The sequence below is a fragment of the Spermophilus citellus genome (genome assembly GCF_964194105.1).
Source record: "Spermophilus citellus genome assembly, chromosome: 9".
NCBI lineage: Eukaryota > Metazoa > Chordata > Mammalia > Rodentia > Sciuridae > Spermophilus > Spermophilus citellus.
The window spans coordinates 122,516,027-122,657,993 of NC_138191.1; the positions used below are offsets into that span (position 1 = coordinate 122,516,027).

At 47.8% G+C, this 141,967-nt stretch overlaps 3 protein-coding genes and 1 long non-coding RNA gene across 14 annotated transcripts; 2 read left to right on the forward strand and 2 right to left on the reverse strand.

The window, feature by feature from the left end:
* Positions 1 to 1,854: 1,854 nt before the first annotated feature.
* LOC308656321 lies at positions 1,855 to 91,991 on the reverse strand. Of its 5 annotated transcripts, none has more exons than XR_014023696.1 (6): positions 91,957 to 91,991; positions 89,541 to 89,970; positions 86,383 to 86,561; positions 71,886 to 72,037; positions 43,044 to 43,180; positions 38,879 to 39,543 (listed from the first exon to the last, which is right to left on the reverse strand). It is a non-coding gene; the product is annotated as an uncharacterized lncRNA (long non-coding RNA). The 5 variants fall into 5 exon arrangements; XR_014023697.1 differs by lacking the exon at positions 38,879 to 39,543 and adding an exon at positions 42,144 to 42,278; XR_014023695.1 differs by lacking the exons at positions 38,879 to 39,543; positions 43,044 to 43,180 and adding an exon at positions 1,855 to 2,077.
* Positions 4,217 to 48,357, forward strand: MYOM3 (myomesin 3). 2 transcript variants are annotated; one of them, XM_081307278.1, is made up of 37 exons: positions 4,217 to 4,365; positions 6,424 to 6,602; positions 6,836 to 6,916; positions 7,618 to 7,777; positions 8,430 to 8,587; positions 12,835 to 12,930; positions 14,432 to 14,520; positions 16,604 to 16,648; positions 17,249 to 17,389; positions 18,756 to 18,917; positions 19,300 to 19,441; positions 20,337 to 20,536; positions 21,086 to 21,139; positions 21,533 to 21,660; positions 24,081 to 24,264; positions 26,494 to 26,668; positions 27,499 to 27,620; positions 28,030 to 28,217; positions 28,416 to 28,542; positions 29,469 to 29,653; positions 32,167 to 32,281; positions 33,237 to 33,393; positions 33,904 to 34,013; positions 35,434 to 35,478; positions 36,308 to 36,444; positions 38,088 to 38,232; positions 38,391 to 38,450; positions 38,804 to 38,871; positions 40,011 to 40,121; positions 42,155 to 42,242; positions 42,497 to 42,535; positions 42,794 to 42,902; positions 44,051 to 44,214; positions 44,414 to 44,450; positions 44,629 to 44,651; positions 45,680 to 45,735; positions 46,949 to 48,357. In XM_081307278.1, exons 2-37 carry the CDS (start codon positions 6,442 to 6,444, stop codon positions 47,210 to 47,212), a joined length of 4,326 nt encoding a protein of 1,441 aa, XP_081163404.1. In that variant the 5' UTR covers positions 4,217 to 4,365; positions 6,424 to 6,441; the 3' UTR covers positions 47,213 to 48,357. The 2 variants fall into 2 exon arrangements, with proteins under 2 accessions (XP_081163404.1, XP_081163403.1); XM_081307277.1 differs by having other exon boundaries at positions 4,234 to 4,389.
* Positions 91,992 to 117,236: 25,245 nt separating the features above from the next.
* Positions 117,237 to 132,958, forward strand: SRSF10 (serine and arginine rich splicing factor 10). Of its 6 annotated transcripts, XM_081307296.1 has the most exons (7): positions 117,248 to 117,503; positions 118,861 to 118,965; positions 122,785 to 122,888; positions 124,072 to 124,234; positions 124,553 to 124,606; positions 124,738 to 124,839; positions 128,319 to 132,958. In XM_081307296.1, the coding sequence occupies exons 1-7, from the start codon at positions 117,439 to 117,441 to the stop codon at positions 128,377 to 128,379; spliced, it is 654 nt and encodes a 217-aa protein (XP_081163422.1). In that variant the 5' UTR covers positions 117,248 to 117,438; the 3' UTR covers positions 128,380 to 132,958. The 6 variants fall into 6 exon arrangements, with proteins under 6 accessions (XP_081163421.1, XP_081163425.1, XP_081163422.1 ...); XM_081307295.1 differs by lacking the exon at positions 128,319 to 132,958 and having other exon boundaries at positions 117,237 to 117,503; positions 124,556 to 124,606; positions 124,738 to 127,419; XM_081307299.1 differs by lacking the exon at positions 124,738 to 124,839 and having other exon boundaries at positions 117,239 to 117,503; positions 124,556 to 124,606.
* A 2-nt stretch (positions 132,959 to 132,960) lies between these two features.
* PNRC2 (proline rich nuclear receptor coactivator 2) lies at positions 132,961 to 137,163 on the reverse strand. The gene is made up of 3 exons (XM_081307301.1): positions 135,482 to 137,163; positions 134,453 to 134,658; positions 132,961 to 134,100 (listed from the first exon to the last, which is right to left on the reverse strand). Exon 3 carries the CDS (start codon positions 134,080 to 134,082, stop codon positions 133,663 to 133,665), a length of 420 nt encoding a protein of 139 aa, XP_081163427.1. The 5' UTR covers positions 134,083 to 134,100; positions 134,453 to 134,658; positions 135,482 to 137,163; the 3' UTR covers positions 132,961 to 133,662.
* Positions 137,164 to 141,967: the final 4,804 nt, after the last annotated feature.

A 141,967-nucleotide genomic window follows, 5' to 3' on the forward strand; every position in this document is an offset into this window, starting at 1 on the left:
GGGGATGGAACCCAGGGTCTCGCCCAGGCTGGGAAAGGCTCTACCACTGAGCCACACCCCTCTTCCCTACAGAGGCTCTTAAATCAAGCACCATAAACACCTCTCCTAACTTGCAGGACCTGTGGGGTGGAGAAATCCAGCTGTCTAGGCAAAGAGGTGGATGGCTTGGGTCTGCGACCCTCCACAGGCTGGTGCAGTCCCCACCAAGGGGGCAAGTTCCAGGACCCCCTCCCTGAGGTTCCAGCCCCCTAGGCAGCTCAGGGCCATAGATAAGCTAGAACCACCTAGAAAATAGGGTGTTTGTGTACCCCAGCAACTGGCTGGGGCCCTAGCATTCCTGAGAGTCCTGGGCTCTGACCCCATCACCAGGAAGCTCCACAGCCCTGCCCTGCCCTGTTTCCAAGGTGTCACCTGCCTACAGTCATGGCAGAGCCAAGCCCAGGAGTAAATGAGTAGTAATACAGAGTTTCTTCTAACCCCCAGGGGAACCACCCCAAGATCTCTAGAGTACCACAAATGGCACTGAACCCTAGAGATACTTTTCCCCCATATTACACACCCATGATAAAGTTTAATTTATAAGTTAGTCACAGTAAGAGATTAAGAAAAACTAATAATAAAATACAATGTTATTAAGTAAAATAAGGTTTACTTGAACACAAGCACTGCCATGATAGTCAATCTGATAACTGACAGCTACTAAGTAACTAATGGGTAGGTAGCATATACCACACGGATACCTTGGTCAATGAAATGATTCACACTTGGGGTATGTGGAGCAGGAGGGCATGAGATTTCATTACACTATTCAGAACAGCAAGCAACTTAAATTCTATGAATTGTTAAGCTGTGTGTGGTGGTATACACCTATAATCCCTCAGGAGACTGAGGCTGGAGAATTCCAAGTTTGAACCCAGCCTGGAAAACATAGCAAGATACTGTCTCAAAAAAAATAAATAAATAAAATTTAAATTAAAAAAAAAAAAAACTTGTGAATTGTCTATTTATGGAATTTTCCATTGAAGATTTTTGGACCACAATTGACTAGAGGTTACAGAAACCACAGAAAGTCAAACCACAGATAAGGGGAAATCACTGTAACCCCGTCACCTAGCAGTTTGCAATCTTGATCACATCCTCCTGCCAACCTCCCTTCCATGGTATTGGTGATGTTTTGCCAAGGAGGAAAATGTGGCTCAGAGAGGTGATTCGCCCCTGCCAGTTTCCCAAACGTGCTTCATCATGAAAATCCCCTGGGGAGCTACTAAAACTGCAGGCCCCAACCCCAGCCCAGCCCTGCTCCTGGAGAATCTAGATTCTCAACGAACTCTTCCAGACAGGCAAACTGAGGGATCTGTACGCTCACACCAACAGTACCTCTATCAACTGCCTCCATTCACATCCCTAGAGACAGCCCGTCACCTCCTTGGATGGGGTGGGGAGCTGTGAGGCTGGGATGCCTACAAACCCCGCCCCCCACAAGCCCCAGCTCCAGGAACACACGAAGGCTGCCTGAGTTTCCACCAGAGAACAGCGATGAACTCCTCCAGGGCTCTATGTCCCTCCCACATCTGAGTGCCAGCCTGGGCAAGGAGCCTATGACCTGATGTCACACTGAGGCTTGTCCCCTATTGCTATCCCCACTCTACACTCCAGATAGTGGGACAGAAACAGAAAGTGAGGCAGGCAGGGCCAGGGAAGAGAGACAGCCCCTGCCTACCTGCTCACACTGATGCCGGGGGGCACAGCTCTGAGACCTCAGCCCTCTGCTCGGCCCCTTGGCTGTCTGAACCCACTTTCCTTTCCACTGGTATGACAGGAGAGGCCCGAGGAAGGCCAGCTCTGAGCTGTATAAAGGAGGAGAACCATAACTGGAATCAACTGGAGAGTGAGAGCCACAGGGATGTGCTCTTTATCTCCATGGGCGGGGATGTAGTGGGAAGCCTCGGGCAGACAGTTCTCCATGATGGCACCAGGTGGCGCCATCAGCCAAAGACAGTTTGGTTGCTCTCCGGAAAAATCTTGGAGGCTGAGTCGTGGGTAGGTGAAGCAGCATTTGAGTGACTGTAGGTTGGGTCTTAAGTTCAGGGAAAGGAAGGAAGGAAGGAGTGAGGGAACGAAGAAAGGAAAGAAGGGAGGGAGGGAGAGTAGGGGAAGAAGGAAAAAAGAGAACAAAGAAATATAAGCCAGGCACTATGCCAGTAATCTTACACATTTTTTTTACTGCATTTAAGTCTCACAACCATTTTGTAAGATAGGTAGCTCTGGTCTGAGTGTTGGTTCCCCCCAAATTCATATGTGGAAACCTAATCCCCAAATACAGTAACATTAAGAGGCAGGCCTTTGGGAGGTGATTGGCTCATGGGGGCTGCTTCCTTAACAGCAGGTTGATTGCCCCCATAAAAGAGGTTCAGGGAACACACTAGCTTCTGCTTCTTCCGTCCCATGAGGACACAGAAGGGGCACCACCTATGAAGCAGAGCCAGCCTTCTCTAGATGCCAAGTCTGCTGGCACCTTGATCTTGGCCTTCCCAGGCTCCAGAACCGTGAGAAACACACTTATGTAATTTACAAACTACTCATTCTAAGGCATTTTGTTATAGCAACCTGAATGGAGTTAAGACAGTATTTGTTCATTCATTCATTTCTACTTATTTTTAATTTTTTTGCTGTGCTGGGGATTGATTTCGGGGCCTAACACAAGCGAGGCAAGTGCTCTACCACTGAGCAACACCCCCATTCATTCATTCATTTTTAAAGGAACCCAAATCAAAGGCCCAGTTGAACACCAGGCACTATTATTGGGGCTGGAGATAAAGTAAAGAGGACAAGTAGGCAAGATCCCCACCATCTTGGAAGTTATCCCAACTTGCAGATAAAGGAACTGAGGCCCAGAAGGCCAAGGCCCCCTCCTGATTAGTGGATAGAGGCTTAAGTTTGGGATTCAAACCAAAGTTTGTGCAACTCCAAGTCACCTTGTCTCAGTTACATGACCAAGGGTTGGCCGTATTTACAGAGGTCCCAGTGACGAGTGGGTGCATCACCTGTGTGTGGTCAGCCAAGGGGTACTGAGGAGCCCCACATGTTGGGCAGACATCTGCTGGACACTTGTAATGGAGGCTCCATATTCAGTCAGACGGTAAGTCGGGCTTAATTGTCCCCCCGTGCAGATCATCAAACCAGGATGGCTATGTGACTTGCCCAGGGTCATCCAGCAAGGAAGAGGGGGACAGATTGGGAGCACAGTCAGACGTGGGGTGCCCCTGACGCTGGTGTCTACCCCGGTGGGTCCCAGCAGGACGCCTGGGAGGGGAGGGGGCTGAGGACCGGTGCTGATGGCCCTGTCCTGCAGGACGGAGCAGCCTTAGCTGTGCAGATTCCCACTCGGCCCTCAGAGCGGGTGTGAGCCTTGGGAACCCACACTGGCTGGGACAGGAGAAGACGAGAGGGACACACCGAGTGTTCCCACGGTGGCCAGAGGGAGGGACAGAAGCAGGGGAGTTTAGGAAGGGCTTTTCACCCTGGGAAGAGGGAGGCCAAGACTTGAGCCGAAGAGCTCTATGGTGCTTGCTCCTCTCTCCAGGGAGTAGCCCTGGGCTCTAGAAGAGGACAGCGTAGGTGTCCTCCTGGAGACCCCAGGAGGAGGCCAGTGGAGGTAGCTGTGTTCTTTGGACTGGAGCTGGTGTGGCCTTCCAGACCCACTCACCCTCCAGACAGGGCCCCGGCTCCCAACTCCTCTCCAGCTACCCCCCACACACACACACACACACACACACACGTGACCATGACAGTGGGCGGGCGGGGGCTGTGCCAGGGGTGGTGGGGGTGGTGGTGGGTGGAGGAGCCAAGTACCTCACCATTGCCAGGACCCCTGAGCACCGCAGATGCATGTTTAGGTCGCCTTCCCTCCTTCCCTCTACCGTCTTCGCAGCCTGGGTGCCTGGCAGCACCGGCTCACTTTTAGAAGGGGGATCCGATCAGATCAGAGAAGCTGAGCACATTCCCCAGGGCGCCCAGCCCACCAGAGGTTGAGTTCAGATCAGAAATCCCACAGCCGGGAAAACCAGCCACAGCCCCTTCCACATGACAGGCTGGAGCCTTGGCTCTTCCCACTGGAACAGGGGTAGAGCCAGGCAGCCAGGGAGGGGCGGCTCCACCTGTTGCTGCTGTCCCGCAGGACCGCCCTCCCCCTCCCCCCCAGCTCCCACCCATTGTCACCCGGCCCTGCTATATTTAAGATCAGGCAGGCTCCAGATCACATTCTTCTCCCAGTCCTTGCTGAGCCGAGGGGAAGAAGAGACCCAAAACCCTCTCACCCTCTCGAATTTTCTCCCCAGAGACTCCTAAGTGGACGCAGCTGCTTCTGTGAGTCACTTTCCAGGATCAGGGGTAAGGAGGGACAGCTCCGGAAAGTGAGACCCTCAGCTTTCCACTGGGGGGTGGGGTGTGTGTGTGTGTGTGTGTGTGTGTGTGTGTGTGTGAAAGCAGTTGGGAGATTCGAGCTCAGGCAGCACCCCAAGTGAACAGGGGGAAGAGGGGATCCCAGGGACCTTCCTGTGGCCGGGGTCATCTGAGCTGAGTCCTCTGCGATGTGAAGGCTCCACACAAAGACCCTTTGGGGATGCTCAGGGGACTGGAGTCTGCCGCGCCCCGCTGCGGACTGGCTGGCTGAGCCCTCTTGGCCAAGCCCATAGGCAGAGAAAGAGACCAAGCCCTGGACCCCGGGGTGGGGGTCTCAGAGCCGAGGGCACTGCATCCAGGGCCTGGGCTGACTGGCTGGAAGCTGGGGCCAGCTGGGCAAGGAGTGGCCGCAGCTCATCAGAAGCCGATGGCCACCGCACGCCCCAGCCAACAGTCCCACAGGGCAAGATGTGTCCGCCTCTGCCCACCCTGGGCCGCTCCTCTGCGTTCAGTTCTGGGGGCGGGGGGGGGGCACCAGCCACATCTCACTCTCCCTCTTGAGGAAGGGGAGGGGTCTCCGGGGGCATCTGCCAGGACCCTGCCCCATGGGGCCACACTGTATTCTGGGAAGAGGGCCCTCTGGCCCTGTGGGAAAAGGGCAGCAGAGGCCACCCACTTGTGCCGCTTAATCCCACGCATCAGTCAGAGCTTTAAAAAGCATCAATGGCTCATCTGCTAAAGTGGGGGTCTGATTGCTGGAGGCCCCGGAGGTCAGGGCTGAGCGCCAGGCCCGGCCCCACCACGGTGCTAATCAGAACAGAGCATCCCGGGGAAGGCAGCCAGGGTGGAGGCCAGGGAAGGTTAACCCCTGGCTGCTGGGGCCAGGGCCACAGTGTCCCAGGAGAACAACGGGCGTCCAGCTCCACGCACGGAGGTTTCCAGCAGCCTCCTCCTGGGTTGGGAGGAAGAGAGGTGGACGAGCAGGGCTGGCGATTTCTCGGGTGCAGAGAGATCCTCTTCCATTGGGAGGAGCCAGACACGAAGCCAAAGGGGTAACTGTCAGCTGTGTTCCGCTGAGAGCCCGGGCAGGAGCCCAGGGAACTTCAGGGACAGGTCTTGGTGGTGGCTGACTCTGCCACCCTCCAGCCCCGAGGGCCACGGCTGTAGACCCGCAGAGGGAACCCACATTTAGGAACTGGAGGGCGCTCGGGCCCACGGAGGCCGACCCTCAGCAACCTGAGCCCCCGACACCCCGCGGGCCCCTTTCACTGGACTCATGTTCCCTGTCATGGACCCAGAGAAAGGGTCCCCGGGTGCTTTGCTCACACCCAGGTCACAGGATGGTCTCCACACATGGTCACCTCCAGGGGCCTCTCTGGAGAGGTGGGGCCAGCGCAGGAGGAAGGCTGAGGGGCAGTCTCTTCTCGACCACTCCCTTCCCCAAGTCCAGGCAGGGCCCTCCCAGGGGAGGCCTGCCCACCAGGATCCCCACCTGGAGAGGGTGTGGGAGTGCTCCAGGGAGGCCACCAGGTGACCCGTGGTCATGGCTAAGCACCAGGCCTCCCCTGACCTTTGTGGCCACATGAGGCGTGGTAGACCCATTTTACAGATGAGGAAACCAAGTCACGGGGTCCAAGGCCACACGCTTGTGAAGTGGAGTAAGGGGTGAGGATCAGAGGGTCAGGCCTGCAGGCTGGCCCTAGAGTCCTGCAACAAACCGCTGTGTGGCCAGCATCTCAGCTTGGACTGGAGACCAGGAGGAGGAGAAGAGCTGTCCAGGGGAGGAAGCCGTGGGCAAGGGCAGGACAGTGGGCACCTGCCGGTTCTGTGTCCTAGGTGGCCTTGCACAGCAGGGCCAGTGACTCCCCAGTGACAGCCTGCCTCTGCCACCACAAACAGGTCCCTCTCCCTCACAAGCCTCGGGTCCCCTGTCACCCCGAGAGAGAGAGCCCCTGGCCCCTTGCCCTGGCAGAGATGCGGGCAGATGCCTGGTGGAATGACCGTGCACCTTGGCCTTGGCAGGTTGTCGCCCTCGCAGCCATGACTCTGCCCCACAGCCCGGAAGGCGCGGGGGGTGCCCAGCCCCCCCAGGCCGTGCAGGTGCACAGGCTGGAACACCGGCAGGAGGAGGAGCACAGGGAGGAGCGACAGCACAGCCTGCACATGGGCTCCTCCGTGAGCAGGAGGACCTTCCACAGCAGGTGGGCCAGCCACCTCCCGGGTCCCCAGGCAGAGATGGGAGGCGTGGCCAGCCCTCCAGGGGTCCCAGTCTGATGGGGAGGCACAGCCTGAAGAGGGAGGCCCAGGCCGGCCCCCAGAGGTCCCTGTCTGAGGAGGGGCCTGGGCCTGCCGGCTGGTGCCCTGGGGTGCAGCCCTGGTCTCAGGGACCCGCCAGCCAGTCCTCAGGAGTCACAGGGCCCCTCTCCTGGCGCAGTGAGGAAGAGCATCAGTTCAGCGCTGCCGACTACGCCCTGGCCGCTGCCCTGGCCCTGACGGCCTCCTCAGAGGTGTCCTGGTAAGTCGCACAACCTCCCTGGCCAAGGAGGGGCCATCCTGTCCAGTCCCCTGCCTCCCTGCAGGGCTCCCTCACGGAGCTTACAGAACCCGCCCAAAGTTCCATATCAAGAAAAGGGCTGGACAGGAGCCTCAGCCCAGAGCCATCTGGCCCCAAAGCCACCGCCCTGTAGAAGGGTCCCCACCCCGGGAGGGGCCGCCCCATCACCAACAGTGAGGGAGGGGCTGAGAGAGGAGGAGAAGGAGCCAGTAACAGCCGCAGGTCACACACAGGTTGTCCACAGGTGGGGAAGGTCTCTGAGAGTGACACGTCACAGGCAGCATGTGGCTTTGGGCAGGGGCCTAGGCTGGGAGGTGTCGGCCACCATCTTACCAGCCACCATCGTGCTGACCTGAAGCAAATCACTAACCTAAGGTCCTGTGAAGTGGGGCCACCAATGCCTGTCCACCCCGCCGTGGAGAACACAGGCCGACAAGGTCTGCGCAGGCGCCTCGCAGGCCCTAACATGGCCAAGCTTTTATTGAGCACCAGCTGCAAGCAGGGCCCTCCCAGGGCGTTTGGAGGCAGGACCAGAAGCAAAGAGGTGCTTTTCCTCAAGAAGTGTGAGGTGCCACCAGCATTGCCGGCCTTGGGGACAGAACTAGCCAGGACATCCGGGGCCCTGCAGGCCTCGCTGAGCCCTGCCGGCCTTCTCACGACAGGGAAGCCCAGCTGAGGCGCCAGACCTCGGCCGTGGAGCTGGAGGAGCGCGGGCAGAAGCGGGTGGGCTTCGGCAACAACTGGGAGCGGACGGAGCTGGCCTTCCTCCGGGCCCAGAGGCTGCTGCGCCAGAGACGCGACTGGAAGGCGCTGAGGCTGCGGGTGAGGGTGTGGGCTGGGAGCCCCGCTGCCCCTGTGACCACCGCAAGGCCCCGCCTGCACTCTGTCCCCAGTCGAGAGGCACGCGGGGGAAGAGGGGCCCTGGGCTGGAGCCCTGGTGCCTCCACCCTCTTGCTGTGCCACCTGGGGCAAGTGGCTTGCTGTTCCTGAGCCTCAGTTTCTCAACTGAAGCACAGATGGGGTTCTAAGGGCTCCTAGTGCTGAGGTGGGGACAGTGAGTCACCTTCCCAGCTGTGGAACCCAGAGAGCCCCAGGGAATGCCTCCCTGACAAACCAGGCACCTGAAGCCCCTCCCGGCCCCTCCCAGGGCACACCTCCAAGGGCTTTCTCACGTATGTCACATCTTCAGGGCTAAATCCCGTGGGGTGGAGCAAATAGGATCATCACCCCCATTTCTCAGGTAAGGAAACTGAGGCCCTGCCCATGGTCCACAGCTAGTACGGGGCAGAGTCAGGCCCTGACCCAGGCCAGCTGGTTCCAGAGCCCGCACCCTGCCCACTGGGCAGCACTGCCCCTTGACTGGAGGGCCCAGCCCCCAGGGTCTGACTCCAGAGTCTGGGCAGCAGATACGCGGGTAACGGCAAAGGTGGGGAGACGAGGTCACCAGGAGTCACACACGCCCGCCCCCCTCCAGACAGAGGAGAAGGTCCGGGAGGCCAAGGAGCTGAGGGAGCTGTGCGCCGGCCGGGGACCCTGGTTCTGGATCCCGCTCCGCTCCCACGCCGTCTGGGAGCACACCACGGTGCTGCTGACCTGTACCGTCCAGGCCTCGCCGCCACCCCAGGTCACCTGGTAAGCGGCCCAGCCCGAGAGTGCCCCACAGCCCAACGCCACCCCAGGGGCTCCCCCAAAGCCACACGCCACAGACCCCTGAGCTCTGCCACCCCCAATCGCAACAGCTGGGGAGCTGCAGACCTGGGTTATTCTTAGCCTCCCTCCAGCGGGGCTGGAAGACAGGCCATGAGGGCCAGCCTTGTAAAAACATGATGCCCGTGGCGCTGGGAGGCAGCTGCTCCGAGCTCCGGGTCTCAGGGGTGGGGGGATGATGGCAGGAGGCAGGACAGTGGCTGGGGGAGCGGGAGAGGCGGCGGGGAGGGACTCAGGCCTGGGTAGGAGCCCATGCTCAGGCGCGGCCTTCTCTCTCTGCTGAGTTGATCTCAGGCATGTGTCTTGACCTTTCTGGTCCAGCCTCGCTGTCTGAGCTGTAGAATGGGCTGAAGGCCGTTCCGCTTATCTGCAGCAGACATTCTCAACAACAGAGAAGACCTCAGATCTTAGAGAGGGCCGGGGAAGCGGGGGGCGCCGTTGGTTGGAGCGTGGCCATAGCAAAACCCCAGAGTTAGGCCCAGCTGGGTTAGATGGGCTGGGCACGGCCAGGCCCTGGAGGGAGACATGTCACCCCACGGTGGAGCCACCGTGGACCCAGTTCCCCTGCGCCTGAGGCCCTTTGCCAGGCACCTGGGAGCAAGGAAGGGGTTTGACAAATTCGTACTAAGAGTGTCACCATCTCAGGCCCCGACTCGGGCACTGGATGCAGGAAAGACCCAGAGTGTCACCCTCAGGGAGCGCTCAGCCCAGAGAGAACGGGGGTCACAGAGAAGTGCATTCGCGGGTCACATTCCAGATCACAGAGGAGGTGAAGGGCAGAAATGGCTGCCGCGGCAGGTGGACTCCTTCTTGGCATAGGAGGCCGATCTCGGGGGTGAACAGACTGTGGTCTAACAGGAGTGAGAAGACAAGCACACAGATAACCAGGCACACAAGACAAAAGCAGCATTTTGTACTTGGACTCACTTGACATTGACCCAGCGCTTTTCTCTCATTTGAGCCTCAGAGCTACTCAGTGAGGGAGACTGTTACCCCTTTCTCAGGGAAGGCTATCAAGGCCCAGAGAGGTGAGGTGACTTGCCTAAGGTCACACAGCCAGCGTGAGCCAGGATTCAAACTCAGGGCTCCTGCCTCCAAGCTGAAACTCCTCCCACTGGCCTAGAGAGCCCGACAGTAGTCATTACGCTGTAATTTCTCTTAAAGTGCACAGAATGCTCAGGAAGAGCACGCACTTAGGCCAGGAGCAACCAAGAGAGGCGTCTCGAGGGAGTCGGCCTCAGGGCTCCTCGCTGCCAACCAGCTCTTATTCAGAGAAGCACACTGGGCGCTGGGCCGGGAGCTGGGGTTCCACAGGGCCAGGAAGTCCCGACGTGTATACTGGTCCCCATAGTAGGACAGCTTCCAACACGGCGTGGGCTGACTAGAGGTCAGAGCCTCAGCTGTCGGGCCCCGCAGCCAAGACCTGAGGCCCCCGTCTCCACATTCTGCGGAAGCCTCTGGTGGGAAATAGTTTCCACTCCTGCCAACAAGGTTGCCACAACAGAGAGCCGGAAACAGAGAGGATGGAAACCAGGCCCGGCCCCCTCCTGCCCCAGCGGCTCAGGTGGCCCCCGCAGCTCCTCGCCCAGCACATGGCTTTCCACCTGCCCCTCGGCAGGGCCACCGAGGTCCTGGGATGGGCCCCTAGAGGTTCCATTCAGGCCCTGGGAGGAACCCAGCCCAAGGTCAGAAGATCCCGGCTGGTCAGGCAAATCCATTCATTCAGCAATTAATGAGCCCCTTCTGGATGCAGAGGCACCAAGGGGACCCAGACGCGCAGCCTCACTCTAGCGAGGCAAACACAAAGCACTTGGCTGAAGGGACTCGAAGTGGTGTCTCTGAGAAAGGACCCAGTTTGCCGTGGAGGAAGGGCAGGGATTTGTCCTCGTGGAGCCTGGGGGAGGATGACCACAGGGGGCTCCCAGCATCTCTGCCTGGAGCTCCATGGGAGGAGACGGGGGAACCCAGGTCAGGGCATCCAGGGGGTCCCAACACCCCGAGGATGCTAGGGGCACAGGAAAGGAGAGGAGAGGGAGGTAGTGTGGGCGGTGGGCTGGCGCACTCTGGGGACACCTGACTGCCCAGCCATGGACCCCTGGAGTGTGCAGAGCCGGGGGGCAGCACCACACAACGGGACAAGGTAAGGTGTCCACAGCGCGCCCATAGAGGACCCCAGGGACCCACGCTGTTTAAGACCAGCATGTTAAAAACCCCAGGCTCTGGGGCTCTGGGGCTCTGGGGCTCTGGCCAGGTTACCTGAGGCCAGTTAGAAGCAGCCTCTCAGACGAAGCAGTCTTCAAAGTAAAATCCAACATCAAAATATAGGCAAAGACAAGACTCAGATAAATGATAGAAACCTCACTCCTTCCCGAGGGCCTCTCTGAGCCAGGTTCTGGGCTCTCTCCTCACCTCAGTGGTCTCTGTTCATGTGGTTCTATTATGGGATGTCACTTTGCACTGTCCACACAGCCCAGCCTTCGCAGGCCTGGCTGCATGGGGAGTGGGACACGGAGGCCCAGGGGCAGGGCAGGCTGAGCATCTGTGTCCAGAGCGGCAGCGGCTACGTCTCACAACGGCAGAGCCCAGCCGGCCTGAGGTGTCTGGAATGTTCCTGACAGGTGTGGGGTGGGGTCTACCCCTGGCCCTAGGACCTGGGAGAGCCAGAGAGATTGGGTGCCCAGATTAGGCCCCTCCCCATAGGAGACTTAGTGGGGCCCCTTTCCTAAGAGGGCACTGCCCGGGGACTGTGTGGGTGTGGTGCTGTTTGGTTACCATGGAGACAAACATTTTGGCCAGATCAAGGAAAGCAGCGCCTTGAGTCTGGGGCGCCCTCTGTTGGCAATGAGGAGCACCGTCCTCTTCAACCTTAATCACCAGCACCGGGTCAGAGAGAAGCCTTCACATGGTCGCCCCATGAGACTGTCCATACAATGGCCTCTGGGACACAGAGGCCCAGAGAGGGGCACTGAGTTTTCCAATGCCACACAGCATACTGTGTCAAGAACCCAAGCCCTCCTAACTTTTACCGACATTTACCCTCTTCCCTGCATTGACTCTTCAGGTCCCAGACCCCCAGGCCTCCCCACTGTCCCACCATATATCAGGGAGATGATACCCTAGAGTTCACAGAAAACAAAGGCAGTGTCCAGGGCAGGTGATCTTTTGACCACCTGGGGGAGCTTAAAAGATACGGATGCCCCTGTCCCACCTCCTGAAGTTCAATTTCATCGATTTGGGATGTATCCTGGGCGTGGGCTGTTTTATGTCTTAAAGAAAGTAGGAGGTGATCCTTCTCCTTCCCCATCCGCTCACACGCAGCCCTGGTCTCCAGGGTGCCAAGGAGCAGCGACCCAGCCCTCTTCCCGCCACAGGCAGGAAGGACCCAGGACATGAAAGGGGGCAGACTGTGTCATCAGAAGTGCCACATGCCATTCATCCTCACTTGCCGTCCACGACGGTCAGTCACGTGGCCGTGCCTCGCAGAACAGGGGCCAGGAATGGTGCTGCCTGCGGGGTGGCCCAGGGGTAAATCCCGCTCCTTCAGGGCAGAGTGGCTACAGGCGACCCATGAGCAATGCCAGAGGCAGATTCCGCGGAGGCCCGCTGTTGGGTGCTCAGAGGCAGGAGGCGTTTGGTTTGGTTTTGGTGCCAGGATGGAACCCAGACCATGGGGAGGTGAGTGCTCCACCGTGGAGCCCCACGCAGCAGAGATTTTTAAATCCCCAAGAGATTCAAATGAGACCCAAAATTCAGAAGAGCTAACCGGCAAGGGAGACAGGGATGAGGACAGCGTCCCTGCAAGGCCCCTCCGAGAGGAGGGAAAAGCCAGACGGGGTCCCCAGGGTACCCCTGAGGTGCCCTGGGAGGAGGAGGAGAAGCTGCCCTCTCTGTGGGCTCTTCTTCTCTGCCACTAGAAGGGGGATGGACGTCTCCGGATGTACAGCGCGTGAGGCTGGGGAAGCTTGCCACACCATTCACTTCGTCCTCAAGGTGGCCCTGAGAGGCCACTGCTGTTACACCCCCATTGCACAGGCCATGACCACTGAGGCTCAGGGCAGTGACCGTGGCACCCTGGGCAACCCAGGTGTGCACGCAGCACACAGCTGAGGCTGGAACCCAGGTCTGAGAGGCTCAGAGCCTCCTGGCCTGCCGCAGCCACCGTGTCTCCCCAGGTACAAAGATGATGTGTGCATCGACCCCCGACTGTTCCCCGCCGGAAAGTACCGGATCACCAACAACTACGGGCTGCTGACCCTGGAGATCCGGAGGTGAGGCTGAGAAGCCAGGAGAGACCCTGACCCCCAGGGCCCAACACAACTGAAGCCAGAGCAGGACCCTGAGCCCTTCCTCCAGCTGTTCCCCCAAATTTGCATGTTGGGTGCTATTAAAATAACGATCCCCAAGATGGAGCCCCCCTGCCCCCACATGCAGCTTCAGTAGGTCTGAGTGGGGCCCAGGAATTAGCCACAAACACACACACACACACACACACACACTCACACACAAGCCGATATCTTGGAATGCAAGATGAGAAAATTGCACTCGGGTTTGCGGGCCGAGTGCTGAGCCTGGCTGGGAAAGCTCCTTCCCAGGACAGAAACCCCCGTACACACACACACACACACACACACACACCTGCACCCACACGTGCAAGGGAAGCAGTTGCACGGGAGAGAGAGGCCTTTCAGGAGATGCAAAGTCGTAAGCATGATTCTGGAGGAAGAGGCGGGGGCTTGGAGGAAGCACAGGGGACATGCAGGTGACTGTCCCAGATACGCACTGTTCACAGCCGCCTCGGGTCGCGTTCCTCCCGGGACCCAGCCCTGTACGAGGAGCTTTGCACCCATGATGCATAATGCCCACCACCAAAGCACTGCTGTCCCCACGTCCCAGGTAGGAAACAGGCTCAGGTGACCCGACCTTGCGCAGTAGTGCAGGGCGGGGCCTGGGGCGGGGCCAGTCCCCTGGGTCTGAGTTTCCCTCCAACCCACGGAGCCCTTCACTTCAGCCAGCTCAGCCTCAGAGACACAAAGACGGACAGGATGGACGCTGGTCCTTCCTTCCAGAAGCAGAGGGGGACCTGGGCATAAATACCTGAGCACACAAGGCTACCACAGGGAGGGGTCCGTGGCCTGGGCAGTCAGGGAATGCAGGCAGGGCCAGGGGCCTCGAGACTGGCATGAGACAGAGGGGTGCCACCCTGCATGGTGGGGAGTGAGGGGAAACCAAGAAGCCTCGCAGCTTGCTGAGGGGCCAGATGTGCACATCCTACTGCCTGCTGTCTTCGTCACCAAAATGCCCAGGGATAGAGCCAGCCCACACTTCCTCCGGGAACATGACAGGGTTGGCCTAGCTGCTGGTAAGATCCAAGCTTGAGACTGAGAACACCTGGGCGTCTGGCCCAGCTCTGGCACAGATTGGCATAGGCCTTGGGCACATCTGTCGGGCTGCTGTTAAGAAGGGAGGAGGCCTGAGTAGCAGGCAGTGCCAGGAGAGGGCTTATCACCTTGAAGCTTGGTAAAATTCCAGTGGCTGTGTGACTCTGGGCAAGTCAATTCACTCTCTGGTCCCCCAGAGTCACTAATAACAACGCAATGCAGCCATGCTATTTTCAAAGCCCCTTTCCCCTGAGGTGGTGGAGGCTGCTGTGTGTCCCCAGTTCCTCAAAGCATAGAGAAGTGCCAAGGCCAAGCCCAAAACACAGAGCCTTTGCCACCTGCATTTCCCACGGAGCCCAGCAGTCTCGGGGACTTTTCCTTCTCTCTCCAGAGTCACCACCGCGGACTCAGCCACCTACACTGTGATGGTGAAAAACGCCTTCGGCCAGGCTTCCTCCTTCGCCAAAGTCCTCGTCCGCAGTAAGTCCGCCATCCCCAGCGGCCCAGGCTGAGCACGGCAGACCTACGACAGGCAGATGACGGTGGGCCTCTGGCACGGGTGTCCCCTGGGATTGGGGACCAGGCCAGCCACAGAGGCTTGCCTCCTGCTGGCCTCTGGAGCAAGTGGGAGCCTCCTCCCTCAGACTGCCACGGCAGCGGGGCCAGCGTGGTGGCTGATGGTGGAAGGCACAAGGCAGGTCCCCTGCCCAGGATCAGCGTCCGGCCTTCCCTGAGCTGTGGCCCTGCACCAAGCACCCTGCACGGCGTCTCTCTTCACCCTGGGCTACCTGCAGGGTGGCACCTTTGTGTGGACTGGGAGATGAGTTGGAAAAAAGGGAACTTTCCTCCAGGTGGATGCTGTCCCCACACCAGGCCACGTGACATGGCAGGCAAATTTCAGCCCTCACCTGCCTTCGCAGTAGTCGCCTTTGTGCAGGGCACAACCTATACAACTGTTCAGGGCGACCTTCCCTGCCTGTCTCCAAAGAGCATGCTTGGACTCGGGTTCTGATCCGGCTGAGGGCCTGGTGGTCTGACCCTGCCAACCCTGCTGAGGGGTCCTCAGGGGCCAAGACCAAGCCTCCCCACTTCCATTTGATCCCACTGGCCCTCTTGGCTTCTGGTTTACATTCCCAGTTGAACTTGGACCCCTGCTGGAGGTCACTCCATGGGCAATGGAAATCACAGTTCAAAGCAGGGCACCGGGGAGTTCTCCAGACCCGAGTTCGCATCCCGGCTCTGCCACCGACGGGCTGTGTGAACCTGGGCAGGGCCCTCTCTGAGCTACAGGTGCTCACCTGTGCAAGGGGACCCTCTACCTGGCTCAGGTGCTCGTGTTGATTGGATGAGATGACGCAGATGGCGCTTGGCACACAGTAGGCCCTTGGGAAAGGATAACTCCCCTGTCCCTCTGGGCTACCAGGGCAGGGCACTGTCCAGGGGTCTACCTTTGGACCCTGCCCTCAGGGCCCCCGGGAGTGAGAAGCCTCTCCCCCTGACCCAGGGCAGCTATCCTGGGCAGTGGACAGGCTGGGGCCAGCCCCGCCCTCCCCACAGCCCCAGGCCTTGTTAAACTGTCCTTCACAGCCTCCCGCCCTCTGCCCTGTTCCTCAAATAGCTCTCGGAAGGCAGCTGTCCCGGCTGCCAGGCCAGGTTCTGAGTGGAAACTTGAGCTGCCCCGTAGGCCTTGGCCAGAGCCAAGTCCAAGGTCAGACAGCAGGGCCCTGCCTCTCTGTCCACCACATCCCTGTCCTTCCCTCCATCAGGGCCAACTGCAGGGTCCATGAGGCCAGACTCTTCGCCAGCCCCTGCTCAGGACTCCCCTCAACCCCCCCCCCACCCATCTGCATGGTGACTTCAGGGTCTGAGTGGAAGGCCCCAGGCTGGGAGGCAGGGCCTGGTCTTCCTCCTTGTCTCCCGCCTCGAGTCTCCCACTGGCCTCTGTACCACTGCGGCAGCCTCCTGCCCTGCTGGACCTCACTGAGGGAGGACCTTTCCAAGGACCAGGGGGGCATCCTGGCCTCAGGACCCTGGGGTTCGCTGGGTGACTCTGCCCCAGGTTCCTCATCTGTACAAGGACAACCGGCAGCAACAGACTGCCGGGTGAGGAGTAATCAAATTAGCATGTAGTGCTTGGTAAGCATGGTGTGTGCCATGGCGGCTCCTGCCCATCCCCGGGGGTCACGTGGATCGCACCCTTAAGCCTCTGATGGGCTGTCAGTGCTGGTCCCACCAGAAAGCCCAGCGTCCCTGAGCAGGCTCCACCTCTATGAAGACACTGTGTATCCTGGAGCCCGTTGGGACAGAAGAGGGAAACCAGCATTTACTGAGCACCTACTGTGTGTCAGGCTCTGGCTGAAGGCTTGACTCTCGTGATCTCATTCATTCCTAACCCAGCCCCCATCACCAGGTAGGATTCCTGACCTGGTTCCACTGACAGAGAAAGGCCACAGGGGCCACTGACGGCCCAGGACCTGAACCCACATCAGGGCCATGCCCCCCACAAATCTGGTAGGAATGTGGGGTCTGAACGCTGTCCAACTCCGTCTGTGTTGATTTTCAGCTTACCTGGGGAAGGATGCTGGCTTCGATTCAGAGATCTTTAAAAGTAAGTGAGCTGGGGGCTACTTGGGAGGCCAAGGCAGGAGATGGCATGTTCCAGGCCAGCGTCAGCAACTTAGCGAGACCCTCTCTCAAAATTAAAAATAAAAAGGGCTGGGGAAGTGGCTCAGTCGGGGAGTGCCCCTGGGTGTAAACCCCAGTACTGAAAGAAAAAAATTTTTAAGTAAGTGGGTGGGGTGGGGGTGGGCCTTCACTGGGAGAGGGTGTCCGGGACTCCTTAGCTAGGTTTTGGTCTCCCTGTAGTCCTTGTCAGAGCAGAACCATCCACTGCCCACAAAGCGCTGTCCACTAGGAACGACACTCATGACCACCCCCACAGCTGCCCCCAGAGACTGATCTGCCCTTTTACCAAAACTGGGTCACAAAGGCAAAAAACGAACAAGACGGGCCTCAGCCCTTGGGTGTTGCTCTTGGGGCTTATCTGCCCCCTACTCCCCCCGCCCCTCTTGCCTTGTCAGTACTGGGCTGGGAGTTCTGAGTCCCGACCCACAGGCACAGGGACGCCCAGGGCCTCCCTCCCACCCAGGCCCCAGGTCAGGGTGGCATCTCAGACAACTTCTGCCCTAAATTTCTGTCCCTGTCCCAGGATCGCTGTTTGGGCCCCACGTGGAATTCACGTCGGTGCTGAGGCCCGTCTTCGCCCGTGAGAAGGAGCCTTTCTCCCTGTCCTGCTTGTTTTCGGAGGACATGTTAGACGCGGAGCAGAACATCCAGTGGTTCCGAGATGGTGAGGCCCCCCGGCCTTCAGAGGCACCCCCCAGAGAGGCCAGAAGCCAGAAAAGGTCCAGAGGCTGAGACCCTCCCCCATGAGACTCAGACGTGCCCCTCCCCCACCCAGCACCAGCTGCCTTGTGGGTGCCCAGGAGGACAGGAGCAGAGCCAGGTGGGGGCCCCAAGCACCCACGGAGTGCCAGGCCTGTGCTGGGGCCTGGGCAGGCAGTGGGTATAGAGGAGCAGGAGCTGGGGACCAGGAGGAAGCCCTCGGCACAGCCCAGGCTGCTGAGGCTGGGCACTGGCTCCTCCCTCCACGTGCCCCATGACCACCCAGGGCATCTGAACAGCAGCAGGACCTTGCTCGGAGCAGGCTGCTGTGGCTGGTCCAGGACTCCCCAGAGTCAGGGTGCCGTGCAGGTGCCAGGCAAATGACTGTTAGGAGACCTCTGGGGATATCACAGGCCAGGACCGTGACAAGGACTCAGTTAAGCAGGAAGAGGTGACCCAGCAAGGGGGGAGAAGGACAGCTGGGCTTCCTGCCCCATCCGTGACCAGCCTGCAGCCAAAGGTCAAGGAGCACAGCTTCCCCCACCCCCAGCACCCTTGGCTCTCACCCCAGAGCTGCACCTGCTGGGGACATGGGGGAGGGGAGGTGTGGAAGTCACCCGAGCCCCCGAGGGACAGCTGCGGTAACAAGGCTGGGATGTCCCCCAAACCTGTGGGTCATCTAGAATAGAGGTGCTGGCAGGAAGGAAGTGCCTCTCTGCTCAGAGCAAAGAGAGGGATGGCACCCCAGGGGCCAGGCTGGCCACTCCCTGCACCCCCCAGAGTCCCTGAGAGCCCTTATCAACTCACTGACATCCCACCCATGGAGCCCCTCCACCGGCCTCTGCCCTCCTCACCGAGAGACCCCAACTCTCTCCACGAGACCCTGGCCTCTATATGGAGCCCCAGCCCTCAACACGGGGGCTCTGTAAAGGGGGCCTCCTTTATTAAGCTCCCAGGTCCTACCACTGAGCCCCCCTCACTTTCAATAAGCCCCCCTTCTTTGAACCCCTGATCTCATACAGGACCCTCTCTCCCTTCCTCATAGAACCCCCAGTTCCTCCCCTTGCCAGCCCTGGACCTCCACTCACCTGGAGCCCACCCCCACCTTGCCCACCACCCCCACCATGCCCATCAAGCCCTGCCCCTCCCCCAGCTTTCTGCAGATTCCAACTACTACCTTGGCGGAGTCCTGAAGTCCCCACCCCTACCTGAGCTGACCCCCAGCCTGTAGCCACACCAGCCCCTCTCTCTGCCCAGCCAGGCCTCCAGCCCTGCAGAGCTGGTAAAGCCAGGATCCCCCAAACTCATGCTGGACCCCTTCTCCCTCACAGGCAGGCTACTGAGCTCCTCGGGACGTCGACAGATGCTCTACTCGGACCGTAAGGCATCCCTGAAGGTGTCCTGTGCCTATAAGGAGGACGAGGGACTCTACACAATCAGGGTGCCCTCACCCTTTGGTCCCAGGGAGCAGAGCACCTATGTTTTCGTGAGAGGTGAGGCGTGGGGTGGGGCAGGTGGGTTGCTAGGACCCAGAGGCCAAGGCTCCACCCTGGACTTGCTGGCCGTCTGCCTCTCCTGGGGCCTCAGGTTAGATCCAGTCTAAGAATCCCTGTGGCCGCCTGTGACCCTCCAAAAAAGGACACAGCCAGAGAGGCGGAGTGGGTGGGGACTGGGGAGGTGGGCTGCGGGTAGGCTGAGTCCTTCTGGTCACCTATTGAGTTCTGCCGCCTAAACCTTACCATCTGGGTTTGACTCCTGGCTTGGCCACTTCTCTAGCTGGGTGACCTTGGGCACGTTACTTAAGTGGGAGGTCACTGTGGGGCTGGGGGTTAACTATGCCGCTGACGGAGCCTCTGTGCTCCCTCTCGGTGTCAGATGCTGCAGCCGAGAACCCAGGGGCCCCAGGCTCCCCGTTGAACGTCCAGTGCCTGCACGTGAACAGAGACGGCCTCATCCTGACCTGGACCCCGCCCAGCGACACCCGGGGCAGCCCCATCACGGGCTACTCCATCGAGAGGTGAGCGGGTCTCTGGAGAGGCCACGTCCCCAGGGTAGAATTCTGCCTGGTAGCAAGAACAAAGAGTGGCCGCCACAAGACAAAGGAGCCCCAGGCCTGGCCTCCGGGAAGCCTCCCCCGCTTCTTGGCCCAGGCAGGAGGTTGACCGTGTTGGACGATTTAGGGGCAGAAGAGGCGTCCATGCTTCAGACCTGTGTCAATCGGATGCCTAGAATTCTGGGCCGAAACAGTGGGTGCTGGAAACCCCAGCACAGGGGAATGTGCTGGCCACTCCCCTGTGTCAGGCCCTGGAGGAGAGGGCACGGTAGGAAGGGGACCAAAGGCTAGGGACCGGAACCTGTGCCTCTTTCATATACTGTCAGTTCTGAGGTTCCCGCTGGAGAGAAACCTGCCTAGTCCTCTCCCTTCAGGACAGTGGACAGCCATGTGCCCCTGAGGCTGAGCCAGGACTGTGCCTTGCCTTGACAATGTCCTCTAAGAGGGAGGGGGACTTTCTAATGTCTCCACACGTGGGTCACACTGCTCATCAGTGGTGGAGGCAGGGCTTGGACCCACACATGAGCACTGCCCCGTCCAGCCTGTGACAGCCACATGTGCTGCCCCCACCCATAGGTGTAAGAGCCCGGGGCCTGGGGGTGCATCCAGAAGGTGCCAAATTAGGGAGTGGACGATGCTCAGTGAAGTCCGCCTCTACTGCTCGGAGCAGGGGACCCAGGGTGGAGACAGTGCTCCTGGGCTCTGAGGGTGACGCCCATTGGTGGTTTGACCGTCCTAGCTGGCAGGACTGTGGCGAGCAGGGAGTGAGGGTGGGCGAGAGGCACAGCCCCAGGAGCGGCGCAAACCCGGAGGGCTTAAGGCGCGGGCAGGGGCTGAAGCCAGGGCCTGTCTCCCACAGGTGCCAGGGTGACTCCAATGAATGGGTGCCCTGCCACGAGGCCCCTGGGGGGACCTGTCGGTGCCCAATCCAAGGCCTCGTGGAAGGCCAGAGCTATCGGTTCCGGGTGAGAGCCATCAGCAGGGCGGGCAGCAGCCTCCCCTCCAAGGCCTCAGAAGCGGTTGTCATGGGCGACTACGATGCAGCTCAGAGGAAGATGGGTAAGGACAGAGGCCCTGAGGGACATTCTAGAGCATCAGTCAGGGCATGCTCAGGAGCGACACAGCCTCACTCTAAGGGGAAGGCACGCCCCAGGCCCCAGGGAGCCCTAGCCTGAGGGGGAAGGGGCAGCCAGTCTGATGAACCCACCCACAGGAGGCACCAGTCCCGGGAGGATGACGGCTTCCTCAGATGTCCTCAGCCTGATGGAGGAGAACGGGCTGGCCCTCAGGACCCCGGCCTGGGGGAGCATGGGGACCCGGCCCTCTCAGCCTCGGGAGTCACTCTGACAGCTTTGCCACTGCTCGGTCATGCCCAGGCCCATCATGCCTCCTGTCTGTCCCCACTTGTCTCAAGAGACAGAGCATCTCTCGGCCTGAGAGCAGCAGGGCTCCACTTCGGGGTCCAGAGAAATCTGGGCCCAGAGGGCACCTGCCTGAGGTCACACAGTGAGGGCTGCCCAGCCAGGACCAGGCTAGATTCAGAACCCGGGGTGGGGCAGGCCCTGGCTGCCCCTGACCCCACCCCACGTGCTCCATCCTCCTTCCTAGAGATCCCCTTTGACCTGGGCAGCAAGATCACGGTCAGCATGGATGACTTTGAAGGTATGAGTGCCCCTCCCATGCCCAGGCCTCCAGTCAGCTCCTGCAGTCCTGTCCCCCAGAGCGGGCACGGGCTGGCAAAGCACGGAAACTGTCAATGCTCAGGGTGCCGGGACGTGGGGGGAGAGGGTCCAATCGGAAGAGGCACAGGTGCTGGGGTCATGGTGTCCTGCCTGGCTCTGCCTCTCCTGGAGGAGGTGGTCCCTAAGGAAGAGCCCCGAGCAGGGCATCAGGAGACCAGGGTCTGGCATCAGCTCTGCCTGACCTCGCTGTGTGGTCTGGAGCAAATTTCCTGCCCCTCTCTGGGCTCCTGCTCGCTCCTCTGTGGAACGAGGGGCTGAGATGAGGGGTCTCTGAGCGCCCACCCATCTCTGCCCTGGGTGACTCCAATTCCAGATGCTGTGACCATTCCTTCACCCCCGACCAACGTCCACGCCAGCGAAATCCGAGAGGCCTACGTGGTTCTGGGCTGGGATGAGCCGTGCCCCCGGGGCAAAGCCCCACTGCAGTACTCCCTGGAGAAGGTGGGAGCCCCAAGGACCCAGCCTGGGAAGTGAATGCGGGGTGCTGGGAAGCACTGGGTACTCAGAAACCCCAGGCAGTGTCCCTGGGGGGAGGGAAGCTTCAGAGAACAGAAAAGATTTCCCTAACACAGAGGCAGGGGGATGGATTAAATGGCCTTTCCCACTAACCCTAAGAGATTAGTTACTTACTGACAGCAGTTCCTAAGGCTGTTCATGAAATATACAAAATCAAGAGGTGCAGACAACAATGTCCACTGTTCCCTGAGCACCCCTGCCCCCAGTCACTGGTGTCAGGTGACACTTGAGTCACATGCATCTTCTTGGCCGGGCCACGATGGGAGGGAAGCCAGGCTTTTGCCCACCAGCCAGTGTCCAGCACTCGAGGTCAGTCCTCACTGGACATAGAGAGGGGCAGGGCACACTGTGAGGGAGATGGAGACACTCATCTAGAGTGGATTCAGAGCTGGGGAGGCGGCACGGCAGAATAGAAGACAGCAAGGGTGTTAAGATCGATTCAGATCCAGGTTTCCGCTGTGTGATCTTCAGCCAGTTTCCTAACTTCTCTGAGCTTCCTCCCTCCCAAGAGGGAAAAGCCTGCCCTAGGGGGATGAAATAAGACACAGCACACAGTCGGCCGCAGCACACAGTCAGAGGCCGCAGCCCCTGGGCTGTGAATGCTTTCTGATAAGTGTTCTTGACTCATCTCCCTAAAGGCAGAGACTAAGTTTCTCTTCTCTTTACTCACTGTGACCAAAACAGTGCCTGGTACACAGTAGGTAACAGTAAAGGCTTCCAGAATAAAAGAACCAGACATTTCCAGGGAGGAGTCCCTAGCCCTGGTTATCCAAATGGGCCATCTTCCCACTCCCAGGGAACTATCATAATCCTTAGGAAGCTTAGGTGTTTAATGATTTGTTCTGTGGGCCGTAGAGTAAGATGGTAAAGACTGGGAGCAGGTGGCCTGGGTTCAAAGCCTGCCTCTGCTCTTACCAGCTGTGTAAACTTGGGCAAGTTATTTAGTCTCTGGCTGCCCCAGTTTCTTTTTGGGTAAAATCACACACAACTTGCAGGGTTTGTGGGAGGACCAGACTTATTAAAACAAGCAGAGACAGCCAGGGCACCATGCTCAGAGGTGTTCCTTGAAGCTACTTTCTGGGCCTCGCTGGGCTCTAGGCCACTGGGAGCCTGGAGAGGAAAGACAGGGAGGCAGGGACCGTGGCTCCCTGGTGCTCCTGGGCCCCAACACTTGGGTCCAGACTCGGCAGAAACGGTCTCCTCGGGCCTCACTTGCCCAAGTCACCCCTGGCTCTTCACCCTCCATCTGCCCAGAGGCTCAGGATGGACGAGCCTGTTGGGTCCCTGAGGTCGTGGAGAGTGAGCAGGTTTAAAGGCCACATCTACCATGGGGACGAATTTCAGGCAAGTTCCCAAAAAGCCTCTGAACCCGTTTCCCCCACTGGTGGGGAGACTAACATCTATCTGGCAAGACGGTTGTGAGACCTCGTCCATTTATTCAACGATTCATCCCACGTGCCCGAACTATTGGCCCTGGCGATGCACGGGGTGGGAAAGCCGGATAAACGAGAGATAAATCAGAAAAACAAAAGCACTTTAGGTCAAGAGCTGGTGGAGGCGCTGAGGAGAGAGAGCTGGGAGGGGCACCCTGGAAAGCTCTCCCGGGGAGGGCGAGTTTTCAGTAAAGGAAGGAGAGAGACCAGGAAGTGCAAAGGCCCTGAGGCCAGACCTGGGCCACTGAGGAGCAGCAGGGAGGCCCAGGGCTGTGGCAGGTGGACAAAGTGGGGACTGGATCATGGCCAGACAGGCAGCCGAGCTCAGGTTGCGGGGAAGCATTTTTTCTGGGGTCAACGGGGGGCTTAGGAAGGTTCTGAGCAGACAGGGGCCTAATCTGACTTGTACCATAAAGGGTGCTTTTGACAGCCATATGAGGAAAGACGGAGAGGAGTCGAAAGTAGAAACAGAGAGGCCAGATAAGGGGCTAGCTGAACAGCTAAGGTGACCAGGGATGCTGGCCTGGATCAAGGTTATGTGGCAAGTCATGGCTGAACTCTGGAGAGGTTTTGAAGGTGGAGCTGGTCAGATCTGTTGATGGAACGCATTTGGGTGTGAGGGCCTGAGCCCAGGAGGGCTCCAAGGATTTGGGCCCAAGCCACCGGGAGTGTGGGTGCCTGGCACAAGGCAAACACACGGGTTGGGAAACCCCAGATTGAGCCCTGAACTTGCGGAAGTGGAGGGCTCAGTAGGCGTCCGGGTGGAGAGATGGAGGGGGCAGTGGAACAGAGCTCTGGGGTGCTCAGGCAGCCCCGTGGGGGAGAGAAGCTCCTGAGGACATGTGGGAAGGTCCCAGCCCAGAGCCAGGCCCCAGCCATCCCTTCACCAACGCTGTTCCTCCTTCTCTTCAGTCGGTCATAGGGAGTGGCACCTGGGAGGCCATCAGGTCAGAAACCCCTGTCAAGTCCCCAAGGTTCGCCCTTCTCGACCTGGAGAAAGGCAAGTCCTATGTCTTCAGGGTGCGGGCCATGAACCAGTACGGCATGAGCGACCCCTCGGAGCCCAGCGAGCCCATCGCCCTGCGGGGCAAGCCAGGTACCGCGTGATGCAGCGAGGGGCGCGGGAGGCAGGCTGGGCCACCAGCATCCGGGGAAATGGACCCAGGGGTGCAGGCTGGGAGCCCCTCCTTGTCCCTGACCCCTTCAACACGTCATGATCTCAGGCCTGTAAAGTTTCATGATGTCAGAGATCACATTGCCATCAGGTGCTGTGGCACACGCCTGTAATCCCATCAGTTGGGGAGGCGGGGCTGAGGCAGGAGGATCGCAAGTTCAAAGCCAGCCTCAGCAACTCAGTGAGGCCCTGAGCAACTCAGTGAGACCCTGTCTCCAAATAAAATTCAAAAAAGGGCTGGGGATGGATCTCAGTGGCTAAGCACCCTGGGTTTAATCCCCAAAAGAAAAAAAGGAAAGAAATCCCATTCTCTGGGCAGCAGGTTCAGGGAGGTGTGGACATTTTTCTCAGATCAACAATTTACAGGTGACAGAGGCCAGCTGGGTCCAGCACAGGAGTTTCTCAGATCTAAAGGTCTCTAGATCCTGCCTGCAGCCAGAGGCCTCCCAAGCAGGCCCCCCGTTCCCTCCTTGAGGGGGCCGAGCTGTCCCACCCGAGCCCTGACTCATCTGCAGCACAATGTGGGCCTGGGCAGGTCACGTCCCGGCTGCAAACCTTGCCATCCTCACCTGCCAGATCCATTGTAGTGAAGGCCCTGGCTACTGCTCTCCCTCCAGCTCCTTCTGAAGCTCCTAGCTGCAGCCCCAGCCCGGCTTTGACTTCCCTAGGCCCCCCCTCAGAGGCCCTCAGAGGCCTCTGGATTCTGGGGTTCTTTGCTCTTTCCTGAGTCAGATCAGAAGGGTCTCTGCAAGCAGCCACTGCCAACTAGTTCTTTAAGGAACCAGCAGCCATCCCAAGAAGGCCCTGGGCCCGTGTGGGGATGATTTCAAGTCCTGTATTTGCTCTGCTGTAATAGGTGTGTGTGTGTGTGTGTGTGTGTGTGTGTGTGTGTGTACACATGGCACCTGTGAATGGGGTTCCTGAGTGGCCTCCTCCAGCCTCTCCCTCCACCCAGCTGCACCCACCACCACACTCCTCAATCCCAGAGGCTGAACGGCTGGCAGGATCTTCCTGCACCTGGGACCTTGAGTCTGCTTCTCAGTTCGTGCCCAGGGCCAGCGTGGTGGCTGGTAGGAAGTAGACACAAGCAGGAATCATGCTGGGCAGGTGCTGAGTTCAGCCTTTTCCTGTTGCCTCCGAGGCGCCACCAGAGCACAAAGGAGATATCGGAAGGGAAAAGGTAGACAAGGCTCTGAGGTCAGCGGGGAGGGCAGAGCTACAGGTGAGGCCTACAGAGGCCAGGGCTGAAGCACTGGAGAGGCGGGAGCCTCCAGAACAAGAGGAGAAGAGAAAAATGGAGTAAGTTAAGAAAAAGAAGTCAGAGCAATCCCATTTAGGGGCAAAAGGAAGACAGAGAGCTGCCAATGGATGTGTAAGGACTTTAAGTGAAGAGAGAGCTAGGAAGATAGTGCACCTGCTATCTGTCCATCCATCCAACCATCCATCCATCCATCCATCCATCCATCCAACCATCCATCCATCTGTCCATCCATCCATCCATCCATCCATCCAACCATCCAACCATCCATCCATCCATCTGTCCATCCATTCATCCATCCATGCATCTGTCCATCCATCCAACCATCCACCTATCCAACCATCCATCCATCCAACCAACCATCCAACCATCCATCTGTCCATTCATTCATCCATCCATCCAAGCATCTGTCCATCCATGCATCTGTCCATCCATCCGTTCATCCAACCATTTATCCATTCGTCCATCCATGCATCTGTATGTCCATCCATCTATTCATCCATCCAACTATCCATCCATATGTCCATCCATGCATCCATCCATCCATCCATCCATTTATATCTATCCATCTAACAAATCATAGCAGCCCCAACTTAAAGAGCTTAGTCTCCAAGAGTCATGAAACTCAGTAGAGAAATTTTAGGGAAAGAAAATCAAAGTTTCTTGAGATTGAAGATAAGGACTAAAGGAAGGCGTCAGATTTGGTGACATCTGAGAGACCACAAGGATCAACGAATGAGGGTTTTAATGTTTAAGTGAAGAAGCAGACATGCTCAGAAGTCAGAGGAGAAAGGACTTTAGGACAAGAGAGTCTCAGGCACACTTCTGGGACTGGGAAACTTTGAACCAAAGCCCCATCTGTGTCTTCTCTCTGCCCCGTTTCTGTTGTACAGCTACTCTCCCTCCCCCAGCTAAAGTTCAAGCCCTCCGAGACACACAGACCTCTGTCTCCCTGGTCTGGGATCCTGTGGACGGGGGCACAGAGCTCCTGGGTTATTACATCTACTCCCGGGAGGTGGGGTCATCTGAGTGGCAGACAGTTAACAACAAACCCATCCAGGACAGCAGGTAAGTCCACCTCCTGGTCAAGGGCATCCTCAAAGGAGGGGCCATAGTAATATGGAAGCCCAACATTTCACAGGATGAACCCTGGACCCTGTTCCCGGCCCCTTCATATTTTAGGTCCTCTAGTCTAACTGCGACCCTGGGTTTATGACAACGATCCTTATTGTCATTTTACTCCCATAGCTAGTAAGTGCAGGATCAGGGACACAGACCCAGATGGCCTCTGTTTTTGACAGTCACTTGCCAAGGTCATGCTGTTTGCAGGAGACCAGGGACAGAGGTGACTACTGACTTAGAGGAGTCCTTGCAGAACAAGATTCGCTACAGAAAAATGTGGCCAAAGAAAAGAGAGGTCTACAAAAAGAGGTTTTATTGAGAAGGGACAGAATGAGAAGGACAATTTTCTCTAAGCCTGGGTGGTCTTATTTGTCCCTGGATGACAGGTCTTTGGGGGGTGATCTTTAAGAGGACTCTGTGTTTTTGAATCACAGCATCAGTGCAGACAATAACAGACACGCTCTTTTTCAAGGCTAAGGCCCAAGTTCTGAAGATGCACAGGTAGCGCTGGGTCAGGTGCTGCCTCGGCCTTGGTCCCTTTTTCTGTGTATCTGTCCTTTCTTGGAGGTCTCTGGAGAAGTCCTTTACAACCTCGAGGACAACAGCCTCCGTGGTGCCTCTTCGGGCATCACTCTGGAATCAAGGGCACAGTTTTTAGAGAAGAACTGGCCCAGAACCCTCAGCCTTATCACTCATTTATTGCACAAGGTTGTTCTAGAAAGTTCAGACCTTGGGGCCGTTCAGCCATCCCTGAAGGCTGCACCATTCTCTCCCAGGTTTACAGTTCCCGGGCTGAAGACGGGGAGGGAGTACGAGTTCTGCGTCAGGTCGGTCAGCGAGGCAGGCGTGGGCGAGAGCTCGGCCTCCACTGGACCCATCAGGGTGAAGCAGGCACTGGGTGAGTCCAGGGGCAGGTTCAGCCCACAAGCCTCTCGGGCAGCCTGAGCTGGCTGGGAGCGGGGCATAATAGGTCATCTCCTGGAGGGTCTGACCCCAGCCACCAATGGAGCAGAAGCCCTGTGAGGGGCACAGGAGCCCTCTAACCACCCTCTCCTTTGGGGAGAAGTAACAGTGGCCTGGGGTCTTGGGATGAAGCCTGAGCCCGTTCATCTCTATGGGGTCGGGAAGCCCCCGGGTCTGGAAATCTGAGGTCCAGCGCCCTGGGGAGGAAGGGTAGATGCTGCAGGGCTCAGGGAGCAAGCCCTGGAGCAGGTGGGTGCCCTCCAGGGGTGCTCAGAGCTCCCCCAGACTCCACCACCCAATCCAGCACCCTAAAGAGCAGCACCTCTCCTTCCTGCCTCCCGTAGCTACCCCGTCGGCCCCGTATGATTTCGCCCTCCTGAGTTGTGGGAAGAATGAGATGGTCATCGGGTGGAAACCCCCCAAGCGTCGCGGAGGCGGCAAGATCCTGGGCTACTTCCTGGACCAGCACGACTCAGAGGAACTGGACTGGCACCCGGTCAACCAGCAGCCCCTCCCAAGCCGGGTCTGCAAGGTGAGGCTGCAGTGTGGGCCTCATCCCCATGCGGGGCAGGGAGGGCCAAGCTGGAGGCTCCAAACCTGAAGAAGGCCTCCAGTTGCCCTAACCTCGCCAACAACCCTGTTTAAAGCCCCCACGGACCTCCTGCTCTGGATCCCGCCCCCCTCCTCCCTTCCCCAGCCCTGCCTTTCACATCTGTGCCTGCTCCTCCAGGTCAGTAACCTTCGAGAAGGTCACTTCTACGAGTTCCGTGGCCGGGCGGCCAACTGGGCAGGTGTTGGCGAGCTGTCGGCGCCCAGTAGCCTGTTCGAGTGCAAAGAGTGGACGATGCCCCAGCCTGGTGAGAAGACGGAGGGGGGGGCGAGGCTGAGGTCCAGCACCTGCCCTCCTGTCCTCCCCACAGGGAACAACCTGAGGAGAGTTGTCCCACTCCCCAGCCCCAGCTCTCCGGCCTGTGCTGTCAGTCCAGACCCCAGACCCCCTCTACACAAACGAACCCTGAAACCCCTGCCTTAGGGGACCTCGACTGGCCCTGTACCCCAGCACACACTACCCCCCCATTCAGCACAGCATCCAAGGTCAATTCTGCCCACAGACCAAGGCCACACTTGCAGGGTGACCAACTCATCCCAGTTTACCCATGACCTTCTCAGTCAACCACAGAAAGTCAGGAATACCCTCCCTCCTGGACCAACGGGAACAGCTGGCCACGCTGCACACTGCTCCCATAACCCCCACTATCTCTCTCACAATGAGCCCCCCAATGGCCCCCGAGGCAGGAACCATCGTGGCAGTGAACCCTCACTGCTCAGTTTAGTACCGTTTTCTACACAAAACCCTCCCCTTGTGGCAGGTAATTGCAATGCGTTGTACTTTTAGAGGTGACAATTAATTACCTGGGTCCTCGCAATGTCCCAGACACTGTAGCCTGAGAACAGCCATCACCCCCATTTTACAGATGAGGAGATAGGAACATGGAGGTTAAATTACTCACCCAGAGTCTCCACCGTGGCTCTGGAGGTCACAGCCTTTGCCTCTGTACTGGACATTAGAATGGCAATGACATTAGAAAGAATCACGCCATCTGGGATGGGGACAGAGAAGGTCAGGGAGCTTCCTGAAGGGTTGATCTTGCATGAGGCCAAGGCCGCCCAGGTCTCCTCTATACCCTTCCAGTCTTGGTTGTGACTGACAAACTGGCCACTCGGCTCACTGCCCATCTGGCTGCCCAACCCCACCTCTCTGCCCCGTTCCCCTTCTCCACAGGCCCCCCGTATGATGTGCGGGTGTCTGAGGTGCGGGCCTCCTCCCTCATGCTGCAGTGGGAGCCCCCGCTGTACACAGGGACGGGGGCTGGGCCAGTCACAGGCTACCGCATCAGTGTTCAGGAAGAAGGCTTTGAGGAGTGGATACCAGTCACTGCAGACCCCATCTCTGGCACCCACTTTAGGGTGAGTTCCTGCCCCTTCATAGAACCCAGGACCTGGAGGGTGCTGGGCAAGCCTCTACCACTGAGCCACACCCCCAGCCCCGCCCCTTCCAGCCAGCCCAGAGCCCTCTCTGCCCCTGGATATGTCCTGAACCACAGGACATCCAGGCTGAACAACCATCAGAGAGCATGACCCTCACTCAATGGCAGCAGAGGACCAGAGCGGGAAGGTGGGTTACCAGGGGTCACACAGCAAGCGACCTTGTAGTAGTAGGTCTGGGCTGGTGGCCTCACCCTGCTCCACACTGAACAGACTGCTCCTTAAAAACTCACTTGAAAGTCAGCCGGTTATATCAGCATGTAGATGTGCTTAGCCCTTGACCGAGGAATGCTGCCTCCAGGACTGAATCGTAAAGAATGAGGCAAGGACCTATTAGTAGGAGGGGTGCTGAGATATGGCAGAGTGTGTCCTTCAAGTGGAGTCCTGTGCCAGGTGGTAGAAAGAACAGGGAGTGTAAGGAGTGACAATAGTAGAACGAGTGGAGCAGACAGCACGTGACATTGACATGAAAATACAGGTATCTGCTGCAGCCAGGACAAGCAAAGTAGGATCTAGCAGGGGATGTCTGTATGCTTAGATGGCACGTAATATATCCATCATGTTAGGTAGATAGACAGATAGATGATAGACAAATAGACACATATGTAACATACATAAATAATCATGTGTTTCTTCACACGAGAAACAAGCTGTAAACTCTCTGGGTAAGTAAGAAATCCAGCAAAACTCTTGGTTTTGTTCATTTTGTTCATTTTGTGGTTGTTTTAACTTCTACACGTGGAGGAGGGAAGGGAAGCCCAAGGTGGTTTCCCGGCATGACAAAGACAAGGAAATGAAGGGGTCCCCGGGAACCTCCACCGCATACAGTCACTGGGACCGTCAGCCAGAACTGTGGACTTTGGTCACTGGCAGCTACTTCCGCAGGCCGTAATGTCCATCCTGGGAAGCCCGTGGGTCTCGGGGGGCCTCCATCAAAGGAGCTTGTCTCAAGACTGTTCTGTGATGTGGACCAGGTTCTATGATGTGCAGCTTTAGGGAAGGACAGCCCGTGTCCCCACCCTGCTCTCCAAGCCCCGTTCCCCAGGACAGGAAAGTGTTCATTCACCAGGACCATTCTCTACCCCTCCAGGAGAAAAGACAGCAGGGTCCAGAGGCCCGAAACTGTGTGGGACAGAAAAGATACCAACAGCAGAACATGACCCCTGCAGGTTTCCAGGAAATCTAGAAGGACTTTACCAAGTTGTTCACCCTGACCCTCTCCAGGGTGGGGCCGCTGGGGGACATTCAGTCTTCCTTGACATTCTCCTCTATGGCTTTAGAAATCTCCCAGCCAGCAGGCATTTCTGTTATAATCCGGAAACACTAAAAATGCTTTGATTTTATAAGGATGAGATTAAGGCCATGTTAGACAGCGTCAGGGAGGACAAGCCTCGCCCGGTGGGATCCTCTGAGGCTCTGCAGTCTCGCTGCCCGGGAGCCGTTCTCTGCAGCAGAGCCGGCCAGTGCTGGGTTGGCCCTGGCCAAGGCAGACAGCCTCAGGGACTTGGCCCAGTTTCCACGTGGGGATGCTTGGCTACCGCCCACTCGCTCAGTCATTCTCTAACCACTTCTTGGCACCCACTCCGTGCCAGGCCTGGACCAGTTCCTAGACATAAAAATCTGAACAAGTCACAGTCACTGGGTAACAGGCCATTCCAATACCGAGTGATAAATGCTCAGAGACGGAGATGGAGCTGAGGACTCCCCGGAGCTCAGAGCAGGAATCTCACTGCTGCTTCCCCGGATCCTTGCATGTGCCAGAGCTCAGTGGGGAAGCCTGAGCTCTATCTAGAAGAAGGGAGGGTGTCCCCAAGAGAAGACTCAGCAAGGACACCATGACTGTGGGGACCCTGGGGAGCCTTGGAGTGAAGGGGTCTATACAGGAGCAAGAGGACAGGGGGCTAAAGCAGAGTGCAAGGCTTTAGGTCCTGCAGGGCAAATCCCGAACTTGACCCTGAAGGCCACTGAAAGATTCGAGCTTGATCAGATTGGCAGAGGGAAAGACAGACTGGGGAAAAGGGGACAGAGATGCCAGTGAGGTCACTGTTGGGCTAATCCAGGTGACGGGAAATGACACTCCAGTCAAAACGTGGCCGGGGCACCTTCAAGGAACGTTAGAAAAATAAAATGGGTGAAACTTAGTGATTGTATGGGGAGGGCTCGAGGAAAGGACATCATGGATGTTCCCAGGCCTGTCCCTGGGCTGGTGGGTGGAAGGTGACATCTATGGAGAGACACGGAACATAGGAAGGAAGAGGGTCTTCTTGGCAGGAGGAGAATAACTCAGAAGAGGGACTGGCTCCTTGCCTGTCCACAGGCCTCAGGCAGCCTGCATCCTCCTCGGGATTTTGCCAAGTAGTTCTGCACCCCTGGCCGGTGATCCAGGAGGTGCCCCTTCACTGTCCTCAGTATGTGCTCTTGTCCCCAACCCCCAGGTGTGTGACTTGAAGCCAGGAAAGAGGTACATGTTCCAAGTACAGGCCATAAATTCAGCTGGCCTGGGGCAACCATCAATGCCCACGGACCCTGTTCTCCTCGAGGACAAGCCAGGTAGGGACAGCTGGAGGGTGCCCGTGCTCCGTGGCTGGGCTGTCACCGAGGCCGGGTGGAGGTTGGTGGGGTGGGAAGTCGCATGAGGATGGCAGCCCAAGGACAGGGTCTGCTGGGCCTCACCTCCCTTGGCCGCTGGACATCTTCCAGATCTTTCTTTCCTTGCCCCTCCTCTCCCCCCTCCCCTCCCCCATCCATTTCTGTGGGACCCCAGATAGGAACAACCTTTCCACAAACTCGACCCTACCTTCCAGTTTTTTACAGGCCACATGCATAAACCCCTGCCACTCCTTGTATGTCTTTTAAATGTCACCCAGCTCCATCTGAGTCCCCAGGAGTGCCTTCGCCTGTCACAGTCACAGTTCCTGAGGTCCCTCCTGTGACACAAGCCAAAGGCTGTTCTAGGTCCTTGCACTTTAGAACTCACTTTGTTACAGTTCGGGGAGATTGACAACCAGGGCACCCAGCTAGAAAACGCCAGAAGCACTCAGCTCTCGTGACCATCCACCACATTCTCTTTCCAGTCTTTCAATTATTCACTCACCCAACAAATATTTAGGGGTGCTCCCATGGTACCAGGGACCCCGAAGTTCACGAGAAAGCAGGTCCCTGCTCTGTGAAGGGGAGGAGCACTCAGGGAGCTGGGGGATAGTAAACGAGGGAACTCCTCTCCAAGGAAGGCAATTTAGGATAGTGTAGAGTGTCACCGAGGAAATAAAACATGGCGCTATGGTGGGTGGGCCACAGGAGCCGCGGCAGTCAGGAAGGGCCTCTGTGAAGAGGTGACATTTGAGCTGAGAAGGAGCCAGACGGAGCCAGGAGGGCAAGCAAGGAAGTCTGGGCTCTTTATGGTGTTGGAGTGTGATGGCAGCCACTGGAGGGCCCAAGCAGTGAGGGGCATGACCTGATTCACCCTCCACAAGCACCCAGTGCCCACCCCTGGATGTCACCTCAGATGCCCGGGAAATCGAGGTCGGCGTGGATGAAGAGGGCCGAATCTACTTGGCTTTCGAAGCCCCAGAGGCCCCCGACTCCTCAGAGTTTCAGTGGTCCAAAGACTACAAGGGTCCACCAGACCCCCAGAGGGTGGAGATCGAGGATGAAGTCAGCAGGTAAGTGACGCGGAGGAGGAAGGGCCTGAATGGTGACATTCTCTTGGAGTTTCTGTTTCACTAAGGAACTGCATGAGCCTCTGCCTCGGAGACTCCACAGAGATGCCAGGCCCTGGTTCCCAGCCTGAGTGCCAGCTTCCTGCTCTGGCAGAATCTCGGGCCTCAGCTCTCTCATTGATAAATGCAGGTTGGACCAGATGACCACCAGGGCATCTGTCCATGCCCCAGGTCTCCCGTCTCCTCCCCCGGCTGCTCGTGGCCTTGGCCCTGTCCACCAGGAGATAAAGCTGGTGTCTTGGGCCCTGGAGGCAGACGGGGCAATGTGGCCACTAAAGGTGCCAGGCCAGAGGGGCCCCTGCGAAGGTGCAGAGAGGCAGCTGCCCTGCTTCCCAGATTGGTCGGGGTCTCCACTGGAGCACTGGCCACCAGAACCAAGATTCTCCAGCTCTCAGACCCCAGGACACAAGACCAAGGACTCTACCTCATAGTCTCTATTCTCCTGTCTGCCAGGTCCAAGGTCATCCTGAAAGAACCTGGCCTTGAGGATTTGGGCACCTACTCAGTGGTAGTCACTGATGCCGATGAAGACATCTCTGCAAGCCACACATTGACGGAGGAAGGTAATTCCCCTGCTCCCTACCGCCTCCCTGGAGACAGACCCTGATCTAGAGTCCAATACAAACACAACCAGAGTGTAGCAGCCCTCACCCACCACACTTCTTCAGTTAGCCAATCAGTAATCACCTATGGAGCCCCCACCATGCGGCAGGTGCAGTCCTAGGCCCTCAACTCAAAAATCCCTGCCTGAGAGAATTCACATTCTTCTTGTCTTTCATTTTCCCACTTTTGATAAGGGCAAATGTTCCAGGGTTATTTTGCTTCTTTCAATAGCATAAAAAAAATCAAGAATGTAAGGGTGAAAATGAACCGCAAATGGTAGTTGTTCTGTGGAGTGAGGATGACGATAGGGAGCGGTAAGGACTGTGGCTAACCAGAGTGTGGAAGCCACGTGTCAAGGCCAAGCCACACCTGATGACTCAACTAATAGAACCAGTGCTCGTGGCTGATGGGACACACTGGCTGATGTCTTTAGAGCAAGCGGAAGAGCCCGTGCCCAATGTTTGCTGTTGCACATCGAGGCCTAAGAAGCAAAATCCAGAGGGACTGGTTCCAATTCTAGTTCCTCAGTTTGCTGGCTTGAGCAAGTCATATCACCTCTCAGACCTCAGTTTCCTCGCCAACAAAGGGGGATTATAACCCCTGCTGCCCCACAGAACAATCTCATTATGCAGATACAATTAGATGTTTCTGTGCAAACTAAAGCCATCCACCATAATGGGTTTTTTGTTTTGTTGATGGGTTGCTTGCCAGAATCCCAACTCATCATGCCAAGGACCCTGGGGTTTATAAGAGAAAATGCGGTGTGTGTTCTGACCCTGCCAATTCTTCCCTGCAATACACATTTATTGAGCACTTACTATGTCCCAGACATTATGTAGGTCCAGAGCTCAGCTCAGCACTAGAGACAAAGCTGACACAAAGAAGCAGTCAGTAAATATGCCAGCACTCTGCAGACCAGCTGTGGAGACATCTCAGTGCTCACTGCGTGGTCCAGACCCTCAGGCACTAGGACGGCATGCTATGTGGGTTAACAATGAGGCTCAGGAGACTGTGGGCCTGGTGAGGCCTGCAGGTGGACAGTGGCGCTCAACCCACAGCATTGCATGAGAACTACTGAGGTCCAGCAGAGCCTGGCACGAGCAGGTGCTCCTCTAGGGAGGTGGGGCTTGGTCTAGGCCCTGAAGGACAGGAAACCCTGGGGCCTCCAGCAGCAGCCCCAGCAGCTCCCTCCGGGCCCCTGGGCCAAAGCCCACGGTGCTCATCCTCGGCCCCTGTGGAGCACAGGACCCAAGTTACTCCTCGGGTGAGGGCCTGTCTCAGGACTTCACTTGGCATGGGACACAAGGATGGCTCTGTTGGGCTCCTCTGGCCAGGACAGTTCACCCTCTCTGTTTTCTTCCCTTCCCCTCCATACCCCAGAGCTGAACAGGCTGAAGAAGTTGAGTCATGAGATCAGAAACCCAGGTAAGCCTCCCAGGGAACAGCCCCTGAGCAGAGCTGGGTCCACCAGAGAGCCAGGAAGGGACCTGGATCACAGGATGGAGAGCCACAGCGCTGGCGGGTCAGGGACCAGGGGAGTCCCTGAAAGAGACCTTGGCCAGCTGATGCAAGGGAAGGAAATGGGATGGTCCCTTCTTATAACCGTTATTGGCTCTTCAGTCATTTGGGTTTGGGATCATCTAAACCTCCGCTTCTCCCCATCGGCAAGGGATAGTGCATGCCATCCTAGGGCCAGGGTCACAAACTTGGCTGCACATTGGAATCGCCCCCAGGAGCTTTTCAAAATCCCGATGCCACCAGGCACAGTGGCACACACCTGTAATCCCAGCAGCTCAGGAGGCTGAGACAGGTGGATTCAGAGTTCAAAGCCAGCCTCAGCAAAAGCGAGGCACTGAGCAACTCAGTGAGACCCTGTCTCTAAATAAAATACAAAATAGGGCTGGGGATGTGGCTCAATGGTTGAGCGCCCCTGGGTTCAATCCCTGATATTCCCCCCAAAAAAATTCCAATGCCCAGGCAAATCAGAATCTCTGGGGGTGAAGTCCAGACACTAGTGTCTTTGAAAATCCCCCAGGATCTCATGCCCAGCCAGGTGTGGACTATGGCCCCAGAGCCCATGAAGGGGAAGAGCCAAGATGAGTGGAAAGAAAAGCTGCCCAGACCCACCCCAGTCCAGCCTCCTGCAGGCTCTCCAAACCCGTCACACTTCAAATGCCAACAGAGTCCAGGCAGGGCTGGAGGGGAGGAGGAGGAGAGGGCGCCCCACCCACACCCTTCCCAACTGTGCCCCCAGTGATCAAGCTGATCTCCGGCTGGAACATCGACATCCTGGAGCAGGGAGAGGTGCGGCTCTGGCTGGAAGTGGAAAAGCTGTCCCCAGCTGCTGAGCTGCACCTCATCTTCAACCAGAAGGAGATCTTCAGCTCACCGGTAATTGGCCCTCGGTCCCTCCATGAAGCTCCCCCAACTCAGCTGACCTCCCCTGGCTTTGGCTTTTCACAGAGTGGAACTTCCCCAAAAGGGGCATTTCAGAGATGGCTCTGTGCTTTGGCTGTCACCAAGATGGAGCAGGGATGGGGACACCTGGCTTTTAGTACATGGGAGGTGGAAAGATGTGCAGGATGTGTCAGGAACATTTCTATAAAAGAATTTTCTAGACCTTCTACTACTTTCAAATGTCCCAGCAGACATCCTGAAAGTGGAACACCTTTTCATGCAGATAATTATCCAAGCCCAGACCCTAACCCTGTTTTAGGTAAAAATGTAAAGTTTTTCAGCACAAGTTTCATGTGCACTGAGTGGAGAGTTTCTGTTCTATTGGTCACTTGTGCTCATTTACTCATTTTCCTATTCTTTATGCAATAGCTCCTGATCTTCTTGATTTTTTTTCTCTTAAATTCAAACTCGTTCATCATAAATCAGTGCAGCATGAATGAGGTTGTGCCTCCGCATCCACATATCAAAATACACGTTGGTTCATTTTAAATGATTTTTATTGCTTCTTCATATTACAGTGAAAGTGCTACCTTGTTTTTATTTTAATTCATAGTGTAGATAGGCTGAGTTAGAATGAGCCATATAAATTGCTGATATTCAACCTTATTTATCTGCAAACACATTTATCTGCTATTTCAGTCTCATGAAAGATTCAAGTTCATGATGCAATCTCACGTTATTTGTGAATTTCGTCTGCAGATGGCAAAGCTGCCATCAGAAAACAGGAATTGAGGCTGGTGGAATTGCTGTGTAGCCTGGGCTAGACACTGAGTTAAATCCCCAGCAGAAAGGAAATAAGGAAGGAAGGAAGAAGGAGAGAGGGAGGGAAGAAGGAAGAGGGAGAAAGAAGCAAAGCAAGTGTTTGTTACAGAGAAGTGGATGCTGGTTCTGACCGAAGGGAATGCGCTCAGGGGTGGATGTCAGAAAACTCACATCCAGTCCCATGAGCTGTCCGACCTAACCAGGGCAGGTCTCCACCTCTCTATGCCTCTGTGTTTGCATCTGTTCTTTGTGCAAGTTGTCCCAGGATCAAGAGAAGCATATGAGGAACCCAACTGGAAAGCCCCAAGCACAGATCATACAGCATCTGGACAATCAAATCCCCCTCCAGAAAAACAAAATAAAGTTAGATGCAAATAAAGCCAAACAGAATAAGGACCTAAATATGGAAAATAAAACTTTTTAAACTGCTAGAATGGAATGTGGCAAAATGTAAAGAGGGGTTAATTATGGCTGGCTAGTACAGGGGTGGTTTTTAATACCATTCTTTATGTACTTCTAGAGAGTTCTAGTAAATTGTAAACGAAGTTGAAAATAACCAAAAATGAGGCACAAGAGGGATGAGGGACTTATTATTAAATTGTAATTAATTCAAGCATCCAGGGGTGTTCCCAGGCACTGGGTGCTGGGGGAGCCCCAATCTATACAAGAAGGAAAGGGCTGCCCGGGGCCCCTCCCAGTATCTGAAGGCCGATAACTTTGCACTCATCACCCCCAAATCCGAGCACCCGCTGAAGTGCTGCCCACAGCAAAATCCCCAGGATAGGAAAAGTGACTCAGAGGGTTGTTCTCCCCAGAATCGCAAAATCAACTTCGACCGAGAGAAGGGGCTGGTGGAGGTGATCATCCTTCACCTGTCGGAGGAGGATAAGGGGTCGTACACCGCTCAGCTCCAAGACGGAAAAGCTAAGAACCAGATCACCCTGACCCTGGTGGACGACGGTCAGCCCCGACCCCCCTGCCCTGCTGCCCCGCACCCGCCACCTCCCACCGCCCCGCAGGCTCTGGGCTCCCAGCTCTGGGGCCTGTCCACCCCAAAGTCCCCTCTGGAGTCCTGTGCTTCTCTGGGCTCATGCCAGTTCCTCCCTGTGTGTCCACAGATTTTGACAAACTTCTGAGGAAGGCAGATGCTAAGAGAAGAGACTGGAAGAGAAAACAAGGTAAGAGGTGCTGGAGGGACGTCCTCCTCGACCACTGGTCCACGCTGGAAACCACCTAGACGGGGTGTTAACAAGAGCCCCATCCCCACCCCAGAGAGGCCCAGTGAGGTTCAGTCCAGTTCTGTCCCGGCACCAGAACAAAAAGCACTTTCCCAGCCCAAGTGAGTTCCTCCTTAGAGTTTGCACCCCAGACTCTCTCTGGCTTCACCCCAGTCCCGCCCCGTGCGGGCAGCATCTTAGGGGCCAGTGGTCTTCCGCTGCTGCCGCCCAGCTGCCTTCCCCCGTACGGCCACCAGGTGGCGCCCGGCCGAGCCCGTGTGGATGAGTGGGTGTGTCTCCTGTTCCTCCCGCAGGTCCCTATTTCCAGGATCCCTTGCAGTGGAAGATCACCGAGGACTGCCAAGTGCTGCTAACGTGCAAGGCAAGTCCCCACCTGCCCAGTGGGGAGGGACCTGCAGCTTGTCTTCAAGTCCACTGGATGTCGCTGCCCACCCCACTACCACCCCCCCCATTCCATTCCCTGTGCTTGACTGACCCCTACCTGGGAAGTGGCCCCTGGGAGACCCCACTTAACCTAAAACAAGTCGTCTTCCCAGAGTGCAGGCAGGAGGACGCATGTGAGGTGGGTCAGCCCTGAGCCAGCGCTCCCAGCACCTCCAGACAGGGTCCCATGGGACCAGTAGGTCAGGGAGCCTGACTCTGCCCAAAGCATTGCCGTACTATTTTATTTCACCCATGTCACAATCATGGGTGAAATACGCATTATTATCCCCACCTCGCAGATAAGAAAACCTCAGGGAAATATCCCAAGACTGCAGGGTTAGCCGTGGAGTCCAGGTTCTAACTGACACTGCTTGACTCCAAAGCGGGAGGTCCTTCTCAGCACCTGCAGCCTCTTCAATCACTGGAGAAGGACGGGGTGGGTGGGGGCTCCTCCAGGAGCATATTCATTCCGGGAACGTGAAGCACCTACTATGTGCCAAGTGCTCTGCAAGGTACTAGATGCACAAGAATGCAGTCTTGGTCCCTCAGGCCTCAGGGAGCCCTTGGTCCAGGACCTCTGGAAAGCAGCTTGCCTCGAGCTTGATCAGACCTGAGCCCGGAATGGATTGGTCACAATGGGGGTGTGCAGTGCTTCCAGGGAGGTTTCCTGGAGGAAGCGACATCTAACTGAGCCTATGAGAAGTGTTGGATTGGGGTGGAGCTCAGTGGAAGAGTGTGGATCATGTGTGAGGCCCAGAGTTCAATTCCCAGTATGCACATGCATGTGCACACATGCACACACACACATGCACACACACACACAAAAAAAAAAGCCTAGGCATTTACAAGGAGAATAGAGAAGGGAAGAGACCTAGAGGCAGAGGGAACGCTATTAGCAAAAGCTTTGGTTCCAGAAGCCTGCAGAGGAGACTCCTGGCGTGAGGAAGGGGCCCTGGGATTTGACCAAGTGGGGGGATTGGGCCCCGGGGAGGAAGCCATGTTTGTGGAACCACTCTGAAGGGCTGAGTTTTCACTTGAGAAAGCTGATGGCGTCCCCTTGTGCTCCACCCTCCCCAGGTGACCAACACCAAGAAAGAGACTCGCTTCCAGTGGTTCTTCAAGAAAAGGGAGACGCCAGCCGGTCAGTACGACCCGCAGACAGGAGAAGGATGTATCCTCATTGAAGAGGTGGGTGCCAACTGGGCTCCAGCCTCACCCCGCCCTCAGCTGCAAGTGGGCAGCACCTAGGGCACCAGGCTGGGAGTCCCTGCAGGGCTGGGGCCAGGGCGAGAGAGGGAGGCCCTCGTCCTAGGTACAGATCTTAAGGGGCACCAAAAACTCAATCACCAAAGTAACAATATCCCCAGCTCATCATGCAATATCATTAAAAAATAAAAATTAACCCTCATTGCTATACAAAATTACATATAAGAGGTTGTGAGGGGAATGGGAAAATAAACAAGGAGAGAAATGAATTACAGTAGATGGGGTAGAGAGAGAAGCTGGGAGGGGAGGGGAGGGGGGATAGTAGGGGATAGGAAAGGTAGCAGAATACAACAATTACTAATAGGGCATTATGTAAAATTGTGGATGTGTAACCGACATGATTCTGCAATCTGCATTTGGGGTAAAATTGGGGGTTCATAACCCTCTTCAATCTAATGTATGAAATATGATATGTCAAGAGCTTTGTAATGTTGTGAACAACCAATTAAAAAAAAAAAAAAAGAATGCTATCAAGGGCTGGGGCTGTGGCTCAGCGGTAGAGAAAAAATAAATAAATAAATAAATAAATAAATAAATAAATAAATAAATAAAAATTAACAACAAAGACCTTGAAGAAAAAAACTACCAAAATTTTCAATCGGGCAGGACATGTGTTACTGATTTTCCTTGGCTTGGGCGCCAGGCCTGGCCATGCTGCTGACTGTGCATCCTCAGGCTAGCAGCTGTCCTTCTCTGATCTCAGCTTTCATCAGGAAGATGAGCAGGTTGGAAGGATGCTCTCTCAATGATCCTTCCTTCTCTGACAGTCCAGGAAAGAGGTCTCCATGTGAGACAGGTCTGGGCAGAACAGAGTGGGCCTGGAGTTTGATTGTCCCACCCGTCCTTCCCCTCGGTCTTTGCAGGAGTGTGCCTGGTTACAGGGCTTGTTCTTAACCCATCTGTATTTCTCTGCCCTACTGCTGAGTCCCGTGGCCTTGCTGAGGGCCACATAGGACTGGGGAAATCACAGGCTGCCTACTCGAGAGGAAATAATGATCCCAGGGTCTTCTAAATCCTAGGTAGGACAATGCTATATCAGCCCTGGCCACGTTTTACCAAAGGGAAAACTGAGGCTCAGAGGGGTCAAGTTCAAGGATACAAGGCTGGAGCATGGTTCAGAAATCCCTCCAGTCCCTGCTCCCAGTTTGACTGGAACTTTAGAGTTGACAGTGCATGGAGGAGAGGAAGGGGGACGTAGGAAAGAATTGTTGGGATTCAGTCTCTCAAATCCCAGGTTAAGGGCTGCTTCTGCCTTGGACCTTAGCCCCAAATCCACTACGAGTGATGCTCTGGGTGCTGGGGACCTTTGAAGCTAATATTACCCCCCTGAAGGAAGTGTTGTGTAATGAGAGGTCACTGCTGACCTCTGATCTTGCCTGAAAAGCACCACCCCTGGACTGCAGCCGGAGCTCAGTGGCAGAGCGCTTGCCTAGCATGGAAATCCCTGGGTTCCCTTCCAGCACCATCCAAAAAAAAAAAAGTTCTCCGGGTTCTTGCTTTGCTGAGCGTGGGTTCAGATTTTGTGTGGGGCTGACAGACATGTGCCAGAAAGGCCCCCTTGTCCCAGGCACAAGCAAGCACAACCGTGCTTCCTTCTGGAAGGTGCAGAATGGTCCCTCCATCTGGGGCCCCCAGGCCAGGGGCAGCTTGACAGGGGGTGTGCCATGCTCAGACACGCTCTGCAAGGAGGGCTGTCGGTGCTGTCAACCCAAATGCAGGGGTCACCACAGCCACCCTGACCCTCCTCAGGCTCAGACAGGCCCTGAGCAAAGGAACCAGCAGTCACTGGAGCCACCTTAGAGACCACCAGCCCAGACGAGTGAACCAGGTCCCAGAGAGAGGAGGTCTCGCCTGAGGTCCCGCAGAGTCAGGGCCAGGCCTGCAGCCCAGGCCTCCTCACTTGCCGTCCACCTCTCCTGAACCCCTGCTGACCTGGCCATCTCCTATCCTTCCAGTTGTCCAAAGAGGACCAGGGAATTTACAGAGCAGTGGTCTCTGATGAGCGAGGGGAAGACGACACTATGCTGGACCTCGAGGGTGAAGGTAGGAGCTGGTGACCTTAGAGATGGGCCAGGAGGGCTGTGGGGGTCACACGAGAGCAAGAGACTATGAAATGATCTGTGAGGTAAGATGAATGAGGTCCCCATGTCCCTAGAGCCCTCCACCCCCAAGTCATCCTGCAGATCTCCCTGTGTCCAGAGAACAGCTCATGAGCTCCACCAGCCTTTTCCAAGGACATCCCCATCCTGGGCATCCCTAGAGAGCCCCACACAGCTGACCGTTCTGTCTCCCCCCAGCCCTGGATGCCATCTTCACTGAGCTGGGCAGGATCGGAGGTAAGCTAGCCCACCTCTTTGCCCAGCCCCACCCTGATGCCACACAGCCTCCCAGGGGACTCCCACCAGCCTCAGCTGCCAGGGGTGGGTTAAGTGGGTTAAGTGTGCAACCCAAAGACTGGGAGAGAAGCTGCTTCCTCCTCGCAGCACACGTTCCCCACCACACTGCCCTGCAGGGCAGGAGCAAGCAGGCTGGCCCCAAAACACTCTGCCCAGAGGTCCTTGGGGAAGACTCTCCCTCCTCCTCTGTCTCCCCAGCCCTCTCTGCGACCCCGCTGAAAATCCAGGGAACCGAGGAGGGGATCCGCATCTTTAGCAAGGTCAAGTACTTCAACGTGGACTACATGAAAACCACCTGGTTCCACAAGTAGGTTGGCCTTGCCCAGAGCTCTAGCCAGGCTGCATGGGGCCCAGCACCTGCCCCTCAAGGGCTTCCCTCCCTGCCCCCTGCCCAGTCCTCCCAGCAGAGCCCATTTCCAGGGGGTTGGAAGAGACATGGGTTTCATACCAGTTCTGCTGTCTTCAGATGGAGTTGGGGGTGGGGATCAGCAGTCAGAGGAGTAGGTTTTCCAGAGAAAAATGGAAATATAGTAATAGTAACTGCGTATCCATGGCCACAAAGTGATCATGGTCTCCAAGCAGCATCTAGGAATTGGATGAGAGAAAAATGTAGGAACAAGGATGAATCAGATGGTCAGGTGGGTCACGGTGCCCTTGTGGATCTTTGCAGCCTAGCAGACTCAGGCGCCAAGCTTAGGGGAAAGGTGCTGGCAGAGGGTCCTCTATAGCTAAAAACTAATGGAGGGTCAGGGCTTGACATGGTAGCCACAGAGATTCAGCCAAAAGCTAAGTCACCCCAGATAGTTTGAGAGCAGAATTTCCCAGTGCTTCTTATCATGTGCATGCCTCAGCCGTGTGCAGCAGACATTACTGCACCCATTGTGAAGGGAAGGCTAGACTGATGGGTTCACGATTGTCAAATGAGAACTGAGGCCAGAGAGAATTACAGAATAATGGGCTCCTTCTCTAGGCATAGAACATTGGGAACACAGACCGGATGTCTCCAGGAATGAATGACATTCAAGTAAAGAAAGGAAAGAGGGTAACCTTCTATGGCTTCTAAAGTTAGGGGAGAGTGATTGTGGGAAGAAACCCTTAAACTCATGGAGGGTTTAAGATGAGAACGAAAGAGAAGAGGAACTGGCTCTTGAGGATGGAAGAAGTGGTGGTTACTACCCTGGAGTCATACTTCGCCAGGGTCCCAGCCTACAGAATTTATTACAGATTTGGACTCAGCACCTGCACACAGCTGATATGTCACGAGATTTGATGAGTGAGTGAGTGAGTGAGTGGACAGTGGAATGACGATGGTTGGCTGGATGCAGAAGGCAAAGGATCAGTGAGTGGCTATGTGACCACGTCTCCTGGAAACAACACCCAGGAGGGATTTGGGACAGGGGTGCTTATAGCCGTGTGGCCAGCCAGCCTTGACCATTTCCCTATGGTCACACTCAGAGACAAGCGCCTGGAGACTGGCGATCGGATACGGGCGGGCACCACTCTGGATGAGATCTGGCTCCACATCCTGGACCCCAAAGACTCGGACAAGGGCAAATACAGCCTGGAAATAGCCGCGGGAAAGGAAATCCGGCAGCTCTCCGTGGACCTCTCGGGGCAAGGTGAGCCTGTCTGCTGAGAAACATGTTGAGAAAACTCCACGGTCTTTGGGGGGGAACTCCTGCCTGTGCACCCCACCCTGTCACTCCCTCAAGAGGATACTGGAATGGGGAGAAAAGTGGGGGACAGTCAGGACTAGGCCCTGTCCCTGAGGGTCCCTGGTGGAGGCCCTGATGCCCCCAACCTTTGTCCTTCTTGCAGCTTTTGACGACGCCTTGGCTGAACACCAAAGACTGAAGTAAGTCTCCTTCGTGTTCTCCGTGGGAGCCGTGGGCCCCTCTGGGAGGTGGCATGAGCTGTGCTCAGGACCCCCTCCTGGGACCCCCGGGCCACCTCCACCTCCCCCCCTCACCCCTTCTCCCCCACCAGGCAGGGCTACCCTTGACCCCACACTTTGTCCCATTTCTGTTTTTCAGAGCCTTGGCCATCATCGAGAAGAGTAAGTCCCCAGCGTTTCTGGGGGTTTTGCCTCTGAGTCTGGGTGGCTTCCCCGGCAGGGTCAGTGGGGCTCTGGGGTCTCACAGGGAGACCTGGGCAGCAGCAGCTCCCACAGATAAGGGACGCGAGGATTCCAGAGACGGTGTGTGTGTGGACGTGTCCAGCGCGGGCCTGGTGCCCAGCAGGGCCACAGCAATGTTGGTGGCTGTGGTGTGAGGCCTTGCAGGGCCAGCCTCCTCCAGGGAGAGAGCGCCACTGAGACCAGCCTCGGCCCTCTCAGGCCAAGGGGACTCTCACACCACCAGCCTGTTTCCCCAGCTCGACCCTCCCTCCCATCCTGGATGCCATGTCTTGGACAAGGTGCCCCAACTAGAACCCCAATAGATGCCCGTCAGACTCACCCACATGTGGCTGCTGGGGTGTGTGGCATTGCAGTCTGGGGAAGTGGGTCATTTCCCCCCGGTGAAGATCCCTGCCCACATGGTGTCCTGCTCCCTTTCCTGATGCAGGGGCGAGGGCCAGGCTGACACCCCTTCTCTTCCCGCGGCCTCCCCCGAAGCATGGGGAACGTATCTGTTTCTGCTTTGTCATTTACAGCCACTCTCTTCCTGCCCACCCACAACAGCCACCAGGTCCATCCTTGGACCAGAGTGAGAGTGTCCCAAAAGCTTCTCTCCTACCTCCCGGGCCAGCTCCTAGTCCACACCCCAGCTGGCTGTCACCACTGTGCAGATTTCACGCCTGCGACCCAGAGACGCCTCACTGCCTTGAGGGCAGGGTGCTGCTGTCTCACACACACACACACACACACACACACACATGCACACACACGCGTGGTGCTGCCACTCCTCTGGTCAATGGCAGAAACACACCAAGTCCCACACCTCCTACTGGTGAAGACCAGGAAGTGCATCCCACGGTTTCCAAGATTTCCATCCAACGTGAAGAAAACAGAAACAAGGAGCCTCCCTTAAAATAAGCCTCAGCCCTGGGAAGCGGCTCACCACTGCCGTCTCGTTTCCCTTCCAGATCGAGCCAAAGTGGTGAGGGGCCTGCCAGACGTGGCCACCATCATGGAAGATAAGGTACCCACCCTCCAACCACAGAGGGGTCCCAGTGGTGTTCCCTCAGGGAGCCATCCAGGACCGCGACCCTGTGTAGAATCAAGAGCCAGGGGGCAGCTGGCCAGCCAGAGAGGCTGGATCTGCCACAGTCAGCCAAGTGACCACATCTCACTGACCCTGTGTGTTCAGGGAGAGCCACTGCACCTGGTGTCCAACAAAAGCCAGCCCTTCCTTCCTTCCTCCCTTCCTCCCTCCCTTCCTTCTTTCCTTCCCTCCTTCCGCAGTACTGAGGATTCAACCCAGGGGTACTCCACCAGTAACCTACATTCCCAGCTCCTTTTATTTTTTGAGACAGGATGTCACTGTGTTGCTCAGGGCCTCACCAAGTTGTTGAGTTTGGCCTCGAACTTGTGATCCTCCTGCCTCAGCCTCCCAAGTGGCTGGGATTACAGGCATGCACACCGCATCTGGCTTCCCATCTCTCTCTCTGGTATCACAGACTGCCATCTCTGGCTTCCATTTCCCAAGAGTTTGACTGGACGATCCCTTCTAGGGCTGGAATTATCCAAGACTAGTGTTTTCAAAAGTCCTGGCTACCATTTTCTCACGGTGCTTTCTTTGTGCCAGGCTCAATTCCATGTGGGTGACCTGTTTTAACTGATTTCACCATAGAGACAATCTCATGAAATGGGGCATGATTACTAGCAACACTTGATAGCTGAGGAAACAGAGACTCAGACTAGTCAAGAGACTTATCTAAGGTCACACAGCCTGAAGGAGTAGAGCTGAGATTCAAACTCAGACAGCTCCAGTCCAGAGCCTATGACGTGTTTAACCATTACATTCTGGGGCTCTGCATTAGATCTTATTTGATAATTTTCCAATTCAATTAATAAATCTTTGTGTTATTGCAATAAAATCTTACATGGTAAAGTCATGACACATATATGACAAAAAAGCAATCAAATAAACTGCAGGCCATTCTGGGGCAAGTAATTACTAGAGTGGAATAGTGGGAAATTCTAACTAGTAAGCGCTCCTATAGAAAGGTGGATGAGGGAGAACGTGGGATGAAAATAAAATGTCTCTCACCTTTAGAGGTCACAATAAAACCCACACAATGAATTTATCCCAAGGAGCTACCTGTACCAGGAGCTCTCTGGGGACATGAAGGTGAATACCAAGTTCAAGTTACAAGGAGGTGAGACTCTTCTCTTCCTCTCTCTTGGAACAGACCCTGTGCCTCACCTGTGTCATCTCAGGGGACCCAGCTCCTGAAATCGCTTGGCTAAAGAATGACCAGCCTGTCGCCTTCCTCGACCGCTACCACATGGAGGTAAAGGGGACCGAGGTCACCATCACCATTGAGAAGGTCAACAGTGAGGACAGCGGGCGCTATGGCGTCTTTGTCAAGAACAAGTATGGCTCTGAGACAGGCCAGGTCACCATCAGCGTGTTCAAACACGGGGACGAGCCCACGGAGCTCAAGAAGATGTGAGGAGCGTGTTCCGGGCACAGCCTGAGGTCCAGCCTGCGTGGACCAGCAGGGCCAACCAGCGGGTCACAGCCTGGCGCAGGCCACAGGAGCGGGCAGAGGGAAGGGGACAGGGTGGAACCAAGGACATGGGGATGGGGGTAGTGTGGACACACCAAAGGGGAGAAGCAAAGGTCTCAGTAGGGTTTTTGAGAGACCTCCAACATGGCAGGGCTAGAGCTGGACTGGGAATGGGAAATGCAGATGCGAGACTCAGCTTCAGCTGGACTCTCCATGAGCCTTTCTCGTCTATCGGCGGGCATTCCTACCCCTCCCCGGAACTGTTTGGGAGGACCCCTGATAAGCTACATGCCATGATTCTCCACAGGAGGCAACTTTGCTCTGCAGGGGACATTTGGCAATGTCACTATTTTGAGCTATCACAACTGGAGGTGTTTCCTGGCACAGCTGAGTGGGCTGCTAACACCACAGCTCGATGCACAGACTCACCCAATCCCAGGTGTAAATAGTACAAACACTCACTTGAAATCCAGCATGTGCCAGGCTGAGGGTGGCACTGGGAGGTCAAAGACAAATGATAGACAGGTCCCGCCCATGAGGAGGTCTCTGTCTAGTTCACAGAGCTGGGTGCGAATGACTCCAGGAGAAGGCAGGAGAGGGTAAAGATTAGAAAACGAGTCCACATAAAGTGCCACCAGAGTTCAGAGGAAGGACACAGATGGTTACCTTGATTGGGGCAGGTAGGGTTTTTAAATACATTCTCACAATTGGCAAAATCGTTATCGGGCCCTGAAAAATTTGGAATGGGTCCATTTTTGCTGCGGGAAGAGAGAAGGTCGCTTCAGGAGTGGGCATGGTGGAAGCAAAGGTGAGAAGGGAGGCTGCCTCGGCAACCTTGGATGACCTTGGACGACCTTGGGCGCTGGGCTTACAGGAGGGGCCTCTTCCCTGGTGTGACAGGTACTGGTTGGCCTTGCTGGATGGATCTCAGGACAGACCTGGGCGTGCCCCTGCCCTCCAGTTTCCTTCTTTTTAAAAAAGTAAGACGGCAGGGGGAGGGAATTACAAATTACAGATGTTTGTTATAAAATTTTAGAAAATCCTAGAAATTATAAAGGAGAAAATAAAAATCATCTGTACTCCCATCACCAGGAGGTGACACCTGTCTCCAATTTCTGAAACAACTGCCAAATTGAAGGGTAAAATGAATCCCTCCTACACCAGCCAGCTACGTGTGCCAGGGCATGGTGGGAACCAGCAGACCCTGTGGCTCACACTCTGGGCCACAGGTGCTCAGCAGGACCTCTTCTGGGGAGAGGAGGGTGCCAGCCAGGACCTGATGGGAATGTAAGGAACCATCAGAGTCTTAAAGGCAAACACCCCTAGGCTTGCAAACACCCGCTCGCCACCCACTGGCCACCCGCTCGCCATGTGATCTTGCACAATACTTTCCCTTTTTCTGGACCTCAGTTTCTCATCTATATAATGAGACGACTGAAAGATCATTTTGAGGACCCTTCCAGCTGACACTAAGATTCTTTATTACTTCCCACAACTTGATTCTCCTTTGCTTCTCCTTTCCTATGAAGAAAGAAAAGAAAAAACTCCTTCCTAGCCCACCTCCCACTTGCAGTCTTGCAGTCTCTGAGGAGAATCTTAGCTTCTTTCCTGTGACAATGAAAAATGTTTCAATGACAATGAAAAAAAAAATGTTTCACCAACATTGAAAAACCCATTGGCCGCGATGGAACATGGTGTGAACGCCCCCTGTTGGCGAGGATTGTGTTTACACTCTAAGAAGACCAGCAGGAAGCTGCTCCCAGGAGGGGCTGGAGATACTGGAGGCTTCATGATGAGGTGGCAAACAAGTTTGGGAGCAGGATCTGGTCCCTGTCCTGCTGCATTTGAGCTTACAGCATATTGATCACAATTCTTTTTAATTCCCCGACTGACATCTAACATACCTGGCGTACCTGAGTCTGGTACAGATGCTTGCTCTCTTTTCAAATTATGTTTTTACCTTTTAGTATGCCTTGTAGCTGATTGTTGAAAGGTCAACATGACATGTCAGGTCAAAGGAACTGTGATCAATGGGCCTAAATGCTGCAGTGGCAAGGTGTAAGGGAGGGGAAACGTTCTATAGCTGTGATTTGGCCTTAGGTTTTAGCAAAAACCTGAACCATGAGCTCAACGTTCAGAGTTTTCTTTTTCTATGCCCTAAGGTGGGACAGGATGACTATGGGGGGCAGGCTCAGGTGGTTTTTCCTTTCCCCAGTAGGATTAAGCTCTAGAAAACCTTATCAGATTAGGCTCTGGTGAAACAGTGTCCCTGGAGACCAGGCCTTCTTCTTTTTTTTTTTTTCAAAGAGAATTTTAATATTTATTTTTCAGTTTTCGGCGGACACAACATCTTTGTTGGTATGTGGTGCTGAGGATCGAACCCGGGCCGCACGCATGCCAGGCGAGCGCGCTACCGCTTGAGCCACATCCCCAGCCCCCAGGCCTTCTTCTTAAGGAGACTAGATGCTCTGGTGGTTTCAAAATGGCTCATTTTTCTCCTCCCCCTGCAAAGCCAGGGGGTATATTTCTCTGATCTTCGCTGTGAGCGACTGATAAGAGTCCTGGAGGTAGAACTCACAAAAGGAGTGCGGGGCACTCCTGATGATGGATCCCAAGTCTCTCCCACTTGTCTGCACTGAGCCTTTGGCGATTCCCTACTCACAGCTCAGGTTTCCTGACCTCTGCTCTGCACTGGTAAGGGCTTCTGCTCCAGGAAGTTGTGATCCTCTGAACCCACCTGATCCTCTGATTCTGGAGACAGCAGTGCGCCCTATGACCTCATTTCTCTAGGGATGTGTCTAAGAAGAGTTGTTGATTTCTCAGTTTGTTTAGCTCTTGTTGGGACAGAGATGACTTCTGAGCTCCTTCCATGCGGACCAGAAACCAGAAATCCCTGCCCTGCAGGACAAGGACAGCTTCTCTTGGTGCAATTTCCTGGATACAGTCCCCCAGGGCACACTCTGCAGGACAAGGACAGCTTCTCTTGGTGCAATTTCCTGGATACAGTGCCCCAAGGCACACCTGGAAGACCAGGAGTGCAGCACTGGATTTCCTGTACTCTCTTTCTCTCGCCCCTGCCTCACGGTGCCCAGGACTGGCAGGTTTGCCAATAGGATCCCCGTCTAGAAGGTCCTGGGGACGGGGTGATGGAGGTCCCTGAGATCTTTCACTGTTGTCTCTCTCAGCTCTTCCTACTTAATCCCAAGGAAATTTCAAGTACCAAAGGGAGGAGGTGGGGATGAGGGGGGGCAGCCTTGCTAAAGGACATGAATCAACAACCTCCCTGACAGTCTTTTCCATCTTCAGTTAGTCTGTATTTCCTGAGCCCAAGGTAGGTGGCAGTGGAGTGGCAGGTCCAGTGAAGCCAGCCTCCCCAGCCTCCCCTGGTTTACACTGGCAGCCTGATATCCAGCCTTCGCTTCACTCTCTCCTTCCCAACTTGTTCCCACGGGCCTCCAATGCTGACCCCAGCCTGGTCCACTCTTCCCAGCATTCCGCTTGCTGAAGCCACTCTGTTTCCTTCGTAGCTACAATTCTCACTTGCTGTTCTTTCCTGCTCATCCTGAGAAGCATCTCATTTAGGATCCAGCCTGGTGCCTAGTGCCCTGTGACACAGGAGTCAGAGAGTTCCCCCTCTTCTCTGGCAGAACCCACTAGCAAACACACACTCCCAGCACTCTCCGTGGATCTCCCAGTTACAGAGAGCCCAGGACAGATGTGCAGGTTGGAGGAAGGCCAGTCAGCCAGTAAGGGTCCCCGTCTCCCATGCCACAGGCCACTCCACTGCCAAGCCTGCCATGCCACGCTCATAGCCCAGCCCCAGTGCCATCCTAGGCCAAAGCGCTCAAAGTCTTAGGAAGAGTAGAGGAAGCAGCAACCCGGATGGGAAATGTCTGGCCCTCAGAGTAATCAGCTCCACCCTCCTGGCCTCCGCGGTGGCTCCAGTCAGATGCTTTTAGTGCTTAAAAAATTCCAAACAGCTCTTGAGTGACATTTCTCACACCAAAAATAGTTTCAGAAGCAACACTCCCCAGATGTCTCTAGCCGGGGGAAGCCAGATACTTGACTTTCAGCACTGGAGAGAAGTCTAACTGCGGAGGCTGGAGGCGGTTCCATGGAGGAGTGTCCCCAGCCCAGAGCAAAACAAACAGCACAGGGCTGGGGATGTGGCTCAAGTGGTAGCGCGCTCGCCTGGCATGCGTGCGGCCCGGGTTCCATCCTCAGCACCACATACAAACAAAAGATGTTGAGTCTGCCGAGAACTAAAAAATAAATATTAAAAATTCTCTCTCTCTCTCCTCTCTCACTCTCTCTTTAAAAAAAAAAAAAAAAAAAAAACAGCACAGACCTGAGGAAGCGCCCCACTGCCACCCCCACCCCACCACGGGCCTCCCAGAAACCCACGCGCCTGGGGCTGATTTTTAGATCCTTGCTTCCTGTACTAGCAGATCTAAAGGAAGAAACGCAGGGCCACACAAAAGCCTTTCCATTCCAATTATAGGAATGTTCAGGGGGGAAATGAGTCTTGGGGTTTTGGCTTTAAATTCTCCAGTTTTTTTTTTTTTTTTAAGAAAATGGCAGGAAGATAAAGTGGGAAAATTAACAAACTAGAAATCATTCTTAAAATGGGGTGATGGGTATGTGGGGCTTCATGCCAACACTCCTCGTTTTGTAGATTTTTGAATTTCTTTTTCATGATAAAAAAAATTGTAAGGAGCCATGAGACACAAAACGTTGGTTGTCACGTTAGTTATTTTTATCTGAAGATTAGCAGGGTATTAGATACAGGCAAGTGAACACAGAATTCCCCCTCTGGCAGGCAATTCATAGGGCGTGTTATTTTTCAGTTGTACTAATTAAAATTAATAGGTGCTTTATAAGAGATAATTATCAGCCAGTGAGGTGGCGCATGCCTGTAATCCCAGCAGCTCTGGAGGCTGAGGCAGGAGGATGGAGAGTTCAAAGCCAGCCTCCGCAAAAGCGAGGCGCTAAGCAACTCAGTGAGACCCTGTCTCTAAATAAAATACAAACTAGGGCTGGGGGTGTGACTCAGTGGTTGAGTGCCCCTGAGTCCCAACCCCAGTACCCAAAAAAAAGAAATTATTATCAAGTATGGCTGAAACAAAACAAAACAACTCACACATTCAAATGATTCGTGGGCTCCACAATCCTTCAACACAATCTCCATGGGAGCAAAACCTAGGAAATGAAGCCTAGACGTTGTGATCTGAGATCCACCCTTGCTTTAGCCTGAATGACGTTATTAAGTCATTTAACCTGCCTGACTTGCAGCGAAAGGAAATCCTCTCTCTGTGAGATTTCAATGTGATGGAGCTTGCCAGGTAACTAGTGCTGTGCCCCAAATGTGCTAAACAGATGAGGCTGCCCTGCACCCATTTCCTGGGGTGGGGTCGTGCTTCCACAGAATTCAACAGTTCCTTCCTTTTGCACATGTTTTTAAGTGGTAGATGGACACGATACCTTTATTTTATTTGTTTATATTTTTATGTGGTGCCGGGGGTTGAACCCAGTGCCTTGTGCATGCTAGGCAAGCGCTCTACCACTGAGCCACACCCACAGCCCTCTTTTGCACATTTTGGACTGATGTCAGTTGGAAGGCTCCCAGAAATAGAAACCCACAATCTCACTAGAAATTTTTAAAATAGTCTCTGTTTTATGTTTTTTTTTTAAATAGAAATTATAAATGCTTGTGGACAAATTAAGCAGGATAGAGTGTTAGACCAGGACGCAAGAAAAGACCACTGACTCCAATTAAAATCAAATTAAAGCAAGCTTATTATTTCGACTGGCCGGGCTGCCTTTCCCTCCCAAAACGGCGGGAACAAAACAGCAGCCCCACCTTTCCTACAGCCCAGCTTTATAGCCCAGAAAGTTACACAAAAGGGGGGTTACAGATAACAGAACTCTGACAAGCATCATACTAATGGTAGTTTACTTTTTTTTTTTTTTTTTTTTTTTGCTGGCCCCAACATCAGAATTTATGAAGACCATTAGAGCCTCAGAGAGGGTCGTTGTCTGGCCAGGGAAGGCCAATATTTATGAGGTGTCACTAAAGTTTCAGAGAGGGCTGCTATCTGGTCACAGAGCCAGGCATGGGTGAGTTCAAGGCATGGGCAGGCATTCCAAGCAGGTTCAGAATTTGCAGTAATTTATAGTAAAGCAGAAATTAGCTTTTCATGGCTTTGTGGCAAGATGGCTCCCAATTTTATTTATTTTTTTTAATTTTTTTTTAATTTTTGATATTTATTTTTTAGTTTTCAGCAGACACTAACCCAGGCTGCATGCATGCCAGGCGAGCGCACTACCGCTTGAGCCACATCCCCAGCCCGACTCCCAATTTTAATAAAAGATCAGGTTGGGTCTATCAAGAGGAAAATAAAAACATAAGCCCACTGTAGTAAACATTTCATCACTGTAACACAATACCTGAGATTTACATACATGTAAAAACATATAAGAGAAAAAGGTTGCCAGCAAGATGGTGCACAACTGAAATCCCAGTGACTGTGGAGACTGAGGCAGGAGGATTGCAAGTTTGAAGCCATTCTCAGCAACTTAGCAAGACCCTGTCTCAAAATAAAAAATAAAAAGGGTTGGGGTGTGGATCCATAGTTAAACACCACTGAGTTCAATCCCTGGTACCAAAAAAAAACCCATATATATGTATATGAAAAGACATATTATGGCTCATGAATGGGAAGTTCCAGCCCAAGACAGAGCAGATCCATCATTTGGGGCCTGTGTCAGGTGTGCTGGGTGACGTGGTGAGAGGCAGGTGGCACAGCAACTGTTCACCCCATGGTCAGGAAGCGGAGGAGCAGTAAAAGAAGAATATGAACGAGTGGGCAAGCTTTTGTTTGGGGTCTGTTTTCATTCTTTTTGAGTAGGCATCTCAAGTCACAATGGACTTATGAAACTAATTTGATTAAAAATAAAACAATATAATTCCAAATAGCTAGAAGAGAGGATTTTTAATGTTTTCTTCACAAAGAATTGATAAATGTTCAAGATGATGGATAACTTAAATATTCTGATCCATATGCAATCTATAAATATAGTAAAATATCACACTGAACCCCATATCGAGGTACAATCACTAACTGTCAACTAAAGAAAGAAAAAGAGGGGCTGGGGATGTGGCTCAAGCAGTAGCGTGCTCACCTGGCCCAGGTTCGATCCTTAGCACCACATACAAACAAAGATGTTGTGTCTGTCGAAAACTAAAAAATAAATATTAAAATTCTCTCTCTTTCTCTCTCTCTCTCCCTCTCCATAAAAAAAAAAAAAAAAAGATCTTATTAATGATTAAAACTTAAAAAAAAAAAAAAAGAGTTGGGTGTGGAGGCACACGGCTGTACTCCCAGCAGCTTGGGAGGCTAAGGCAGAGGCTATGTTATATGAAATGTAAATGAATTTCATGTTTTGACTTAGGTCCCACCCCTAAGATATCTCATTATATCCAGACAAAATATCTTAAAATTCCCAAATCTCCAAAACCCATCTGGTCCAAGCATTGCAAATAAGGGATATTCAATCTGTACTTGCTTTTCAAATATAATAATAGTCGAAGATTTTTCATGACAACTCTTCCTCCTTTTATACCATGTGCTAAATATCATGTAACCATTCATCCATCAATTTAGGCAGTTTCCTTTTCTTCATCGTTGTAAGCAATGATGGACCTTCCATATGGCCCCTTGCCACAGTCTGGCTGGGCACAAATAACCAAGCCGCCACAAAGCCTTGTAGGTTCAAACAGCAACTCTTTATTCCCCAACTCTCACCGGCACTGCACACACACCACTCGGGAACACACTCCTTCCACCAGGCTCCGCAGGGCGCCTAATCTCCCCAAGCCCCCCCCCCCAGAATTCCACCAGAACTCCAAAGTAGTGGGCGCCCAAGGCAGATTCCCGGAGCCGACAGAGCCACTGCCAACGAATTCCCAGAGCAGGGTCCATATACAACTCAATCAATCCAGCACCACAGCAATTATATACAGCTTAACTCAAATCATCATCTGAACGGTTCGCTGTCGTCAGCTTTCAACCATTCCTTCTGGCAATATGCCAGGCGTCATTCTGACTCGGCTGTGGCTCTCAATGTAAGGGTCCGGCGAAGCGTCGGAGAAAGAGACCACATGAGACTAGCTTCATGCAATGGCAAGGGGGATTTATTAGGGATCCGTTCCAGCGTGCTGGGGCTCCGTGCTCACTCAAGAAGGGAGAGCAGCCCAGAGCCCAGAGCAGAGGTCAAGCAGAGCTTAAGTACACTTTTTGGAGAGGGCGGGGGGGGGGGGGGGGCTTTGCATGCATCAGAACAAATCATCATGAGGCGCGGGAAAATTGAACAACAATTCTGATACATGATTAGTCCATTCATTGGCGGGAACAGTTTGGGCAGGGGTGATTGGTCACTTCTAAACGGGGTACACATTTAAACTGATTAGTTCTGGGGCCTATATGCTTAGGTGCCATGCTACCTGGAGCCCTTAGCTATTAAACAACCAGGGAATCAATGGAGATATTTACTGAGCAGTTCCCGAATTGTCCTAACAACTTTACAGAGATTACAGGTTCCGGGGATAGCAGAGGAATTGTAACAATAGACTTTTACCTTTTAGCCCAGGCCTTGTAATCTAGAAGCTTTACAATGCCCTAGTCTTTTACACTTTAACTCAGACTTTTGCAGCTTAGAATCAGCTTAGAAATTTTACCTTTACTTCAACAGCCCCTGTTCATATACCTTTAATCTCCAGTAGAGTATTCCCAAGAAGCAGAGTATTTCTTTTTTTTTTTTTTAAAGAGAGAGTGAGAGAAGAGAGAGAGTGAGAGAGAGAGAATTTTTAATATTTATTTTTTAGTTCTCGGCAGACACAACATCTTTGTTGGTATGTGGTGCTGAGGATCAAACCCGGGCCGCACGCATGCCAGGCGAGCGCGCTACCACTTGAGCCACATCCCCAGCCCAAGAAGCAGAGTATTTCTGCAGGATGAAGTACTTCTGTGAGATGAGTAACTAAAAATGAAACTGCTGCTTTGAATGATCAGCACATTTAAACTTTTGATGGGTATCCCCAAGAAAGACTGCTAATTTAGACCTCCTCGGCAGTGCATAAAACACCTACATCCTTACCCCAATGACCAGCTGCAGTCTGTGTCCCTCCAGAATTCACATGTTGAATTCTGACCTCTGCCAGATGTGGTAATTCACACCTGTGATCCCAGCAACCTGGGAGGCTGAGGCAGGAAGATGGCAAGTTTGAAGCCAGCCTCAGCAATTTAGCGAGGCCCCAGGCAAATTAGCAAAAGCCTATCTCAAATTGAAAAGACTGGGAATGAACGCCTCTGGGTTCAATCACTGAAGAGAGAGGGGGTGGGGATGGAATCCTAACTAACCTCCAAGGTGAGGGTCTCAGAAAGTGGGGCCTTTCAGGGATTAAATCATGGTGGCAGAGCCCATGTACATAGGATAAGTGCCCTAAAAACAACCAGAGAACCCTCATTCCTTCCACCATGTGAGGATCCAGGGCAGGTGTCTATGTACCAGAAAGCAGACCATGGCCAACACCAAATCTGCCTTGACCTTGAACTTCCCAGACTCTTTCTTTTCTTTATAACCAATTCAGTTTGTGGTGTTTGGTGGTAGCAGCCTGAAGAGACTAAGACACCAACCGTTGTTATTACCAAATGAGATAATAGCTCAACGATCTAATGAGCACACGATGACACCTCAATCGTCAACTAATTTGTCCTACAGATATTTTCCAGCTCCTTCTGTGTGCTGGTCTCAGGGCAGCTGTGATAGACAGGGAGAGGGAGAAGGGCAGTGACCAAAAGGCATCGGAGGTGGACAAGATCCGGGGCACAGAGCTGGGTAAGGACACAGCGTGTGGGGGTCAGTGAAGAAACTGTGGCAGCTGAAATCCAGAATGGGTGGCGGCATTAGGAGAGGAGCCGGTGGCCAATTCCAAAGCGCATCCTGTAAGGGTCCGGCGAAAGTCGGAAGAAGAGACCACCAAGAGACTGACTCATGCAATCCGCAGAAGGGGGGTTTATTGATCCAGCAAGCTGGAGCTCCGTGCTCACTCAAGAAGGGAGAGCAGCCCAGAGCCCCGGGCAGGGGTTGAGCAGCGCTTAAGTACACTTTTTGGGGAGGGCGGGGACTTTACACACATTACAGTCTCCTTTAACAAATCACCTTACACCTCGGGAAAATCAAACAACAATTCTTAGACTTGATTAGTCCATTCATTGGCGGGAACAGGGCGGGCTGGAGTGATAGGTCATTCCTAAGGAGGGGGTTACATTTAAACTGATTGGTTCGGGCCCTGAATGCTTAAGTGCCAAGCTGCACAGGGTCCTAGGCTATTAAATCAACTAAATGGTCAGTAGGGCATTGTCTTAACTGCCTCAGGAATTTCAGGTTCTGTGTGCAGTTCAGAAACTTTACAATACCTAGTCCCTTACATTTTAACTCAGGCTTTGTAGCTTAGAAGCAGCTTTACCCTTTCGATCCAACACCAGGGAGCAGGGCTTAGGCTTCTCAATGGACAGCAGGGGGTCAACTCAGCATCTTGGGTGGCGAGTGACAAGACCAAAGCAGTGTTCCTTATAGTCTGAATTCCCCCAGAGGCACGATCTGAGATGTGGATTTAGGTACAAGCAGTTTATTTGGGAGATGACCCCAGAAGTCACCTGCAAGTAAGCCAGAAGGTAAGGAGCCAGTAAAGGACACATTGATGAGCAGGTTACTGCTGGGGACACAGGACAACCCGTGGGGAGCCCTCTGAGAGACTGCATGGAACACAATCCCACCTACAAGGTGAGGAAACTGGGAGACTTGCCCCCAATCCCAACCTTCACTGGGCAGGGGCACCAGGGACGGTCAACTCCCCAACATTCCCAGTACCCCTGTACACAAGGCAAGCGAGTCCCTGTGGCCAGAGAGCCCCCGGGACAGGGAGAAGCAGGAAGGCTTGGTCCTGCAAGGAGCAGACACTATCTGCAGGCGGCCTCCAGGAAGGGCCTGTGGAACAGGAGCTGGACGCCAGCAGAGTCTGTGGTAGGGTCTTAGCACAACCAGCTGGACTCAGAAGTACTTAGCACCAGGAGTACAGGTGGATCATGGGTAACGGCATGTCTGATGCAGAAGGAAACCGGCTAAGAATGCACCGTCGTCCACCTGGTCAGTGACTGCACATCCAAATTCTGTGCCTCAAACTAACCATAAACCATTGGTGAAGGCGATTCCCCTCTCACTGTCTTGACAAGGTCACAGTGAGGATGAATTTGGGCAAAGCCGAGCTGGTTGGTGGGAAACCGAAACCATGAGAGCCTTTTTTATGTAATTGGGACTTTTCATTTTCATGCTCATGTCCCTGACAGGAGGCATGAGTATGTTAAATGCCAAACCAAATTAAATTTCAGATGGCCAGAATATAACAGGTAGTTCATGCCTTGAAGGCATATCAAGGACAAAGTAGAAAGCCGCTCTCCTATCTCAGCACATTGAGGACAAAACTGATAATGGACAACAATCATTCTCCGAAAGGTCACAAGAATTTTAGGCACCACATTGATTATATCAACTGGAACCCAAGCCCATATTTCTGGCCTCTTAGAAAACCTAATCATCATGCTCATTGTACAAAACCCACCATATGTAGTTTCATTCTTGATTAAGGAAAGTTATGTTATACACTTAGGAAAGTTAGGACATATAAGGATACATTCTTTTCATTTCTATAAACCCTCTTTTACTTCACATAGAGATTTACGATGAGCATCTTAATATTGGCGGAAAGTGGACTGATGTTTAGAACTTACTTTTTATTGAGAAAGATTATAAAGATATAAGAACTAGTGGGGCTGGGGATGTGGCTCAAGCAGTAGCGCGCTCGCCTGGCATGCGTGCGGCCCGGGTTCGATCCTCAGCACCACATACCAACAAAGATGTTGTGTCCGCCAAATACTAAAAAATAAATATCAAAATTCTCTCTCTCTCCCTTTCTCTCTCACTCTTTCTAAAAAAAAAAAAAAAAAAAAAAAAAAAAAAAAAAAAGAACTAGTGCACCTTGAGAAACAAAGAAACTCTTTGAGAAAGCAGCTCAACCAGTTTTATGAGAATAAATTTAGGAATTAATTAAAGTAGCTCTATAAGACATATTTTTAGAATAATGTTAGAAATTTTATTCTATTTAGATTCTTGGGTTTAGAATTTTTTGTGTGTGTGTGATCACTGCCATATTTTACTCAGCATGAGATTTAGAATTCTTAAGTTTTTAGTTGTATGGGTTTCTGATATGTTTTTTTTTTTTTTTTAAGAGAGAGTGAGAGAGGAGAGAGAGAATTTTTAATGTTTATTTTTCAGTTCTCGGCGGACACAACATCTTTGTTGGTATGTGGTGCTGAGGATCGAACCCGGGCCGCACGCATGCCAGGCGAGCGCGCTACCGCTTGAGCCACATCCCCAGCCCCTGATATGTTTTAAGAATGGTTTATAAACTTTAGGATATTTTAAGTATAAGATTTAAGGGGACTTTTTTAGATGGGAATTTTAGACTAGAAATAAAACTGCAGGTGTACTTTAAAACTTAAAGGTTAATGATAGGTTAGGAGACTTAGAATCTGGTTACGTACTTTGGCATTAGTTAATAAGAAAATAGCATATCTTGGGGAAAATAGTACATCTTGGGAAAATCTGAAAAAAATGTAAATTAGTGACGCATTTTATTAATAATTGATAACTAAAGGTCACATCCTGGAAAAATGTAAATTGGTGTTACATTTTTCTATACCCCTAATTATGGATAAGGAAACGTTATGTCTTGGCAAAGTTTTGAAATTGTATAATCAGTGACGTATTTTGAATCTATAATGATGAGAAAAATTGCAATAAAAGATGAACCAGAGAAAGTGCATTAGAGCTCTCTCTCTGGAGATTGCTCCAATGGAAAGACTCCTGTGTCATCTTTTCGCCGACGCCACTCATCCTTCAGGACTCCCTGGATCCCACTAGGACAGGACCCCGGCAAACTATGGTGGTTAGCACGGGGCTAAGGGGGAGTAGGTGAGGATTAAAAGTCAGGACTCCTAGGTCACATTGCTTACTTGGTACATGACCAAGAGGAAGTCACTTAATTTATTTATCCATTATTTCATTCCCACATTCAAAATTTATTTCTCTGGGCATCCACTCCATGCCAGGCCCCTCAAAGCAGCAGTTTTGGGGGAAAAGATCATATGATCATCTGAACAGATGCAGAAAATACAATTGATAAATGTCAACATTCTTCCATAATTAAAAAAAAATTAGCAGACTATCATGGAAGAACTTATTTAATATGATCATAGTTTTTGTTTTGTTTTTAGTTGTAGATGGACACAATACCTTTATTTTGTTTTGTTTTTTTATGTGGTGCTGAGAATCAAACTCAGTGCCTCACACACGCTAGGCAAGGGCTCTACCACTGAGCCACAACCTCAGACCCATAGTTTTTTATTTTTAAAAAATTAAAATTTGGGGGATCAAGGAAGGATGTAGCTTAGTGATAAAATGTCTCTGGGTTCAATTCCCAGTACTATAAGGAAAAAAAGGAGGTGGGGTATGAGGCTATTGGTTGGCAAAAACAGAATTTGTTCCAGAGTCACACTCGGAAATGCTTGGTTGCCTGGACTACCCCTCTGACCAGAGTACAGGCGACTGTCCCTCAGTATCCTTGGTGGATTGGTTCCAGGACCCCCCTCAAATATTCAGGTCCACAGACACTCAAGTGTCTTACATAAAAGGTGTAGTATTTGCTTGGAACTGGAAGTTTTAGATTTCAGAGTTTTTTAGATTTTGGAATATTTGCATAGCTTTTATTGGTTGAGCATCCCTAAGCCAAAATGCTCCGAATCCTCCACTTCTTAAGCATCAATATGATTCACCCTGTATAACCCACACATATCCACCCGAATGTTTTAAATCATCTCTAGATTACTTTCAGTACCCAATACACTGTGTTATGTAAATAATATTGTCTAGGGTTACTGACAAGGAAAAAAAATTCTACACAATTTTTTTCAATGTTTTCAGTCCATGGTTGGTTGAATCCACATGTAAAACCCACACATATGAAGGAGTGGCTATTATTCATAGCCTTATCCTGCTTTTCTGCCTCCCACTTTACAGAGCTCCCCAAAAGTTCACAAGATGGACCTTAACTTCACCAAGTCTGGGTGCTGCCTGTATCTTAAAAAAAAAAAAAACTCATTTACCTTAAATCTCACTTTACAATTAATATTGGCTCAGAACTAATAAAACACTAAATAGAAAACTCAAATAAATAATCCAAATGAAATCTTAAACCAACAACCATCCATTCAACTCTCTAACCATTCACTCATCCCACGAGTATTTTTTGAACACTTACAAGGTGTCAGGCACCAGATTAAGGGCTTGAAATAGATCAGTGATCTAAACAGACAAACCCCTGCCTTTATGGAGCTGGTGTCGTGGGATGCGGAGATGAAGTGAGCACAGATAACAAACAACACACAGAACTGTATCAGGACATAGAGCTCACACTAGAACTGTACAGAGAGTTGAATACAAATAATGGTTAACGAGGTAGGAGGTTGTTCCTACGGGAACCAAAAGGGTGAGAGCAGATTGCCAGGGCCCGGGACGTGGCCCTGGGTTGGAACACTTACTCGCCTACCATGCACAAGGCCCTGGGTTCGATACCCAGCACTGCAAAACAGGAAGGAGGAGGAGGAGGAGGAGGAGAAATGTAAAGAAGAGAATGCTAACTGGTGTCACATGGAGCAACTGCAGGAAGCAGCCACCCCCACTAGGGCCAGGACACACAGGGAGAGGTTGGGATGTTAAACCTTAGAAGCTCAGTGCAGGGGGATTGGGGAGAACGGTCTAAAGAGGAGCCCCTGCTCATTGGTGCTGTGTCTCTGGGGGAAGCCCCGAAGCTGCCTCTCTAAGGTTAACTGCAGAGAGGGTCAGCTGCTGTTCCAGGAAGGAACTGCCACTCCTGGGCCAGGAGCCGTGGCTGAGGTTGTACCTGTGGGAGCAGGAAGCAAATGGGAAGCAGCAAGCCCCTTCCCACTCTTCGCCATAAATAACTATATGTGCACACTTGGCTAGGCCATGGTACTCAGGAACACGGTCAAACACCAGTCTCCTGTCCCTGGGAAGGTCGCGTTTTAGATGAGATCAACATTTGAATCAGTAGATTCAGAGTAAAGCAGATTACACTGCATAACATGGGTGGGCCTTGTCCAATCAGTTGAAGGTCTTTAGAGAAAAAGATGTCCCTGAAGGAAGAGGGAATTCTGCCCCCATACGGACCTGGGATAGGAGCTGCAACATTGAGTCTTCCCTGGGTCTCCAGCCTGTCACACTGTCCTGCAGACTGTGGACTTCCCTGCCCCCATAATGCCAAGAATCAATTCCTTAAAATCGACCTCTCCCTGGAAACGCACACATCTTCTATTGGTTCTGTTTCCTGGAGGATGCTGACTCTCACACACGCCTGCATCCTCACGGCTTCTCTTCGATGTCGCCCACCAGCAGAGTGGAACAGGGAACCAGCTGGCGACGAAGAAATATGGTTTTCAGAGTCTCAGCCTCAGCAAAGAAGGGTACCGCTGGGTGTGTTGGAGCTTAAAGACCATAATGTGTAACTGGCACAAAAATAGATTATGCTGCAAGATGGGATGGGCTACAGGGAAACCTCTGAGCAAGGTACAGATGGTCAAGAATGCGACAGTTGTTCCAGTTTTGAATAGGATGATCAAGGTGGGCCACACTGGTGGGCTCTGAGCTGCAACTTAAAAGGAGCTGAGAAAGTTGGCCACGCAGCTGTCTGGAAACTTACACACCCTCCATCACACCCCTCTCAGCTCAACGGGAGCAAGAGGTCGTCCATTTTACCTTGATTGAGCTTTGCCTGTTTGGCAATCAGTCCAGTTCATTCAACAATTACACACAGTTTGTCATAAACTGAAAAATAAAGGAGAGAAGGAAAACAGAGGGCACCAGAGTCAAAGCCCTGCCATGCTCCTATTCTGACAGAGGGACAGGCAGTGAACGGTGGGTACCTGCGGCTGGCTCACTCTCCAGAGAGATATTCAGAACTGCAGGCTGGGGCATGTGGAGCCTGCCCCTGGAGGTCACTGAAGTCACTGGAGGTGTCCAAGATGTCGGCACAATGGGGTTGGTCTAATGGTCTCAATTCAGTAACTGTGGCGAAGTTGTGAATGTTGGGACAGTGGGTTTTGCAGGGATCCTGAAGGATTCTGAGCCCCCTCCATTCCCACCAACAATCATCTCATTCCCAAGCCAGGGAACCCTCCCAGATCCCAGCTGGCCGCCACCCACCTGCATAGGAAATAAGCAAGTGATGTAAAAAGGAAAAATGAATTTAATGCAGTTTGGATGCAGCAAGGCTGTTTCTCCACCTGTCCTCTAGAAGCAGTTACAATTTGTAGAAACAAAGCCAGGAAACAGACATTGGAAGATGTAGCCAAGCTGAGCTAGCTGGGAAACATCTCAGTGTCCGCTTCCTTGGTGCCCACCTGGCCAGTTGGTGGTTTGTCTCCATTCGAAGCATGAAGAAACTCTGGATGCAGAAAAGCAGCTATCAGGAAGTTTCTTTTAATTTTAAAGGGGCTCTGTCTCTCCATGATATACAAGAGGGAAAGACCAATCTCCCTGGAAGCACCCAACAGCTCTAGGGTGCTCTCCTGCACCCTGGTGTCTCCATGTCCCTCAGCAGCCTCCAGCCAGGCCACACCCAGAGCCAGACGCCCTGGGATTTCCTAACATAGTGTTTAAAATAAACTGGCCCTCCTACAGGGGGTCCGTGGACAGGCGGCAAACGCATTCCGAGGATATCGCCCCCATTTGGTGTGCAGAGCAATGGTACCCCGAGGACAGATTTAAGGGTTCTTCTACCTTAACCTATTCCAGCATCAGTGACAGGGATTTTTCATAGAAAGAGAGAGAGAAAGAGGGAAGGAAGGAAGGAAGGAAGGAAGGAAGGAAGGAAGGAAGGAAGGAAGGAAGGAAGGAAGGGTAAGTCTCAGAGACTTGGGAATCTGAGACAGGGGGATCATGAGTTCAAGGCTAGCCTCTGCTGGCCAGACCCTGTCTCAAACAAAAAAAATAAAAAGTGCAGGGGATGTGGCTCAGTGGCAAAGTGCCCCTGAATTCAATTCCCAGTACCAAAATAAATAAATAAATTTTAAATATTTAAACAGCCAAGCCAGGGAACCCTCCCGGATCCCAGCTGGCCGGATTCAGCCACCCACCTGCATAGGAAATAAGCAGGTGATGTAAAAAGGAAAAATGAATTTAATGCAGTTTGATCAAACTGGGGAGATGCAAACAAAAACATACTTTTTGCAAAACACTCTTCTACATTCCAGCTCTTGAACTCGACATTTTAGAATGATGAGATTTACCACTGATCCAACAATGAATGACCCTATCCAAGAGGCCCTCAAGGCAAGTACTTACTGCGCTGCTGTAACTGTTGGGGGTTGGTAAAATGCTTTCCTTCCGGCTTCGCTTGCCCAGGTTTATATCTAAGAGACAGGCTATTCAAACCTATCACATTCCCCTTCTCAACTCTATGTAAACAGGCTCTGGAATCTGGGCTTACAAAGTTCTTTCCTAAAACTGAAAATATATCTAATCTGAAGAATCAGTCACAAATGCAATCGCCTGGCATGACTCCCCATGCTAAGAACATTCTAGAAAAATCTTCTCTGATACAAAGACCTACCAGGTATAAACATACACACATACACACACACACAAAAAAAATCCAGACATTCTTTTTGGTACTGGCAATTGAACCTTGTGTGAGGGGGAGGGTGATATTTTAAGAAAAATTCTGGATAAGTTGCTTAGGGCCTTGCTAAACTGCTGAGGTTGGCCTCAAACTTGTGATCCTCCTGCCTCAGCCTCCTGAGTTGCTGGGATTGCAGGTGTGTACCACCACACCCAGCATAACTAGACGTTCTTAAGGTGTGACAGTATCCATACCAAGGCAGGATTAAAGCAAACTGATAGCTGGGCGGGGTTGAGGGAGGGGGGAGTAATATGCCTGTACTCCCAGCAGCTTGGGAGGCTAAGGCAGGAGGATCATAAATTCAAAGCCAGACTCAGCAAATATGAGGCTGAGCAACTTCTGAGACAGGGGGATCATGAGTTCAAGGCCAGCCTCAGGGGCCAGACCCTGTCTCAAAACAAAAAAGATAAAAAGGGTGGGGGAGTTGCTCAAAGCAACTCAAGTGAGATTCTGTCTGTAAATAAAACACGTAATAGGGCTGGGGATGTGGCTCAGTGATTGAGTGCCCCTAAATTCAATCCCCAGTACCAGGGAAAAAAAAAAGCTTTTCAGTCATCTCAGCAAACATTTTTTTTTAATTTTTTTAGTTGTAGGTGGACACAATGCCTTTATTTTTATTTATTTATTTTAATGTGGTGTTGAGTATGGAACCCAGTGCCTTCCCCACCCCCCTCCACACTGTAGGCGAGCACTCTACCGCTGAGCCACAACCCCAGCCCTCAGCAAACTATTTTAAACTTACACATATTCCACTACAAAAAAAAAAAAAAGGCATTTCCAACAAAAAGTAAAAGCTGGGGTAGAGTGATCCATAACATCAAATAACCTTGAAAAATACAAACTAAAACCACAAGGAAATACAGCTATTGGAAGGGTTACATTAAAAAGATCAAAAGTGATAGTGTTCCCAGGAACTGGAGCAACTGGAACAGTCGGATTGAAAAACCAGCCTCTACCTCAGAGCAAAGCCTGTCCAAGGAAGGGATGTGACCCTTGTCCTTGGAAAGACCCACAGGGCACACCTAGGCCCATACCCACCTTGCTGAGTTGTTTATCTACAAATAACAGGAGAGATCTGCTGCACCAGGTGTCCCTGACTCAGTCAGGCTAGGTGGGGACCCATAGCAACCCCCTAGCAGCCACCAATCAGCATGAGACAGGGAAATACCTGGGATTCCAGATGACCCTCCCAGTAGTTTATGGTGTTGGGAAACCATGTAGTTCAGCACGTACACCCCTCTTGGCTTAAGCCAATCAGTTCAAATGAATCCCCCTCTTGTAGTAACCAGTCACCCCTACCCAACTTGTTCCCGCCAGTGAATGTGCTAATCATGTTTTAGAGTTGTTATTTGATTTTCCCGCGGTGTGTGATGGTTTGCTAAGAGATGCTATGATGTATGTGGGGGTCCCTGCCTTCTCCAAAGAATGTATAAAACTGCTGCAACCCTGGACTCGAGGCCTCTCATCGACATCAGTTGCTGTGTGTGCGCGAGGAGGACCGAGCTAGCTCTCAATAAACACCTCTCTGCTGTTTACATCAATCTCAGTCTCTGGTGGTCTTTTGGGGGTCCCGAATTCAAGCATAACAGGATCTCGCTGGAAGGAATCTAATTGTACAACCTTTTTGGGAATTTGTTTAGCAGATTTTCCTGAAGCTAAATATAGACCTACCTTCTCACTCACCAGTGCCAGTCCTAAGAATATGCCCAAGAGAAATGACTGCACTCTAAAAATGTTCAAAAATGCTCCTGGTAGCTTTATGATCGTTATGATAACAAAGAATGAAGCCAAGTCCAATTCCTCAGCGGGAGGAGGGATAAATAAACCATGGTGCGATGGAAAACTACACCCCACCAACAGCAGCACACTGGTACTTGAACAGTCAACAATACCAATGACTTTCAGAAACACAGACTATCAATCAAAAGGAGCCACACAAAAAAGCACGCAATGAATGGTCAAGAACACTCAAAACCAACGATCACAGAAATCAGAACTGTTGATCCCTCCAGCCAGGGAATGGGAAGGGCTCAAGGAAGCTTGCCAGCTTGCTGAAAATGTTCTCTTTTTTGGTGATGGGCACTTGGAAGTGTACCTGTGAAAATCCATCAGACATTCAGGACTGGTACATGTGGATGGGGCCGAGCTCAGTAGTAGTTTAGCAAACGGTGAGACCCTGGGTTCAAGCCCCAGCACCAAAATAAAGGAGGAGGAGGAGAAGGAGGAGGATTAGTTCTGGTTATGAACTTGTAAATATGTATACTGCCCTCCAGTAGGGGGAAGGAGGACAGGAGGTGGGGAGGAAGCCCTGGTTGTTCAATAGCTAAGGGCTCCGAGTAGCACGGCGTAAGCATCTAGGCTCCAAAACCAATCAGTTTAAATGTGTACCCCGCTTAGGAATGACCAATCACCCCTGCCCAGACTGTTCCCGCCAATGAATGGACTAATCATGTATCAGAGTTGTTGTTCAATTTTCCCGCGCCTCATGATGATTTGTTCTGATGCATGCAAAGCCCCCCGCCCTCTCCAAAAAGTGTACTTAAGCTCTGCTTGACCTCTGCTCTGGGCTCTGGGCTGCTCTCCCTTCTTGAGTGAGCACGGAGCCCCAGCGCGCTGGAACGGATCCCTAATAAATCCCCCTTGCCATTGCATGAAGCTATTCTCGTGTGGTCTCTTTCTCCTTTTTTTTTTTTTTAATTTTTAATATTTATTTTTTAGTTCTCGGCGGACACAACATCTTTGTTGGTATGTGGTACTGAGGATCGAACCTGGGCCGCAGGCATGCGAGTGGAGTGCGCTACCGCTTGAGCCACATCCCCAGCCCGTGTGGTCTCTTTCTCCGACGCTTCGCCGGACCCTTACATTTGGTGCGTTGGCCGGGAACTGCGAATCACCGGACAGGAAGACCCAACGAACTGCTTCGGGGGTAAGTAAGGCGCCTTTCTCTCTCTTTCTCTCTCTCTCCCCTCCTTCTTCTCCTTTTCTCCCCCTTGTTCTTCTTTCGCAATCGCTCAGGTGCGATCACTCAGGTTCCGTCTCTGGCGGCTCAATGGTGGGCTTAAGTCCCCAGAGGGCGTAAGCTCTTGGAGCCTCTGGTGGGGTTGGCAGTGTGTGTGTGGCTGTCAGTGGAGAGCATAAGCTCCCCCTGGTGGTGGCAGGCAGACGTGTCTAGGAGCCACAGGCCACCCCTCCAAAGGACGCTTTGGAGGGTTCGGGGGACAGGAGTGCCCCCCCCATCAGGTAGAGGGGCGGATGAACCCTTGTCGGTGTATTTTGCTGCCAACCCGTCTGGTTTTGCCGGCAACTCTTTCTGCTGAATTCACTGTCTGTCTTTAATTTTTGCCTCTGAACTTGTGTTAAACGTTTACTGTGTGTCCCTGTTTGCGTCACGTTTATATTGTCTCTCTGTGCTTCAGAGTGGCCCACCCTCGGAGTTGAATGGCCCCCAGGAGAGTCCCTCCATCTCTCTCTCTAATCTGCAAAGTCAGAGATATTGTCTTTCAGCCGGGGCGCATGGCCATCCAGATCATGGCTTCTAACCTTTCAGGACCTCTGCGAATCTCTTCCTGCATGGGTGGGGTCCGCGCAGTCTGCTGGGAGGATTCCACCCGGCGGTATGGCGGATCTGTCCTGTCCCTCTTTCTCCCGGCCCCTCCACCCACCTGTCCTCTCCACCCCTGGCCGTCTCCCCTCCCGGGAGGGGGGGAAATGCTCCCACGGGCGTGGGGGACAGGCGGACGGAATCGGGGGTGAGGTCGGCGGGGGACCGCCCCTCCTCCCCCTACTCAGCCGGCAACGGGCTGCCACCGGGCGCATTTGCACCACAGCGGATCGGGCGGGGTTGGCGGGGGACTGCCCCCCCCTCTGTCCGCCCGGCGAGCAAAAAACAAGCAGCTCAGGGGGCACCCGGCCCTCTCCCTCCCTCATGGGGGTAAAAGGGACCGGTTCCCCAAACCCCCCAAGTGTTACAGCCCTCCCTGGCCACAGTGATCACCAAATCCTGGGGCCGAAGAAGCGAAATGCAGTCCAAGGCAGGTGACAAATTCCATCTAAGGCTAAATACTGAGACTAGGGAAGCAATGTTTTCTTTCCCTCCGGTAACCTGCTTGAGTGCAAATAGAGATGCCTGCTGGGGATTTAACAACTTTGACATCTCGCTTTGACTTTTCTCAAAGCCCTGTCCTCATTATTAAATTGGTGTTAATTGGCTTTGGGGGATGGGAACCAAATTTTCAGTCACAAATTTTAACACTCTCGAGGAGACTTCTAAGGAGTCCCCACTCTGCTTTCTTGGGGAAGCCTAGCACTCGAAACAACTGCAAGCAGAGGATGAGCTTTTTGGGAGCTGGCTACTAAAAAGTTAGAAAAAAAAATGCCTAGTGCCTAAGGTCAAACCAAACTGGAGGAGCTGATCCTGAGGGTGAAAGATAAGATTAAGGGACTCCCAGCAGCTGCCAGAGCCATTTAGCTCTGGGGAGTTCCCTGGGTCCTTATCTGCATCTTAAGGATTACACCACCTTTGTTTACTTAAAAAGAAGGGACACTGAAACACTGAATGCAGTAAAGCCAGTCACACTGAGACCCTTAATTTTATATATTCTTATCTGGTTGTCTGATTGTTTCTTAAAGATAATCTAGGTTAAATGTGTGTCTAAAAAAAATAATTTTTTTATTGTAACAATCTGGTATCTGAATGGGTTTCTAAAGTATTACACTATCTTGCAGTTAAAAGTTGGGTTTAAGCAATTGTTTAGTTTGATTTCAGATAGTTCATGCTAGAAAACATAAATACTTGGGAAAAAAAATTAAAGAGTTTCAATTTTGAACTAGGTAGCCTAAGGAGATTTCACTAGGTATACAGTGCATTGATTTGGGCAAGGATAGTAAATTATGATTTGGTATCTGTTTCTCTCAGTGTGTAAAATTTAGAAAAAAAGTGTTAAATTAAAATGTTGGTCTGGCTTATTAAAATAACATTAGATAATTAAATAGCAACAGTCTTAGAAATTTTTAAAGCTTAATTTCAGATATGCATGGTAGTGTGTAGTTCTTTTTTTAAAAAATTTTCAGGCAAATTTAATGTAACTTAATGCTACTTTAGAAACTTCAGAACAAGCAAAGTGGCTTAGAGGTCCTAAAGAAATTTCTTCTGATGGTAGAGATCCTATTTCCAGTTTTATGTAAGCAAGTTTTTCTAGTGTAAAAGGATATAAAATTTTGGGAATTGCTTCTTAAATTTGTATCTTTCTCTGACGCTTCGCCGGACCCTTACAATATAAAGCTTATCCAATGATCACTTGGTTACCAGTCTTTAGAATCATAATGGGAGTGTGGAAACTTGGCTGCACCCTCAGTATTTAGGCAAGCATTTCAAAAACTATGTTTCTCCATCTCTGCAACAAAATGCAAATATCTGAAACTGCCTAACCAAGATGATGACAAAAGTCAGCTCATTAACCTTAAGACATTCTCAAACAGCTGGCTGGCCAGGCAAGGTCCCCCGCTTGAACTTAACCACAGAAATAGGCCTAGGTCACAAAATCTTGAAGCTGTGATTGGTAATGCTGCACTCCCAGCAGCTTGGGAGGCTGATGCAGGAGGATCATGAATTCAAAGCCAGCCTCAGCAAACCTGACCCATCTCACTGAGTTGTCTCACTGAGGCAACCAGAAGAGGTTGGCGATTATATGAAAATGGACAGTTGCCCAGACTGCAGACCAAGACCGTTTCTCAGGTTTCTTCCACGGATGGACTCAGTCCTGCAAACTTGATGCAAAATTGACAAAGGATTCAACAGATCTAAAAAGCATTTGAGAGCTGGGGGTGTGGCTCGGTGGTAAAGCAAGCTAGCCTAGCACAGGCAAGACCCTGGTTCAATCCCCAGCACACAAAAAGAAAAAATATTTAAAACCCTAAAAGGTATGTAATTTGTGAAATGTGTAGCAAACAGAAAAAGTAAAAAAGAAAGAAAAATTAAATCTGGTATCAACTAAAGTAGCTGTCAATTAGGGAATGGTTGACTAATTATAGTGTACTCAGAATATGGAATATTACAATGATAGAAAAAGAACAAAGTAGATCTCTATGTTCTACATTTAATGAATTATATTTAAACCCAAGAATCTTATATATAAAGAAGCCTTTCCCCTTTCATTTCAAAATCTATTAGATATACAAAATTAAAAACTTAAAAAAAACAAAAACTTCAGTAAAAAAGAATGTCAACCCTTCCCTCCACCAACAGGCATTAGCTCCAGTGCATGGTCATTGTGACCTGTGCACATACACAAAGTTCTTTACTCTTCTGTGAACCTCATAACCGTCAGTGAGCATAAAGCCAAAGAGAAGCCTAAACGTGCCAACAAGGTAAACAATTATGTTTAAAAAGATGAGCCTAGAAATAAAATTTACTTTGGAAGTGATGAGAAAACAAAGCACATTAACGTTGCATGAGTAGTGCGGGGGGGGGGGGGGGGGGACTGTCATAGTTGGATACAGTTTTATTTAAAAAGTCTTTTTTTTTCTTTTTTTTTTAAGAGAGAGAGAGAGAATCTTTTAATATTTATCTTTCAGTTATCGGCAGACACAACATCTTTGTTTGTATGTGGTGCTGAGGCTCGAACCCGGGCCGCATGCATGCCAGATGAGCGCGCTACCACTTGAGCCACATCCCCAGCCCCTGGATACAGTTTTAAAGGACAAAAGATAAATAAAACATACAACACAGGAAAAGAACTGTACCTCTCCTGTTGGTGCAGAACCTGTTTCCCTCTGGTAACTGCAGTTTCTCCAGGGTTGATTCTAAAGAAAGGAGCTGGCAATCCCGCTAGCTGCACATCTAGAACTCGGAGATTCACTGCTTCTTTTACAACTATTGCTGAAGTGTCATTTACCTGCAGAAAATACACAGGTCATAAGTAAACAGTTTAGTGAGACTTAACAAATACATACCGCAGTAAAGCAATGAAGGAAACCCAAACAAGATTAGGATTATTTAAAAACAAACCAGAACTTTCATGCCACTTGCCAGTCAATCCCCTTTGGAGGGGGCCTCTGCTCTGATTTTTACGGTTATATACAGCTGGCCCTCCTCATCCATAGGTCCCCCGTGTGCAGATTCAACCAATTGTGGATTGAAAATATTTGAAAAATAAAATTGCATATACACTGAACATGTACTAATTATTTTTCTTGTCATTATTCCCTAAACCATACAATATAACTACGATTTACATAGTGCTTACATTGTGTTGTGTGTTATAAGTAACCTAGAGATGACTTAAAATATTCTAGAGGATGTGAGGAGGTCGTGTGCAAATACGACACCATTTTATATAAAGGACTAGATTTTGGTGTCTGCATGGGGTCATGGTGTTATGCTCGAATTCGGGACCCCCAAAAGACCACCAGAGACCAAGATCGATGTAAGCAGCAAAGAGGCGTTTATTGCAAGCTAGCTCGGTCCTCCATGCACACACAGCAACTGGTGAAGCTGAGAGGCCTGAGTCCAGGGTTTGCAGCAGTTTTATACACTCTTTGGGGGAAGGCAGGGACTTCACATACATCATAGCATCTCTTAGCAAATCATCACACACCTTGGGAAAATCATAAAACAACTCCAAAACATGGTTAGCACATTCACTGGTGGGAACAAGTTGGGTAGGGGTGATTGGTTAGTACAAGAGGGGGATTCGTTTGAACTGATTGGTTTAGGCCACAAGGGGTGTACATGCTGAACTACATGGTTTCCCATGTAGTAATCAACCACCATAAACTACTGGGAGGGTCATCTGGCATCCCAGGTATTTTCCCTGTCTCATGCTGATTGGTGGCTGCTAGGGGGTTGCTATGGGTCCTTACCTAGTCTGACTGAGTCAGGGACACCTGGTGTAGCAGATCTCTCCTGTTATTTGTAGATAAACAACTCAGCAAGGTGGGTATGTGCCTAGGAGTGCTCTGTGGGTCTTTCCAAGGACGAGGGTCACATCCTTTCCTTGGACAGGCTTTGCTCTGAGGTAGAGGCTGGTTTTTCAATGGGTAAATCAATCCCCCATGGACAGGGGGAAAGGCAATACTTATTCCTACTCATTATTGAACTTCACATCAAAAAAATCATACTTTTTTATTTTGTTTTTCTCTCTGAATCCTAAATTCACTCTTTTTCTTTTGGTACTAAGAATTGAACACAGGGATGCTTAATCACTGAGCCACACCCCCAGCCCTTTTTTTTTTTTTTTTTTTTTGTATTTCATTTAGAGACAGGGTCTCCCTGAGTTGCTCAGGGCCTTGCTGAGTTGCTGAGGCTGGCTTTGAACCCGCATTCCTCCTGCCTTAGTCTCTGAGCTACTGGGATTACATACTTCAAAGGAATGGCCTTCAGGTCCTGTAGGAGATAGCATCTCAGAGGGACAAAGTTCAGATTCTCAACTGGAAACCCACTCACACAAGTTCTGAAGGAAGTCAGGGCCTCTTTTAGGTTCTGGTTAGGACCAGCCATCAATTCTTTTGACAACCTTGAGTTTTTCCAGACAGGAACTCAAAGTGGGGCTGGCTCTTCCCAGGGAAGAGCTGGAAGCTACCCCAAGGCCAAATCCTTAGTCCTTAGTTCTTAGTTCCTTCACTCTAGACCCCCATCCTTGGGCTACTGAACGTGCCCTGGCCACCTGCCTGTCTAAAGCCAACTTCTATTCTTGCCATGAGCTGCTGCCGCAGTCTGGCTGGGCACAAATAACCGAGCCACCACCAAGCACTTGTAGGTTCAAAATTGTAACTCTTTATTGCCAAACTCCACCAGCACTCCACACATGCTCCCCGGGAACTCTCTCCCATTCCACACGTGCACTCTCGGAAACCGAGAGAACTCAAGGGGGAACTCCAAAGTAGTGGGCGCCTGAGGCAGCAAGAGCCGCTGGACAGTAAAGGTCTAATATACAATTGAATACACAGCTTAACATAACCATTATCGGGGCTAGGGATGTGGCTCAAGCGGTAGCGCGCTCGCCTGGCATGCGTGCGGCCAGGGTTCGATCCTCAGCACCACATACCAACAAAGATGTGGTGTCCGCGGAGAACTGAAAAAATAAATAAATAAATATTGAAAAATTCTCTCTCTCTCTCTCTCTCTCTCTCTCTCTCTCTCTCTCTCTCTCTCTCTCCTCTCTCTTTATAAAAAAAAAAAAACATAACCATTATCATCTCAATGGCTCGCTGGCATCACCTCTCAACCACTCTCTTCTGGCAAAATGCCATGCGTCATCCCCGACTCCGCTGTGGCCCTCAACAAGCTGCCATCAGCATCTCCACCTGCTGCCAATTCTATGTCTGACTCTGCTCATCCCGTGGGCTGCTGGCAGGGGGGCTGGGTTGCCGCACGCGTTCGGCGAAATGGACCGAGTCCGGCGGGAGACGTCGGGATTAAAAAAGACACAGGAGTCCGAGGTCCTTCATCCAGGGGGAATCTGACTTTATTATCTCGGCTCATACTTATATATTTCTTTCAGATAGAATGGAAAGCCACTAGTAGGCGGGAGCAAGGAGGAGGGGAAAACAGGTGGTTCATGTCGACTCATAATGAGCCTTCAACCAGGAACCTTATCAGACCCAAGCAGGTCAGGGCGTCCCCACATGACCATTACAGGCTGAAATAATATGAAAACAGACACCACAAATCCTTCAAGGCCTTGTGAGCTCCTTCAAGGCCTTGTGAGCTGGCCTCTTTGACGTGCACAACAAGAAACCAGGGCTGGATCCAAGCCCTGGGGGCCGGGGGGAGTCCGTGCCAGCAGTTCCCCCTCTTTTGTTTGTTGCACATCAAAGGGAATCAAGTAGCCCCTGTCTTAGGTCGTTCACTGCCCTTACACTGCTTACCCGTCTTTGGGGAGGCCCCATTCCCCTGTCTTAGGTTGCAGTGCAAGCGTGAAAGTTGCCCCTCTCTGGGTACTACAAGATCAGCTTGTTGTTGCCAAGGCATTCGGTGGTATCTATTCAGCCAGTCATTATTAGGTCTTTAATTGGTTCCGGTTCAACAGGGCATAGAGTCAGAGGAGAGGAATAATAAAATAAAGAAGAAAGAGGGTGAAAGGAGGAAGGCATGAAACAGGGATCATTGTAGAAAAAATCATCTTCGAATCGGTAGGAGACAAACTTCAGCAAAATCATCCTTGGTTTGTAGGCATTGATAATGAACCTGTATTGGCTTAGAAGTCAGAATGTTAATTTGGTCTTTAATAAATTGTGTCAATCTCTTGACAAGGCAGGGGCCTACAGCAACTATAAGGAGGAGACCGAAAAGCGGTCCCATATTGTGAGTGGTGGCATCTGCTTTAGCATTGCCTTCCGCCAGAGGCCCAGGAAGCTCTGAATGTCCTCGGATATGTCCAATGAATAAAGGATCTCGTCTAGCCCAAACAAGAAGCTGAACGGTTTGTAATTGTTCCATGATAGTAGATTGCCTGCCAATATAAGGGGCTGTTTCAATAACTAAGGCTAAATTGGCAACATAGAGACTATCAGTATACACATTAAGTGGGGTAGAATTGTAAAGTTTAAGGGCCATAATTAGAGCCTCAACTTTTGATCTTTGGGCAGACAGTTTAGGAACAGGGTGTCGAATTACTTGAGATCCATCAAAAACAACAGCAAATCCCCCTTTTGCTCCGTCTGTATAAACAGTCTGAGCCCCCGGGATAGGTTCCCCTTTAATAATTTTAGGAAAAACAATAGGACATTTTTTAAGGCCTTCTAGAAGTTTATGTCGGGGAAAGTGATTATCAATTTGACCTTTGAAATTACAAAGAAAAAGACACCAAAGATCATGTTCTTGTTGTAATTTTAAAATCATATCCTGGGTATAAGGTTGAATGAGAATGTCAAAAGTTTTTCCAAACAGTGCATCACCCAAATATTTGGCTTTCCAGATCAGATTTATCACTAGTTCATAAAAGGGAGTTATCACCCGAGAGTTAGAAGCGGGTAGATGGACCCAATAGATGGGACCTGTTTGCCAAAACACTCCAGTAGGAGTTAATTTTGATGGCAGGATTATAAATGATAGGGGTATAGAATAATCTATCTGGGTAACCTGCATCTTTTGTGGGGCTGTTTTTATTAACCTGAGTGCCTTCAAGGCTTTTGGAGTAGGTTTTCACAGGGAGGTGGTTGAGGGGTCTCCTCTCAAAAGGTCATACAGGGGTTTAAGTTAGTAGTTCAATATACTTAATGTTTAATCAACAATGTGAATTTATTTACCAAAATTAATCTTTATCTTAAACAGTAAGAATTATAAGGCAATAAGGATCTTTCTTTAAAGAAATAAACTTACATTTTAATAGGTGTTTATCATATCAAAATATGGACAAAATTTTTGCTCACATTAGTATAGTTAAATTAGGAAAATAACCTGAAATACCCTTAAATTAATTATAGTCAGTTTAGTATATATAAATCTCTTTTTTAATTGTTCTAACTTTTTACATCATCTGTTTAGATACCAATATAAAAATCTTTCTCTCCCTTTTTTTTTTTTTTTTTTTTTTTTTTTTAGGAAAATGAATATAAAGACCTTGTTTTACCCAAAGATGATTTCTTTCTTCTTTTTGGGATCCATGTGTGCTTTTTCTTTGTTGAAGCATCTTTTTCTTAAAAAAAAAATATACTTTGGAACAATTTCTGAAAACCTTAGAATCTATAAACAAATTATTATACTTTGATAAGAAATATCAATGAAAATATAGTTAAAACCCTTAGATATTTTGTAGAAATAATTATAATAATTTATCATCTTATAAGTTTAAACAGTAACCTTGAGAATTAGAAACTACTTGATTGTATTTTCACTTAAAAGCAAATTTATAGTAAACACATTTATCTCAAATATCTGTAACTGAAAAGGCAGAGTATCTGATAAATGTAGATATAAAACATAAATTATGGGTTTCCTGTTGAAGAAAAACAATTAGGCAAATATATATTAACTAATCAATTAGGCATGTGCTAATTAATTTATAGATTAACAAATATAGGTTATCTAAATATATAAAAAATATATATATTAAGAATAAGAGCATAACATAATTGTATTAACTTTATGTAACCACGTGGCCTTAAAATATTTGGATCCATTTTAATTTATTTTTAACTAGGAGTGTACTCTTTTATGTGACGTCACTTGATGTAACTGAAATAAGATCCTTGAGTATACATTTTTATTTTTATAGTTAGCAATGAAAATAAGGATTTTTTGGTCATCACAGGAACTTTGCCGGCTTGTTCCTGTGGCGAGCAAATGCATCCTCATAACCTCCAAAATTAAAAGTAAAATATAAAGAAGCATATTTGATATCTCTCATCAATAGAACATTATTTAGTAACACAACTATAAAGAAAAAGTCAGGTTATTTAACTTAGAACTAGCTTAAATTTAGGACTGTAACATAGAAACTTGTACAATTAAATTTTGTCTGAAAAAGATATCTTTCGTTAGCATTTACAGGTAGGCATTTTTTTAAAAATACAGGCTCTGAGCAGCTCCGGTAGAAATCTGAAACACAGCAGTACAGGTTAGTGGCTGGAAGGTGGGACTAGAAGTCCTGTCTGAGTGACTGTGGAAGAACCAATCGGAAGCCCGCAAAAGTGTGGGAGGTAGGACCAGGAAGCCGCTCTTCCGGCCAGGCACCCCATGGTTACCATGGTGATGCAAACAACATGGAGTCCGCTGCCCATTTTCAGGGCAAAAGTTCCCCAAGTTTTCTTAGCCGATTGCATTTTGTTTGATTTCGTCTGTATTTTTCCCCGCCTGGCCAAGATCTTACTGCGGTAGCAGCTTGTTCTGTCTCTGGACCGCCCCGTACACTCTGGCTTCCGGGGCCCAGGGCGGTCCCTTGTTCCCCGTTTCCCGGCTGCAGTGGGCGTCCCTGAGCATCAAACTTGGAGCGACACCTGCTGCTCCAATGATTCCCCTTGCCACATCGGGGACAGGGACCAGGTGTGCCTTCCCGACCCCGTCTATCCCCCTCGGGACAATTTCATTTAATATGTCCCTCTTTCCCACATCGGAAGCAGCCTTTGGGTTGGGCTCCTTTACCATTAAACCCTGACAATCCCGTTTTGAGGGTAACGGCCAAAACCTGTCCGGTAATATGAGCTCCATCAATATCCTTACAAGTTCGAATCATGTCATCAACACTCTTTGCTCCGGTAGATTTAATGGCACTTTGGCAATAGGAATTTGCATTTTCAAGAGCCAATTGTTTAATGACGGGCATGACTTGTTCCAAGTTAGGGAATATTTTTCCTGCTATCTGCATCAATCGGGCTATGGAGTCAGAATAAGGCTCAGAGGGTCCTTGAGTAATTTTTGAAATTTTTGTTTCAGCATTTGAAATAGGTAGAGCCTTCCAAGCCTGAACGGCTGCTGTAGCTATCTGAGCATAGACCCCAGGATCATAATTAATTTGTTGATTTATGATAGCATATTGTCCCGAGCCTGTTAACATTTCAAGGTTACGCCGTGGGAAGCCGGCGTCCTGATTGACTCGGGCTAGCTCGGGACACCTCTCTTGATTTTCACTTTTTCACAACAAAAAATCCCCTCAGGACAACACAGCCCTACAAAGCTGTTGCCAGTCACTAGGTGTCAGCTGATTGGCAGAGAAAGACTCGAGGAGAGTCAATGTAAAGGGGGCATGGAGTCTGTAATTAGTAATTGCCTCCTTTAGTTGTTTAATATCTTTAAAGGCTAAAGAAACATAAGGAGGGAGCGCAACAGGGATTGGGGCCATAGGTGCTTTAAATCTTGACTTCTTTATTCGACCCTCCAGTTCCTCTATCTCCCTTTCCAGTTCATCCTCTTGCCAGCTGTTACCAAGGAGCCCAGTTAGTAACTCCCTTATCTTAGAAATGTACTAGGCACTGTGAAGCCCAGCTCAAGGCCAGAGGCCTTGTTTACATATTTTTGTGAAAAACTAGTAAGGGAGTGTCTAGCGCCTGGAGTGCTGATCTTTTCAGACAGTAGCCAAATAAAACAGGGTAACATGAAAATAGGAAATTTATCTACATTGAACCTTTTTGTAGAGATTCTTTTGCTGAAAATCCTAAAATAAGCCATGGTGAATATTTTGGAGAAGGTCAGTTAAGACTTTTTTGTGGGCCTATTAGGGAGGGGGAAGATGAGAAGGCAGGGTTGAGAGCAGCTAGGGTGGATCTAAGAATGAAGAAGGAGATATGAAAGAATAATGGGAAAGGGGTAAGGACTCTGCCATTTGCTCTTCCTGGACCTGGTTAAGGACTTGTTCACATTTTGCAAGCTGTTCCTTAATCTTTATTTTATCTATTAACAAAACATTTTTAACCAGTCTCCAAAAGAGAAAGTGGCGATTGGGATACTTTCCGGACCTTGATCCCTCAACAATCTTTGTAAATCACATCTGACCTGATCCCAATCATTGTTATTAAGAAATCCCCCTGTCAGAAACCAAGGACATGCCTGGGCAATAACTTCAACGAATTCTGTTGCAGTTTTTGTTTTTATTCCTGTTCCTTGTGTGTTCAACAGCTCTCTGAGTTCGTTGGCCAGACGAACTTTAGCTGCTGAGTTACCCATGGTGCGCACCTCTTTTCCCCTTCTCTTATGGAAGGTCTCTTTTCCCCTTCTCTTATGGAAGGTCTCCAATTCTCCCCCTTCTCTTATGGAAGGTGAGTCCCGTCCGCTTACCTCCGCTTTCCGGTCTCGGTAGAACCTCCACCTGCCGCACGCGTTCGGCGAAATAGACCGAGTCCGGCGGGAGACGTCGGGATTAAAAAAGACACAGGAGTCCGAGGTCCTTCATCCAGGGGGAATCTGACTTTATTATCTCAGCTCATACTTATATATTTCTTTCAGATAGAATGGAAAGCCACTAGTAGGTGGGAGCAAGGAGGAGGGGAAAACAGGTGGTTCATGTCGACTCATAATGAGCCTTCAACCAGGAACCTTATTAGACCCAAGCAGGTCAGGGCGTCCCCACATGACCATTACAGGCTGAAATAATATGAAAACAGACACCACAAATCCTTCAAGGCCTTGTGAGCTCCTTCAAGGCCTTATGAGCTGGCCTCTTTGACGTGCACAACAAGAAACCAGGGCTGGATCCAAGCCCTGGGGGCCGGGGGGAGTCCGTGCCAGCACTGGGTTGCCTTCATTGCTTGGGTCCTGGTGCTACAGCTGCACTGGCTTTCACGCCCAGCATTGTCCTCCCCGAGTGCAACTGGGAGCCACCCCCAAGGGGTCTGGGTAACCACCACACCCTCTGCAGAGAGCCTCTGCTCACATCCCACCCAAGCGCCACACCCCCCACCCCCCACTCCCCACCCTCCTTCAGAGCCCAGTTGGGCAAGTTCCTTCCCTCCCATTGTCCTCTCTCCCCCAGAACACAATCCTGCTGCAGCTGAGCTTCAAGGATCCATCTCCTGCCTGGGAAACTGGAACCCCAGGGGAGAGCCAAGTCCACATCCTTCACTCTGTGTGAATCAGCAGCTCTGGTTGGCAGGGGTGTCCCCCTATAGATTTGGTTCCCAAGTCCTTGCACCCTTTGGAGAAGCAGCTGGGCCTTGGAAGCCAACTTCCTCCAGAAGTGATGGCGAATCCAGGGCAACAAAGGGTCCATTCTTTGTTTCAAATAGACCTTGGAAATTTACAGCCGAGACCATATTTGTGGGGAAAGGGGGCTGGGTTGAGTTTTACAAGCTAAAGCCTGAAAGATTCAGGACATAAAGTTACAGTCCCAATGAATTCAGAAGAATGAGGGTTGAATAAGCTTGCTTGTGACCTCAGAATTGAGACAGGAAAGGGCAGGGAGCTTGGGTCTTGATCACTGAAAAGGAGTCCCGCTCCCGGCCATTCCCTGGCCAGTTTCAGAGAATAAGAACGACAAGAAAACACTTAAAGGCTCACAGAGGGTCCAAGAGCAGAGAAAACCAGATGTGCCAGGAGGCCCCTGGAGTTCCAGCTTTGGGCCACTCCATGCATGGGCCTCATTGAAGGCCCTGGGTTCATGTGTGTTTGTGTGTGTGTGGTGTGTGTGTGTGAGTGTGTGTGTGTATTACTGAGGACCGAATCCAGAACTGGTAGCACTGAGGTACATCCCCAGCTCTTTTCTTTTCTTTTCTTTTTTTTTTTTTTTTTGAGACAGGGTCTCACTAAGTTGCTTAGGGCCTCACGAAATTGCTGAGGCTGGCCTCAAACTTGCAATCCTCCTGGCTCAGCCTCCTGAATCCCTGGGATTTCAGATGTGTGTCAGAGTGCCCAGCAACAGTTTTTTTACTTTTTATTTATTTACTTACTTATTTATTTATTTTTTGGAGAAGTCCCTCAGAATGGCATACACTTTAGGATCTGTCCTTGAAAAGTCCCAGGGCCTCAGAGAAGCCCAGGATGCTGCCCTGCTATGCACAGAAGCCCAGGCTAGCTTGTGGAAAATAAGACCATGTGGGGCAAAAACTCATCCCAGCCGAGGCTCCTAACAGCCTCTGTGTGTGTGTGTGTGTGTGTGATCCCAGGCAAGACCAGCAGAAGAGCCGCCCTGCCCGCTGTGCATGGCTGACGCACAGAATCCTGAGCAAATAAAGTAGTTGCTGTCATAAGCCACCATTGAGAGGGCCTTATTGTACAGAAGTAGATAACTGATGCAAAGAATAAGTCACTTTATTCACTCAAGATAATGTTCACTGGGAAAGAGAAATGAAGATGGCAGAACACCTCCCCTCCCCCAACCCCCCCCCAAAAAAAAATATATTTTGCCATCAGGATTATTTTGAGTTAAAAGGTAGTTGCAAAGAACAGGCGCAGGAAGGGCTCTCTGACCTTTTTTTCCTTCCTGAAAGCAGATGGAGCTCCCCGTGTGAAAGTGGCCCCCCACACAACATTCCAGAAGGAAAGAAATATTCTTATCACCAGAAACAGGGAGTTGGGGCTGGGAGAAATCTGTACAAACAGACCTCATCAAGCCAACCTTAATCTCACTTCTCCCATCACACCATAGCTCGGGCCTTTTTCCTCGTCATACTTTTTACAATTCCTCTTTGTTGAATTTAGGATATCACTACTTCTTGGAATCCTCATTTTCATGTAGGGACTTCTGTGTCCACAGGAGGATCTGAAGGCTTTTCTGCTGTTAAATTGTCTACATCAATTTAAATTTCAGGCCTTGTCAGAGACCCTGAGAAGGTTACGTTTTTGCAGAAGCACATTACGGGATCATTTCTATAGCATGAGTCTCATGTTTGTAAAGATGGGTAACGTGACAAAGGCTTTGCATATACAGAGAAAAATCTGAAAGGTCCCACAATCGACTGAATAGGAGGTGGAAAGGGAACCATGAAGAAGGAGACACGCTTTCCATGTGTTTGAATGTTTACAGATGTGCGTTACATTCACAAAACAATTTCAGTCAGCACTTGGCTGTGTACCAGGCGCTGTGCTGGGGACTAGGATCAAAACTGAGCCAGGCCTTTTCACCAAGATGGCACCAAAAACCAAGAAGAAATCTCCTGGGACTCCCAAGGCCAAAGCGAAAGCAAAGGCTTTGAAGGCCAAAGAGGCAGTGTTGAAAGTCCTCCTCAACCACAAAAAGATCTGCATGTCATCCCTCTTCTGGTGGTCCAAGATACTGTGGCTCTGGAGGCAGCCCAAGTACCCTCAGAAAAGCACCCCCAAGAGAAACAAGCTTGATCACTAGGCCATCCTCAAGATCCCCCTGACTGCCAGGCATGGCGGTGCACACCTGTAATCCCAGCAGCTCAAGAGGCTGAGGCAGGAGGATTGCAAGTTCAAAGCTAGTCTCAGCAATTTAGGGAGGCCCTAAGCAACTTAGTGAGACCCTGTCTCAAAAAATAAAAAGTGCTGAGAATATGGCTCAATGGTTAAGTGCCCTAGGTTCAATCCCTGGTACCAAAAAAAAAAAAAAAAAAAGATCAGCCGTAAGAAGACAGAAGACAAAACCCACATGTGTTTGCTGCAGATGTCAAAGCCAACAAGCAGCACATCAGACAGGCTGTGAAGAAGCTGAATGACATTGAAGTGGCCCATTGGCCTGATAGAGGTTCAAGTGGCTGCTGATCATGAAGGTTTAGATGTCTCCAGCAAACTTGAGATAATCCAAACTGAGCCCAGCTGTCTAATTCTAAATACACTCTTTTTAACCATTAAAACAAAAAAGTAATAATAGGCATTGTCCCTGTCCTCAGAGAGCTCCCAGTCTATCAGTGACAAGCACGAAACAGGCCATCCACATGACCAATGGCTCTGAAAGCCATCTGAGCAGGGGACTGAGAAGGAGCAAATAGAAAAATCCAGAGGCAGGACATATGGAAGAAGTTCACAGAGGAGACTTGGAAAATATGTAGATGCTGCAAGGGTCCGGCGAAACGTTGGAGGAGAGACCACACGAGACTAGCTCCATGCAATGGCAAGAGGGATTTATTAGGGATCCGTTCCAGTGCACTAGGGCTCTGTGCTCACTCAAGAAGGGAGAGCAGCCCAGAGCAGAGGTCAAGCAGAGCTTAAGTACACTTTTTGGAGAGGGTGGGGGGCTTTGCATACATCAGAACAAATCATCATAAGGCGCGGGAAAATTGAACAACAATTCTGATACATGATTAGTCCATTCATTGGCGGGAACAGTTTGGGCAGGGGTGATTGGTCACTTCTAAGTGGGGTACACATTCAAACTGATTGGTTCTGGGGCCTATATGCTTACGTGCTATGCTACCTGGAACCCTTAGCTATTAAACAACCAGGGAATCAATGGAGATATTTACTGGGCAGTTCCCGCATTGTCCTAACAACTTTACAGAGATTACAGGTTCAGGGGGATAGCAGGGGAATTGTAACAATAGACTTTTTCAATTCTAACAATGGTCTTTTACTTTTTAGCCCAGGCCTTGTAATCTAGAAGCTTTACAATGCCCTAGTCTTTTACACTTTAACTCAAGATTTTGCAGCTTAGAAATTTTACCTTTACAATGCCAGTTAACAAAATAGACAGAACCAGGGGCTGAAGGGGTGGCACTGTCCCTCTTTGGTCCTCATTTCTTCCTCTCTAAGGGATGAAGGACTTGGCCTAACCTATCTGGGGCCACTTCCAGTTCTAAAGCCTTGGACCACACCGTCACCATCTCCTCTCTCCCTGTTCATGTGGCTTATTTGTCAAACGGTGAAAATTATAAAACTAACACCGTACCCAGAGGGAGCTCAATGGACAGACTGTGCTTCAGCACCAGGGACATCAATGAGCCTTTCCACCGCCACCACCACCCGCCACCCCATAGTAGAGATGCAACCCAGGAGTGCGCTACCACTGAGCTGCACCCCAGCCCTTTTTGTCTTATTCTGAGACAAGGTCTTGCTAAATTGCCCAGGTTGGCCTTGAACTTGAGATCTTCCTGTTCATCCTCCCTGAAATTATAAGCTTGTGCCGCGACACACGGGTTGGTTGGGAATTTTAATTTCTTAAGCAGACTTTGGCAGACTGGGAAAGCTGTTAGATTCAAAATGGAGTCACCTGTGTCAAGCCCTAACCAAACAGAGCTGGCAAAGACCAGGAAGAGAGGTTCCCTTACACCTGATTTGCCCGTTAACAGGAGCTGTCACGAGAGACAGCGGGTTGTTTGTACAGGGCATCTGCCTGTCACTGCCTCACAATCCCGACCTAACAAAACAGTAGGTTTTAAGATTCTACGTTTTACCTAGTGATGGCCCACACTTAGGGAACTTTTCTCTTTCCCAGTAAAATTCCATGACCTTTATTCTCCAGGCATACTTACTGTAGGCCAGCCCAGGTTACAGATGTTTCCCAAATTTCAATTTCATTTTCGCATTTTATTTCCAGATCAAACTTCCTTTATTGAATATATTTTTCTTGGATGTCCTCAAGGCACATACAGGTCAGGGTCTTACCCCAGCACCGGGGACAAGTCCCCTTCACTCCAAGAGTGAGATAATAGAGGACACTGCGATCCAGAAACTGAGTTCAAATCCATATCTGGCTGTGTGACTTTGTGCAGATCAATTGTGTGTGTGTGTGTGTGTGTGTGTGTGTGTGTGTGTGTGTGTTGCCAACCCCTCAGTCTCCCCTCCAGTGCTGTTGCCCTTTCTCCTGAAGAGCAGCCTCTTGAATAGACAATCCAAAAAACTCTTTTCTGTCTCAAATATTGAAGGAAGAGCAGAGACCTCACCAAGTGTTTGTGAGGATTCAATGAGATGAGCATATCCAATGAAGAGTGGCAGGCAGAAGAGGCCACCCTGAATGGCATGCGCCACTCTCACACAGGACCATTTCCAGCTGAGGGCCACTGAGCAGTGGCAGTCGCAGAAAAGCTCTCTGCCCTCCCCTATAGGCCTAAAAGCAGCCTAAACTTACATAGGCTCTTCCTTTCCTCTCCACTTGTGAGGCTAAAGCTAACCACTGATATCACTCCAGACTCTTATGGGTCCAGAGGCAGAATCCACGGAAAATGTACACAACAAACAATAACCTCACCTTCCCTGGGCTCCCCCACAGGGCTCCCTTCCTACAAAATTCTTTTCCTTTGTCTGGTCTCATTTTTCTCTAAGGCCAGTCCTAATTGCCCCTCTGAGTCACTCCCCTGGGGAGCTCCAGTGGGGTACCCAAGGCTCATGCTAATGAACTTGTTGGGTTTTTCTCTTGTTAATCTGTCTTTTGTTATTCTAATTCATGCATTTGCTTCCTTTCTCTTGGACCAGAGTGGATAAATGAAAGTGAGGAGTAGAACAGACCAGCCAGCCACCCTAGAAACTTGTTGATCCTGGGAAACTGTTCCTGAAAGCTCAGTCCTTGTCCCCAGTGCCAATCCTATAACAAGGGCAGGGCTTTGATAAAAAGGAAAGAGAAGTTTTATTGCTTTGCTAGCAGAGGAGAAACACAGGGGACTCCTGTCCCAGAAGCTGTGATTCTCCCCATCACTCCCCAACACAGGGCTTTGAAAAGCTTATCCCTCCCCCAACAACCATGTTCCTCCCCCCACTAGATCCCCCTGAAATTAGAGAGGGGAAGATTAGGGAGGAGAGATCAGGGAAGAGGAGAGGAAGAAGAGAAACAAACATGTCCATTTCAGAGCAACAAGGGCTATGTTCAAAGCATGAGGGGACTGGTTATCCATTTCCCCAAAGTCTCCTTGATTCCCCGTGATCTAACCATGGCCCTGAGCACGACTTCTTGTGGCCAGGGCCCCACCTGACTCTTACCTCACCTGTTTCCATAGCTACCAGTAGGCGCTCGGGTCTTTCCCAAAGAGGCAGGCAAGTGCTCACTGGTAAAGGACCCCACTCTCCTTGTTGCCTTGAAACTAGTAGTTCCAGTCCCTCCAAAACCAGTTGCAGCCAGGCACGGTGGTATGCACCTGTCACCCCAGCAACTCAGGAGCCTGGAAGCAAGAAGATGGTAAATTCGAGACAAGCCTAAGTACTTCAACCAGACCCTGTCTCAGAATAAAAACATAAAAAGGACTGGGGATGTGGCTCAGTAATAAAGCACCCCTGGGTTCAACCTCTGGTACCCCCCCCCTCAAAAAATTGCAAAGTTGACCAAGTTATGCTAGGTGCATGTATGTACCACAATGCATTTCAATTATATATATAACTATAATGCATCAATTAAATATAAATAAATAAATAGAAGACCATGAGAGTAAAGAAAGGGGATGGAGGAGAAAGGTGAGGAGGGAAAGTGGTAGTACTGGGAACTGAACTGGAGAAATGCACATGTTATATGCATTTATGACTATGTCAAAATGAGCCCCACTATCATGTATAATTATAATGCACTATAAAATTTTTTAAAGAAAAAAACAATTGCAATCAATGCTGCCTTTGAACAGGGTGTTCTGCAGTTTCTTATAAAATTAAACATACCATATGACCCAGCCATTCTATTCCTGGTATAACCCAAGAGAAATGAAAAGATATGCTGACACAGAGATTTACATCCAAATGTACAGAGCAACTTTACTTCTCTCAAAGGACAAAATTGCAACTGTTTAGTTTAAGGATCTGAATGGACTTTATTTTCAATTCTATATGCAGGTAACATCTTTTTCCAGAAAACAGTGTAATCGTTCCAATAAGCTGAGCAGGAGGTTGGGCTGTAGACAGAAAGGACTGAAGAAAGTACCGACAAAGAACAAAAAATCAGATTGGTCGTTACTTTCCTTTTCAGGCAGGGACAGGGAGACAGAGCTACAGAAACACAACTTTTTAATTAACATTAGGTTACATCAGATTATCTTTTGGTATAAGGATTAAGGCAGAGAGAACTTCATTATGGCACCAATTGAAATTGCCCTGTTTTGGAAATTGGGTTATTATCTCTCTAATCCTGATTTCTCAGAAGCAGCTTGGTTTCAGTTTAGTGGAACTTGTCTACAAATGACTCCATTTTTATTTTTAGCCCAGTCTGCTGGGGCTTAGTCCCAAACAATGGCCTCCTGTCATTTTTATTTAACATTTGTAATAACCAAACCTGGAAATAGCCCAAATGCCCATCAATAAAAGAACAAGGAAAAACACTTTGGTTGCTCCCTAGTGGACCCAGACATAAAAAGGAATGAACTAAAGGCTGGGGATGTGGCCTAGTGGTAGAGCTCTTGCCTCACATGCTCCAGGCCCTGGGTTCAATCCCCCTACCCCCAGAAAAAAAAAAAAAAAAAAAACAAGAAGAAAAAGGAATGCACTGCTCCTATAAGCAGCCACACAGACGAATCTCAAAAACACGCCAAGCAAAAGAAGCACGTCCAGAAGGGCACATACTAGATGGTTCCATTTGTGTGAACTTCTAGAAAAGTTGAAACTAACCTGTGATGACAGATGACAGATCAGGGTTTGCCTGGGAGTGGGGGAGGGTGGGAGAGGGTGGGGGAGGGGGGTGAGCCCTAAAATTAACAGGAATAATGGGGCACCTGATGGGAAATGGTGCTGAGAGCCATTGCCAAGTAGGAATGACGCATCGAAATTTCCTTGCCAGCGTACCCCATGTTGCTTAGAGGAAGGACTCGTGGAAATGGACTTGTCTTGGACATTTGCAGTGACATTGCATGTATGTTTGAGAAAGGTGACCCTGCTCAAGGACCAGGGTGGATCTGGGTTTAAGGAGGATCCTACTGGATTAGGGCAGATCAGGTTTTAGGGAGTATCCCGCTCCTTGGGTTTAGGGTGTTCCCGGTTTAGAACAATCTGGGTTTAGGGCGGTTCCAGGTTTAAGGTTATTCCTGCTGGGAATAGGGCGTATCCTGCGGCCTGAGTTCCTGTTGAGTTCTCGTGGAATTCAGAAAGTATTTGGGATTCAAAGCCTGGTGGAGTACGTGAATTTTGCGGGCAGAACTTGGATTTCCCCAGAACGTGTTGGTAGAGGGCCGTGTGAGTTCAGGAATAAAGAATTGCTGTTTGAATCTACAAAGCTGTGAGTGGCTCGTGATTCTGTGCCCAGCCAGACTGCGGCAAAATGGAAAGGCCACATACCTTGAGGGTAGTGGTCGGTCCCCACATTATGCGTTGTCAGAACTCATTGAACTTTGCAGTTAAAGAGGGTGTTTGACTGGAGGCCTGCATCAAGGAAGTTGAGCTTTTTGAAAAATGTTTTTTTAACAGGCTCTCTTCTGCAAGCTCTGAATATAACAACCAAAATATAACCACTGAAAGAAGGTCCCCCCATCTAAGCAAAACCATCTCTGGTCCTAAAACGGAGGCAGTGAGGGCAGGCAGGAGCATGATTCCCAGAACTTTTCTGACCCAGACTGCAGTTTGTGCAAATGTGAAGCCAGAGAGGTGGAGGGGTGTCCCATCCTTGTTGTCTCACTAGGCCAGGGCTGGTCCTCCAGCAGGCTAAAACTATTTCAGGCCCAAGGGCAACATCTTTGAGAAGTATCTGGAAAGAGTTGGGAGATCACCATGGCAACCAGGCCCAGGCCTGGCAGGGTTCCAAGGCACACAAATAAAGCCGCTGGAATGTGGTGCAGGGCTCAGGGTGAAGTGACTAGAAAAACTGCCAAGTTTCCATGAAAACCAACAGTGAAGCCTCAGCTCCTGCAACGTGTAGTAGGGAAGCTCTGGTCCTCATGGGGTGGGCCCGAGGTCAACACAGCACGTTCCTGGACACACAGAGCACACCTCGGGGTGCCACACACGTGTGCATATGCGCACACATGCACAATCCCTGTCAGAGGACGGTGGCACTGCTTCTGGAAAATGAGGTTTGATCTGAGGGTATAGCTCAGTGGTAGGGCACTTGCCTAGCATGCACAAGGCCCTGGGTTTGATTCCCCAAGACAGGAGAGAGAGAGGGAGAGAGAGACTGACTCTCTTGTTGAAATGAGAGCACTTGCTTGAAAGTTGATAACTCCAGTGCCCACCCGTCAGTTCCTAGTAACTCCAGGCAAGTTTCTGAAGGAGTTATCCACAAGGGCCACCCCCACACCTCCTCCATGTCTTTCTTGCTCCAGGGTCATCTTCTTCACAAGACCTTCCATGACCACCTTCAACCACATTGCAGCCTTCCCTTAACTCCCTAATTCCTGCTCAGCTTAATTTTTTTTAAGGCACTTAGCACCACCTCACATGCTCCACATCTTGACTTTTTTACCTTGTTTATTGCTCTATTGCCTTCGGCTCTACCAGGGCTGTGATTTTTGTCTGTTTCATTCACGGTCCGCTGAAGCTCTTAGAACAGCACCTGGGGGCTGGGGATGTGGCTCAAGCGGTAGCGCGCTCGCCTGGCATGCGTGCGGCCCGGGTTCGATCCTCAGCACCACATACCAACAAAGATGTTGTGTCCGCCGAGAACTAAAAAATAAATATTAAAAATTCTCTCTCTCTCTCTCTCTCTCCTCTATCACTCTCTCTTTTTTAAAAAAAAAAAGAAAGAAAGAAAGAAATATTCTGTCTCCCTCTCTCTCTGTCCTCTCTCTCTCTCTCTTTAAAAAAAAATTCTCTCTTCTCTATCTTTAAAAAAAAAAAAAAAAAAAAGAACAGCACCTGGCATATAGTAGCTGCTCAAGGAATATTGTTGAGTGAATGCATACACTTCTCTGAACATCCACTTTCCCATTGGTAGAATGGGAATAGTTCCACCCTCACAGGCTTCATATGAGGATCAAAGAAGATTCTATGGGTCAAATGCCCAGCCCATAGCTGGGGCCCTAATGTCATTTCTGGTTTTAGCCTTAATCATGAGCAGACCCCTCATTCTCTCTCTTGAGCACCTTGGTCCACATTCCAGAGCATGATTTGCCTGGGATCTTACCTTCTACCTGGGTAGAGGGTCTAACTGAACCCTAACCCTAAGTCCTACAAAACCACTGGATATTAAAGACAATTAAGTTAGATAGTCAGTCCACAGAAAAACTTCCTGTCTCCAAATATTTTTTAGGACACCGAGTAAAATTGATTTTTCATTAATAGAAAGCCAGGTCTTCAAAAATGTAAAGAAGAGCTGGCGTGGTGGGGTGCACACGCCTGTAATCCCAGCAACGTGGGAGGCTGAGGCAGAAGGATTGCAAGTTCAAGTCCAGTCTGAGCAATTCAGCAAAATCGTATCTTGAAATAAAAATCAAAAGGGCCTAGGGTGTAGCTCAGTGGTAGAGCACCCCTGGGTTCAATCCCCAGTACTGCAAAAAGAAAAAAAAAAAGGTAAAGATTCAAACAAGCAGGAAATGTTCAAGCCATAAAAGGAGAGCATAGGTACTTCTTGTATCCTGAACATGGCCGGGTGGTGTGGTGGGCACCACACAGGTCTTAAGTCATTTTATTCTGTATCCACCTTGTAAGGAAGGATCTTAAAAATGAAGAAACTGGGCAGGGGTTGTAACTCAGTGGTAGAGCGCTTGCCTAGCATGTGTGAGGCCCTGAGCTTAATCCTCAGCACCATATAATTAATTAATTAAAGTATTAAAAAAAAAATGAAAAGAAACTGCTGGGTGTGATGGCCCACACCTGTAATCCCAGCAGCTCAGGAGGCTGAGGCAGGAGGATCACAAGTTCAAAGCCAGCCTCAGTAAAAGCAAGGTGCTAAGCAACTCAGTGAGACGTGTAAAAATAGGGCTGGGGATATGGTTCCATTATCAAATGTCCCTCAGTTCAATCCCTGGTAACTGCCCCCCCCCAAAAAAAAAGTAATAAAGGAACAGAGGTTGAGAGATTCATAAACTGGCCTGAGGTCTCCCCACATTAAGTGGGGAGCTTGGGTATATTCTACAGGCAATTCTAAAAATAAAAAAGCAACTGAAGGTGAGAATGTGGGATCTACCAAGGAAGGAAGTTAATCAGGGAAGCTACAGAGAGGGGCTGACACTTGAGCTGGGCCTGCTGAGTGCTCTGGGCCTGTTTCTGTCTCCTGTCTGCAGAGGTTATCCCAGGCTTTGGGTCTAACACATGACAGCAAATAGCACTTTCTGCCCAGACAAGTTTTCCACCCCGTCACATTTCCACAGGGCATTCCTTTGGGATCCTTGCATTTTATTTTTAGCCTTTTACACAGTCCCGTGGCCCGAGTTTGGCATGTTCTGGCAATTGCTACTTTCGAAGGGGCAGGAGCCTCCAGCACCACCTTTAGGAAGAGATTCTGGAAGTCTCCTGAGAACATGAATCGACAATGTCCAAGTTCATGACTGTACCTAGCAGGATGGCGGGGTCAGCGTGGACCAGCACTTATGTTCAGAGGCTTCGCACAGGGAGCCTGATCAGCCAAGGGTTACCGACACCACAGAGACCACAAATGCTGCAAATCCAGCCCTTTCCCCTCCCCCTAGATGGCCACTGTCACACACTCACCTGCAGGCTACATCTGACCTCTTGAAGTCTCACCTGCTGCGAATGAACAAGAGAAACCCTGGGGCAGAAGTCAGAAAACATGAATTTTGGCCTGGTGCTACCATAGACTTCCTATAAACTCTAAGTTATGTTAACCTCTCTTGGCCTCAGTTCCCTTATCTAATAAATGTAGAGGAAGGATAGATTCAAAAACCAGGATTTCTAAGTCCTTAGTTATTCCCCTGAAAGAAAACAGCTTAGAGAGGTTTCCAACTATTTTCGATAGAAAAAATAAATTAATTTCTCTGATAAATCCACAAAGATTAATTTCATAGATTGTGGTCAATCACAAGGGTACACTAGTATTCCCAGGTATTCAATCTTTTTTTTTTTTTTTTTTGACACTGGGAATTAAACCCAGGGATGATTTACTACTGAACTGCATTCTCACCAAACTACATCCCTGGCCCTTTTTATTTATTTATTTTTTTTTAATTTTGAGACAGATTCTTGTTAAGTTGCTGAGGTAGGCCTTAAATTTGTGATTCTCCTGCCTCAGCCTCCCCAGTTGCTGGGATTACAGGTGTGCATCCTGTGCCCCAGATATTCGAGAGACAGGAGGATCACAAGTTTGAGGGCATCCTGAGCAACCGTTTCAAAATAACATTTTTTTTAAAGGGCTGGATGTAATCCCAAAGGTTTAGGAGGCAAGAGGATCTCAAGGTCACGGTCAGCCCCAGCAACTTAGTGAGCTCCTGTCTCAAAATAAAATATAAATGGGCTGGGGATGTGGCTCAAGCGGTAGCGCGCTCGCCTGGCATGCGTGCGGCCCGGGTTCGATCCTCAGCACCACATACCAACAAAGATGTTGTGTCCGCCGAGAACTAAAAATAAATATTAAAAATTCTCTCTCTCTCTCTCTCTCTCTCTCTCTCTCTCTCTCTCCCCCCCCCCCTCTCACTCTCTCTTTAAAAATAAAAATAAAAAATAAAATATAAAAAGGGCTGGGGATGTGGCTTAGTGGTAAAGCACTTGTAAATCCCTGGGTTCAATCCCCAATAAACAAACAAAAAAAGAAAAAGAATGAAAAGAAAAGAATGAATAAATAACTTGTGTTTGATGGTGAAGATCTTTCAAAATGTGAAACCGGTAGAGGATGCTATAGTTTGGATCTTGAATGTGCCCCAAAGCTTCATATGTTGAAGACTTGGTCCCCAGGATGATCGGTAGATGGCAGGGCTGAGCGGGGGCCCTTAGGTCACTGAGGACTTGCCCTTGAAGCACACTGTAGGACCAGGCTTCTTCCTCTTCCTGTTTTGTTTCCTGGCCAGGAGTGAAGAGTTTTGCTCTGCCATGACTTCCCACCATGATGTGCTGTGCTGCCTGACAAGGCCCAAAGCAACAGCCCAACTGATCACGTACTGAACCCTCCAAAACTGTGAGCCAAAATAAACCTTTCTTCTTTATAAGTCAATTGTCTCAGGAATCTGTCATAGTGAGGGAAAGGTGGCTAACACAGAGGAGAAGATGACAAAAAGAGACAGCCTTCTGTTTTCCTCAATGGATCAAGCACCCGAAATGCGCCAGTCACAAGGAGGCACCGATGTCACATACTAAAATGACCCAGCCCCTTCCTGTGGGCAGCTCACAGACTAGGGAGGCAGACAGACGAGCATCACAGTAAGTGGCATCTCTCCTCTGAAGGGGCAAGAGCCAGGCTTTACAAAAGCATTCAGCATGGGCACTATGTGAGGAGTTGGGGACAGCTTCTTGGGAGAAGGAACATCTCCCAAGTGGAAATTAAAGCCAGAGGTCAGCCAGTAGGAACAATGGGGCATTGCAGTCATTGAGAGTACCAGAAAAATCTAGGACAGGGTGAAGCCGTAAGGGCACAGAGGGGGCGTGTGTATGGGGTAAGAGGCTTCAGAATCCATCTTGGGGTACTGAGAGGCCCCTGGAAGGTGGGTACACAGGGGAGTAACTGGAGCTTAAGAAAACTGCTGGAGAATGAATGGAAAGGAAACAACCCAGGAAGCGGGAAGACCATTCTAGAGGCTCTTGCAGGATCACAAGAGCCTGGCGACCAGGGAGAGAGCCAGTGGATTAGAGAGTGCTGCTCTCCTTGGGCTGCAGTAACCGAATGCCACAAACCAGGCACCTTAAAACAACAGAAAGGTATCTGCTCCCTGTTCCAGAGGTTACAGTTCCCAAGTCAAGGTGTCAACAGGGCACCTAGGGACTCTGGGTAGGATCTTTCCTCCCCTCTGTGTAGCTTCTGGTGGGAGCCATGGTCCCTGCATCCACATTCACTCCAGTGTTGCCCCTGTGGGCACACGGCCTTCTCGCGGTCTTCACGTGTCTGATACAGGCACACTGGATTTTAGGTCCACCCTGCTCCAGTATTGCTGTCAGACCGTTCGAGCTATGGTAACAAAATACCATAGAGACTGGGCTGCTTATAAACACAGGAATTTATTTCTCAGGCTGAGAAGTTCAAGATCAAGGCATCAACAGATTTGATGTCTGCTGAGGGTCCGTCTTCTCATAGGCAGCACCTCGCCACTGTGTCCTCAGTGGAGGAGGGGCCTCTTTAGAAGAGCACTCACCCTTTCAAGAGGGCTCCACTCCCACCACCCAGTGACCTCCTAAGGTCATCACCTCACGGGGGATGTCAACATATGAATTTGGGGAGTATAAACGTTCAGAAAATAACGATGACTTCATCTTAACCAATTACATCAGCAATTAGAATTGTTTGTGAGATACTGGGGGGGGGGGGTTAGGATTTCAACGTAAAAATTGGGAACCAAAATTCACCTCATAACAGAAAGATTTAAGAAATAGTATCAAGAAGACTCAGAGATTGGTTATGTATGAGGGGAGGGACGATTAAAGACTAGAGGTCAACATTCCCAGAAACTCGAAGCTGATGTGTCATTTGGCCACCTCTAACTTCAAAGGAGGCTGAGAAACACATTATTTTTAGCTTCTTAGAGAAGACACTCTCCAATTTCTGAGTAGATGAAGGTCAAACACACTGACCGGGAAACATCAGAAGAGAAGGAGATTTCAAGGAGATGCATCTTGGATGTGGATCAACTTAGGAATTTGTTCAGTTGCAAAAACTAAAGACCCTTGGGGCTGGGGCTGGGACTCAGCGGTAGCACGCTTGCCGGGCATGTGTGAGGCACTGGGTTCAATTCTCAGCACTGCATATAAATAAATAAAATGAAAATCTATCAACAACAAAAATTTTTTTTAAAAAAGCCCAAGAAAAGACTGAAACAGATATGGACTGACACATGCATCTCCAAAATTTCAGCGTTTGACGTTCTTTTTTTTTCAATATATTTATTTTATTTTTTTTTAGTTATAGGTGGACACAATACCTTCATTTTATTTTTATGTGGTGCTGAGGATTGAATCCAGTGCCTCACGCATGCTAGGCAAGCATACTAGGTGAGCACTGTACCTCTGAGCCACAACCCCAGCCTCCTCCACTCCCCCCACCCCTATTGACATTCTAACCCTCACTACCTTAGCAGGTGACTGCAGGGTGGCAGAATACGCTACCTTTAAATATGTCACTTTCGGGCTGGGGATGTGGCTCAAGCGGTAGCGCGCTCGCCTGGCAGGCGTGTGGCCTGGGTTCGATCCTCAGCACCACATACCAACAAAGATGTTGTGTCCACCGAGAACTAAAATAAATAAATAAATAAATTCTCTCTCTCTCTCTCTCTCTCTCTCTCTCTCTCTCTCTCTCTCTCTCCCCCTTTCCTCTCTCTTTAAAAAAAAAAAGAAAGAAAGAAATATGTCACTTTGGCCTCAGGATTATTTTGAGCTGAACATACTTCTTGAGAAACAGTAGATGCCAGAGGCGTGCTCCCAACTCCCTTTTCTTCTTAAAAGCAGGAGATGAAATTCCCACGAATGCTTCTCTTTGTTCAGCCCAGTGCCTGGCCACTGTCCTGGGTTGTCCCTTTCACCTGGACCTCCCTGCGTGTGTAAAACCTGAGTGCTTTTCTCCTGCTGAACCACAGCAAGCTCCTCTCGTGGGCCTGCCCTTTACTTTTGTTCCAATGGGACTCAAGGTTCAGAATCTGCATGGTGAGAGGGGACGTGAAACAGAAGTTGGAATCATTATAATTAACCTGAGCATGTGGGAAACCTAGGAGAGGCTGAATGTTACTATACACAGCTCATGACACAACGAGGCTGAGCTATGTGTTACAAAACAGGCAGCAAGGTTTGGGCAGAACAGTCTCCAACAAATTCCAAATAACCAATACCTGGTTCATGGGTAGTAGCTACCATGCCAAAACCCCATTTTCCCCTCTCTGGGATTTTGACCCATGGAGCAGGGAAAAATTATTCAATTTCTCTCTAGGGATAATATAGTTTGGATTATATCCCCTTTAAATGTGTATGTTGTGTTCAAACCAGTACCTTAGAATGTGACCTATATATGGAAATAGATCTTTTTTTGTTGTTGTTGTTCTGGGGACTAAACATAGGGGCGCTTAACCACTGAGCCACATCCCCAGCCCATTTTCATATTTTATTTAGAGACAGTGTCTCACTGAGTTGCTTATAGCCTTGCTAAGTTGCTGAGGCTGACTTTGAACTCTTGATCCTCCTGCCTCACAGCCTTCTGAGCTGGATTACAGGTGTACAACCCCCCACCCCCAGCTAGAAATAAGGTCTTTTTTTTAAAAAAAAGAGAGAGTGAGAGAGGAGAGAGAGAGAGAGAGAGAGAGAGAGAGAGAGAGAGAGAGAGGGAGAGAGAATTTTTTAATATTTATTTTTTAGTTCTCGGCGGACACAACATCTTTGTTGGTATGTGGTGCTGAGGATCGAACCCGGGCCGCACGCATGCCAGGCGAGCGCTCTACCGCTTGAGCCACATCCCCAGCCCAAGAAATAAGGTCTTGATAGAGATAATTTGATTAAAATGAGTTTGTTAGGGTGAGGCCTCATTCAATATGACTAGTGTCCTTATAATAAAGGGAAATTTGAACTCAGACACACACACAGGGAGAATGTCACATGAAGACAATGGCAGAGATCTGCAAGTGAGAGAATGCCAATTGCCAACAGCGCACCAGAAATTAAGAGTGAGTAATGGAACTTTCTTTTACAGCCTTCGGAAGGACCAACCCTCTGACATCTTAATCATGGATTTCTAGCCTCCAGAACTGTCAGGCTATCAGCTTCTACTTAAGCCACTCAGTCTGTGTTATTTTGTTATAGCAGCCATAGGAAACTAATACAGAAGGCACATGCAGCAATGAGATTAGATACGATTTCCTAGGAAGGTCATGTTGATGCAGAGAAGAGGCAGGAAAGGAGGGAGAAGGCTAGTACCTGGCTCATGTATTGAAGGGAAAGTGTCTCTTCCATAGTAGAAGAAATGAGGGAGACCTCATTGGAGACGATCTAGGTGTTGACTGTCTGAGATTGGGTGTCTCAGAAGCCATCTCTTAGATGAGCATTCTTGCACAGTGAGTTATTAGAAAGTATTCCAGAAGCTGGGCGCATACTGTAATCCCATCAATTTGTGAAGCTGAGGCAGGAGGATTGCAAGTTCGAGGCCAGCCTCAGCAATTTAGTGAGACCCTAAACAATTTAACAAGACAGTCTCAAAATAAAAAATAAAAAAGGCTAGGATGTGGCTCAGTGGTAAAGTGCTTCTGGTTCCAATCTCCAGTATAATATATATATATCTCCTAGGAAAAACCTGTAGTGAAGTGGAATAAAAAACCAGGAAGGTAGAGAGGTCAAGCAAGCATACAATGACAGCAAAGTCCCTGAAGGGTAACTGACTTGGGCTCACCCTTCAGGGGAATCTCCTGCCTCAATTGCCCAAGTACTTAAACCCATCAGTGAAAGGGTAAGAGCCGCCCTGGAGGAGAGGGAAGATGTAAATTGGAGCCACTCTGGTTCTCTGAGTTTGGGGACCTAAGGACAATCCACAGACAGGGACAGAGTGCTGGCTGCGGAGAGTGAAAGCACAGAGGAACTGTGTGCCCAAACTATGGAGGAATCCCAGGGGCCCTGGGCGTGGCTCTGATGGCCCCTACTACCCAGATGCCGGCCAATGGGGATTGGCAGGACACCAGGTTAACACATAGGAGGTCCTATGGGACATCTGAGAATGAAGAAGATTTAAAGAATGAAAGAGAAAGTTGATTGGAAGAACAACAGGAAGCTCCCCAAGGGGATTAGTTTAGAAATGGTTCAGAGGCATCCCTGAAAAGAACTCCTGAGCTTGGGCATTTGAGAAGTGGGCACCTAGGCACATCTTCATGAGACAGCGGTTGAGAAACTCAGAGAAGTTGGGTGTCTGCTGGACAAGGAGGTAGAGGGGAGCTTCTAGGGAGAGCTCGCATTCCTGATAAGCTTGGTATGGGGTGAGGCTGCAGCAGGTGCAGTGGAAACTTGAGAGGAGCAAAGCAACAGGAAGAGGCAACATGGAGCAGAATGCAGAGGAGGGTGTGGAAGAAGACAGATGGCAGGGAGACCTGTGTTTTGGAGATTAAAGCAAGGATCTGAGGTTTGTGGGGGAAGGCAGACTCAACTGGCCACAAAGCTTCCACAGAATCCAGGAAGTATGTTGGTGGGAAGGGGAGAGGTTCAGAACATTCTGGAAGAAATTGGTCTTGTCCTAAGTTGGCGTGCTTTGGAAGATGCTTTCATCAAGGCAAACTGCCCAGTGATCATCCTATCTAGTCTTCAGGACTCTATTGGCAGTTGGATACAGCAGGAAGCTGAGAAAAGCAAGTCGGTATGACCCAGCCCTCCAGGAACAACCAGCAACGGCCAGCAGTGGCTGCAAAGATTTGTTTCTAGTGGAATCGCATAGCCTGAAAGTCCCTGGGCGGGAGAAACCATGTTTACTCAGCTCTGAAACTGAGATGAATATATCAGATTCCTACAGCACATACTAGATGTCACCTCACTAAAGTGTTTGTTGATGAAATAAATGAATAAATGATAGATATGTTTTATATTATTTGTGATGGCAGTTAGCACAGCCATGTAGCAATGTGGAGTATTATAGAGTGATCAAATTCAAGAATAAATTTGCCTTAAGACTGATCAATAGTCACCGCCACTCCCCTCCAAAATCCTTGGAATAAAACTAAAAGAGGTAAGAGGTGGCAAATGAATAATATATTGATTGTTGGGATGAAATGAAGACTGATTACATGATGGGGAAATATTCAAGGTAAACTGACATTTTCAGTGAAAACCCTCTTTATTTGGTGTGTTGGGTTTGGAACTCAGTCTGCAGTTACTCTAAACTACATTCCCCAAGGGGCCCAGTAAAATACTAGACCTTCTTTTAACACAATGAAGCAAATGCTACAAAACATAGTGAAGAAGACATTATCATTAAGGAAAAGTATTAAGTAAAAAGTATTAAGTAATATAGTAGTTTAAAAGTTGCCATCTGAATTATGCAGCTATTACTCGTGTTAATAAAATCCTTTAGAGACATGGTAAGATGCTTTGCAAGTAATGCTAAAAGAAAGACAAAGAAAAGCCAGATTTTTAAAAATTGTATAATATTCTAACTGAGCACAATACTGCATGCCTATAATCCAGCAGCTTGGGAGTCTGAGGCAGGAGGATTGCTGGTTCAAAACCAGCCTTAACAACTTATAAGGCCCTAAACAACTCAGAGAGACCCTGTCTTTAAATAAAAATGTTAAAAAGGGCCAAGAATGTGGCTCAGTGGTTTAGCACCCCTGGGTTCAATTCCTGGTATAAAAAGAAAATAGAAAAAAAAGTCTATTTTGATACTAGGGAATGAGGTTGATCAAATTATGTTATGTGCATGTATGAATATGACATAATATATCCCACTATTATGTATAATCATAATGCACCAATACAATATTTTAAATATATTCTTTTTGGGGGGACATCCTAGGGATTGAACTTAGGGATGCTTTACCACTGAACTGCATCCCCAGCCTGTTTTACTTTTTTATTTTGAGACAGGGTCTTCCTAAGTTGTTGAGGGCCTCACTAAATTGCTGAGGTTGGCCTCAAGCCTGCAATCCTCCTGCCTCAACTTCACAAGTCATAAAGTATATCCTTAAATTTTTATTTTTATTTTTTTAAGAGAGTGAGAGAGGAGAGAGAGTGAGAGAGAGAGAGAGAGAGAGAGAGAGAGAATTTTTAATATTTATTTATTTATTTTTTTAGTTCTCGGCGGACACAACATCTTTGTTGGTATGTGGTGCTGAGGATCGAACCCGGGCTGCACGCATGCCAGGCGAGCACGCTACCGCTTGAGCCACATCCCCAGCCCTATCCTTAAAATTTTAAAAACATTTATAATACCTCAATTCTGGAAACTCTAACAAAATATTGTTAAGAGAATTTAAAGAAGACTTAAATAAATGAAGATATACCATGCTCATGGACACAAATAATATCATTGGAGTTCTTTAGTTATCTTAAAACAATGAATCCCTTCCTCAGGAACTTATTGTTTCAAATGGTGGTTTACATTTCATTTTAAACATCTGAAAAGTATAAACATTTTACTGTACTTTCTTTTTTAAAAATATTTATTTATTTAGTTTTCGGTGGATACAACATCTTTGTATGTGGTGCTGAGGATCGAACCTGGGCTGCACGCATGCCAGGCAAGCACGCTACCGCTTGAGCCAAATCCCCAGCCCCTTTACTGTACTTTCTTGAATTTGATTGATTTTAGGCAGGCTCAACAAAAAAGAATATTTTTGAACCTGCAAAGGAGATAACCAGAACCTTGACTGTGGGACTTTTTTTTCTTTTTGGTACCAGGGATTGAACTCAGGGGTGCTCAACCACTGAGCCACATCCTCAGCCCTATTTTGCATTTTATTTACAGACAGGTTATCACTGAGTTGTTGAGGCTGGCTTTTAACTCATAATCTCTTATCTCAGCCGCTGGGATTATAGACGTGCGCCACCACACCCGGCTCAATTGTGGAGTTTTTATTGAGGTAATATCCTAGTGGTGAGCAAAACTCTTGGGCTCCTTTTAGCTATAATGGTCTGAAATGAAGTCTGTGCCTCAGAGGGAAAAAATCAACATGTAAAATTACCTCCAAAAATGGCATTAATGGACTGGGCATGGTGGCACACACCTGTAATCCCATCTACTCAGGATGCTGAGCCAGGAGGATCACAAATTTGAGGTCAGCCTGGGCAACTTAACAAGATCCTATCTCACAATAAGAAATAAAAAGGACTGTGGATATAGTTTAGTGGTAAAGCATCCCTAGGTTCAATCTTAGTGCCTGGCCCCCAACACACACACACACACACACACACACACACACACGCAAAGATAGCACTAAGGAGGAGCTGGGAATGTAGCTCAGTAGTAGAATACTTGCCTATCATGTGCAAGGCCCTAGGTTTGAGTGCCAGCACACACACACACAAAAGATAGGATTAATGAAATAATCTGTAGGGGGGTTAAAACCAAAAATCTTCAATTCCCCGCCCCTATGTAAAATGAGATTATGCCAATGGGCCTAGATTATAGGGCTGTATTACAGATAAGACTAGATTTTTTTTTTCTTTTTTTCAGTGCTGGGGATTGAACCCAGGGCCTTGTGCATGCAAGGCAAGCACTCTACCAACTGAGCTATATCATCAACCCTTAAGGATAGATCTTTAGGATCACTGGAAAGTTAACTAACTTTTAACATGAAAGATCACTAACAATATTCATGCCCAGTATTTGGAGTCAGACTTAAGAGTGGGATCTAGCAAGAGACTTCAAAGGGACATCCAGAAGGATGGAAGGAAAGCCTGGTAGTATCCTAGAAGCCAAATGAAGAAATTCTGTAGGTACCAGACTAATCAAGATCAAGAAAAGAAAAAAAACAGAGTAGATATTTTAGATAGAACAGATTAATAATGGAACTGGTGACAAGAATATTAGAAAGAAAAAAAGAGGGGAGGTAAAGGATAGAAAAATTAGTAAATTCAGGAAATCACTATCAACCTGGGACATAAGAGCAAAAATGTTTCCAAAAGCTCACAGGCGGAGCTGGGGTTGTGGCTCATTGGTAGAGCACTTGCCTAGCACGTGTTAGGCGCTGGATAGGATCCTCAGCACCACATAAAATAAATAAATAAAATAAAGGTATTATGTCTAACTACACCTAAAAAAAAAAATGCTCAGAGGCACAGTGTCCCTAAGGCTTCTGTTTGCCATTGGAGTTCAGTTGTCTGAGCAAGAACCTAGGAGCCTATATTTCCAAGTCACTGTTCCTGTCCTTGTGGCCCACTAGAGCCAATGCAGTCACCATCATTTACTTCTGCTGCCAAAGAGGACACCAGAATCCAGAGGTAGAAAGGGAGTGGATCCTCTCCTCCTTGCATTTTTTAGTTATCACACCCACGCCTTCGGTGTGAACCTAAACAAAAGCCAGCTCACAAGGGAAACTGGGAAATACAATTTGACTTTCTCTGATACACAGCGGAGTGCGGAAAGGGCAGATGGGGGCTGAGAGCCACTGGCAAGTGAGTAGTAGGCTCCCCTGGCATCCACATCCATCTATATTAAGCGTCGCACAACAACTGTAACAACTTCATGCTTTCCCAACTAAGAACAGGCGACCATCCCTCCCACAAAGACCCATTCGCCCCCCTCCCCCCAAAAAAATGAATCCATGCAATATTTCTCTCTGGATGACTTAAATCCTCCTGAGCCCCATCTCAATCCCATTTGGATAGTCTTTCACTAACCGGGTCTGAATTGGAGTCAGACACCCGCCTTGTCTTATAATGTTCTTATTCATAAACCTTTCATGTCTCCCCGTTATCTTCAGAGAAATGATTAAACCCCTGCTCTACTTTGGAAAAACCCCCCTAGGCCGCATGTTAAGGCTTGGCCCCTAGCCTGCAGCGCTGGGGGAAGGTGGTGGCCCCCTTAAAAGGCGGGGCCTAATTGGAAGTGAGGTCACTGGGGGCGTGCCCTCGAAGGGGATCTGCAACCCTATCCCCCTTCTCTCTTTTTGCTACCCAGCCACCTTTAAGTGAGGGGGTCCTTCCTCACCTGCTCTCGCCATGATGTCCTGTGCTGCCCCCACTCTTGCCACGATGTCCTTTGTTGCCACAGGCCCCAAGGACCATGGGCTGAAACCTCTTAAACCCTGAGCCACAATGAACCTCGCCTCTTTAAATGTTGACAATATCAGGGTTTTGTTTTGTTTTGGTTTGGTTTTTGTCACAGAGACAGAAAAGGACACAATCCTGTCGTTGGAGACCTAGGGACCTACCAAGCTAGACTGAACTTCTTTTCGTAACTTCTCACTACTGAAATGCTCTGTATCATGTTTCCCAGACACACCTCCTAGGGTTCTTCTTCTAGGTCGTTAGGCTTTGTCACCTTCTTCACCCACAAGGCCTTCCCCATCTCTTCTTTTGACTCCTCTGCTCCAGATCCGTGGCTGTCAAGGCCTGGCTCAGGTTGGATTCCGCCACACTGCCCTCCCCCAGAGTCACCAGCCCTCTCCACGAGGCTCCCTGGGGTGACTTCTTCCTGGCATGGGCACAGCACGCTGGGGCACGCACGGCCTCTCCCGCATATCCGTCTACTGACCACTGTCTGGCTGTGGAGCCTGGGGAAAATGAATCGGCAATATGCAGCTGGCTATTAATTTGAAGCCCAAGGCACTTAATTCCCAACAACGGCTTCCTGTGGCCTCCCGTAGTGCCCACGCAGGCTCTGCTTGATTCTGAATTATAATTTGAAGCAATATGTCATTTCCCCATTGCAAACTTCAAAGGACTTCAGCAGGCCTCCAGAGACACTGTTCTCAGATTACTTCCAAGCTAACGACCCGCTAAACCACACAGCTTGCCAGCTAATGTCAGGACAGAAGCAAACAAAATGCTTTCAAGGGTTTCCTTGAACAGGAATTGTTCACCCTGAGAAAATTTGAAGACGCTGAAAAGCAAAGACCCAGAGCTAAACAATTTCTGCATAGGCATCCTGGGATTGTTCCTGACAAAGATTAGAGGAAGCAAAATAGTTGTACATTTTTCTTTTCTATAGAGGCTTTATGATGTGATTTACAGGGCTGGGGTGTAGCTCCACGGTAGAGCACTTGTCTGGTTGATGAGAGGCCCTGGGTTTGGCCCTGAGCATTGAAAAAAAAAAAAAAAAGCAATTTGCAGTGCTGACTCCTGCCAGCAGTGAATATTGTTCTTTTTTTTTTTTAATTTTTTTTTTTTTTTTGAGAGAGAGAGAGAGAGAACTTTAATATTTATTTTTTAGTTTTCGGCAGACACAGCATCTTTGTTTGTATGTGGTGCTGAGGATCGAACCCGGGTGAATATTGTTCTTAAAAAAGGAAATTAGCAAAGAGTCTATAAACCTGGGGGTTTTATTCTGTCCTGAATGAATCATGGCACTTTCTCTCACTAGATCTTCGGTTTCCTTAACTGAAACATGAGAGGTTTGAACTAGATAGATAATCTCCAAGGGACCTTCTATCATAAAATCCAAAACCATCTTTAATAGCTTTCTGCTCTCCTTGTTACAAAACATCCAACTATTCACTGAAGACCATTTATTGCCTATCAAAGTAGGGGTCACCACATACAACTACGAGAGTTGTGCACTGGACAAATCCAGAAGTCCCATTCACAGTATAATCTACGTAAACTAAACTCCTATGTTGTGCACAACCAGACAGCCATAGGTAACAGATCTGATTAAGCTCAATTTCATACACATGTAAGGTTTCATCTTTTTTTTTTTTTTGAGAGAGAATTTTTTAATATTTATTTTTTAGTTTTCGGCGGACAGAACATCTTTGTTTGTATGTGGTGCTGAGGATCGAACCCGGGCCGCACGCATGCCAGGCGAGCGCGCTACCGCTTGAGCCACATCCCCAGCCCTCATCTTTATTTTTTAATACCCATTATTTCTTGAACTTGTATCTCTACAAACAGAGATGAAACTACTGCTAGGCGTGGTTGTGCACACCTGTGATCCCAGCAGCTTGGGATGCTGAGGCAGGAGGTTCAAAAGTTCAAAGCCAGCCTCAACAATTTAGAGATACCCTGTCTCAAAATAAAAAGGGCCAGGAATGTCACTCGATGGTAAAGCACCCAGATTGAACCCAGTGTGTTCAATCTTTGGTACCAAAAAAGGGGGGGGGGGAAGAAAAAGAAAAAGAAACTACGTTCTACAAGATTTTTAAGCAAACTACAAGCCAGCAAAACATTTGCCATGAAAATAACTGGAATAGTTATCCTTACCATAAAAAGAATCTTCAGACTCCTAAGAAAAACATTTACAAAAAATGAGCAAAATAAGAAATAGAAATGGCTGATAAGCCAAGAAAAGCCATCATATTCATGAGCAATTGAGTAAACATAGATTTGTTTGGTTAGTTTGTTTGTTTGGTACCGGGGATTAAAACCAGGGGCACTTGACTACTAAGCCTCATCTTTAGCCCTTTTTATTTTTTGAGACAGGGTCTCCTGTTGTTTAGGGTCTCGCTCATTGACTGAGGCTGGCTTTGAACTTGGTGATTCTTCTGCCTCAGCCTCCTGAGTGTTGGGATTTTAGGCATACACCACTGCATCTGTATCAAGTTTAGTTTTAATATTGAAAGTTGGAAACAGTCAAGCACTGAACATTCAATAACAGATTATCTTTTTTTTCTATTTTTATAGAAATCGTTTTTTAGAATTTTGGTAAAGTACATATAACACACAATTTTCTATTAGAACCATTCTAAAGTGTACTCTCAGGGGGCAGTCGTCTTTATAGTATTATGCAACCATCACCTCTATCTGGTCAGAACTTTCTTGTCACCCCAAAAGAAAACTTCTTGCCCCTGTGTTCCTTTCTCCCCAGCCTCTGGTGACCACCAATCTGCTTTCTGTCTCTGTGGATTTTCCTGTTCTGGATACTTTATATGAATAAAGTCATATAACACAGGTCCTTTGGTGTCTGACTTTGTTTCACTTAGAATAACTTTTTCAAGGTTCCATCCTGTTGTAGCATGTAACAGAGCTTCGAATCCTTTGTGGATGAATCATACTCCACTGTATGACTACACCATATTTTATTTAACCATTCATTAACTGATGGCCCTTTGGACAGTTTTCACCTTTTGACTCTTGTGTCATAAACTTTACGTCCAAGTTTTTATTCAAACCCTTGTTTCCATCCCTTGGGGTACACACCCAGGAGTGGAATGGTTTTGTCTTATGGCAATTCTATGCTTCACTTCTTGAGGAACTGCCCAGCAGTGTTCAATACTTGCCTCCCACTGTCAACGCATGAGGGTTCCGTAGATTAACACATTATTACATGCCTGGTGTGACAGTGTGTGCCTGTTGTCCCTGCACTCAGGAGACTGAGGCAGGAGGATCCTTGATCCCAGGGGTTAGAGACCAGCCTGAGCAACACAGCAAGATCCTGTCTCAAAGGGAAAAAAAGGTTGTTGCCCACTTTGGCTGTGCCAGACTGTCCCGTCATGAATAAAACAAAGTCCCTGCTGCTACTAAACTTACTTAAGAGAGGACTTGCCTCCCATGCATGAGGCCCTCCCTGGGTTCCAACCCAGCACCACAAAAAAGAAAAAGAAACTTACATTCAACAGGAGAAGTCAGGTAATGAAAACAAAAAAAGAAAGATTCATCTTTAGATTTTTTTTTAACTTCTTAAAAAATGTAAAACCCATTCTTAACATTAAAACCATACAGAAGCAGGCTGCATTGGATTCTGCCTGGCTATACTTTTCTGACTCTGGTATAGACTCCCACTTACTAACACTGGTCTAGCTGCTACAAAAAATCAATGCTGAGGGGCTGGAGGTGTGGCTCAAGCAGTAGCGCGCTCGCCTGGCATGCGTGCAGCCCGGTTCGATCCTCAGCACCACATACCAACAAAGATGTTGTGTCCGCCAATAACTAAAAAATAAATATTAAAAAAATTCTCTCTCTCTCTCTCTCTCTCTCTCTCTCTCTCTCTCTCTCTCCTCTCTCACTCTCTTTAAAAAAAAAAAAAATCAATGCTGAGCCCCTATACTATTCCTCATAACCTGTCGCAACTGGCCCTTGTCAGCAGAAAGAGGTAGAGTTATTGTTCTGTTTTGGGGACTATCTTTACCCTTTGGCCAACTGCACAGCAGGGGATGAGGACAGAAACTCTGGCCTGAGAAGGAAATAAGGGAAGCAGAACTTCTCTCTCAGGGTGTCCAGCTGGTTCTAGAAATCAAACTGACATTAGACAGCTAAATAGGAGAAAAGCACACAATTTTTTTTACATAAACATAGGCGCCTCCACAATATAGATTTCTCCTACCCTTGACCCCCACCTCAAGTGAGAAGAATGTTTTTTTCCTCCTACTTCAGGAAGCCATCTTTCATACCAGAGTTTCCTCTCTGGCTTTGAGGGAAGGTCAGAGAGCCCCATCTGCACCTGATGCTTTTCAAGTGCCTTTAGCTCAAAATAAACCTTATGCAAAAGAGACATTTGGGGGTGGCATATCCTACCACTTCCAAGGCATGGTGACCAGGAGCTCCCACCACTACCAAGTAAGACATCAAGATTCACAGGAGTGCCAGGCACAGTGGCCCACACCTGTAATCCCAGCAGCTCAGGGGGCTGAGGCAGGAGGATCATGAGTTCAAAGCCAGCCTCAGCAAAAGCAAGGCGCCAGGCAACTCAGTGAGACCCTGTCTCTAAATAAAACACAAAACAGGGCTGGGGATATGGCTCAGTGGCTGAGTGTTCCTGAGGTCAATTCCCGGTACCCCTCCCCGCAAGAAAAAGATTCACAAGAGTGACAGGAGGTAGTGAGGATAATGGAGAACTGAGAGGATGAATACCAGTTGTGATCTGAGACCAAGGGCAGCTATGGGGACTGCCGTTCATCCCACTAACCTCCCCCTTCGAGGAGAGACTCATGGGACCCCCGGAAGAATTGCTCCCCAATCATAAAGAGAAGTGGACCTGCATGGAGCAAGGCGTGAATTCTGGCTGGCTCTTAGGTCTCCCTTCAACAAGAGCCCGACCAGGAGGTGTGTAGTCAGCTAAGAGCACTGCTGCGGCATCTTTGGGGTCCACGGGCACATTTGGACTGGGGCTATGCTCCTCCCTGGCAGCCCAGCCAGAGATTGAGGGGGTCCTGGGCCTGGCATTCCTACCCAGCCTAGGACTCCTCACTGGGTGAGCTTCGCTGAGGGCTGCCTCTGAGTTGGTGAAACCTCCTTAGAGCTGTACCAAACCCTGAGGGTCCTGCACACTCTTCCTTCCTCCCCTCCTCTCACAGGTCACATCTGGTCTGAAGATCTTCCCTCCTGTCTCCTGTTCCCTTTCCCCTTTTTATTTCTTGGGCGTGAACCTCAGTAGGTCTCCTGAATTTCTCGCTCCCTCTGGGGAACTGCTTCCCAGAGGACTCACCACCATGCAACCTGGTAACTCCACCTCTAGATATTTACCCAGGAGAAAGGAAAGTAGGAATCCACAGAAAGACTGCAAGGATGTAATGAGAAGCTTCATTCACAGCAGCCCCAAACTGCAGACAAGCCAAATGTCCAGTAACAGGTGAGTGGATAAACAAACTGGAACACAGCCCTATGCATCAGTCAGAGTTGCCCCAGAGAAACAGAACCAGCAGAATGTAGAGACAGACATAAAGAGATTTATTATAAAGCCAGGTTCAGTGGTGCACACCTGTAATCCCAGAGACTTGGGAGGCTGGGGCAAGAGGATCCTAAGTTGGAGGCCAGCTTCAGCAACTTAATGAGACTCTGGGCAACTTAGACCTTGTCTCAAAATAAATAAGAAGGGTCGGCGATGTAGCTTAGTGGTAAAGTGTTCCTGAGTTCAATCCCCAACACCAGAAGAAAACATGAGAAAGGAAGAGATTTATTACAAGAAATGGCTCATGCATTTATGGAGGCAGAGAATTCCCGAGATCTGAAGACAGACCCAGGGGAGCCATGGTGTGATTCTTGTCTAAGGACAGTAGACTCTCAGCTCAGATAGTCAGAGTTCCCCTTTCTCAGCTCTTTTATTCTATTCAGGTCTTCACTGATTGGATGGGGGTGACTCTCTTCCACTGATTCTAATGTTAATGTCCTCCAAAAACACCCTCAAAGACAGAGAGAAATGTTTCACCAAATGTCTGGGAACCTAAGGGCCAGCCAAGTTGACACATATAATAACTACCTCTCTATACATTGGACCATTTGGCAGTGGAATAAATTAAATGAATGACAGATATGTACAGATCAATGGATGGATCTTATGCATGTGCTGAGCAAAACTCAAAAGAACAAAAATACTGTATGATTTCATACATACAAAATGTCATGAAAGGTTAAAAAAAACATAATAAATGAAAGTATATTTGTTGTTCCTTGGGGCCACAAGTAGAAGGGAAATTGAGTGGGACATAACACAGAGGCTTCTGGGGCAACAGGAATATCCCACATTGCTTTAGGCTTGGTGGACTGGTTTGTAATCCCAGCTGCTGGGGAGACTGAGGCAAGAGGATCACAAATTGGAGGCCAGCTTGTGCAACTTAGTGAGACACTGTTTCAAAATAAAATTTTTCATAGGACTGAAGTTATAACTCAGTGGTAGAGCACTTGCCTAGCATGTTTGAGGCCCTCAGCCCAATCCCAGTGTAGGGGAAAAAAAAATCCTTATTTTTATCAAGATAGCTTTTACCCAGGTATAGAAATTTCAAAACTCGGGGCTGGGGATGTGGCTCAAGTGGTAGCGCACTCGCCTGGCATGCATGCGGCCCGGGTTCGATCCTCAGCACCACATACAAACAAAGATGTTGTGTCCGCCAAAAACTGAAAAATAAATATTAAAAAATTCTCTCTTTCTCTAAAAAAAAAGAAATTTCAAAACTCTTTGAAAGGTATGCTTGAAATGTGTGCAAGCTGTCATATGCAAACTACAGTTCAATAAACTTAATGTTAAAATATCTAATTTTAACTAAACTCATCACAAAATGTTTAAGGGCCTTTACAAATTTTCTTCAAAGAAGCTGTAGTTTGAAGTCAACATGAATATGTAGTTCCAACAACTGGCTGCCAGTTGTCCCAGAACAAACTCTCCTACACAGTGGTGTACAGCTGGGGTGTGTCCCTCCCTTTTCTGGGATCCTATTTCCTTGCCTCTAAAGGGGGGTGGGGGGCTTGAACTAGATCTGTGGCCTTTTGGACTACAAAAGGTCCCAAACAGGTATGGGAGGAAAGCCTCCCAGGGATGGCTTTATAGATTTGGTTTCTGATAAGAATTTATATAAACAAGCTCTGTGGCTTCCAAAACGACTAAACAGGGTGACCTCTAAAGCCACATTCTATAACTTCTCTGGCTGTTGGCTTGGGCTTTATTGCACAAATACAAGTTGTTACATGTCAGCCTAGATAACCAGTACCCCTAGACAATTCTGTAATATCTTTTAAGACAAAAGTTCTTGCCCTCTTTTCCAGCCCCGCCCATTCTCTAAACCCTCCCTGATCCACTTTTTAGGAAGATCAGGGAGACGTTTCAGGGCAAGTCAGAATCTAGCTCCAAAATCAGATTATCTTGCTCCACCTAGGTTCTAGCACTTTGGAGCTGGGAGCCATGGCTCTATGTTTTTTGTTTTTTTTTTTTTGGGGGGGGGGCAGGAAAGTACTGGCAGGAAAGTACTGCACTCAGGGGCTCTCAACTACTGAGCCACATCCCCAGCCCTGTTTTGTGTTTTATTTAGAGACAGGGTCTCACTGAGTTGCTTAGCGCCTTGCCATTGCTGAGGCTGGCTTTGAACTTATGATCCTCCTGAACTGCTGGGATTATAGGTGTGCCCACCAGCACCTGGCCTGGCTGCATATTTTTTGTTCATGGAAGTGACCCAGAAGAGAAGGGAAATCGATGATGCAGGAGAAAGAGTAGTTTAAGGGGCACAGTGCTGGGGAAGCAGTTGGCCTTCCATGTCAGGGACAGTCCCTCTCTGCAAGAAAAGGACAGAGGACAAGGGGCTCCCGCCCTGGGCGGGGGGGGGGGGGGGGGGGGGCTGTTGGTGGCAACAACAGGAGCTCCTCTGCCCCTGTTTCTATTTTCTTGATGAATTTAGCTGAGAATGAAGAGGATGCAGAGAGCCTTGGAAATCTGAGGCTAGAAAGAAAGGAAAGAGAACCCTGGGAAACAGGAGTGATTGGACTAGGGAAATGCCCCAGAACCTTCCTGCTGTGCTGAGCCCTCACTTGGGACTCTTGTCCATAAATGTAAAGTGAGAGGCCAATTCCTGTGATGTGGGTTTTCTCAGGCTGGAGACAGGCAGGAAGACAGTGGTGTGACGGGAATGAGGCTAAGCTGGGGCAGGGCCACCCAGGGACTGCGAAGTCAGAGAGTGCAGGGGACCTTGGCTAGGAAGCCATCATGGCCCCTGCGGTCTAGCTGGATACCAGGGAGGTGAGCACTTGAATTTGACTGCACTCACTCCCTGCTCTTGCTGTCAGGGAAGGGGAAGTCAGTGAAACTTGAATTTTTGTGTTTGTTTCAAACAGTCTCTGACCCCAGGCCTAGGGGCACTCATAAAAGGAACAGATGCCTTTCAGTAAACCCAAGACAATCCTTTGTACTTGACCTGTGGTTACCCTCTGAGGTTGGATCCTAATCACGATAGGCAGTTTAGCGGTATTAAAACTAACCATATTGGGGCTGGGGATGTGGCTCAAGCGGTAGCGCGCTCGCCTGGCATGCGTGCAGCCCGGGTTCGATCCTCAGCACCACATACAAGCGAAGATGTTGTGTCCGCCGAAAACTAAAAAAAAAAAAATAATAAATATTTAAAAAAATTCTCTCTCTCTCTCCTCTAAAAAAAAAAAACTAACCATATTAAAATTGGTGAGTGAGCGGAGCACAGTGGCATCCGCCTGTAATCCCAGCAACTCAGGAAGCTGAGGAAGGAGGATTGCAGGTTTGAGGCTAGCCTCAGCTACTGAGCAAGAACCTCAGCATCTTAGTGAGACTCTATCTCAAAATAAATAAAAATCAAAAGGACTGAGATGTATCTACCTCTGTGGAAGAGCATCCCTGGCTTCAATTCCAAGTACTGGGGAGGAAAATGGCAAAGTGAACTATGAACTATGGAAACCTAATTTAAAATAACTTGTTTACAAATAACACGTTCTTTGCTGATGCGAACACACCTTGAAAACACAGGAAATCTCTTATCTTTTATTCCCTGAACCTTATATATTATCAGAAAGCTTCATAGTGTCTTGAAGACTTTTTTTCTTCTTTATAATGAAGTCATAGTTCCTACTGCAAAGTAGTGAAGATTAAATTAGACAATGCAGATAAGATAGTTAACACAGTATTTGGTATGTTCTTATTCATGTTTCCTTTTATTTATCATCATCATCCCCATTTCTATGTAAGTCAACTATAGAAGCATGACATGAAATGTACCCTTTTAGGCTGCTCAAAAAATCCTCCCCTTCTTTCCTCCTGCTAATAAGCAGAACTTTGATTTTGTTGAGGGTAACGGTGGTTAGCTTCTCTTGAGTATAAACTGGGTCATGAGGCTCAGTTCTGGTCAATAAAGTATAAGCAGGAATTGTTGGTATTCCTTACATATAAGGGGTAGATGGTGACTGAGCACCATGTACCTTTTGCACCCTGTTCCTATTCTTTCTCTTTTCCTGGGATATAGATGTGACACCTGCTGCTCCAGTAGCTATCTTGTGACAACAAGGCAATCTGAATATAAACTCCAGAACAGAGCTGATGAAGACAAAACAGAAGCTTGGATGGAGACTGGACACTTACCATATACTAGAGCTGCCATACTAGTCTTGAACTCTATTTCTGATTTCTCATTATTCAAAAATAAACAAACAAACAAATAAATCTATCTCCTAATTTTATTTAGACCTGTTTCCTCTTCTATAAAATAAAAAGAATAACAATAATGTAGCTTATAAATTTGTTGTGAGGATTAAATGGGTTAATATATGTGACTTAAAAAAAACAAGGCCGTGCACAATGGTGCACACCTGTAATTCCAGAAACTCAGGAGGCTGAGGCAGGAGGATCTCAAGTTTGAGGTCAGCCTCAGCAACTTAGTGAAGTCCTAAACAACTTAGGGTGAAATAAAAAATATAAAGTTCTGAGGATGTGGTTCAGTGGTAAAGTACCCCTGGGTTCAATCCCCAGTATCAAATAAATAAATAAGGAAGGGTCAGGCACAGTGGTACATGTCTATGTTCCATTGACCTGGAAGGCTGAGGCAGGAGGATCACTTGAGTTAAACCCAGTTTGGGCAGCAGAGCAAGACATTCTCCTTCTTATTTTTTGCAGTGCTGAGAATGGAAGCCAGGGCCCAATGCATACTAGACAAGCACTCTACCACTGGGCTACAATCCTTGCCTCTTAAAATAACAATAACTGAAAGCTATGAACAGGATGGCCTCCAAAGCCATAGCCTCCCACTACATCTTGGATCGCCATCCTTGCCCTTTGCGTAGAAAAATGCCTGGCATCTATGTTACCGGCTGGGTGGTTTCTCAAGTTCTTCATCAGAAGAATCGGATAAAGATCCATTCCCCATAGGACAGACTCTTCATTGGGATTTCTTGTTAGAGAAAAGAGACACAGCATTGACCTTGAACGTGGCTAGATAATTCTGGACAAAGAAGGGAGCTGGTTTTTCTTGCTGTGTGAGGACTGTTGGGGTGGGCTGGAATCTAGAGATTCTAATTGGCTTTGGGCACGTTTTGTAATGCAGGTCCTAGGCAAGTATAATTTCTAGTATGCATGGAGAGAGAGGGGGTCCATCCGGAGGTGCATAGTCTGTCTTTGCCCTGTGATAAGGATGTGTCGCTGCAGCTGCTAAGAGAACACATAGTTGGGGCGTGGAAGAAAATGCAAGTCATGACACCAAGAAGTGAAGGGCCCTGGGAATGTGCTGTGTTGGTGGCCCTTTTCTGTCCTTTGTGTTGTTCGTTGGAGGGTCATGGCGAGGGCATTCTGGCCTCCATGGTGCACCTGGCTTCTGAGGCTCATGGGCTGAGAGTGAGAAGGGAGGGAGGGGTACCCCAGGAGGGAGGGGTACCCCTCTCTCTTAGTAGCTGGCAGCTAGTAGCTAAGGTCCTGGGGTGCATTCGCCCTTGGAAGGAGCTGTCTCCTTTAGTTCTCCGTGTTAGCTAACAGGATCAAGACTATTATTATTCCAGGATTTTGTTGCTAGAAATTGAACTCAATTGATAGTTGATACAGCCACTATGAACCCATTATGTCCCATTGTCCCATTTAAGGAACACCTAAAAACTTAAATTAAGCAACAAATTTACCACTTATGGTTACTTTGAAGTAACCTTGGTTTTAGAATTCTGTTGTTGGGGCTGGGAATGTGGCTCCAGTGGTAGCACGCTCGCCTGACATGCGCGGGGCGCTGGGTTCGATCCTCAGCAGCACATAAAATAAAGATGTTGTATCCACCAAAAGTTGAAAAATAAATTAAAAAAAATAGAATTCTGTTGTTTAGAGAAAAGTAATAGGTGAATGATTAGCGATAATTAATAACAGCAATAAAACTGATAACCATAGTCATATTAATAATTAATGATTATTTAATCAATGAACATTATATCATTAATATTAGTGATGATTAATTATATAATAAGCTGCAGGCTATAATTTCAAATGCATTTTAATTTACCTGTATCAATGTCATTGAAATATTCATAGAATTTAAAACTTGGGACTTAGGGGCTAAAAATTATATTTATTAAACTATTTAATGGCCAGGGAAGATATTTTTCTTTTCATCTTTTTATTGAAAAATATGGGACACTTCTAGAATTTGCCATCAACCTTGGGTAGGAGCTATGCTAATCTTCTCTGTATAGTTCCAACTTTAGTGTATGTACTGCTGAAATAAGCATGGGAAGACATTTTTTATAAATATGGTTGGGGAAAACGACAAAACTGTACATGTAGTATGATTTGAATTTTAACAATTATGTAAGTGTACAGAAATACATTAAAAACATAATAGTAATTAGCTCTGCGAATATGATCACAGGTGATTTTCTTTTTCTTTAAATTATTCATTCCTTCTGGGCACAGTGGCACACACCTGTAGTGCCAGAACTCAGGAGACTGAAGCAGGATTGCAAATTCGAAGCCAGCCTCAGCAACTTAGCATAGGCCCTCAGCAATTTAGCAAGATCCTGTCTCAAAAAAATTTTTTAAAGTAATAATAATATAAAGGGCTGGGGATGTAGCTCTGGGGTAAAGCACCCCTGGTTTAATTCCCAGTACCAGAGGAAAAAAATTGTTTTTAATTCCCCAAATCTTAACAATAACCATATAATACTTATACCTAGGAAAAATCTTATTTTGAGACTTAGGGCATCACTAAGTTGCTGAGGCTGGCTTTGAACTTGAGATCCTGCTGTCTCAGTCTCCAGAGCCACTGCCATTACAGGTATGCGCCACCACATCCAACTACAAGTCTGTTTCCTTGCCACTAAAAAACATGTAACAAAATACCAGAGAAGATTAGCTCAGCAAGCCCTTCCTGACAGCCCTCTGTTTTAGAAGTTAAAAACAAAACAAAGAAACCCATTACCATTTCCTTCATATTGCAATCTGCAACTACTTTAGTTGTTTACCTGCTTATTTTTGGTTATCTATCCCCTAGAAACATAAGTTGCATGCTTTTTATCACTGAATTTCTGGCGTCTAACATATGACAATTAAAAGGTAACAATAAATATTTTAATAAATTACGTGCCAAAGCTTCTGGGGAAACATCAATGTAGAAAGGATGGCTCTGCTACAGAGCTCCATACCACCTGTGTCAAGTCACTTAATTGCCTTGGATACTAATTGATGCGTTAGCGTTTTTTGATTTACTTTCTTCTGTCTTAAAAATGTAGGGGAGAAAAGCAATAATTCTTTTAGCATCTAGAAGAATCTCTCCTTTGTCATTTTCACAATGTTTAAAAGTTGTTTTTATTTGAGGCTTTGTTTCTGCCCCCCACTCACCTTATTATTATGGGCCTTTATCTAAAACAAAAGTTCATTTAGTTAAAACTTGAGTCCCTGTTATCTTCTTGGTCCTAGCATGCCAGGGATTTTCTAACAAGAGGCCCCTCCCTCGTGTCTGATAAGAGTAGGAATAATTCTCAGGAGTTCTCCAAAGTGAAAAGTAGACTAAATATTATTTGCATTTTTCATGCTCATATTCTCCACAAATGCAGAATGGAGTTTTTCAGAGGCTACATATGATGTTTGATGAAGGGTAGTGGAATGTGTGTTACCATGTCTTAACATATTCATTTTAAATTCAAATTCGGTAATTGTAGATACAACAAACCCTTAACATGGGGGTGTGTGTGTGTGCTGGGGTGTAGCTAAATAGTAGAACCCTTGTCTTGGGTTCAAGTCCCAGAACTACAACCAACCACCAGAAAACAAAAACAACAACAACAACAAAAAAAGAAACCTCTTTGGGGTCTTCTGGGTGTGAAGGAGCCCAACAAGTTTGAGAACCACTACAACACAGGAACTTTGCACACCCAGGAAGCCATTAGCAGCCAATACAGTCTACATGATAACAGAGATTAGAATGTAAGGACTGGTCGGCCTAACGTCAGGAGGAAACTGCGGGGATAGGTGGAGACGACCGAGAAAGGTGTGGGCTGCACGCAATCCAGCACCGCTGCGCGCGGGGAGTGTGCCCAAGACTGTTGACAACAGCATACACCTCCTAAGTTTGCACACTCAATACAAGCGATAAATTTCGTATCTTGGTGGTCAGGAACCCAATAAAAGCCTAGGCATAATAGGGCAATCTCTCTGAATTTTAAAGCTAAAACCTCTGTCCATTTAGTAATAACTGTAAAATTTGGCCTAGGGGCCAAGCCATTTGTTTCCTGCGGGAGGAGAAGGCGGTGCAATCCAGTAAAGGCGGGAAAAAGAATCACTAAATAAAGAAAGGGGCTGGGGATGTGGCTCAAGCGGTAGCGCGCTCGCCTGGCATGCGTGCGGCCCGGGTTCGATCCTCAGCACCACATACCAACAAAGATGTTGTGTCCGCCAAGAACTAAAAAATAAATATTAAAAATTCTCTCTCTCTCTCTCTCTTTAAAAAAAAAAAAAAAAGAAAGAAAGAAAGAAAGAGAGGGCTGGGAAGGGAGGGGAAGAGGCTGAGCTTAGAAGCCAATGAACGAGACCGAGGCTGCAGCTCGCGCTCCAGCCCTCCGCATGCGCAGGCGCACGCCTGGTAATCTCGCGGGAAAGAACCGTTGCCGGGCCGGCGTTGCGCCGTGGTGGAAAGAGGAGTGGAGGCGGGAGTGAAGTCTCGCGAGAAGAGGGTGGTTGCCGTAGCGGAGTCCTCTGGCTGTGTGTGTGTCTGTGTCTGTGTCTGAGGAGCCGCCGCCGGAGCCGCGGACAGTTTGCTGAGCCCGTTACTGCCTCTGGCCAAGACTCGCGCCGCCGTCATGTCCCGCTACCTGCGCCCCCCCAACACGTCTCTGTTCGTCAGGAACGTGGCCGACGACACCAGGTAGGTACAGGGCAGGTATTCCGGGCCTGCGCGAAGAGGCCGCGGGCGCACGCCGAGGACCGAGCGGCGGCGGGCCGGGGAAAGGGCGGGGTGAAGATGGCGGGTCCCGCGCCCGCTTTGGCGCCCGAACTAGGCCGCGCCGAGCGAGGCGGCGCCCTGGGCCGTCGGGCCCGGCCGGGCGGCCGCAGGGCGCGCGGGATGTGCGGGCCGCGTGGCGGCGCGGCCCCTCCCCCGCCGCGGTCGGCCTTCTGCCCGCGCCCTCCGCGCGGCCTGCCCGCCGCTCGCTGCCTAGGGAGCTCGGTTCCGCGGGGTGCACGCCCCCTCGCTCAGCAGCCGGGCGGGTTGGTTTATTTTAATTAAAAAAGAAAATTGCATTGAAATAACGGGATTGAGGGAGAGGAAAGCATTTGCTATCCTTTTTCCCCCGCCGCTGTTATACATGTATTTGTAGTGTTTAGAGACTGGGCTTAAATAGGCTTTGTTTTCAGCAGCCCCCTTAATTGCTTCGAATTGCCTAAAGAATTTTTTTGGAGAAGCTATTATTACATGAGGATGTTTAATATTTGATAAATAATCTGCAAACAGTGTTTTTCGGTTAGCGTTTTTTGATTTACTTTCTTCTGTCTTAAAAATGTAGGGGAGAAAAGCAATAATTCTTTTAGCATCTAGAAGAATCTCTCCTTTGTCATTTTCACAATGTTTAAAAGTTGTTTTTATTTGAGGCTTTGTTTCTGCCCCCCACTCACCTTATCTACCACTAATTAATTGACTCACTATAATTTGGGGGTAATTTTGTTCGGTATTTTCCAGAGTATTAGAGTTGATTTGATACCGTTTAAAAAAAAAGAAAAGAAAAACCAAAAACCCAGAGCCTTACCGCTCTACCTTTTGTGAAAAATGAAGGCTGTAGATTTAAGAATTCTGATTGTTTCCTTACATGTCTTTTCTGTTGTGATGTAAAATAATAAATGGACTCATAAGCTGCATTTATCTTTCAAATGCTTGGATCCTGGCTTTCCTTTATCAAAAAGATATTGCCATTACATTTTATGTATTACAGTTGGCTTTTTTTTCTTCTTTTGTGGTGCTGGGGATTGAACCCAGGCCCTTGTGCATGTTAGGCAGGCACTCTACCAACTGAGCTATGTCCCCAGGTCCTACAATTGGCTGTTGGACCAATTTAGAATGCTTGTCTGTTTCAGGTCAGTTAGGGCAGGGATACAACTGAGACCCAAAGGTCACACAGTGTTACTAATAACAGTTCCTTCTGTTAAGAATATTGGCAAATAATTACTACTTATAAAACTCGTTTAAGGGCATGAGCATAAAAATTTGAGTTATTTTCATGATGTTTTAGGTCTGAAGATTTACGGCGTGAATTTGGTCGCTATGGTCCTATAGTCGATGTGTATGTTCCACTTGATTTCTACACTCGACGTCCAAGAGGATTTGCTTATGTTCAATATCCTTTCTTCAGATGCTGATTAGTGAGGGGTGTTGAAGTTTGAAATTCAAGTTTATGTAAGTGGTAACATCTAAAAAGCAGTTTATTTTTGTGCTCTAATAAATGTCTTATGTCTTCAGATTTTTGAAAATTAATTCTGACTCACATTGCTCTTACTATTTTCTTATTAATCCAAAAATAGTTAAATATTTAAATTCCCATTCATGATGCTGAAACTCAAATCAGTGATTATAATGTGTGATTTAAATTTGAATACACTCTGGTTGCTACCACCTTTAATGTAAGTCAAATTAAAAGTTAATATGTTCTTGTGCTTAGCGATTAAAGTTTAGTATTCTTGTTTGTTAATTTGAATCACTTGATCAAAAACAAATTGTATAAAAATGAGGTAAACTTCTTTAATATTGTCCCCTAATTTGCTGTCCTCTGTTGTTACCTCAGAATGTAAAGCTGTACAGTTATGGCGACCCCAAAGAGAAAGCATGAAAGAACCTTTAGAGTAGAATTCAACACTTAAGGCAAGTAGACAAGCCAAAGACCTCTTAAGGATCAGGCTTGAAGAGAAGGGAGAGTTTGGGAAAAGAAAAAATACAGAAAAGCTGGAAGAAGGACAAGCCTAATGGGAGACAAAGCCTCGCTTTATCTACAAAGGGGGAAAAGGTTGTTTTTCAAAGTTAAAGATAAAGCCATCTGTCATATTTGGCCAAGCATCTCATGACAAGTCCTTCTGACAAGCACTTAAAGAGTTAAAGGTCAAGATGAAGTTGAATGATGGCCAAGATTAAAGGAGTCATACCTGATGTATCCTACAGAATAACTTTTCCTTTTTCTTTTCTTTTTCTTTCTTTTTTTTTTAAAATGGTTTATAAGCAGTTAATTTTCAAAAGTTATTTTGGTTTGGTCTAGTGACAAAACCTGTAACTTGATTTGTGTGGGCCTTTGATGTTGTGATTGTGGTCTTGTATAAATGCACTCTCTCTTAGCTTATCAAGTTAAAGTGTAACCGGATGTAACATTGTTAAGCTTAAATTCGGCATATTTTGGTTTTGGACCAGGTGGTCAGAGGCTCTTTGAAGTAGCATGAATTTCTGGGCTCAAGCCACAGAGCCCTGCTTAAAAGGGAGACAAGTGCATGCATTGGGGACTACCTAGAAACAGCTCTGGTGGTCACATACTGTCAGATCCACTAGAAACACCTTATAGATTTTTAAATGGCTTCCGGGAACATAAAAAATTCCTAACTTCTGGAGCTTAACTCTGAAGCTTGCAGGCCCTGCACTGCTTTAGCACATATGATCAGTTAGCCTTGAATGGGTTGCAGAAGGCCTTCTCCCTAGTATGGATACCTAACCGGGATGTATGGGAAATCTATCCTTGACCCAGAGTTTCAGGTGACTTTGCTTCTTCCCTTCAGTGAAATCATCTCCCTGCAAAAACAAAGGTTTGGGCTGTGGACTTGAGGTCAGGAAGAATTCTTACTACTAAAATATTCAGTAAGTCCCTTAGAATTTTCTAGTTAGAGTCCTAGTAAGTATTAACAGGGAAAAGCCAAAGCTACTCCTGCAGGGCTAGCAAGTGTGGAACTTAGTTGCAAAACTGTTATAGAGAAGATATATCTATATATGGATGGCTTGGTAAATAAAGGTAGTGATGCATTCTGACTTATAATTTTGATCTGATTTTACGTGGCTTGGGATGGTGTGAAAACCAAGAACAGCAGTACTTTTGACTCAAGTGGTGATATTTGAGCCTTTAGAAAAGTGTGGTTATACAAAGGAATTGAAAAGAATGATAATTTTTTAAATACATGTTCAGTAAGTCTTGACTATGGTCTTAAAATAGTTAAAAAAGAAATACATCTCAGGCTTATCAGTTTCATGTTTGGAAAGACCCTGAAGTACAAATTTCTTAGTAACTGGCATCAGAGTGATACTTGGCTGCCCCTCCTGCTATGCTCTCTCCTATCTGACTCTTCCCAATTGGCCTTCTCTTCCTATCCGTGGCTTAACAGGAGCAGTGTAGAACCTTGCCATCCAGCCTATAATTTTTTATAGCCCTTTTTAAGTTGTTAAGTATTCTCTCTTGGGGTGGCAAAGTAGAAGTAGAATACCCCTTAGCGAGCTTATTCCTTTTGATTAGTTTGGATCCCAACTGCATTAACCTTGAGGAATGTTCATTTATAGGTCCTGAGTCTCTTCATCAGCCTTTTCATTTTGAAATGCCAGGTTATTTAAAAATTGAGCAAACCTCCTTCCATTTAACTTACACACAATGGCCCCAGGAAGAGAGATCTGGGGACCCACTACAGTCCTTAATTCCTTTCAGAACACAGAGAAGTCTAGTAAGGCTGAGGCAGACCATTTCATCTGAAATTAAAGTACACTCATTATCAGTCTTGAATATGTCACTTCAGGAATGTTTTAATTCTAAATAAGCTCTCCAAATCTTGTGTGCTGATGTTTTCAAATCTAAGAAATAGAAATGGACATATTTAAGGACATTTATTTATTTATTTACTTACTTAATTACTTATTGATGGGGTAGAATGATAATCCGAATCAAAACTTGGCTCCCTTTCCAAACCTTTTATATCAAACACTGCCTTGAATGTGTATTTGACTTCTGTTAGAATAATGATTTTAGAAAAGGAGGTACATTTGAACAGAATAACTAGCCCTCCGAGTTCTGCTGACATGAGTGGGAAAGACATAGCAACTTAGCTTCTCAGATCAAAAATGAATACCAGCAGATCCTATTTGACACTGGTAAATGTTATCTTGAAATTATCAAGTTGGAAACAAAACTACTTTGCAGGAAGCTGTATATTTAGTATCATGGCTGGGGCTTTCCAGTTTAGGAATCCTTATCATGTTCTGTTTTTTCTTGATAGCATGCTTTTACCATCTGCATGGATGTAATATGCATTTGGTATAGTGATTGTTTTTTTTTTTTTTAAAGAGAGTGAGAGAGGAGAGAGAGAGAGAATTTTTAATATTTATTTTTTAGTTCTTGGCAGACACAACATCTTTTTTTTTTTTTTAAGAGAGAGTGATAGAGGGAGAGAGAGAGACAGAATTTTTTTTTTAATATTTATTTTTTGGTTCTCGGCGGACACAACATCTTTGTTGGTATGTGGTGCTGAGGATCGAACCCGGGCCACACGCATGCCAGGCGAGCGCGCTACCGCTTGAGCCACATCCCCAGCCCGTATAGTGATTGTTTTGACTGTCTTGATACCCACAAGTGGTTAGCAGCCTGTCTTCCTAGTGCAGCTCAAGGAAGACAACTATGTGAAATAATAATATTAGATATAACTGGGGAAAACATAGCAATATACATTTGAAATTATGCTTTCATCTTTTCTAAGATAAGGCATATATTGCTTGCTTACACAAGAACTATTGGCCTTTTCCTTTTTTTTTTCTTTAAAACAAATATGTGAAAGCTATTTTGGTTTCAAGAAATTTTTGGCACCCAGGATAGAATCCACTGGCTTGTTTTTCTTACTCTTTCTTGTTTTATAAAGTTAAGTCTTAAAACTCTGGGAATTTTTTAATAGGATAACTTGGTGATTTAGCTCTAACAGATCTGATAACATGTATTCATGTGTTTTTTCTAAAAGATTAGCTTTAGAAAATCACAAGTACTTTTATGTTGTGAAGCATATTAATGGCTGAATCAGCCTAAGTAACAAGTAAGATTTGGTTGATTTTTTTTAGAATATTAGGACATTATGAATTGTTCCAGACCTACCAACTGAACTTTGATTCATTATCAAAGTTTGCAAAATTTCCCAAGCCCCTTAACATTTAGCACATTTGAGGATGTTCGTGATGCTGAAGATGCTTTACATAATTTGGACAGAAAATGGATTTGTGGACGTCAAATCGAAATACAGTTTGCCCAGGGAGATCGAAAGAGTAAGTACCATGATGCCTAACATAAGTTTAAATCATTTCTAGAAAACCATTGTTGCAATTAATATATTCTGTTCCAACCCCAAAAGATCAAAAGTTGATCAATACTACTATCAACTGTGACATACTGGGAGTGAAATTGAGAAGGATAAAAATTTATAACATTTTGGATCTCTTGAGCCATTTTCTTCATTGTAGAGATCTTCAAAGGGGGCTGAGGTTGTAGCTTAGTGGTAGAGTGCTTGCCTAGCACATGCAAGGCACTGGGTTTGATTCTCCGTACCAAAGGTATTTTGAAAAATGAAGCTTTAAAAAAAAAAGATCTTCAAAGTATAATTGTTATGTGAGTGCATGGCTATGGAAGTGAACTGATAGACTGGGAGGGGCTATCCAGATTAAACCTAGAATAGATCTTATTTTAGTATTCTGTTTTTATTATTATGGAAGGCATATACCAGGTTTTAGCTGAATTTCAATGAGGTAGGAGTATAGACTGGGGTGAAGTAGATTTCCTTGTGGCTGAACCATTATTTGATCCTGGAGAAGATACTAGAGGATACAGATTAAGGTAGCTGCTAAAGGCCTGGGGTTGTGGCTCAGTGGTAGAGTGCTAGCCTAGCATGCATGAAGCTCTGGGTTTGATCCTCAACACCACATAAAAATAAAAAATAAAGATATTGTGTCTACCTAAAACTGGAAGGAAAAAAAAGCACTTAGGTAGTCATAAGTTGTTAATTCTCTTGTTCTGGAATGGGGTGATAGGTTCCTAGACAGTCCCTGTTTTTTATATATACATATACAATCATACATAAAGTTTCTATGTAGAATTGAGTGAGATAAGAGTTGAGGGCCAAAGGTATAGGTATAAATAAGGCATAAGCCAAGGAAATTATGGTGTCATTTTTACATAAAGTAGTCTTGTGATACACATCTTTGAAAATAAATACCCAAGATTAATATTTATAACCTTGACCAAACCCAAGAAAGAAAAGAAGGCTCAATCAGTCATCTTTCAGATCTGCATCTTACCAAAACTAAAGGGATCTCTAAGATTGCAAAACACATGATTCCTTTTTTTGGTATTAGAGAAGGGAATGTGGGCTTGTTTTTTTCCCCCCTACAATTTAAGGATGTAAATAATAAATTTCATATGTTTCTGAATATTTGTGTTCTGTGTATTTCCTAGCACCAAATCAAATGAAAGCCAAGGAAGGGAGGAATGTGTACAGTTCTTCGCGCTATGATGATTATGACAGATACAGACGTTCTAGAAGCCGAAGTTATGAAAGGAGGAGGTCAAGAAGTCGGTCTTTTGATTACAACTATAGAAGATCTTATAGTCCTAGAAAGTAAGTTTGTACAGTGATCTGTTTTTAATAAAAAGATGTGTTCGTGGTCAGGAATGGGGGCATGGACCTATAGTCCCACCTACTGGGGAGGCTGAGGCAGTTGGATTGCTTGAATACTCTAGAAGTTCAAGGCCATCCTGGGCAATATAATGAGATCCTGTCTCAAAAACAAAGAGGGTGTGTTCGTTAGCATTTTTATCTTTTTGTATGCTTTGTGTTGAGTACTTTGTTAAGACTAAAATAGTGTTTTGATTGAAAAGTTTTAAGACCCATAAGTAGACATTTGTCACTGTTTGCTTTTTCTGATATGCTTTTTAGCAGTAGACCGACTGGAAGACCACGGCGTAGCAGAAGCCATTCCGACAATGATAGGTAAATAACTTTGCTTTGAAAAAAGACTCATGTTTTTCAATTCAGAGTGAACTTTTGCTCTAAAAATAACAAATTTGATTAATATAGAATCTAATTTTTACTCTAATTGTATCTCTCCTCTGTTTTGAAAGATTCAAACACCGAAATCGATCTTTTTCAAGATCTAAATCCAATTCAAGATCACGGTCCAAGTCCCAGCCCAAGAAAGAAATGAAGGCTAAATCACGTTCTAGGTCTGCATCTCACACCAAAACTAGAGGCACTTCTAAAACAGATTCCAAAACACATTATAAGTCTGGCTCAAGATATGAAAAGGAATCAAGGAAAAAAGAACCACCTAGATCCAAATCTCAGTCAAGATCACAATCTAGGTCTAGGTCAAAATCTAGATCAAGGTCTTGGACTAGTCCTAAGTCCAGTGGCCACTGATAGTATAAACCATGATAATTTTTAGGCATGTATCATTCATTTACTCATAGTTTGGTATACTTAAATTATCAGGAATACAATGTTGCAATGATGCGTAAAAAAACACTTGTTAGTTTTCCCTGTACCAGGCAATGGTTATAATTAAAATGATATGCTGTTGAGAAGCCACTCTTAAGAGTCCAGTTTGTTTAATGTTATGGGCAGCTACCAATTTGTGGTGTCTCTGTATATTTTTGTAAAGATTCTCATTTTTTTATGCTTGAAGTATTTGGTGGAAAGATGTTGGTTGACCATAATTTGCAACATTGTCTTATTAAAAATAAACTTTCATATCCATATTTGGTAGAACTGTTAACCTAGAAATGTAGCTTGCTAATAAGATGGAATGATACAAAAGTGAAGTTGTAGCCACAGTACAACACTGACTGCTCAGACACATTTAGGTTCAGGGTGGACCTTTATGTCTTGTCAAGATGTCTAGGCCCGTGATAATAGTTTATTTATGATACAGTGTGGAATAGTTCTTTTGTTAACCCCACTGTCTTGGGGAATGATGCCAACTTGGTTAAGTAACATTTTCAGGGAGATTAAGTTTTTGACTGAAACATGGAGCCTTCACTGCTTTTTTTTTTTTTTTTTTTTTTTTTTTTCCTTTCTGGTTTCTATGAAGGTTTGGAACATGAAAACATCAGAAAAGCTCCCCTTAAAATTTGAGCAGGTCAATGATGACAAATAATTTTTAAGGGGAAAAGAATGTTCTTAATATAGTTACTCTAAAATTTAAGAGGCATTGTTGCTTAGTTTTCTTACTGCTGTTAGGTACAAGTAAACTGTTTCAAAGTAGGGGTGTGTGGGTGTGTGTGTGTATGTACACGTGCGTGTGTATAGCGTAAAAGAATTAATTTTGATGCTTAGAGCCCTCGTCTTGTGCATTTGTATCAGAATTAGCTTACCTCTTTATGAGGGAGGCTTGCTCTTCACACCTGGATTTGTTTAATGTGAGGCAAATTGAAAGAGAACACTCCCATTCTAGGCAGATGATTCTGTGGTGCCATGAAATTTAAAATAATTTTGGAAAAAGGGTTAGTTTTAAGCAAGAGCCACCTCTTTGAGTTTTTGATTATCAATGTCATACGTGACTAAAAATGGAGAAGTAATATCATTAACTATTTATAATTTCTAGTATTTCTCTGAATGATCATTTGGAGGCAATTAAAAGTGACTTGAAATGTCCAGTCTCATTTCAGAGTAAAAAGCCAGCATCTTTTAAAATCTCAGATTGCTTGCTTGCTTGCAGAAGTAAGAAGTATTGTGGGGAAACAATTCCTTTAGAGGATTATTTTCTTCAACTTTGGTTTTAGAAATCTAGGCCTAGCCTGTAAAGAACAAAAGAGATGGTTTTTAAATACTGTTTGTGGAATGTGTTTAAAGGATTGATTCTACAACCTTTGTATATTTGATAGTATTTCTAACTTTCATTTCTTTACTGTTTGCAGTTAATGTTCATGTTCTGCTATGCAATCATTTATATGCACGTTTCTTTAATTTTTTTAGATTTTCCTGGATGTATAGTTTAAACAACAAAAAGTCTATTTAAAACTGTAGCAGTAGTTTGCAGTTCTAGCAAAGAGGAAAGTTGTGGGGTTAAACTTTGTATTTTCTTTCTTATAGAAGCTTCTAAAAAGGTATTTTTATATGTTCTTTTTAACAAATATTGTGTACAACCTTTAAAAACATCAATGTTTGGATCAAAACAAGACCCAGCTTATTTTCTGCTTGCTGTAAATTAAGCAAACATGCTATAATAAAAACAAAATGAAGGAAATAATGATTAACTGGAATTATTATAGTATTGGATATGATTCTAAAATAATGAAAACAGTCCTTTTAGATTTAGGAATATTTTTATTCAGTGTTGCACTAGGCATAACTTACTTTGGAAATGATAGGACTTATCAGAAGTCTACATCTTTTACATAGTATTTAAGGCCTCCTTGTGTATGTCATTCATGATTGCTCATTAAGCCTCTTAACCTAAGAGGTGTTTTCATAATGTTAAGATACATATTAAAATTAAATTTGGGCCTGCTAGTTTTAAATTTATACTTTCATTGATGGCTGGATCAATAATTCTCTCCCCCCCTTTCCTAAACAAGATACATTGGGCCTTATGTTTATGACATGATTTTAAATTCTTTTTCATTGAATGTTGGTGAGCATTTATTAAGTGATAACCACTGTGGGGGAGTAGTACAGGTGTTACATGGGTTGAATTCTGGCTACTTTTACATTGATAGCAGGTAATTTATTTTATTAAGTATTTACCACGTGCCAGACACTGTTCAAGGGGCTGTGTGTTGATTCATTCACTCTCCACAAAACCCTATGAGAAGAAAAATGCTCTTATTTTCTCTATGTCACAGATAAGGAAACTAAGGCACAAAGAAAAGGCAGTAAAGGACTAGTCAGGATTAGATTTAAACAGACTATAATTTGAGAGAAGTTGGTTAGAGCCTATGAAATTTTTCAGTCTGTTTAGAATTAGAGGGCCTAATGTTTTAATTTCCTTTGTTTTCTTTCTTTTTTTTTTTTTTTTTTTAAGAGAGGAGAGAGAGAGAGAATTTTTTATATATTTTTTTAGTTCTCGGCAGACACAACATCTTAGTTTGTATGTGGTGCTGAGGATCGAACCCGGGCCACACGCATGCTAGGCGAGCGCGCTACCGCTTGAGCCACATCCCCAGCCCCTGTTTTAATTTCCTTTGTTAATTTATTTTTAGACTCAACACCAATTTCTTGAGAAGCTTTTATATTATTTATTAAATAGCTTACCTAATAACAGCTTCACAAGGATTATACTGCATTTGAACTTACGATAGTTAGGATCTTACTTATATGTAGTGAGGATCTTTTTGTACCAGTGAGCTAATTTTGGGTCACTCATTGATGGGTTTCACAGTTATTGAGAATCTTCTGTGTCTGGCACTGGGCTTAATATTGAATAGTCGTATCAACACACAAGTGAGGGCTAACATTTCACCTCTTTTTACCTGAGACCCCTCTGCATTTTTTAAAGCAAAGTAAGCAAGAAGAAAAGAGATAGTGCTACATAGAATATGAGCTCTTAAGTTACAACCTAGGGGAGAGACCTGGGAACTACTGTACTATTCTCTTGAAAATTTGACCCAGTAAGCTGCTACATCCAGTTCAACTAACAAAATCCTGTATACCACAGAGAAGAATAAAGAAAACCAAACTGACAAACATCCTTCTTTTATTTAAGACCAAACTGCAGCTGGAATACCCAGTACAGTTCTGCTTACTACACTTCAAGAAAGATCTGAAAGCGGAAAAAGAACCAAAGAAGGGCAGTTCAAGCGACCAAAGGGTGGGTGGAAGGTGCTGCAGTATGAATACTGTACGAATATTTTGACTCTGGTCTGAAAAGATAAAAGAATTATCGAAAACTACATGGAATAATTGAAGTCCCTTCGAGTTTGAAAGTAAGCATTTTAGGACAAATAAAAGGAAATTCAACTTTGTACTTGTGGAAACTAATCCCTAAATATGAACAGGTTTATATTGATTCATGGGTAACAGGTCCATAATAAATTATTGGAAACTAGGATGTCTGAATATCAAGGAAGACAGCCATAGTCTCTTACAGTGCCTCTATTGGTCTGTCTCAAACTGAATTGGGTGGGAAAAGGTATGGTCCAATATAAACTTTTTCTTGGTTATCTCTTAAAAGTCAGTTCCATTTATGCCATTATTGGCACGTCTTGCCTTTGTTTATTCTGGTGCCAGTGTTTTCTGCTTGTTTGGTTTGTTGCCATCTGAGCTTATTTACTTGTACCACATGCAGTTTACATCTTCTTTAACCACTCTTTCTCCCAGGTAAATTCCAATTATACTTGACATCCAACTGAGAGGGCCCATCTCTTCTCACCTCTTTCATAGTCAGTATGTTCAGCAAATATTTATTGAGCCCTTATCATGGGCAAAGCATTGTACTGGATAATTGGGGAAAGAATGGATAATAATTCCTTTATTCAATAAATGTCTACTGAGCACAATCTAGTGAATTGTTATAATATGGCCTTGTTGTTTTGAGGTGTATTATAACAATATTTTACACCATTCATATCATAATATAATTATAAAGCCCAGTATACTATCAAAGATAAGTAATTTTATGGTTTTCAGCCTTTTACAAGTACCTATTTGTTTGCATCCCATTAATACAAATAATGAAAAATGTTTTAATTTGTAATAAACTGATTTATTGTGTAGTGACTGTTAATATACTAGTTACTAAATTGTTAACTCTGCCTCAATCACACACATAAGGAAGTAATCCCAAAAATAAATATTTAATTTTGCATTAGCTATAAAGGAGATCCTGGGTGCTATAATTAGATTATTTGGAGGCAGACAGCTGTTACCCCAGCTGATTTAGTATGTTCTGTAATTGAAAAAAATGTTCACCAAATTATACTTCTTAGTCATTTACGTGTACATCTTACAGGGGACATGTTCTGTGTATAGTGAATAAATACCTTTTATAGTGTCACAAAATGTTTTGGATTCCTTAGTTCCTTATTAGGATATAAAGTTTGTCATTGATTCCCTCACATTTAATTTTCATCTTGAAATCTGGAAATGGAATTTAAGCCTTTAAATTTAGAAGAATTTTGAAAATATGGTAGACTATACAAGCCTGAAAGGAGGTCTAAAATTGAGGTATTTTTATCCCTATAAATAATTTTTTTTTAACTTGCCCAGGAACTTAAATTTCAGGTTAGAGTCCATAAATTCTGACTTGTTTTTTGTTGGAAAATGTTCTTAAAGCAGCTTTATTTTCAAGGAGATAAAAAGTGATAATGGAATGTAGAGTTTGTTTCAAGTAGATTACAGATTTGAGTTCTTATACCCTTACATAATTTTATCATTAGTGTTGAACATTGAATTGGTAATTCTTAAGGGTAGAGGTCCTGTGTGATCTTTCAAAACAGTATCTGTGTAGTTCCTGCGTTTTTTGTCCTCTACCTCCCTCTCCATTTCCTTTTGAATTGATGGGTTCCAGGGAGTAGAATTAAGTTGCATATTTGGTTGAGATTTTCCCTTTATTAAAAAAAAAAAAAATTAGTGGCCACATAACCTCTCTTATTTTACTAGTCTTTGGTTTTGTTTTGTTTATAAGTAATAACAGTACTCAATAGCATTTTAAATGTGGTAAAACAAAAAAGTCCATGTGGTTTGGGCACCTGTTGAATTACAGTGCATTGTTATGTGATTGTTCCCATATAATATTTAAAACATCAATATCATCAAGCACCTAATTTGCCAAACCATATGCTTTTCATATACTGCTGCTTAATCCCAAAAACATACCTGGAAAATGAATACTATTCCCATTTTGCAGGTGTGAAAAAGTTGTCAATATACAGAATACCTTCCATGTGATATAATTTTGCATACCCTGCTTCATTTCTCAATTTTGTAATCTAATGGTAAATTTTATAAATTAGATTGCTATATCTGACAGGCTCTGTGGGTCAAACTCATCATAGCCTGACTTTCCAAGTTCCAGTCTCAAAAGAGATTTTTCATTGTATTTTATTTTTCCATGTTATTGTTTACGAAGTCCCAGGATTATATTTTGAAATGGGAACGCTGTGACTTGAGCAATAGTTTGGAATAAATTAATGACATCCTACTAAGAGGACCTTCGGGGCTTTTAGGAACCCCAGGTGTGAACAATACTCATTTTTTAAATAGTGATGACTAATAGGTGAAGTAAGCAACCTGTTTATCTTTGGCTGTTGACATCTGTAAGACATTCTGCTAGTCCTGGAAAAGGTGCCTTCTGGGGTCTTTTCCTCTACCCGTTCTTCCAACAGTGTTGGTTATCTTTATGATGTTCTGTGTATTTGTAAAGCAGTTTCACCCTTGTGTTAAAAGATGGAGTTTTTTTTTTCTTTTGGAATAAAAAGTAAGGCATGTAAATTCATTTCATTGATAACAGTAGTTTGTAAAGAAGTAAAAGGCCTTTGTATCTAGTTTTTGCAGATCACATTTCTTTGAATGCTGGAGAGTGAAATAATAAACTGGTCTAGGAGCCAACAAATCTTGTTTTTTTTAGATTTTGCTCTGCCTTATAGATACAACTACCATGGTAGACATTCCCCTCATTTGTTTTAAGAAGTTTTGGAGATATATTCTCTTGGGTGTCAAGAAATTGCCTATGAGAATTCAAATAAAACACACTGGGGGAAACTTGCCTAAAACCCTTTATCACCCTACTGCCACTTTCTGCTTCTTTGGGGGAAGAAACTACTTGGAATTTAAAGGTAGGTTATGGGCCTGAATTCCATTGAAACTTAATGTACATGCCCACTATCAAAACAGGACAAACTGGAATTAGATTATTAAAAGGCCCACTGGAAGTATAACTGAATCTGTAAACTGTTTTTTGGTTTTCACATGAGCTTTGATAGGTCATCCACAATTAGTATTTTCTAACTAGCTCTAATAATATGAAGTGTTCATATTATTATTGACTTTTTATTCAGGTTCCCGCACATTATTGAGCCTAACCCTATTTGCAGTGCTGCATCAGAGAACTTGGCAGTTCTTGGCACTATTTTTCATAGAAATTATGCACAAACAAAGAAAATGAATACCTTACTCACAAATTTGTTTACAGCTGTGCCTTTACTGGGATTATTCAACTAGTTTAAGGCACCCTATATAGGTTGGGAGCCTGTCCATTAGAAAGCCAATTCAAAGGGTTCCTTCACATACTTAAAAACATGGGTTCCTGCCAATTTGAGCTTTTTTGTCCTATTTTACTCTGGAAACTGAAAACATCTTAGAATATAGAAAGATCTATTTTACTGGGCTTTCAAAACTTTTGGATAGTTTCTGCAAGTACTGTTTTGGGGGCTTGAGTCCAACTAGCAAAAATTGCATAGCTGTCAAACCAACTATTAAACAGTATATTAGTCTCTTCAAGTCAACATTCCTATCACATTTCAGTTATGTACATTCTAAGATTCAGCAGTCATAACAGTTTTCAAGATAATAACGAGCCACTGGGGAGAAAAATTTTATTTTTAATTTCATGTTTCAAATTCGCGTCATATACAATAAGTACTGCATAAATTTTGCCTTTAGTATATTCAATATTTGACTTGGGCAATAGTTCATCTAAATTCATTTAGTGAAATATAACATCAAAGATGTGAAATTAGAAAGTAGGGCATTATCAGGACTTTTTAATTGACCCATGTACTTTTCTAACTTGCTATTAGGCTGTCATACTTAGCATTTTCCCCTTAAGATTGGTGAAAACATGCCTAAAGGGGTGTTATGCAAGAGATTACATCTTTTGCATTAAGTGGTTCCCTGGGTTGTACTTACTATGACCAAAAAAAAAAAAAAAAAAAAAATTAAACTGGCACCAAATACAATTTAGATTTGTATCACTGGTTACAAGAACTGGTGAGAGCCAAAATGAATCTTTGGGTTTATAGACTGGAGGGTAGAGGAATCCTGTACTGCATTTTACATCTCCTAAAAGTAGGAAATCTAGCAGCTTAGACTTTTTTAGTTATAATACAAAACAATCACATTAGGATTTACTTTGTAATGTAGTTTACAACCAAATCAATTATGACACATACACTGGCACTTTAGCATGAGGGCAAACTTTAAAAACAATTCTGGACCTTTAAAATTAGGCCATAGTATAAAAAAACAGTCCATGGTCTTACATTCAGCAAATTCATACTAAAATATCCTATTTTTGTAGGCCAAGAAGACTTTACATATATGCTACAAGTTTATTACATGTATTTACATGGCTCTTCTCCCCTAGGTACTTTGAACTTTCACATTATACAACTCCCACTTTAAGCTTTGCAGTTCTGTAATACAAAAAAAAAAAAAAAAAGTATTTTTTGAAAGCTATCAAGTGCTCAATACTTTTTCTATAAAAAATGGTTTGGATGCATCTATTGGCAGACACCTATCCATTGCGATTTAAGAAACAGGACACCTTATACTGTATACTGTGCCTCATTCTAATAAACCCCAAGTGCCCTTTACACATTCATCACTGTGCAATTTAGTAAAATACAACTATTAAAAATTCACATTCTCTCGGCAGTGCATTATGATGTTGGCGTGTTACTAGTTTGGCTTTCTGGGACATTAAACTTTCAAATGTCCACCTAGTTTTCAATCCTTGTCTCAGCTAGATGCTTAATCTGATTCACTACAAGTAAATCTTCTTATCCATGAATCTTTTACCATATTGCCCCAATAAAAATATAAAAAGTTGATTCCTTTACCATTCCCAATATAAACTTGGTTTTCACTTAAAAGTTATTCAATTGAGAACACTTATCAAGTTCAATTATTTTAAGTTGCACTGATAACCACCATTATATTACAGTGCACACAATATGTAAAACAAATGAGATGAAATTTGACTAATATTCATACATTAATAAGCAGTTTTACACAAATTGGTTAATTCCCTAGTGAATCTGTAATTTGTTTCAGACCAACTGACAACTTTTTATAAACTAAATTTAAACATTAGTACTTTATATCTTATTTTATACTTGGACTTTAAGTAAGGTTTTAAGTTGAAATGTCATTATTTCCTTGTCTGAAGGATTAAAGTTCACAGGAACCCAGTGGCTTGGTGGTTTAGGAAGAACACTTGGTGATGGTGGCTCACTAAATTTGGCTCCAGCATAGTTCTGATTAACTTGAGACTTAAAAAGTAGGGTGGGACTTGATAAGCTAGCATTCCAATTTTGATTACTTGGAAAATTTTTGTTCTTCCCCCCATTTTGCATGGCCTGCCATGCAGCTGCTGATGAGTTATAACCATGTCCTCTTTCTTTTTTCTTATGAACAATTTTCATCTGGGAATTCTGATCCTTGGTCTTCTGTCTATTAAGCTGCTGTTGGTTCTTACTACCATTTCTAGACTGAGGGGTTGGAATGTTATACCTCTCTCCACCACCCATCTTCAGCTTCTTTGTCACCTGTAAGTAGAAACAAATACTGAGTCAAAGTTCAGTAAGAAAAGTTCAAACACTAAGAAGTATCTTCAAGCTCTTTTAACTCCAGAAATCTTGGGAAGGATTGAAAATGGGTAAAACATGCTTAAGGGGATGTTACAAAAGAGATTACACCTTTTGCATTAATTGGTCCTCTGGGTTGTACTTCCAATGTTTTTAACTCAAAAATTAAAGCAAACAATCCCACGTTATTATATGCACATCCTTTCCTAAGAAGGATGAGCTTACCCACAAATCAGTATGAAAACCTGTTCAAAAAGTATGGTTTAGGATGGGTTCATCATAAAATGTTTGCTCCATTACGTGAGCTTTATACCTTTCAGTCTGCTTTTCCGATTGCAGGATTTCCACTACCTGTCCTCTTCCTTGCTGCCAAGCCCAAGATAATAGGTGTTGTTTTCTGACGGATCCTTTCCTTTGTCTCAATACAGAAGTTTTCATGGGCCAATCTGCTGAGTTCAGCCTAGGAGCTGAGGCCAACATCTGAGTCTCCTCAGCACACAAGTTTGAGAGAAGTCCTAGCTAGAAAAGTAAAGATTACTTGATTACTTCAATTCAAAAAAACAAGAGAAAGTGATCATTTAAGTTCACTAAACAAATTGTTTAAAAGAATGCTACTAAGTTAACAAAAAGTTTTCAAGAAAATAATCTGTCTCTGAAAATGGTTTTCTTCATTTTAAGAACTCAGAAATTTCATAAGTGTTGGTGCAAGTTCACGACCTTTTGTTTTTATCTTCTTCCCAGAGAAGATTCACTCACGTATTTGTGACCAAAATGTTAGAGTGGCGTTGGCCACACCAGGACATGCTTACGGGTGATTTTCTCAAGACCATGCTTCTGAAGTTCCCTGGGGCTGGCCTGGCGCTGCGAGGCCCGGGCTCCCTTCCCGCACCGCAGGAAATAACGAGTTCCAGTCCCAGTCTCTGACACCACCCAGCCGCCCCTCCGTCACCGTCCGCACCATGCAAACAAGGTGCTTCCTTTGGCCATCACTCCCATAACTAGTTTTCCAAGCCACAACGTACGTTCACACACGTACACACGCGAGTCCACCAACAGCTGACCCGGGCTTCACTTCCGTGTGACGGTCCGGGAACCAAGTTACCAAAGCGCCCCTTCGTTCCACCAGGGTGAAAGGGCCTTCAGTTCTAATGACCTACATAAACTACAGTCCGGACAGGGTCACTCCCGGCTGCGGCCCGCTCGGCCGGGGGGTGGGGGGGGCTGCCCCCGAGCCCGCGGGTCCCCTCCGAGTCCGCGCCGCCCGGCTCGCGGCTAGCTCCCCGTCTCGGTCCCCAACAATGGGGTGCCCGGCGGCCAACATGGCCGCGCCGCCGCCACTCACCGACTTCAAGCTCGGACTGCGGCGGCTCCCTCTCGACGTCGAGGCCTCCCTCCCTTTCCAGGGAGAGATGAGGCAAGGATCGAACAAAGCCCACGAGAGCCGACGAGCTGGCTGCTGACCACCCTACGTCTGAGAGCCGACCTCCTTCTGCCTCTACCAACAAAATGGAGGTGGCGGCGAGCGCAGGAGCGGGGCCGGAGCTCCGCGGCCAATTGGCGCGCGGCGGCGCGGGGCCCGGCCAATGAGGAGCGGGCCGCCGCCTGTTGCTGGGGCAGGCCGGGGGCGAGGGCGGGGAGGCTGTTGTGAGGGTTTGAAATCCTCCGGGAGGAGCATGTCGGGAGTAACTGCCCGGCCGCGGCGGCCTCCGCGCGTGGGACCCGGGCCGCTGGCTTCCCCGGGCGCAGCCGCCGCCTGCGCAGCCTCCCGGAGGGCCGCGGGAGGGGATCTGGCTCCGGAGCCGAGTCCCCGCATAGCGGAGGGACTAACATAGGCGGGAGACATTCAGAAAGCCGGTCCCTGCGGCCGGCGCCCACCGCTTTTCCTGTCCCGCGGTTCCTGCGGGTCCCGAAGCCCGCGGCGCCGGGCCGTGCGGAGGCGTCGGCAACGCTCAATTGCGCCCTTCACTTCCTCCCGCGGGTCCCGGGGATCCCGCGGGTCCGGCCCGATCAGAGCCCTCGTCTCATTGCCCTGCGAGGCCCGCGGCTGCCCCGCCGCACTCATCCGGGGCGAACCCGGGGGCCGTTCTGAGCTCCGCGCCTCGAACTGCGCTCAGAAAACCGCCGAGGCCAAGTTACTGAGTGTGCCACCAGCTGTGGGAGGGTGACGGCTGCGCCCTCGTGACCTACGCTGCCTCATTTTTTTTAGTGAAAAAGAGGGAGAAAGAAAATATTGCGTTGATATGCCAGCAAGGTGCCGGGAAGGGCAGAGGGCCACTTGTTTGTGATGAACTTATAAGTAACCCAGAGTGAACGTTGTAAAAGTGAACTCTTAATCTCTACGAATATGAACAGTTTTGGGGTGAATGGTCCAAAATTAACCTCACCACTTTATAATTCGTTTGTGAGGGGATGTGAGAACACGCGTATCTAGATAGAACTACAGTTTTGTTTTTGTTTTGTTTTTTAACAGAATTTATTGGTACTGACTTATAAATCCCACACCACCTCGCAATCTAACCCAGACCCCTGTATTCTAGCCATGGCGTTTAAGAAAAGTTACTGCATCTCTAATGATGAAATTCGTTAATGTAATTTGGTAAGACAAGATATTTTTGAGATATTTTAAGGGAATTTCTGGTGTTAATCATATTCAAATAAGATATAAACCGCAAAGCAACTACTATTTTAGTGAAAGTGTAATCTGTTTCCCCCCAATTCAAGAAGCTTGCTTAGACATCCGGCCAGATAACCAGCTTATATTTAAATAGTTTCAAGACTAACATTGGCCAGCTGTGAAGGCGCACACCTGTAATCCCAGTGACTCCGGAGGCTGAGGCAGCAGGATCGCAAATTCAAAGCCAGCCTCAGCAGTTTAGCAAGACCCTGTCTCAAAATTGGGGGGAAAAATCATAAAAAGCCCTTACAACATTTTTAGTATAATAATTTTTATAAAGTGGTCAGTCTGGTTTCAGTGTGAGTACTTTATTTTCTAAGTCTTTTTTACTCAAGTATCTCTCAGATGTATCCCCATATACACAATCCTGCCCTTTCTACAATCCATTGATCTGATTGTGATCTATTGATCTATTCTTTTTAAAAACACTGAGTGACTCCAAATTGTAATACAGAATAAAACCTAAACATTTAGAAAATTATTCAGGTCTGTTGCCATCCAGAATAAGTCTATCACCTCTTCAATCACCTCTGAATATTACATGCATGAACACAAGTGTAACACATTGGCATCTTATAAACACCTATCAGACTTACTCTGCTTCCTGCCCTTGGCCAGATTTTTTTTGTTTACGCCATTTCTTTTACTTCTCACTTTTAGGTATGTGCTGTTTTGATCACTATAACATAAGAAGAAACTGGGGCTCAGACACTTTAAAACTGAAAGCCACACACTAAGACTCCAGAGCCCAGGTTCCATATTCCCCGTAGAATCTGTCTTCCCAGCACCTAAAAGGTGCTTTGTGGCCAGCCCAGAAGAACTGACAGTTGCCTGGCTGCCAAAGTCAACTGGGTAGAATGAAGTCTCCATCCTGCCATCTGGCTGAACCAGGTGCTCTGCTACAAGGTCAAAGTCAGATGGCCCTCAGGAGGTCATTGTTAAGGATTTTAACATGTCCCACTTTCCTAGCACCTTCTCAATTAGCTCCAGCTCATTCTTTAATATTTATCAGGTACCCACAATAGCTCAGAGCTGAAGAGATGGCAGAAAAATAATACCCTCTTCAGGACATCCAATATAGCCTCTGCCTGTCCCCTGCTGCTCTCTAAAATCAGTTCCACCAACACAATCCAATTAGTGGTTCTCAGTTCAAATAGGAAAACATACAGCCTCGGGGTGTAGATCATCAATACTGAGAGCTAAATGCAGAATAAATATGCATGTTTAAAACAAAACATTTATTTAGCAAAGATTTATCTCAAGCCTCCTTTGTGCCAGGCCCTCTGCCAAGCCCTGGGGACACAACAGTGAATGCGGCTCCACTGGGTCCTAAAGGGGATCAAAAGCTGCTCCCTTAACTCTTATTTACCAGAGAGGGAAGCTGGTGCCTGGGGATTGATTTCCTCCATTCTTCCCTGAGAATCAAGCACAGGCAATTCGAACAGTAAACACACAAATCAACCTGCTAACTTGGAATTAGAGTTAGCAGGTTGGAGTTAGAAGTTAACCTGCTAATGCTAAGGAGGTGCAGGTTATAGACATTGTGACCTCTGTCCCCATGGAACAGAGTTAAAAGGAAGGGACTCACGCACTTGATAAAATTTTTCATAGGAGAATCTGTTGTGATTATGTTTCAGTGGGAGTCAAAATCAATGAAACTATCACATCAACATTACCTAGTCTGTAAGTAGAAGCCAGAAACAAAGGGGCTGGCTGGGGCTGGGGCTCAGTGGAAGAGCACTTGCCTTGAACATGCAAGGCACTGGGTTCCATCCTCAGCACCACATAAAAATAAATAAATAAATAAAACGAAGGTATTACATCCAACAAAGGAAGGAAGGAAGGAAGGAAGGAAGGAGGGAGGGAGGGAGGGAAGGAAGGAAGGAAGGAGAGAAAAACAAAAAAGTTGGACACAAAGAAATTGTTTCTAAAAGTCCAGCTTTGGAGGATGGGCAAGTTGCAAGCTGAAGCAAGTTGCAGTGTTTGTTATTTGAGACACCACAAGTGCCAGGTTGTCACACCTTGGTATCTGATCTCTGGTCAGGCTAACCAGCTTTCAGGCTAGGTCATTTCCCTGTGAGTGTGTCTATTTCAAAATAAAGGCTGGTTTGGTCCTTTTTCTTCCTTAAACTCATGTATGAATTTTGAGTGTCAACTTTGAATGATTGCAAGTCTGTCAACTGATGGCTTATTTCAGTTAGAAGCAGCAAATTCTTGGAATCTGCCAAAAGGTAAAATGGAACACCTGCCCCATATTTGGATGAGCTTCAGGGCTTGGGTTCTGTTGCCAAACTGGTATCAAAACACACATCCCTCCCCACATTACGTGTTTGTTTCCTGGGGAAGCATCTGTGGCTCCCTTCTATAAGCTCACTCACTGGAGAAGTTGCAAATCTGTTTTCGGCCATGACAATCATCTCAATCCAATTACTCCATGGGACACAGGAAGTCTGTGCTCACCTCCCATACTTCCTGTGACTCTGACCCAGGAGTTCAACATTCAAGATCTTCAAAGGATTCTGAGGCTCAAACACCATCCCAGAATATCAGAATCCTTGGGGATGTGCATATGGGTATTTTAAGTCACTACTCCCAATGTTTTGTTCTAGTTGCAAACTACTGCTCTAAGCTTTTCTAAGGGTAAGTTGTGCAGTGCTGCATATATGAGAAAGTCCCTCTTCTGTAATTCTCAAACAACAAGAGAGTGACAAAATAGCTCCTGAACATCCTGGGTTATTTAGACTATCCCCCACCCCCTTTGCTGGAAATTGATCACAGGGGAACTCTACCCCTGAGCTATATCCCCAGTCCTTTTTATTTTTTATTTTGAGACAGGATGTCACTAAACTACCCAGGCTGGCCTCTTGCCTCAGCCTCCCAGGTCACTGGGATAACCACCGGGCCTGGTTTAGATTTGCTTTGAAAAGTGTTAATCACAGAGGTGAACTCCCAGGCTCTGCATCAGGCTCCTTGCTAGTCTGTGGTCTCAGCTGTTCATTTTTTGACCCACTTCTGATTCTGAGCATCTAGCCCTTCAGACCAGAAGCTAGGTGAGCCCAGAATTGGGCAGTAATTGAGAAGAATGACCAAGAAAAACTGAGACTGGCAACTAGGTTGGTAGAGGGACAAAAATGGAATAGAGGAGTCATCTACTTATGTGTAAGACTGTGACAATGCCTGTCTCCCACCTGTTCATACCTACGGCATGAAGGAGGTCACATGCAATCCCCAGCGCAGGAATAATGGGGCAGGGCTGGGTATGCAGCTCAGTGACAGAGCACTTGCCTAGCATATGTGAGATCCTGGGTTCCATCCCCAGCACCGAAAATTTTAAAAGGTAAATTAAGAAAGGAAGAAAAATAAAAGTGGGAGGCGCCAAAGAGAATCAAGAAGATGTGAAACCACTCAAGCTACCAGTGTTTGCTCAGCATCCATCTCTGAATTCTTGGAAACATATTTGCTTATCACTTTCTACTTAATATTGTAATAGCCCCTGTGCTTTTAACCTGCTCTCAATCTACACATTCAAAGTGCTTTCATATCCATTATTTTATTCTGTCCAACTGGTAGCTCTACCCAATAGTGTGACTGCTATTCTACAGATGAAGAAACCGAGGCTCAGAGATTCTTTTTTTTTTTTTTTTTTGTATTTTAGTTGTAGATGAACACAATATCTTTCATTTTACTTTATTTTATTTTATTTTATTTTATTTTTTTTTAAAGAGAGAGAGACCGAGAATTTTAATATTTATTTTTTAGTTTTCAGCAGACACAACATCTTTGTTGGTATGTGGTGCTGAGGATCGAACCCGGGCCGCACGCATGCCAGGCGAGCGCGCTACCGCTTGAGCCACATCCCCAGCCCTTTCATTTTATTTTTATTTATTTTTGTGCGGTGCTGAGGATCCAACCCAGGATCTCACATGTGCTAGCGAGTGCTCCACAACCCCAGCCCCTCAGAGATTCTGGTTGAAGTCTGCAGCAGAGATCTTGTATTTTAAACATTTTCATTAAAGTTTTGCCTTGTTAAATAACATTTTAACTATAAAAAGGCAGATAAAAAATAACATAAAACTTACTCAACATATCATCTTCCAGATATAACCATGGTTAAACTTTTGGGTGTTGGGGGGGTGACAGAGGGATACTGGACAGCCAACCAAGGGCCTCATGTACGCTCATCATGAACCCCACCACTAGATGCACCTCCAGCCCCATTGTTGGTGCTTTGAAGAAATGTTCCTCCAGCATTTTTTCTGTGCTTCAAGCGGCAGCCCCCCCCCCCCCCCCCCCCCCCCCCCCGCTTTCTCCACAGAAAAGCCCGATTCTCCATGGCTGATTTTAGGGCTGTCAGCAAAAGAGTCTCTGAGAAAGAGTTCAATGTAGATAAACTTCCTATTTTCGTGTCGCCCTGTTGACTTGGCCACTGGCCGAGAAGATACCAGCACTCCAGGTGCTGGACACCCCCCTACTAGTTTTTCACAAACATATCCAGTATAGTACTTTGTAGAAATGTGCAAACAAGGCCTCTGGCCTTGAGCTGGGCTTCACAGAGATGTCTACATTTTTAAGGTAAGTTACAACTGGGCCCATGGTAACAGCTGGCAGGGGGAGGAAAGAAAGGGGAGAAGAAGCTCTCCCCTTCTCTGGTGTTGTCCTTGAAGAGTTAACTTACCCAAAACAGTGAAAGAAAAAGCTGCTTTTATGTGAACTTCTGCAGACTGTGAACTTCTGAGCCCCTCCCCTTATATGCTGGGGATAAAACTCTGAAACTCCCTGAACTCAGGGTTCAGGGGATTAATTGATTACAGCAAAAGCTGTGCCCTCTGAGCCTGGCTGCAGCCAAATAAAACTGTTTCCTGCTATCTTCGATGCCTTGCCTCGTTTGACCCTACAACATGCTGAGAGGCAGCATCAAAAGTGTTGACTGAACTCTGAAGCCTGTTCAGAATCCAGTCTTACTTAGCTCTAGTTTCCTAACATGTAACTTCTCTATGATTCAATTGTCTTATATGTGAAGGGGGGATAAAAACAATACCTAGCACTGAGTACCATTTAGTGTAAGGATGAACTAAATCAACCTCACTTAAATACTCACAAGATGCCTAGCACATAGAAATCCCTGGATTACTGAATTTTTTTTTTTCTCTTTAC

Excerpts from the sequence above, each read along its gene's own strand:
- SRSF10 (XM_081307294.1), top strand. The coding sequence starts at position 117,439 with ATGTCCCGCTACCTGCGCCCCCCCAACACGTCTCTGTTCGTCAGGAAC. Across the intron at positions 118,966-122,784 it reads AGAGGATTTGCTTATGTTCA|ATTTGAGGATGTTCGTGATG; the intron begins ATATCCTTTCTT and ends AACATTTAGCAC. Across the intron at positions 124,607-124,737 it reads AGCCATTCCGACAATGATAG|ATTCAAACACCGAAATCGAT; the intron begins GTAAATAACTTT and ends CTGTTTTGAAAG.
- MYOM3 (XM_081307278.1), top strand. The coding sequence starts at position 6,442 with ATGACTCTGCCCCACAGCCCGGAAGGCGCGGGGGGTGCCCAGCCCCCC. Across the intron at positions 28,543-29,468 it reads GTGGACGATGCCCCAGCCTG|GCCCCCCGTATGATGTGCGG; the intron begins GTGAGAAGACGG and ends CCTTCTCCACAG. Across the intron at positions 42,536-42,793 it reads TGAGCTGGGCAGGATCGGAG|CCCTCTCTGCGACCCCGCTG; the intron begins GTAAGCTAGCCC and ends CTGTCTCCCCAG.
- PNRC2 (XM_081307301.1), bottom strand. The coding sequence starts at position 134,082 with ATGGGTGGTGGAGAGAGGTATAACATTCCAACCCCTCAGTCTAGAAAT.